At 42.7% G+C, this 144179-nt stretch overlaps 1 protein-coding gene and 3 long non-coding RNA genes across 5 annotated transcripts; 1 reads left to right on the forward strand and 3 right to left on the reverse strand.

Annotated features, from left to right (window-relative positions):
• The first annotated feature begins 5103 nt into the window (after positions 1–5103).
• On the forward strand, positions 5104–15158 carry LOC308190526. The gene is made up of 3 exons (XR_013947291.1): positions 5104–5462; positions 6988–7087; positions 9192–15158. It is a non-coding gene; the product is annotated as an uncharacterized lncRNA (long non-coding RNA).
• A 99-nt stretch (positions 15159–15257) lies between these two features.
• On the reverse strand, positions 15258–32279 carry LOC308190525. The gene is made up of 4 exons (XR_013947290.1): positions 31463–32279; positions 27120–28871; positions 23249–23456; positions 15258–20551 (listed from the first exon to the last, which is right to left on the reverse strand). It is a non-coding gene; the product is annotated as an uncharacterized lncRNA (long non-coding RNA).
• Positions 32280–54603: 22324 nt separating this feature from the next.
• LOC308190242 lies at positions 54604–78528 on the reverse strand. Its single transcript, XR_013947022.1, has 3 exons — positions 63680–78528; positions 62987–63056; positions 54604–62424 (listed from the first exon to the last, which is right to left on the reverse strand). It is a non-coding gene; the product is annotated as an uncharacterized lncRNA (long non-coding RNA).
• A 7591-nt stretch (positions 78529–86119) lies between these two features.
• On the reverse strand, positions 86120–119804 carry TMEM65 (transmembrane protein 65). 2 transcript variants are annotated; one of them, XM_080581296.1, is made up of 8 exons: positions 119157–119804; positions 116119–116358; positions 98129–98173; positions 95932–95999; positions 93682–93736; positions 92440–92482; positions 90938–91043; positions 86120–89016 (listed from the first exon to the last, which is right to left on the reverse strand). In XM_080581296.1, the coding sequence occupies exons 1-8, from the start codon at positions 119503–119505 to the stop codon at positions 88921–88923; spliced, it is 1002 nt and encodes a 333-aa protein (XP_080437422.1). In that variant the 5' UTR covers positions 119506–119804; the 3' UTR covers positions 86120–88920. The 2 variants fall into 2 exon arrangements, with proteins under 2 accessions (XP_080437422.1, XP_080437423.1); XM_080581297.1 differs by lacking the exon at positions 116119–116358 and having other exon boundaries at positions 119157–119761.
• Positions 119805–144179: the final 24375 nt, after the last annotated feature.

Consider the following 144179-nt stretch of genomic DNA (forward strand, 5'->3'; position numbering starts at 1 on the left):
TGGACACTTCTGAATGTGAACTTGAACCTCCAGAAGTAATAGCTCCCTTTATTCACATTCAGAGGTTGCAAGACCAGGCCTCACAAGCACAAAAAACACATCCTGTGTGTGTGCATTGGCTGTGCAGTTGAATCAGGGCTAAGCTGCACATATTTTGTGCATGCAGTGTTTATGAGTTTCTGAAAATAAAACTCATGTGCATTGTCTGGAAGAAGAATCCAGCTTAAAGAAAAGCTCATAAAGTCCTTGAGTAATTGAATTCTGTTTCAGAGCATGATTACTACTAAATGACTTTTATCCTCTGGGTACCTTTCAACCTAATAAAGAGTATAAAGAGTACTGCTGAAAATCAGCATGAACTTGTGTGCATAGTTTTATAGATTTTACCTCTAGCATTTTGGAGGGTGTGTGAGTTATGGTGTGTATCTGCACTCAGCTCTCCAGTCTGTGCACATGTCTTTGAAAATATCCATTTTTATGTTTGTTTGTTTGTTCTGTTTTGCAGATGAGCTGATCTGAAATGAAGCAGATACTCCAAAGCAACTGAGGATTCAGGTGTGTATGGAGTTAAGGAGCCTTAACAAGGTAGCATGGCCAGAATTCATCTGAGTAAATAGTGGCACCTGCACTACCCATGTCTTCACCTGAACTGCTCATCTACAGCACTGATCCATTGGAGTCAGCAGAGAGGACTGGGCAGATTTAATATGCCTGACTTCTGTGTCATATCATGACAAAATGAGAATTCATTTCCTGATGAGAATGTGCCTTCAGCCTGTTCCTTCACACTATAGATCAGCAGAAGGTGGTTAGGGAGAAATTTTGTGGCATTGGAAAATCATTTTACAATGGTGTTTAAAATAGGCAGGATAAATCACTCCCTACAAGCCCGTGTCTTCACTGACTACCAACAGAGATTGAGATGTGAGGATGCTTTGTGGGCACTCAAAGTTAAACGGTTTTAACAACCATTCATAACACTTGGCTATTAATTACTGACTACGGGCAAGCTGTTATCTCTTCTGTGTTGGAAGGTTATGTGACTTAACCTGTTATATCTCGTGATTAAAGTTGGTCTGTACAGCCTTTCACTGAATTTTGATCTACTACCACCTCTCTGGGGCATTGCCTCTTACTGTACTGACTCAGGCAGGTAGTGAACAGTGCTCAGCTGAACAGAGCTGCCTTGCTATGTCTCAGCTGTTTGGTTATTGTTTGAGCTGAAGGTGCTTCTGAAAAGTCCAGCCTTTTTCTGCAACAGCCATTTGATCATATGGTAAATTTTTTCAGTATCTATGGACAGAAATGATTTACTCCGCATTCAGAAAATGTGGCAGTCTGTAATGAAGATAGATTTCTAAACAGGCTTACTCTCATTTTTCCTTCCCCCCCCCCCCCAGCATTGCAAGCCTGTTATTAATTATGCAACTTTACATAAAAGACCCATTTAAAATTCTGCTTCTAGCATGGGTTTTGATTGATTGCACTGCTACGTGGAGCCCTAAGGGGTGGCTTGGCCAGAGACAAATATGCGTATTTAAAAAACCATGCCATTCCTGACCTTGCAAGATGTGGAAGACTGCTTGAAAATCTACTTGAATAACAAGAGAAGAATTTATTTCCCAATGAAAATATGCCTTCAGCCTGTTCCTCCACACTACAGATCAGCAGAAGGTGGTTAGGGAGAGAGTTTGTGGGGTTGGTAAACCAAAGATCAATCAGCAGCAGCAGCCATGTGGCATGCTGCACTTCGTAACCTGTGTGTGGTCCAAGCCAGACCACTAAATACCAAGGTAACAACTAAATGTGGTTTCAGTACTGGCTGAATTGAGTTCCTCACACGGACACGATTGCACTCTGCAACACTGACAGTATTTACAATGCACTAGTTGCACACTGCTATATTGTCAGTCTCTTTGCATGGGACCTGCCTGTCACACAGCATATCGGTCCGTGGCCAAGATTAGGCACTGCAGTCATGCCAGTCCAGAGGGAAAAGTGTGTAGGTACGTCTCATTCTCCACTCTCAAGTGCTGGGGGAGAGCCAACCATGCAATAATAGCTCAAGGTGTCCTGTTCACAAAGCCAAGTTCAGCCAGCTGGATTGACCAATGAAGTTGGGTAAGTCGAAAAATATACAGGTACGCTGACCTGTTAGTACAGGACACTAATTTCTGTCAGGATATAGCAGTAATTTTTGTTCCCAAGCCCTATTTTAATAACCTCTTCACAGAATCACAGAATCATCTAGGTTGGAAGAGACCTCCAAGATCACCCAGTCCAACCTCTGACCTAACGCTAACAAGTCCTCCACTAAACCATATCACTAAGCTCAACATCTAAACGTCTTTTAAAGACCTCCAGGGATGGTGACTCAACCACTTCCCCGGGCAGCCCATTCCAATGCCTAACAACCCTTTTGGTAAAGAAGTTCTTCCTAATATCCAACATAAACCTCTTTTATCCACACCCCACTTTTATCCACACCACACGTTGAGGATAGAAGTTTTTGCAGTGAAAGAGGGAAAAAATAAAAGCAACGTGCTTTTAAACAGGACTAGAGAGTGCTGAGGGTTGAGTTCGTGGTGTTGCTCCAAGCATGCTGTCTCGCAGGCCTGTCTCTGTGTTGAGCACTCCCAGTCAGTGAGAGCACGCATGTGAAAAGTAAGGAGCAAAACTGAAAAGCTTGAATAAAACTAGAGGCGCAAACATCTGCTTAACGAATCACAAGCAACCTAGACGTGACTAGCAGTCATTTAAAATTCATGTAGCCGCCAGCTCTCATGGCTTTATAATGTATTTTTGAAAGCCCCTAATGCTGAGGTAGGTCATATTTGGCAATGAAAGCATCTCAATTTTTTTCTCCAAAGCGTTTCCATTCTAACCCTTAGTGTGGAGCTGGGACTCTTCTGTCTCTCTTGAAATCTTAACAGAACCAGATGCACTTCTGGAAGCCTTGTTTTACTCAAACACATGCTGTTAGGCTTAGTCCAAGTACCCCAAGGTGAAAGTCTAAGCTTCCACCACTCGGAATGCCACAACAAATTATTTAACAGCCTTTAACCACCAGCTTTGCTGGCTTTAATATTCATGAATTTAAATTACAAAAAACAGATGGCAAATGAAAATAATTCCACTGGCTTTTGTTGGTTATTTTATAGTCTTGAGGGTTTTTATCCCTTCCCTGGTTATGGAATGCTTGGCAACATTAAGCTGCCTTCACTCCTCAACCTGAAATATTTTTTCATTTCTTTTATATCTAAACCCTAGAACTACTACAATGGAAAGAGATCAGATAAAGCGGTAAATGGAATAGATCCACTGATGAGGGTAAGAGTAGCATCCTCAAAGACCACAGCTCTAAGCCATATCTTTGCTGAGAGGCAAGCCTTAGAAATTCACTTATCCTCACATCATCTGTGGTTAGGTTCAGTGTTACTATTTCGGGTTTACAGATGAGGAAAAAAAAAAGATACTAACAGGTTACACATCATCACTACGGTCATTCTATCTTTTCTAGAGTTGGAATTTGACGTTGTTTTAAAAATAGAGGCCTTTGCAGTCATTTCAGCCCATGTTAGCAATGTCTGTGCTAGCAAGCAATTTGGTACATCACAGCATGTAGTGCCGAGGGCTTTTCCTCTGCACTGTCTGTGGCTGGCAGGGGGGCAAATTTATGAGTTTCCATCTGGTCCAAAGTCCCATTGGATGTGACTTTGAGTAACCTGATCTATCGGAAAGTCCCCTGCCCGTGGCAGGAGGGTTGGGACTAGATGATCTTTAGAGTTCCCATCCAACCCAAACCATTCCATGATTCTGTGGTCCCCTGGACCTCATGACTCCCTTGCCTGTGTTTCTCCAAGCTGCTGAAGGAGAGCTATCCTACAAACCTTTGCCCTCCCGTGAGCGTGTGTTGTGCTGATGTTGGGAGCAAGTCACTTCCTTGCTGCCTCCACCCGTGTAGGGCTTTGCATGTGGAAGCAAACTGTTATTGCTGGTGCTCCTGCCTTGCTTCATTAAGAAGCTACCCTTGACACAAAAATATCCCATACAGCCTTTGCACAAACAGCTTGTGTCTTTGCTTTGGAGGGGGTTCGGTTTCACTGTGGAAACAAGCCAGGCTGTAAACTGAGACAAAGCTCTTCCTTTGCCAGAAGTTGAGTTACAAAAGTAGCACAAGTGTCTTCCCAGGCCCTGATGCATCGCTGTCATCTCCCTGTTTATGTGTCCTCGTCCAGCAGGATGCAGCAGAACACAGGATCACGGACAGGACTGTGCAGTGCATCACAGCACCAATAACTCAGTCCTATCCTTGGGGCTGCCTGCAGGAGCACCCTGGAGCTGCCAGAAGACTGGAAATGAAAGCATGAAACCAATCCTGCACGGACAGGATCGGGCCTTACCATTAGAACTGTGCAGCTGTGCTCTGCAGTTCTGCGATTTTCTAGGCAGCGTGAGGAATTCTCCATGGAATGAAATTTTCTTGGAATTGATAAGTACAAGATATGCCAGCCTCTGGGCGAAGGGCTGCCAGCTGAACTGTTTCCATATTAACTCTTCCGAAGCATCTTTCTGAACTGCTAAACTTAGAAGTTCAAAAAACAAAAATCAGTGATTTTTCAATTTCTGTCTTTAAAGATACTAGATCGATCTATCTATCTATCTATCTATTTAAAAAAAAAAAACCTTTTAATTTGCTTTCTGTTTGTTTTTTGAGTTCATTTATTTTTCAATTTTTCTGCGAGGACTAGGAGATAGGAGCTCTGAGTGTGTCAAATAAGAGCATCCAAGTCAGATACTAGAAGTATGTGAAAATAGCCAGCAGAAGATGAGTTAGAAATAGTTTAATAGTTTTTCTTTTTTTTTTCTTTTTTTTTTTTTTTCAGACATCTTCCCAAATAAGAACGGAAACTAAACAGACTAACTTGCAATGCTGAAGATACAGTTATCCTTCAACTTCTTCTTCTGTCTTCAACCTCTTTGTTGGATGAGCTGAAGGAAAAAAACCCAACCCTTCCTGATGTTAAAGCACTGGAGTAGGTGCTCTGCTTACAGACTTTCTGGGTAGAGCTGGAGAGCCCTTTGGGGACAGATTCTGTGAGTTGCATGGCTTTAGATATTGCTGTTTTGCAGCTGTGGGCAGCCCAACGAGTGTCAGCTCTCAGCTGTGACTGTATCTGACCAGTACCTGACACTCTTCTCCTGGTGTTACCTTAAACCAGGTGGGATTAGTTAGACCTCATTGCAAGGAGGTTCTGGGTGATTACTGCTATGGTCTAAAGTGCCTGCTAACACAACCACTTGCAGTCATGTAAAGATAACTCCAATATCAACAATCTACTAGGATACAGTCATTGTGCATCTGTAAATGGGGAAACAATATTCCTTTTATCTGTTTTATTTGTTAGGTCTTAAGTTTCTGCAGAGATTTGCTACGTGTCTGTTCAGAACTCTGCACAACGGTGAGAACTTTCTTTTGGGCTACGAAAAAACATTAATTAGAGATAAAAATGACTGAAAACAGAAGGTAGATGAATTTAAATAAGTTAGTATTTGGTTCCCTTATTTCTGCATTTTAGCCATATTGCCTAAATCTTGTTGACAACCAATGGTAGACTGCCAGCAAATGAAAAGTTTAATAGCACACAACCTAAAAAGGGCAAGAATTTGAATTTTATCATCCTGGGAAGCGATGATTTGCATTTCCCAAGAAATGTGAAAGTCTAACAAGTCCTAAATTATCAGATCTGTAAACTTTAGCTCTATGTTTTATAACTGCTATGAAATAACATATGGAGTGGTGGTTTTAGTGATGTTATCACTTCATTCAAACACAATTTATTGGGTTCAGTTCAGGAGTAACTTATGAAAATTAGTGTCCTCTTGTAGGCATGCTGAGTTTCAAGCTGGCCTGTGCTAGCAAGAGTGAGAGACTTATAGGCATTAAGGTGTGCAGGAATCTTTGCTGAGAGAGACAAAACTGTCCCAGGAACCTGAAAGTCAGTCCCTGTAGTGTTTCTAGAAACTACATTTCAGAATCAGATACATAAAAAAGTTTATGAGAACTCAAAAATATGTCTGTGCTTCAGGTGAGAGGTGCAGGGTTGGGGAGGGAGGTTTTGTTGATCTCTGACACTTAGCAAGTTTTTATATTGCACTCAGTCCAGATTTGGAAGATTGGTGGTTTTTATAATTTTTGCTGTTTTTTACAGTCACTTTTTTGCATTAAAAATGTTAATTCCTCTTCATGTAATTTTACTATGGATCTTCAAAAACCTTTGCTTGAGCTACTCAGCTAATAAGTCTTCCTTTACAGTCTGCCTGGCAAGCTAAAACACTTTTTCAGTAACCATGGGAATGGATGCTAGATAACATTTCAGAATCCTTTGACCTTGGTAAAAATGATTTTCCTTGGCTCCTTCTTAGAAGCACTGAATATCCAGCAGAGGATGTATTTATGCAGACAATGAATTACAATAGCATGCCAATAGGCTGGAAAAGGGCCTTTTCTTTTACATGGAGTCAAAACGGTAGAAAGACAGGATCGTTCTGCATGCTTCCTCCTATATGGATGAGCTTTGTGTATTTGTAGGGCTTCACATACTCACAATTGAAAAAAGAGCAATATTGTCAAAGCCGGAGAGATTTCACTGATCTGACATGAAATCAAATGACTGAAATTTCTGTCTAGTGTTAATATAAAAGCCATTCACATCTTTCTTTCAAACACATGTGCCAGCTGAGGACATACTGCTCCTCTTACTATTTTCTTTTAGCTGTCTGTCTTGTAAAGGCTTCAGTTATCAAGTTGGTTGATTCTTTAGAAATTAATAGTTTGAAGTTCTTGATATATCTCAGCAGACATCGTGACTCAGAAAACAACCCACTTTGAATAGACTGTTGAGACAAAGCAGTTCCATCAAACATTCAATGAGCCTTTGAAATATTTCCTGCTTTTCGTAACCATTTTTCTCATTTGAACTTCAGGGCATGATTGCACGATGAGAAGGGGGGATGGATGAGCAGCTGAGGGGCAGAACATAGGCCAGAAGGGTCAGCTGAGATCCATCCATCCACTTCTTCAAAGGTGAAGTCACTCTGCTTGGCTTAGACAGAATACTCGGTATGACATGTCTCAGCCTCTGGATTTCCTTTCTGTCTCCTTTGAGTATAGAAGGAGCTATATGATTGCCTTAGAGAAGCAACTGAAGTTCTGGAGACTGAAGTTAGGTGAATCCCTCCCTTAACTTTTGAAAATAATGCATAAATAAACTTACAGAAAGCAGTGAAGGATTCTTTTATATTCAGTTTTGCCCTGTGCATCACATGAACTCTGGTTCACAACCCAACAAGGCATTACAATATGTGTAAGGCAAATGGGAGAAGAGACAGAGAAAGGGCAGGATTGAATTAGATGTACTTTTTTTATTTAACTCTCACTGCTGGAAAAAGTCAGGACCCACATTTTCCAGGATCTGAGGCATGTAACTCTCACTGACGGCTAAAAGGCCCCCAGGGCCAATTCAGTTTGCAGAGAAACTCTTGTAAGGCTGAGCTGTCACCCCTGGCCTTTCATACTGGGAGTGGTTCTCAGCCACCGGTAACTCTGTGCACTGGAAGTAATGTTTCCCTCTCCAGATACTGTCCAGTTGATTTGGCTAAGGCAATTCTGAATTTAATGGAAGAATTTTAGCTTTATTTCACTGCTGAACTATTTTGTCTTGGTTTCTTTATGTGTAATAATCTAACTTTGCAAGACACTTATTCCAGTGAAGCAGCTCAAATCAGGTTAGTATCTCAGTTAGGATCAAAGGAAAACAAACTGCATCATGTTTACCACAGGTGCCAGGTATAAAAAAGGAGCACGGTTCTGCTAAAACAGTAGTCACTTGTGTGGTTAAGTCCTTCATCTGCCTATGCCATAGATACCCCCTACAAAATGGCAATAATAATAGTTCTTTCCCTGGTAGGGGCTTGTAAAAACAAATTCATAAGAACCTCAAAGCGTACCTGATGCTTTGAAGGAGTTATTACAGAATTCAGTCAGGATGTGTGCTGAGCTTGGTATCAGTCTCTCTCTGGTAAAGAGCTGTAAAATGAATGGACGTTGCTGGCTTCTAGAGGTTGACATGAACTTGGAATGACCCGTGGATCTGAACATCTCTACCCCAGTGAAATTAATGCTGATGCTTTCCTTCCTTGCATACCACAATAAGATTCGTGGCTAGTTTTGACATAAGACTGAAATCTGTTTTTGGAACAGAGCTGTTTTTTTTTTTTTTTTCTGAATACTGCATCTCATAAACAATCTCACATTTTCTTTGTTGACTGTGTGGTGGTTTTACCCTGCTGGGTGGCTAAACTCCACCACAAGTGCTCTGTTACTCCCCCTCCTCAAAAGAAGAGGGGAAGAAGAAAGTATGCTGGAAAGGAAAAAAAATAGGCTCATGTGTTGAGATAAGGGCAGGGATATCACTCAACAATTATCATCATGGGCAAAACAGACTCATCATAGTGAGATTAATATAATTTATTGCCTATCACTAGTGGACTAGAACAGTGAGAAACTAAAAGCAAACTAAAAACACTCCGGCCAGCAGCGGGTCCCTTTTGGAGCAGCTGGAGCTGGCTCTGATCTGACATGGGGCAACTGCTGGGCTCTGCTCGAGCCACCCCTTGAGCTCCCTGCTACCAAACCCTTGCCACATAAACCCAATACAGACTGATTGCCTACTGAGAAGCAGCTAGGAGTCTAGGTCTGCCTTGTGGTCTGCTTCTCCTTTGCTATTCTTTACCTTTCTATTACCCCAAGGTAGCTTCTTAAATTATAATTCTGACTGCTTTGTTGTTGTTGCTTTTCAATATGTTGCTCATACATTGTACCTGTGTCCTAGTGTTTCTCTAGGAAAATCATCAACGTAACGCAAAATTATGTGTAGTACTCAACTGAATAATACTATCATGCTATTAGCATATGATTTCCATGTTAAGCGATCAGTTAATTAACAGCTAATTCAATAAGATGCCAGTGAGAATTCGTGTTTTGTAGAAATGCATGATGCCACAAAGCATTCCCAGGTGAGATGGAAATGAGCAACTGCAGTTAAAATCCTTGCTCATGCCAAAAAACTCAGTCACTGATGTAATCCTGTTAAGGCTTTAATAAATATTTTAACATATTTTTCTTTCAGCTTTCTGCTGCTTGAGCCTGTACAGCTTGTTCTGATGTGTTTCCAATTTGTCATGCAATAATGGAAGAGAGAGACTTTTACAAACAGAAAGGATGAAATTATTATAAATATTAAAGTGTCTGGAAATAAAATTTCCTAAATAACACCACCTGGGAACCAGGATGAACACCATGAGAACTGGCAAATTCTCTGCATCTTAAACCATGAGCTTTACTCTTTCCAGACCAGAGGCTGGTAGCTGAAGAGAAATAAATGTTCATCAGCTAGCACATCACTGCAACATGCAGCTGAAACGCCAAACTCACAAAGTATGAAAAACGTCTAGCTTTGGTCCTACACTGTCACTGTGGCATTTGGAGACAATTAGTGGAGGAAAGCACAATTTCCTATTTATATTCTGAATTTAAAAACTCAAAACATTTTTCATATTCTCCCAAGACATGAAGGGTAAGACAGTTGTGAAAACAGCAGTATACTTTTACATCGAAAAGGATCAAACCTCATAATTTCCACATTCCTCTGTTTTATTTCCCCTTTTTTTGTATATCAAAGCAAGGCAGGTTTTATGTGCTGCATTGCCTGAAAGCAAGGAAATGCAGACCTCGAGTCTAATCTTCAGTCAATGCGAACTGGTGAACACTCATATACGACCCTTAAGATTGCAGCTGTTGGATCAGGAGGCATATAATGTGAAAACAGGTCCCTGCAGCAGCAAAATTTCAAACCATTGTGTTAGCCATGAGAAGCAAACCCCTGAGAGCCAAACCTACTTTCCACCCAAAGCCCATTTCCCACGTGGTCACCTTTAGAGCACCTCTATGGATGCTTCATGATGTCACTGTATGTTTTGGCCATTTCCTATATTTAGATCACCAAACTGATTTCATGCCTCTACCCCATCTGCATAGTAATGAGAAGAGGATAATCTAGCTCCCACCTTCCCTCTCAAAAGAAAATTAATCCACTGAAGTCAAGGAACTCTTTTGTCCCTAACAGTGCAATAAGGAACCGTCACGTGCATTGCAGCTCAGATCAGGAGTGCACTTTACAAAAAAATCTCTCAACCCTCTCGGCGTACGGTGCTTCAGTCTGTGTCTCAGAGCATCGCTGGACAGGACCTGGGCTTCCTTCAGCTGAAACAAAATGAGGGTTGTTCTCCAGGAGCACCTCCTGGTGCTGACGGGTGTTCAGTCCTCAGAGCCAGACTGGCCAGTCCATAGTAACCCCCTGAAATAATTGTAATCTGTTTTAATTAGTGTTTTCATCATCTCTTTGACAAAAACTTCCTCCAGATAACTGTGATTAATAGTTACTGATAGCCCACTACTACCTGAATTTATCTGTTCCCTTTTGGAGCCTGTTTTTAACATTTGACCTCCCCTAAGAAGCCCAGCTGCGGAGTTGTACTTGCTGTTAACCAGTACATCCCTTCCTTTGTTTTAAACACATTTCTTAACAAATTATTTGGATTCTCCCTATGTGTAATGAAAAGTAATGAATTGCTTGTACTACGAAAAGTAATGAATACTCTTTCCTTTCCACCTTCTCCTGTATATTCATACTTTTATAGACCTCTGTCACGTCCCCTCTCTGTTGTTTTAATTCCAGACCAAGGTCCCTGTTACAGCCTATCCTCATACCAGAGCTGTGAAATCATGCTTGTGGCCTTCCTCAGTTCTGTTTCAAGTTTTACTGTATCCTTTTGGAGACTGGGTGACCTGACCTGCATACACTAACCCACATATTGATGTATTGCAGGTGAGTGTGATTAACCGGTCAGTCCTTTTGGAGAAAACCTTGCCCAGCGTTTATTTGCTGCACTGATAGCTCTGGCAGCACCTTGGCACTTTGAAATTGGATTTCAAGATAATTTTGGGGAAAAAGGACTCAAGATTTGAAGTGGGAAAGAGGTAGAGGCAGAAAAGGACTGTCTGTATCATCTGATGATAGATTAAATGAGTTAGGCTGAAAGCCACAAAAGGGTTGGAAGGCAAAGTGTTGAATTTGCAGTCTTTGAGAAATCATCCCAATTTGAGCGACAACTGAAGGCCAAAGTTGCAAGCGATCGACTTTGTTTATCTATTAGAAAAAAATGGGAGAACAAGCTTTCCATGTCACATAAAATAACGTGTAATTAGGGCAAGTCTCTCTTCCGAAATGTTCAATTCTCTGCTGGAGAAGGAAACAAGCAGTAAACCTGCCATTCAATGCTACTGACATGATTTACAGCAACATACTGCATCAGCAAGAATATCGTATTGGTGGCCAGACCAGAGAAATGGTCTTTTCCAAACTGGTGTATTTTCATAAAGTGCGCAATTCTACCCCTTAATAGGGAACTTTGTCATTGCATTCAAGAAAAAAAAGTAGTTTCCTGAGCATGCTTTCAAATCCCAGTTCCTTATGGAATAGCAGTTAATAATTCAGCCATAAAAATGGCCAAAATGGATTTCCGTGCTTTCTCCTGCTCTGTCCCAAGTAACTCACCCTTCTTGCTTTACAATGGAGAAAATTGTTTTCAAGCATTATCAAGAGCACCCTGAAGCTGCTTCAGAAGTTTCTACATGAGGCTGACTATAAAGAAAAGTCCATGTGCACCTTTTAATTAAGATTAAGATTAAAATTACAGCCATTGTAGTTCTAATACTGAAGTGCCATTTCACAGCTAAAAATAATTATCGTTCATCAAAACTTCCTGAGGGACTTTGTATCGCTTGCTGAACATTTCCCAGATTCTGCAGACTTTCCAAGCTCTTGCGAATTAATCTCTTTCTTTTCAAATTCTCACTTGCATTTGCAATTCTTGCCGCTGCTCCGTAGTCTGTGTATGAAGCAATGGGTATAGGCGATAAGGTCAGAGGGGGTAACAATAAAGGCAAAGACAAAAATTAAAGATGAACCTGGGTCTGGAGATCATCAGCCAGTGCATGCTCTGGAGAAAAGCTGGGATGTGGTATGTCCCCACCTAAGTTTAACTTGGTCATCGGATCACAGGAGAGCGCAGAGCTCCAAAATAGGGCCACTTGAGGCCATCCTCAGTAGTTACAAACGCCCACTGCTTTCACTATAGGCTCTGTGGGAGGAACGTAGGAGTAGACGGTAGCAGTATAAGTATGCTTTTTCTCTTTAAGGCTGGCTGCAATTTTTCTGTTAATTGTTTTTCCAAGTGGAGACTGAGTTTCTGAGACAACTCATTAAGCCTACTTTCCCCAGCTGTGTGCCAGGACACTGGCTCAGCACTCACTCAACATGGAAAGCATCTCTTCTTTTATTTCCATGCCGCAGCCCCACGAGAAGCCTGTTTCCTGTGCCACATCCAGCTGAGACTAACGTCAGGATGCTGTGCCTGTGCGTAAGTGACCGAAATCTGTCATGTCACAGCTCAGCCCCAAAAGCCCTTGGGCTTATCTCGCTTCTCCTGCCTCTTTCTTGTGTAAGTGGCTGGATAACCAAATACCAGCTGAAAATCAATGATTTTCACGATGCTTCAAACATTGAAATAATACAGCTGATGGAGGGGATCACAGGCTAGGAAGGGTCACAGCTGGAAGAAAGCCTACAGAGACACTGAAATCTTATCAACAACCTCAATAAGAGGCTCAGGGGTGACCTCATTTTAGCTTTTTAAAGGGGGCTTATAAAAAAGATGGAGAGTGACTTTTTGCTTGGACAATGACAGGGCAAAGGGGAATGGTTCTAAACTAAGAGGGGAGATTTAGATTAGAGGTTAGGAGGAAATTCTTCACTCAGAGGGTGGTGAGGCCCTGGCACAGGCTGCCCAGAGAAGCTGTGGATGCCCCATCCCTGGAGGTGTTCAAGGCCAGGCTGGATGGGGCTTTGGGCAGCCTGGTCTGGTGGGAGGTGTCACTGCCCATGGCAGGGGGGTTGGAGCCAGATCATCTTTAGGGTCCCTTCCAAGCCGAGCCATTCTGTGGTTCTATATATTGCCCTAATGCTGAAACATTAGATGATTTAAATGAGGGAAGTCAACCTCTTACAACTAATTAAGGCTTCAGACGGCAACTTCTGGCACTAGTTTAATACCTTTTGTTGGAAGAGAACGGAAAATAAGGAGCATTATCAGCGCATTTCCTTTTTTTCCCCTGCAGCACAGTCTCAGACCAGCAGCCCTCTCAGGAGGCTGCAAAAAATGAGGGAAAATGAGAGAATTTCTCTCAGCAAGAACAACCGTAACCACAGTGCAAAGGCAGCCTCGTCCCCAGCTGAGAAGCCCTGGGTTTGATGGTGGTGCTGATGCCTTGAGGGATCTCTCATTGTTTCACCTGTGCTTTGTTTCATCTTCCTCCATCCAAATGCAAGAGGTCAGAAGCTGTATGAATTTCACCTTTTTATTCTTAATCAAAGCAAGTCCAGACCAGATCCTACATGGCTACAGAGAACAACAAAAGAAAAGGGGGGCAGATTTATTTTAAAAGTAAACACCCTCCCCCACAATAATTCATTGATGGTGGTTTCCTACATAACATCGTGAGCATATTCATTTTTATAAAATCTGGGGCCTAGGGCATTGTGTGAAAAAATAATACTTTATTCTTTACGCCTTTTTATGCCTGCAATCCCAAGACACTCCCTTCCCTGCTAGCAGTGATATATTCCCGATACCCTCATTAGCATGCTCTGGGAGAAAGAAAGTAAAAAGCCTCGGGATTTACAAGGGGGAGAAGACAGGAGAGTGCAGAAGAGGCTCCAGTCAAGCAGCTAAGAATAGCAGCGGTGCAGCTCAGGCTAAAAATATCTCCGTTCCTGATGACGGAACCCAGACGCGGAATGAACTCCCGCTCATGCTGCCCAGCTCTGACCCAAGCACACGCAGCGAGAAAATAAGCAAAGAAATGACGATTAAACAGAGCTATAAAACAGTGAGTCATGGCATCAGAAAGCAGCAGCATTCCAGTTCCCACGATGAAGAAACCCAGCTCGCTGGGCTCACCCGCAAAATAACCAAACAACCCCGTGCTTTTTATATCCGACAGATTTAATAGCACTGGAACGTCAAGCACGCCTTTGCCAGGGATTAATCTCTGCTTTCCAAGCTCCTTTCAGCTCTGCATGTCGGCTGTGAGCTCCTGAACTCAGGGCAGGTTTCCTGCTATGCCTGGAGTGGGGAGCAAAGCTGCAGAGCTGACAGCGGTGCTGGCTGCCTGCCTGGGTGCCCTGCGGTCCCAACCGGGACCTGAGTCCGAGGGCAGAAAGGCAAGGGGAAATTTCTGTTCCCTGAAATATTTCTGCTGACTTCAGCTTTCCTGTGCTGGTGTTATTATTTCCAGCTCTGCTCTGTGCACGATGAATAGGGCCAGGAGCGATTGCGGTGGGTCCTAATTGCAGGGTGCACATCACGGTAGACAATGCTAGAAGAGGAGGGCAGGGAGTTAATTTAGCCTTGTTAATATCACCCTTGGAAAGTTGTATAAGTGAATCACAAATGCCTCAGCTGTGTAAGACACCTGAATCCACTCTAGGGGACCCCTTGCCTGGGCACGATGCCCTGGCAAGGAAAAACACCAGCACTGTAGCAGAGCATTGCTTTAGCAACTCTGCCAGGTGACACTGGGGCAGAAAATGTGGAGAGCAGCAGACTTGGACTACAGCAGAAGGGAGAGAGCCCAGTGGCACTGAAGAGCTCTGCTTGCTCCTGTTTCCCTCTTCTCATATGGAAAAAGGAGCAGCTCCCACTTCTGAGCTGTGGCTCTGAACCCGTAAGGTTGAGAATAAGCAGGGAGAAAAAGGCTGCCTAACCGATCCAGACCTGGGAAAGGAGACAGAACCTTCCTGTGACTCCCCTTCATCCTTGGAGAAAAACAAGTGATTCCTGGTACCCTCATCCAGGTTGCCCAAACTGGACTCAGTTGAATTACACGGTGACAGCTGTGGCCGTGGGACCCAAACTCCTTTGCACAGACATGTCCTGGAGACCTTGCAACCCTGCAGATAACTCAGCTTGAAAACATTATGGACTGAGAAATTTGCAAAAGAGCTACTCGGTACCTCTTGGTACCAGTTTGGAGATACTTAAGTACCACATCATGGTCTTTTTGGTGTGCTTTCTGTTAGCAAGCTCCTGGGGTTTACAGCACCCTGGGGCAAAGGGAGGCCCTTGTACTTCTTGAAGGAGGACCTGGGAAAGTGAGTAGGGAGCTGACGGAGTGCTCGGTGTAGTCCAGTGTCGCCCAGATGATGAACCCAAAGGAGGCAGCACTGCCGCAGATGTGGCCATGAGTCTGGCTCAGTTGTGTTGCTGTTTGAGTCATGTTAAATTGTCGGTCTGTGAGCAGAATGATGGCAATAAAAGCCTGGGAGCAGTCAGCGTTGCGGGTAACAACGAATTAACCTTATGCACCATTTCTCGCTTGTGGAACAAGAAGTCACCTCTCTGGGCGCAGTAAAAGCCTGAAATATCCTTCTTTTATGGTGTCTTGAATGCACAAGGAACTGCTCCTCAGAACTTGATGATTCCTTTCTAGAACACAAGACATAAATGTCATTTTTAGTTTCCTTGAGTCTTGAAGGAAACCAGGACTGTGAGAAGTGATGAAGCCCCAAGCAGTACACCCGTGCTGCCCACACCCGTGCTCTTGGTCAAACTGAACAGGAAACCAAGGAACTCGCACTGGCATCTCTATCGAGGTGGTGAGATGGACTGGCCTCCCTCTTCTTTGCTTGTCTGAAACTTACTGACACTTACTAGACTCCCCATCTTTGTCAAGACTCATCAAAAAGATGAATCTGAGAAGCACCAGGAGGAAATGACTGACAATGAGAGGAAATACAATCGCATAAGCTTTGTCTCTGGGGAAATAAAGGCTTAAAAATCCACTCTACTACTCTGTTATATCAAAGATCATTTCAAAGCAATCTAAAAATTAAAGATAAACCCAAAGTGGCTGCTGCTTCAAAGAAGTTGAAATGTGTGTTTACCCCTGTATTTCAAATAACCCAAAGTCTGCCCAGTTTGCATGAAAAATTATTTGTCAGGAGGTCTAGGCTCCACTCCCAAGAGCTGGCAGACTGCAACTCTGCCTGGTGCTAAACAGTGGGAGTGACATTCCAGGGTGCATCACTTCTCCTTCCAAAGTGTCAAAATTTAACTGCTGTAAGCTGTAACAGCCAGCCGTGGATTTTGATAATGGCAATGTATTCATAGAAGGCCTATCTCTAAGCTCTTATTTTAAACTTTTATTTTTGACCTCATGGTAAATCATCTTCATATTTACAAGCATTTGAGTGGTTACCTCTGGAGTTCATTGTGTGCCAGAGCAGGCCTGAACGATGTACTTCAACCTTTCCAACATATCTGAACAATGTCCCTGGTAATAGGAGTGGGAGTGCTGGAAAGCACCTCCTGCCTCATAAAACCTGATCATCCTGTGGGATCACATGGACTGTATTTAATTGTTCATTCCTTTACAGCACAAGAACAGGGAGTGTAAATCTCTTCCAAAGTGAGCAACCCAACAAAGAAACAAATTCTCCTCCTGCTAAAACCTCCAATATTTCCCAAATATCCCACTTCATCTTCTCCCCAACCACTACTGAAAACTTTATGTTCCCTGTAGGTTCTTCAGAAGGGAAAGAAAGGTCAGAGTCAAGGAGCCATGGAAATTTGTCCCATGCCTCCTTCCCCACTTTTTGAAGCTGCAGTGTGTGAAAAGGTGAATTATCACGAAGATCAGCACTGAGTAAGCTGGCTCCTCTCTTTTTCTGTTTCTAAATGGCACATGTACAGTTTGGCCCATTTTTTTTTCCTCCAGAGCATGGGGTGTTACATATGCTATGAAAGTGGAAGTTCACTAGTAGGTGTGCGGCTATTTTGCAGACCTGGTTGCATCTCAGGAAATCCTCTATTCCATCTCATTTCCCCTCTGGGAAGAAATCCATGTAGCTGTTTGAAACGCTGGTATGACATACGCCCACGTCCTGGACCGCTCTAACAACTGCTATGGTAAATAGCAGCGCCAACAGGCTTAGAACCATGCCAGTCCCTAGGAGTGCAAACCTATAGGTAGGGTTAAAGCTGCCATCCAGCTTTTCATGCCCTGATCACTCTGCCTGTCTCTTAAAAGCCTGCAATGGGTACAGGATGCTTTGGTGCCTGTTGGGCTAGAAAGGTTTAGAGGAAACAGGCAGTGATCTCTGTGTTGAGCCCAGGCACTTTCATTCTCTGTTTGAAGTGTGATGACTCAGTCTGTGATCCAGCTCTGCCTGAAAATGAAAGCATCTTTCATCGGGCTGAAAGTGAAGAAGATATAGTTTTACAGAATATACATAGACAGCTAAGCATGAATGTAGGCCAAGAGTACTAATAATTACTGACTAATGGTATTTGATACAGCATTGTTGGGGAAGAGGTCAAGACTCAGTGTAGTCCATTAATCCACCTTAGTAAAATACCCATGGCTGCAATGTTTAATTAACCTTTTCCTCACAGGGAAGACTTCAGGTCAGAACACCTGTCAGTTGGATTTTGCACTACCAGACCATTCAACAACTTCTTAATTTTCCTGTTAACAAAAAAAAAAAAAAAAGTGTGTTGCTCCCCATTCATCGCTTTTCACCCTTTTGCTTTCAAAGTATGTTGCAAACCTCAGCAACTGCTAGGCAAATTCTGGCTCAGGCAAGACTTCAGTCACCACTGAAATCAGGCAGCTTGTTATATAGAGATGTAAAAAACACAGGCAGCCAGAAAAGATGCTCTCCCTCTCTCTTCCTACCCAGAAGAGCAAAGGGGTGTTACACAGGTGGGATATAGCTGCTTGAGCTAGATGCCAACCACGATATATTCTCCTGATGAGCAGACCACAGTTTTTATTTTATTTTATTTTATTTTATTTTATTTTATTTTATTTTATTTTATTTTATTTTATTTTATTTTATTTTATTTTATTTTATTTTATTTTATTTTATTTTATTTTATTTTATTTCTCATTGGAGCCATTATTTATGCAGGTCATACAGGAATCAAGGGACTACCATGCCAGTTCCACCCCATACAGCCCTCACTGTCCAGTCCTCCATCTCTGAGAAAGGCTGTCTTTGGAGGAGACAGATAGTTGAAGAACTGTCCCCCAGGGTAGTCATGCAATGATTTGCCCAGAAAGAAGGCTTCCTTCCACCCCGTCGGCTATTAATTAGCTTGTGACCCAAAACTATAAGACTAGAAATCCCTTTATGTATGCACAAATGTTTTTATTCTGTCCATGCTGATTTCAGGTATTCCTGTTATCAAGGCAGGTGCCTAATCTTGTCCTAGCTTCACTAGGGAACAGGTAGAATTTGGATTTCTCTGTGGTCCCTCTACATATGCTGACAATATTTCTTTCTCACAAGGGAAACAAGAAGTTCAAGCTATAGAAATCTTGCTGAAGTATTTCTATTCATAGAAATAAGGATTTCAGTCTTCAGGCTGTATACTTTTATGTCTGTTCCTACGTGTTTAAGGGTCGCTTGAGTCTGGTTGCTTTGGCATCTGTAATGAATGTTGACTTAGGGCTTTGCAGAATGCACTGAATTTCCTACAGTTGTGCAATAATTTGCTGTTCATTTCATGTCAGCCATCTGCTCAGACCTTACTTTACTCCCATGTGCAGCCTGGTTGAAATGAGAATTGACAGAATCAATATCTGCTGGAGAAGCAGAAAAGTTAATAAAAGAGTTAAAAGCGCAGGGATTTTGAAGGCAGCACAGAGTTGCTCTGTTTTCCAGCCAGTTGCCTTAAGTTTCCACAGCATTTGAGTTACACTCTTCAGAAATATATCTGCAAAAACACCTAAGCACATTTTGTTCCTGATTATTTTTTTTTTTTTGTCTGTGCAAGGAAAAGTGACCAACTGGCTTTAAAATAATGGCTCTATATATCTCTTCTGAGGTGTGTGCCTAGCTTAAGCAGAGAGCAAACCTTCGAGTATTGACTGAAAGGTGATTAAACAGCATCAGCTCTGGAAATAATGCTAAAGCCACAGCTCAGACCACGGGGGTCTGCCTGGAGCCTCACTGCACTCAATCATGCTCAGGATGGATTCCTGCTCCTTCAGGCCAGGAGGTGAGCCCTAGGTAAAGAGTGGGCAGCTGCAAGTGGAGATAGAATAGAGGTAGAATAGAGGTAAATGTTTAATATCTTGGTGTCCTAACTGGGAGAAATCAGAGCGCTTATGTGTGAGAAAAAGAAAATAAACCTTTCATTTTAATATTTACTTAAATATTAAAATTAGTTTAAATAATGTATGTATATAAATGCTTTGCAAAAGTGTATCTGCAAATATGCACACGTGCACACATACATAGACATATATACACATAAATAGATGTGAATAATCTCATGATTGCTACATTGATGTTACGAATATGTTACTATGACTGATCAAAGAAAACTGATTGCAAAAACAGTTACAGTGGACTAACACTATCTTATTAGTAAGCAGCTGAGATTCAGGTTGCTGGCTCAGACTCATGCAGTCCAAAATATTTATTGTGTATGGAAGGAAAACCTTCCCAACTCTGCTTTATCTCCTAAGGCCACCATATTCTTGCAAACAGCAGGAGGCTCATTTTTCTTCCTAAGAAGTACATTTAAAGAAACACTGAGCCAAATGTACAGAGAAGAGCCTTTAGGAAGTTCCCTAGGTGTCCCAGTCTGTATTACCCCTGATACTCAGAGGGAGAGTCCTTACCTCTAAATAACTCTTGTCCTTTCTAGCCAAAAGCGGTAGAGCTCTACTACCAGCATGCTCACTGTCTGCATGTTTGCCAGCTCCTCATGCCTTCCATGGAAGGAAGGCACATGGAGGAAAATGCCTCTCCAAAGGTATCAGGAGAGGCAAATGCATCAAGATTTTACCCTACAGCTGTTGGATTCCTAAGCCAGCTGATAATGTGTGCTGTGAGGAGCATTTTAAGAAGTGAACACGACTTTTCTGTAATTATACAGTCAGAATCTGACCTGTAGGTCGGTGCACCAAGGCTGCTTCTTGTGTTGGTTTCTAATTGTGGTTCCTCTTCAGTTGTTCCCTGTATCAAAGGCTTTGTCTTTAATGGATTTGTCTTAAAGTGCCATGGGTTCAATCAGCCTTTACAAACAGGAATGCTGGGGTTGTTCTTATTGTTGTTTCTTTTGGTTTTGTTTTACCATATGAAATGCACAGAATTTAAGAGCTGAACCAAGAGGTTCTGCCCCCTCTTTATGGGGACGCTGTGTCTGTCCATACGTTTGTCACGCAGCGCCATGAACTTACGCCACAGGATCTGGAAGTGAAGAGGGAACTGTTGAATGGAGACCTCTTCTCATCAATGACACATATCTGGAGATGCAGAAAGCAGTGTCTTAGATGTCCATTGCCTGTCTCACCCTGCATAAACATAAAAAATTGTTAATAATATTGAATGTTTTACTGCAAGTTTAAACAATTCATTTCATCAGTCAGCCCCACAGTCAGTGCTGCTTGCCTGGCTGCCCTGGCATAAATGTGCTGTTTGCAATGATTTCATACACAAGGTTTGCCCCAGCAACGTTACAGAAGCAAGAGATGGGCTCAACATAAGCAAAATAGGCAGGAATGTCATCAAGTACAAAGGAAGCACAAATCATTTTTGTGAGTTTTCAGGATTTGCAAGGGCAAGTCAAAGCTTACCAAAAATGGACAATGAAGTGTTCACTCCAAGGGGAGTTGCCTACACACACATAAAACAGGCAAGTGCTGAGTACTGAGGGGAGCATATTTGTTTTGTCAAGTGACAAAAGAAGAGAAATGTTCCCAGCTGAACAGAAAGCAGAAAATAAAATAGCAGGCATCAGTCTCCAGGTTTCTTAAGCCGTCTACTTTTGCTGTTGAATCAGAAGACAGAAGGGATTTTTCATCATTTTGAAACTCATTGGTTAATCTATTTGCTTTGTAAAAGGGATGGCAAAAATGTCGTATGATTAGACCAAGCCAGAACGATATATCAAGCCTAGCTAAAGAAACACCCTTGACTAGCAAGAAACCTCTAGGGCTTTTATGGGTGGAAGGGCCATGGTTTGCATATAGGAAGTTCCAAATCAAAGTATAGACTTGCCTGAGCAGATGGGTAAAAAAACTATCAAGTATTTTGGGGACACTATCTAATAATTGTACAACAAGCTCATTAACAGAAATCATTAGTAGCTATTTGTAATTTAGACAGAAATTGCATGTTTGATGGGCTACGACTAGTTTAATTTGTGATGAATACAGCAAGTATTGAGCTATAGTTACTTGGATCTGAGTAAACTCCGAAAGGTTGCCAGCATGTGATTACTAAGGGCTTTTAAAATCTCTTTTCTGAAAGTTTCATGCTCCTTCCTAGTTTATGAGCAGATACTCACAGAAGCTTAAATCTGTGACCTTATCCGTGTTATCAGTTGTCGGTGCTGAAGTTTAATGCCACTGGGACAGGATACTTCCAGCAACCAGAAAAACTCCAAAACATCGCTCACAGTGAAAGTAGAAACACAAACTTTCTTTAAAGCATATCTATGGCACCTTTGCTCTTTATAGCACAGTTAATGTCTCACCCACCCAGAAACCAGCTCTTCTCTACAGGTTTCATTTGTCTCTATGTAAGGATTTAGTATCACCTTTATTACCCCTTCGCTCAAGTTGTTTTATAGCAACTCATGTCCCTAATGATCCATGAAGAAAATATTGAACAAGACCTGCTTTAGGGTTTAATAAATAATTTTCTCCTAATTTTTGCTAGCCTTCCTCATGTTATAATAAATAACTTAAATATTTCGTGTTTTACCTAAAACCCGAACTTCTGAAATCACTTGGTGGTGTAAACACATTTTAAAGAAAAGCTTCTCCCACATGATTGTAGAAGAGAACACTGTAAACGTTAATATGATGGGGTTTGGAAAATGAATTATATCCAAAATTTTAAGAGGGGATCCTTTTCCCCAGCTGGGTAAATAAATATTTGCATTAATAGAAATTGATCAAAAATCTTGTTTTCCTCAGAGGCATTTGAAAAGAAACTACTGCAATTGCCTTTGTAAACCACAGTTTTTGCCTTGACATTAATATTTGGCTGCGCATCCTGTTCATAACATTCCAGCCCCTGTTAATAGTGACCATAGGGAGATCCACAATAGAAACTTATTAGCATGCTCAAGACTATTTTCAGCTCAGCATGAAGTAGGATGTCTCAGTACTCATTACAGTAACACCCTGCTGGTTTTGTCTTAATTAGTAGTTGATAAAGCACTTTTAAATCTTGAGGTGAAAGATAGTATAGGCTTACTAAATATTACTACTGGTTTGCTTACTTTTCTATTACTGCATGAACATTTTTTATACCATCATTTTGTATTTAAAAAAGAAAAAGCATGAAAAGTATGCTTAATGAGCAAGCTGAGCTCACGTTACAGATACTGGGTTCACTCATAGAATTTTACGGTGACACCATAAAAGGGCTCTGTAAGACTGTAAGACCTACACTGAAATCCTGAGCATTCATCTACTGATTTGAAGAATCACTTCATAAAATTAACTGTAGAGGCAAAAAAAAAAAAAAAGTCAATAAATCAATAAGATGATTGCATAATTCTATAAGGTGATTGCATAATTTCAGCATCAAATGATCAATCAATGAGCCAAGGGAATCCAGCTACCAAGAAAATATTTGATGGGGTCAAAGTAGGAACTGTGGCTACAGCACTAAATAAAGTCAGCTTTGATTCACTTCCTCATACCCTAAATACACTCAGGTTGTAAATAGAATAAGGGAGGGAAGAAAGGTCTAAGGTACTTTCTGTATCTGTGAACTCATGCCCATACCCTGGCACAAACAAAAGGTCACATTACCAGATGTCCTTACATGTTGTGCTGCTGCTTGTGTCCTACCACTGCTAAGAGCCTGAATGCATGCTAATAATAACCACACAATCTAACCTTTCTTAGCAAGGCACGGAGTAAAACTGCTAAGTACAAGGCCCAGGACACTCAGAGAAAAAGTGGACCAAATTCAGGAGTCAGCACTCCATTTGATACCAGCAGCAGCAGGTACAATCAAACCAAAAAGCTCACCTAGAGTAAACTGGTGAAATACTCCCAATGTCATCCTTTTTTTTTCCTACGGAGAGCTTCACTTTTGGTTCCCTGTTGCATGGGCAGCCCATACTCCTGGGACGTGTCTGCAGTGGGAATGGCAGGGTGACGGGTCTCCTGGGATGCTGGAGAAAAGGGATGATACTGATGACGCTCCAGCAGTGTTCTCAGCTCATCCCACTAGATTCTAGGTAAAGAAAGAAACGATTGGTGTTTCTGATCCAGAAAATCTTGTGGAGTAAGCTGGGCATCTTCACAAAATCAGTTGTCCCATGTAAAATCCCAAGTAAAATTTTTCCCATGTAATCTTTCCCAACCTTTTCCCATAAAAATCTTAGTGTTCATAACACCCTGCGGCGAGTCCAAGCATTTAGCTGTAGGTTGCAGGAAGAAGTCTCTGTGGTGTTACATTTGAACCTGCTACATACCGCTTCTCATTTGTGCTGGGAAGAGGCAATCAACATCTGTCCCTATTTACTTTCTCTGTTCAACCCTTGATTTTACAAACTTCTGTTGGACAACGCTGCAGGCCTGCAGGTGTATCACTGACACCAGTGATGGCTATTCCCTAGTGACACAGGAAAATATAATATTTTCAAAGGCTTCAGGCAAGGACCTTTTCCTCCAAACCAACATACTCATACTGGCAGTGTTACTGTGCTGACTTTATTTCCTGAGCTCCTACCAGACTCTCATTTCCTTTGGAAATGAAGAAACATATCAGACATAACAACGTGTCCTACAGCAAGGAAAGCATACGCTATTAACGGAGCAGCTGCTGGATGATCGTGGTGTGTGCCTTTGGCAATTTCAATGACCAGTAGAAAGGTTGCAGGAACAGGCTGGTAGCTGCCCAGCAAATGGTTCTATTGATTATATTATTGCTGGAGACGGAGGGACAAGCCATCTGCTGACTTCCAGACACCAGCTGTGGAGCAGGCACAAGAACCAGCTGAGGCTCTGGGGAGGGGAACTGCATGGTCTGCCACAGCTGTTAATGGCAAATATCACTGCAGTACTTGGTGCCTGTAGAATCAGAAGCTTTAATTTCCTTTTTTTTTTTTTTTTTTTTCCCTTGAGGAGCCCTCCAGATGAGAAGGAAGGAGAGTTACACCGCGCACCTGCACCAGAAGAGAGGAGAACTTGCCTTTTTATGCAGCCAGGATTCACGCAATGACAATGCACAAACTCCTCGGAAAACCAAGAGCCTCATGGAGCCCTGTGAATGTGTGGATGCGATCTGTAGTCTTCCTATAAAAATGGTCTTCGCAAGAGCTTTGTGATGACTCGCATCAGGAAGGGAAGACGTATGGCACAGTTGTACCCAATGCAACACCTCCTGGCTCTTTAAAGGGCTCCAGTTTTCTGAGCAGGGATCTGGAGGACAATTTTGCTTATTTATTAGTGCTTTTCTCTCTCTTTCAATGTGCAGGTCTACTTTCAGACTCCAAAGTTTCATGGTTTTCTACAAATGTCTCCTGTTATATATTTTCTCTTACTTTGTTATGGAAAGTTTCAGCAAGCTTAGCAAGAACAGTTTCTCAAGATACTATGAGCTACCAGGTAAGGTACACAGCCTGTGTGTCTGCTAAATTCAAAGAGGTTAACATCAAAATGTGAATATCGTTCCCCAAAATGCTGACAAATTCATATGAGGATAAATATTACTGTACTCATGGCTGTTGAATAGCAACACAGCTCAGTGAGAACGTGGAAACACTTCTGGATCTCCTAATGGAGTGGTTGTGGGTGGGTTGGGTGACTTGAAGGAAAACACAACGCAAACTGTGAATTTCCTGATGTGCAATGGAGTTCATGTTAGAAATTTGCTTTGGGGACATAGAACAGAAAACAAACTCATCTCGGAAGTCTTGTGGCTGCTCACCACCACACGGTAATTACCGTCCCTCAACTACTCATCCTCTCCAAGACCTCTGGAGGTCTGCGTAGGACAGGTCCCTGCAGCAGTGAGAAGAACAAGGCAGCTCTGCCCATGACCATCCAGACTGTGAGCAAACACCAGCTGGGTGAAAAGTTCAGCAGAATGCTTTCAAAGGAGCTGAAAATTGTGCAAGCAGAGATAAACCTTAGTCTTTACAAATGACAAAAAGCTTTCACCTAAGCCCAGTTACTTCCCCCCAAGCAAATCAGGCATGTAATCTTTTGGGCTGCTTTCTGAACTTAACCACAACATACAAATAATGTTATTATAAAAACTTGTGTCCAGCAACTTTGCAACCCTTTCTTCTACAAACTCTTTTGGGTGCACATTCATTGGTTATTCACAAATATTTTTCTAATTCCAGTGTATTACTTTGGTAGCAGGAAGATACTGTCACCATAGCTACCCTGAATGCTTCAGCACCACTCTGCACATAGCTTAACATCAGGGAAAGCTGATTTATTCATTTGGAATGTGTTTTGTTGGATTACATTCCCACAAAAGCCTGAGGTTTTTATGCAACAGAGCTGATTGCAGAGTATTGACGTGGGAAGACATTTTGGCTGCTATCGTCTGTTTTTACTTTGTTGGTCCTGCCAGGCCATGCTCTTAAAATTAGTGAGTTATTTCACCAGCAGGCTTCCTTTTCTCCCTGCCAATGCGCAGTCATCTGCCATATGAGTAGAGAAAGAAGGTGACTTTTTGGAAGTGCTGAGAAACACATGAAAATTAATGGATTCAGTGAACCCTGACCCTGCCTCAGAAGGTAATTTGTCATTGTTTTCAGCTGAGTACCAGCGAGGTCTTGGCTCTCTGATGGTTTGTATCACCTCCTTCCAGCCATTTCTGCCTGGTCTTCCTGGAAAAGTGATAGTGCTGCGTCCTGCAGCTGTGGCCTTAGGCTCCACAGAAACGCTGAATTTGGGGCCAACACCTCCTTTCCATCTTTGTTTATGGAGCTTGACACTGTCCTCCCTCTGTGCCCAGCACTAGCCCAGTCACAAGCCGTTTTACACCTGAAAACTGAGCCCTAGAAGAGCTCTACTGCCATCCTCACAGGCTGGGCAAAGGAGTGAAGGTAAATTGGGGTTTTATCTGAAAAGCTGTTTTGTTCCTACGTGCGTGCAAATCTGAGCTGGCCACCACCTGCAAAGTGCAGGAGGCATAGCTCACCAGCAAACAGGTTTAGCATCCCTTGGCAGCAGTTCAGCATGCTGTTGGCACAACTCAGGCTGCGTCTGGCAGCCCACAAGGACGTCAGTGATGCTGGTGGGCTGAGTAGGACAGAGCAAACCTGGTAGGAGTGTTATCAGAGTCTTGCAAAGCCCATGCCAGCTGCTACATCTGCTCCATCAATATCAGTCTCTTGTAATATAGCACAGTAGATAACAGGCTTGATCCCACAACCCTTATGCACGAGAGTAAAGCAAACAGGAATAACCATCTGCATAAGTTATATTCGCAGATTTAAGCCTGGCAGATAGTCAATAAGATATGGAGCCAGCAGCACAGCTGGTGTGAGCCTATCTACATTAGCATCACTGAGGTCAGCGTTCTTGACCTATTGACAGTACTGATACCACTGCCAATATAATGGAAAGCCTAGAGGAGACAGAGTGGTGAAGAAAGACAAATATCTACCTAAAAGTCAGACTTCCAAGAAACCATGAAAATGAAGATGGGCAACATTTCACCCTGCAGTTTATGTTCCCAGTCTGCATATGGGACCCATTTCTCCTGAAAACATAGGTATCGGATAATTGCTGCTCTAAAAGCAATGCATATAGCAGATGGGATGATGGTCCCTCCAGATGTGCTTATCTGCCCCTCTTGGCTATCTCTAAAATTACAGAAGGTCAAAGGCAACTGAAATGATTCCTGTGCTATGAATGAATCTGTAGGCTGTACCTTAATGGAGTTAGGCAGAGGATGAGCATGGAGCTTGTCACTGGTTTACCAGCCTGGCATCTCAGAATGGCTAGCTGTTGGTCTCGGGTCAAGCGGGAACACCTTCAGTTCAGAGGTTTCCTTTTCACCAGCTGCTTTTCATGCAGAGGGTGGCTTTTGCTTACAAACAGGAAGAGAAGAAGTGAAGCAGTTTCAGCTACCATTTTTCATTTTCACAGAATCACAGAATCATTAGGGTTGGAAAAGACCTCCAAGATCATCTGGTCCAACCACCCCCCTACCACCAATGTCACCCACTGAACCATGTCCCTAAGCACCACGTCCAACCTTTCATTGAACACCCCCAGGGACGGTGACTCCACCACCTCCCTGGGCAACCCGTCCCAATGCCTGACTGCTCTTTCTGAGAAGAAATGTCTTCTCATTTAAAACCTGAACCTCCTCTGGCACAACTTGAGGCCATTCCCTCTTGTCCTAATTTGCAACCAGACCTGTAAATGCCAATGACATAAGAAACATTTCCCAAACCTTAATCCCAAGAAAGGGGGCCCTGATCCCAGAGATGTGCTGCAGGTTGCCTGGGGCACTTGGTGGACTGGGCCCTGCTCCACAGCCCTGTTTGCATGGCCTGTGGGGGACAACGGCTGACAGTAATTCCCACCACCGAGAGCACAGGGACCTTCCTGACACGTTGAGGAATACCCAGCACATGCTTTGAGAGGGAGATGTTGGCTCCATCAGGCTGCTGATATTCTTCTGGCCCTTTGCCTTGCAGGAAAAGGGGAAGAAAAAATCTTTGTAAAAGCAGACTGCCCTTCTAGACAGCAGGGAGAACATTCTGGCACACCACTAGCCTACGTACACACCTCCCAATGTAGAGACGTCATATGGGAGAATGACCTCAAGGCTGTGATCTGCCCGAGGCAGGAGCTCATTGCTGAACACGGAGCTTCAACAAACTGGGGCAGGGCTGGCTGTAGGCCTCTGCTCACGCTGACCTGCTGAGGGATTCAACGTGCAGAGGAATAACACTGAGTGCTCTCTGCATAGGACGTGAAGCTAGGCCAAGCGCAGCAAGTAACCACGAGAGATACTGAGTGCTTTCCTTCAGAGTCCCAGGCATCGATGAAGGATGTTTTGACCAGGGGAGTGTTTTGGAAGGGTGGAGGCCTGCTTAGGCACATCTACAGAGAATCACAGATCAATCTCTTTCTTCTGTGGAAGGACACCAGTAAATTAAAAGCAAGGAAAAGCAATAGCCAAATGTATCAGAAACTTATTAGTTATCAACCAGACAGTCCCATAATGCTATGGGACTCCCCCCACAGCCCTTCGGAGTGGAAAGCTTTCAGTTCATCCCCCACCAGCCTCATCAGCTCTCCGAGCCGCCCCAAGCCCCAGGTGCCCCCTCAATCCTATTGTAAGGAGAAGAGACCAGTTCGGGTCAGTGCAGGGTTTTTGTAGCTGAAGTTGGCTCCTCTGCTGTTGCTGTTGCCCTCAGGCACCCCAAAGCACCCCAAACCCAAGAACCAGGCACCACATTGAGCACAGGCAGGCACTGACCAGCAGTGCTGCCTCACTGGTGTGTGAGTCCAACAGCTTTCAGCTGCTTCAGTCACAGATGAGGCAGGGAGGCCGGGTTCCCATTCTCACAGCTCTTTTCAGAGGAAATTCATCTTTCCACACCCTCTGGACTAGACTGGCACCTGGAGGATCTGTCCGACTCATTTTCTCCTGGTCTGTGGGACAGATCTGTAAAAGCACAGAGGTTTGGTTGTCATAAAGGTTATGAAAATTTGTCAGCACCTCTTTGAAGTCAACCCCCGAAAAACTCTGGTTGCTGCAGTATCCTTTCATGAGTCTAATATAACCAAAGCCTGGGTATACATTGCTGTAACCACTGCTTCACCTAATGCTCCATCCAGCTCCTTTTATTGCAGAACTTAAAGCTCCTCGTAAGGGGGTGTCGAGAGGCAGGAGACCTTTTCTCCATTAACACCAGTGACAGGACCCGCGGGAACGGGGTTAAGCTGAGGCAGGGGAAATTTAGGCTCGACATCAGGAGGGGGTTCTTCACAGAGAGGGTGGTTGCACACTGGAACAGGCTCCCCAGGGAAGTGGTCACTGCACCGAGCCTGTCTGAATTTAAGAAGAGATTGGACTGTGCACTTAGTCACATGGTCTGAACTTTTGGGTAGACCTGTGCGGTATCAAGAGTTGGACTTGATGATCCTTAAGGGTCCCTTCCAACTCAGGATATTCTATGATTCTATGATTCTATGATTCTAATTATAATGGCTAAATCTGCATTTAGATATGGGCAGAAACAATCGTCAAATCAATCCTAATTGTGCTTATAGGATGGTATCATCTGGATGCTCCTGGCTGAGGCAATTAGCCTACGCAAGAATGTGAACAGCATTTGGGGGGGGGTCTCTCAACAACCCATGCGCTGAGTAGCCTGGCCAAAAAACAGTTCTTTGACACTCCTCTTGGATGCAATTACCTTCCGATGCCTATGAAGACAAAACCTGATGAGCGTATTTACCACCTCATTACACTGCTCTGTGTAATTCAGCTGCTTTGTTTTGCCCATTAAGCAATATCAGAAAACATCTACTTTGCAGTAATAGGCTGGCTAAACGATATCCACAGGATTTCAGTAACAGTGTGGAAGGATGATAAAATACTGAACAACCCCAGATCACGCACAATTATTAAGGTACAAACACCACAGCCACTGCTGGACAGCTGAGAGTATTTGTAACAGATCTAACTGCCCCCCAAAAGGTGTTAGTGTTGTAGGCTGTCAGGAAGATGAACCCCCCAAACCACTGCTTTTGTGATTAATGAAAATCTTATCCTATGTCTTTCCCGTCTTGGGGATAAAAAGTGATTTTTAAGGCTTTCCTAATTTCTAGATCAGGAAAAGAAGTCAAAATCTTGGAAGCTTGAAACTACGAGTCAAAAAGCTTGATGTCAGTGGAAGATACTTTGGCTTGACGTTATATTGTATTTGCCAAAAATATTAGCTTAAATAATTAAAAAAACACTTTGAACCATAAAAAAAGCCTTTTTTTGTTAAAATGTCACCAGGTCTTTTAAAATTGAAACACCTAACAAGGCCAATGTTCTCCTGGGAACAACTTCAGTTTTGACAGATCTGAATCTTTTAACTATTCATTTATTCAATAGGAATGAATTCTAAATGTGCATATTTTCTCTAAATCAATAACGACCTTCACTTAAGAATCACTCCTGTATCATTTATATGTAGCAACAGAACACCTACAGAACCTATTTAGGGGGCATTTCAGAATAAAATCTGTTTTCCCCTATTTACAATATGTGCTTAGAGATATTTAACATGCACAAACAGCACAGACATTTTTCTCTATAATGTAATTGAATGTTTTGATCGGTCACAGTTTGTTCAAAGCTTATCAAAAAATGAATTACATGCACCTCCTGAAAAACCCAGCAGCCACTACTCATATTCCTATCCAATGCATGTTCATGATACATTGACTAATTGATCTCTACTAAAGGATTTTGGGGAACTGAGCTGGTTAGTTTGCATGATGTATATACATTTATATGGACAGGTATATGCACCATCAGCAGCATGCTGATTCCTGGTTTGGTCAGGAGCTTTGAGCAAAACCATTGCCAATCTGATTTTTTAAATTATTATTTCTATTTTTATTTTTTTAAAGAATAAGACAACTGCTACTTGTGTAGTCAGGGGTGCTAAGCTTCATTCTGGCTCAGGAGGTATTCTGAAGGAATATATGTTTCTTTCCAGATCTTGGCTGACTTCTAAATATATTTCAGGAGTGCAAGGCAAGTACATAACACAGTAGATGATATATTGTTATTTCAGGGCTACAGCGGCAAAGTTGTTTGGCATCTTAAGTTGCATAATTGTATTAAGACAGAGCTTCATTTACATTTAAACCACTTTTTTATGCTTTGATTATTTATTGCAAACCTACGGTAACTGAAATATCAGCACTGTCGTGCTCCCGCTGAACTCTCTGCCAGACTCCTGCGGCCAGTTCTGGAAATGGAGTTCAGAGAGTTTGGCTCCGGGTGCCATGGAGTTTTACATTTCTTCCCGGAAAATGTTTCTGGCCAGATATTTGCCAAAAAAATAAGAAAATTGTACAGAAGGCCAGCAAAATGAATGTAGCTGAATAGTAACCTTTGTAATTGAATAGTGGTCTCAAGGGTAAGGCACGGGAAATTAAGGTTGTATTGGGCTCTGAAACATCTGTATGATATGAGGTAAATGAGCACAGCTCAGTTTTCCCCTTCTCTCAGACTGGCAAATAGTCTCTCACCTTTTCAGATGTGCTGTGAAGATCAATTACTCAAGATTTTATTTTTTTTTTTAGTCCTAAGAAGCCCTAAGTGGTGTTAATGCTTATTCCCACAGCACCATCAAGTCGCAACTCTCTTTTAAGTCTCTTCTCAGCCATGGTCCAACAACAGACCCAAGCTCAAGGCTGGATTCCAGGTGTTTCTGAATTCAGGAACTAGTCATCAGAGTGACTCCTCACACTTCCTTCACCAAATAATTTAGATTGAGATTGGAAGAGGTATTTAGGCTTTGCTGAAGCCAATATTGAAGACGGGAGCATGAAGTCACTCTGCACATTGCAAGCTTAAACATAGAGACATCAGGGCATCTCAATCTTCTACTTTGTCAAACAAGACAAATGTGATCTGTCCTCTGTGGGGAGAAAAAAAAAAAAAAGAGAGAATTCATGTAAAGTTTGCAAAGTTGCCTGAGAGTTTAAAGCTGATATAAAATATATCATACGTTATTGTTATCACAGTGTCAAGGTGCGTTAATTCATTTAGAAAGAATAAATTAATGTATTAAACAAATGGTGGGGGGATTTGCAGCATGGACTTACCTTTTGGTTCATGTAAAGCTACAGAAATGCTATGAAACACTTACCTAGCACTTCTCGGTCGTTTATGTTCAGATTTATATTTTGTATTTCAGGTTGTACAACAGTTTGTTTCATACGGGGAAATTGTAAACTACCCCCCTTCCTGTGGTACAGGGAAAAAGTAACATCTTCATGGCTGCCTTCTGATGGACTGCATTTGGGACCACCTTTTCTACAGAGCAGGCAATTCCTTGGCTATGGGCACTTCTCTGGGCTACCTGAGGCAATGCCTGAGAGAATTCAGACTGTAGACAGACAGACAGAAAAGCACAAAGGTTTCACATGAGCTTTTTCCATAGGTGACCTTATGGAAGATACTCCTTCTGCAATCTCTCATCTGATTATGGCAGATGAAAGCTTCCATAGAGGTCATAGGTCCACGCCTTGTGGCTTTTCATACTTTCATGTGCCAAATCTCAACAGTGAAGGTGAATCCTGTCTTTAAAACAACCTGAGGATTCCCAACCCCAAATGCAAAGACATCAGTGGATAGACCAGGACAGACTGGATCAGCATTCACAAGCCACCCTACATGAAAATGGTTTTACTTCTTTTTGAAAACTTCTACAGAGCACAGCAATTTCCCTAGTAAATACTTAAGTTATATGGCTTAATAAAGAAATCTTTCTATAGTCCAACAGTGACAAGAGTTAGAGACCACTTTTCATGTTCCTTGGCCCATGGAAATGCCATATGTATTACAAAATACATCCTGACTTGATTAAGGAGGAGATCATCAGTTAGTCTGCCTGCCTGGGGAAGGTTAGATTGTTCAAGGCGGTTAGAGATTATTTTCATGTTAGAGCCTCTGTGCTAAAGCTTGCACTATACATAAGGTATTTTACAGACTTCATGCAAAGGGATGGTAAGCATCATTCCAGATATTTAAGACGAGACAAATCAGTGGAAATGAGCAAACAAATTGCCTATATTGGTGTCAGTAAATTACTTGGTCTCCTTGGTGTTTTTATTTAAATGAGATTATCTAATAAACAACTTTTTTTTCTTCTTTAATTGCCTGCTAAGCAGTCAACAATTTTGAACTTTTTTTTTTTTTTTGTAACTTCAGCTGGTTGTTTCAAATGAAATGCTCCATTTCCTTGCTTTAAAAACATCGTGCCATTTTGCATTAGTTCTAGACCCATACAGGTAAGGGCTGTTGTTGAATACTTGGGATGGCAGGAGCCAAAGCAAAACACAAGTCTGGGATTTGGGGTTTTGTATGCAGTTTGGGGCTAGTCTATACCATGATTACAAGGAATCTGCACAGGCTAAATCCTGGAGCTGTTCTTACCCAAAGCACCACGGCTGCCTGCACTGATGACTGCACCATCACAGCATTGATGATGGGACCAGCTTTGGGCGATAGCAGCCCCTGATTACCAGCCAGCCCACTGTTTGAACCAGCCTCATAACAGTATGAAGCTCAATAGCAGTTGTTATAAAACCTCAATGTAATTTCAGGGAAAATGCTGCCCATGATTGCTCATGGCATCATTCTTTCTGGTTTAACTCAGCTCATTTCCCAGGTAAAACAAATAACCTCTATTATCTTCCCGCTGCCCTTTACGTCAGCTGTGCATAGGGCCACACTCTTACGGCCACATCTGTCAGTTATTTTCCCTCCTAAACAGCAAAAGCACAGCAGACAGCTCCCATTTTCCCTGCACATGGGATCGATCCTCGCTGCAGCAATGCTGCAGAAGTCTGTGAGCTCTGTGCACCCTCAGCTATAACACTCTGCATTATACCCCATGGGGTGCAGCACAAGTCCTTGAGCTTCTTGAAGACCTGCCACTTGGAAGCCTCCCAGCACAGAGCATGCAGGCGAGAAACTGGAGCACGCTGCACTCGCACAAGCTCCCCTTCTGCTAGCCAGCCCCTCCACCACCAGCAGATGATGGCATTTGTGTGGGGAGACCCAGCGGGGTGCTGGAGCCAGCCCCACCGGCTCTGTGGCAGTGCAGGTCCTTCTTCCCCTCCCAGCAAAGGGAGCTCCCTGGGACAAGTCCTGATGTTACTTTGCAACAGATCAAGAAATAGAAATAAAAATTTTAATATAGCCTATATTTAGTAAAACCTTTGGACTTCTGAAGCAACTGCAGATGCTCCATGAAAGACAGTGCTTGGTAGCTGTCACCATTTCTAATGGGAGCTCATGTCCTTTGGAGAACCAAGTTGATGACCGGAGATCTGTAATTGCTACTCTCTGAAGCTCCCATAGATAACCCTATGCATAAATCACCACAGCAATGCAAAGACCTGAAAAACACTGTTTTTTTCCCTGCCCTCTAACAGCTTTTCCAGCTTCTAAGCATGACATTCAGAAAGGAAGAAGAGGAAGGCCAGAGCAGGACAGCAAAAGGAGTATCTTTAGAGGGTTCTGGCCTCCCTCACTACTAAACCGTACAACACAAAGAGAGTTGCCATGGTTTACGATTCTTTAAAATTATGCATCCCTTCACAAAAAGCTAGCACGTTTATTTGACTGATGGAGGGAAGAGATTTCAGGTCTTCCCTCCTGTAAGACTGCAGGAGGAATCGCTCCAGGGCTGCAGTGGGGGTTGTGCCGTCCTGAGAGCAGCTGCAGACAAAGCAAGTAAAACAGTACTAACAGGTCTGGCTGATCACTGCACATGTATAAGTTTCTTATTCAGAAAACTCATCTTAGAAGCATCAGAAAGCCCTTTCTCCACATCCTCTTGGTGCTTTGTTGTTGCTCCAGCAACAGCATCTGTTAGCATCATGCTCTCTCTTACCCATTTCATTGAGCCCAAGGAGTTCAAATTCACATTGATTCACAGCTCCAAAATCCCTCCCATCAGGTTCATAAACGTAGGATGCTCTGAAGTTTCAATCTGCTGTGGATTATATTTGACTCAAGCTGCCACAGACTGATAAGGACCTCAACAGGTGAGCAAATGTTCATGCAGAACATGCAATTCTGTTTTAAGTTACCACTTCCAGAATAATTCTGTGGTTTCCGAGTGACCAATAACATTAGAGGATGCCAGTGTTTTAAAGGTTGTTTGAGACGAATTGCCAGTTTTGTATGTGTAAACTACCTGGATTAATTTTTAACCACATTCCTTCTATTTAGCTGGTTGCTAAATCACTTTTTACAAGTGTATTTCTTAAATAAGTGGTTAAATTAAGTGTTTCCAGCTGCTTTGATGAAGATGGGGGATAAAGGCAGAGGCAAAGCTGCCCTTTACCCATTGTTCACTTTTTTTTGGCCTTAATTCCTTCCTATGACACAGGAAGCGTATATTCACCCTAGTGATAAAGATAGTTTGCTTAGTGTCTCAGAATTCATGTGGTCCAAGTAATTTCTGATGTTAGCCCAAATTGATGCCTTCCGTGTAATTCAATGCGTGGAGAAAACTCAAGGAATGCAACCACGACAATAACAGGAACACAGACAACCTTTCCACATCAGGACATCACTTTCTGGGCTGCAAAGCAGTTTGTGCAGCCAAGACAAGTGTGAAGCAGGTCCCATATTGACAGACCAGCTGGCCAGCCCTGTCCTTGGAAAGCCACCCTGACTTCACTCCGGGAGCTTATTTCCTCTGCAGCCAGCCTGTGTGCCTCAGGTCTTTAAGCCAAACTAATTAATGCCCAACTGTAACAGGTCCCACTGCCTTCCTTGTGGGGTGACCTCCCTCAGGCAAACCAGGAAGGCAGTGAAGCCAGGCATGTAGCTCACTGGAGAAAAAGAAAGCCCTCGTTCCGTGCTCTTCCATGTTCCGGTACCGTTAATGTTGCTACAGTGCAGGGCTCTTTGGTTGCACTGTACTGGGCCTGGCTGGGACGTTAACTTTCCCTGCAGCAGCCCATACAGTGCTGTGCTCTGCACTTGTAGCTAGAACAGCAGTGCTATCACACCGGGGTTGTGTCTGCTGCTGGGCAGTGCCAGCACAGCATCAGGACTCTCTCTAACCCTCCTAGGGGGTGGGCAAAAAAGTGAGGAAGAAACATCACCAGGGCAGCTGACCTAAACCAACCAAAGGGATATTCCATACCATATGATGTCACACTCAGCAATAAAAGGTGGAGAAAGGAAGAAGAGGGGAGGGGCGGGCTCTCGTTGCGAAAACGTCTGTCCTCCTCCCGAACACCGGCTACGTGCGTTGAGGCCCTGCTTCAAGGACGTGGTCAAGCATCGCTCATTTGTGGGAAGTAGAGAGTAATTTCTTTCCTCTGCACTTCCACACAGCCTTTACTTGTTTTGTTTTGTTTCTTCCCTTTCCCCCTCCCTTTTCCCCTTTCCCTTATTTCCCTTTAGTTAAATTGTTTAATTAATAATAATCTTTCCTTAATAATTATTTTTTTCCCTTTAATTAAATTATCCTTATCTCAACCCGTGAGTTGTTCTTTCCTTTACTTCTTCCCCTCCTCTTCTAAGGAGGGGGAGTGAGAGAGCGGTTGTGGTGTTCAGCTGCTTAGCGCGGTAAAACCACCACATGCACACAGGCTGAAACTTGGGATACTTTGTTCAAATCCCTGCTCTTCCACAGACTTCTCACCTGATCCTTGACAAGTCCCTTTGAAGGATGTCTAGGTACCACAATTACGTTTATATGGATGACAGGGAAACATCAAAATAATTTGGGGCCATTACTGGGCTTCAATTCCAACTGTAGATACTAGTACACAACCTATCAGTTCAGAGTGTCCTTGGAAATGTGAGGGGCATGACAGAGACAACCGGTGACCTCTGGAGGTCCCTTCCCACCACCATTTTTTAGCCTATCACACTGTCAGCCGGTCAGTTCACTCCAAATTCAGACTCAAAAGGGAACTCACATTTCAGCAGCTTGCATGGTCATAAGAACCAAGATGTTCACAAGTCAGAAACAACTTGAGGACTTTCTCCCGTCTGATGCCTTCCCCCACACAGCTGCTTCTGTCTCACGCAGCTCGGAAAGATTTCTGGTGAGAGACATCCTTCTATTTCCTCAGGGAAAACTGGCAGTCTTTTAGTACAGACAGGGAAACAGCTCACCCCATCCTGCAGGGACACTACAACAGGCTACTGCCCAGAGCAGCCTCTCCCAGACAGTCCCCATCACCACCTTGCCCCAGCTTTGTCCAGACTGTCAATAAAGTTCTCAAACACCATCTGAAATGGAATGGTCGGGAGCAAGGAAGCCCTTCCCTAAGCATTGCAGGAATGCTGAGAAAACCAGCATAAGTCAGGCAAGTCAGCACCACCCTCCTCGTTCTGAAATATTCTTCCAGCATGGATGAAGAGACAGGTCATGTGCTACTTTCTCCTGAGAAGTGATGGTCTGAGAGAGAAGGGAGCTCTGCCCACCCTAACTTTCACTGCAACCTCTCATAAAGTGCAGAAGGCTGGGCTTTCCCCATCATCTGTCTCAGCTCTTGAGCCTGCCTGCTCTGACCTTCAGGAGCCAGCATGTACCACCAGACCCCACCGGCCTTTATCCATGAAGGCTCTTCAGCAGACTCTGTAAGGGATTTAAAAGAAAGAATTTGGTACATTCATTCTTTTGATTTGCATCAAGTTCTGTTTAGCTTCATACTTCATCAGAGCTTTTCTTTATACCTGCTGCCCCAGCGACCAAATCCCTTCTTATGTGTTATGCTCTTACAACTGCCCTCCTATTTTCATTCAAGCTGTTCTGTCACCTTTCACACTTAACCTCTTCACACACTTCCATCTCTTCACTTTAAAATAAATCCACCTTGATGATCAGCTCAGCTTCCCTCCCCTCTCAATTTCTAGTCTATTAGACGTCAACACTGAATGACCACCCTGAGAACAATTTATTTATTTATTTATTTATTTATTTATGGACACGGTGGCCTGTATCCCCACTGGAGTATGAGCAGCAATAAACGCACGAATGAAGTATATGCTCTAACTACAGATGTGCTGGCTGTCCATAACTGTCTTTCTAGTCAATGCAGATGTCTGTATTAGGGATCCTGTGTAGGAATCACTGTTTTTCTGAGTTGACTACAAGGGAAGGTAGCTGGCTCCTTGTTCCTATACTGGAGACGAATTCTGCTCAAGATGTCTGCAAGCACTCCCCAACTCTGTTGACACAACATCTATAGCCCACATCTTGCAGTCTGCTACCATAAGAAGTCACCTCTTTTTACCCCCTTGTTACAGCTCACTCATTTGCTCTATAGCTTCCAGACACATGTATTCATGGCCTGTGCTGTTTACATTTCCCTGTTCTAGTTAAAAAAAATAAAAGAGGCAGCCAGGATAATATTTCTCCCAGTCAAGTAAGGAAAACATTCTCTGCTGTCAGACAGTGTTTAACAATATGCACACACTCGAGTCTATGGCTATACTCTGGACGTCTGAATTTACTACAGTTCCTGGCTGTGCTCAGTGGGATTATAATTCAGACTACCAAAAGAGTAGATCGTATTTTTCGTCTTCCATCCGAGACTGATAGTCCAGACCTTACCTTTGCTCCATGCAGACTTCATCTTTATTCACTTTTATTGTGATTAGATATTTACTCTGCAGAAGAAGTAACAGGCCAGAAAATGCAGAGGCTGTTCTGAATCATGATGATATTGTTACCACTAACATTAACTTTGGTCACAGAAAACATGGTCTGCTGGGTACCAGACAGATATGAAATGAAAAAACAGGCCTGATGCCCAAGACCTATCCCAACAATTGTCACATGTAAACTATCACCCCCCACTAATTATCTTGTACCATGCTGCACATAAGAGCTAGGCAAACCACAGGGCAGGATTTGCCCTCCTGTTAAGTTATATCAGGTGGCGTTAATCAGGAAGCCCCAGTTCTGTTCTGCTCGTGCCACTAAATGACCAAGTCATCTGCAAGTTACCAGTGCTCATCCGCTATGGGTGAACTCTTTGCGATAGCAGCCTGAAAGCCATTATGAAATCAGGTATTATTAATTCAATGCAAGTCTCCAGAAAATCTGAAAAGAGCACTGTATTTGGGCAGAATCTGGTTCTGCTCATTGCTTTCTATCTTGCATTCCTTCTGACAATGCTCACTCAGATAAGACTGAATCCCTCCTAACAGAAAGCCATGCCATGGAGGGCTCAGAGTAATGAGACTGCTGCCAAAATGACAAGTAGGGGATGGAGTTTCAACCTCTGACAGCAGATGGGCTGACTGGCTTGGTGACTGAAGGTCTGGGGGGAAAGGGGGAAAATGAGTTTCAGCCTAAGGAGCTGTCTGGATGGCTTCCTCAGATCAATCAAAAGGCCCAAGTTTGCACACAGGCAGTTTTTATACACTTATGTGTACAAAAAAGTTTTCTAGCTTTCAGGAAAAGGGGCCTTAGAGACTTTTACAGAGGCAGAGGACATTTAGTGGATGTTTAGAAACAAGATTCTTGGCATATTCTGCTCACAGCACTTTGGAAATTGCCAAGAAGTGCATCCTGCACTGTGTGGCTGCTCTGCTGCCTCCTGTTCCTGGAAAACACGAGTGTGAAATGTGAAAATCTTTCTGGGAAAACAGAACAATAATCAGATTCTTCTCAAATTCATGTGAAAAAGACATCAAATTTGGGTCATTGAATCACTATTCATTGCAAATAGCTTTCCAATAACTCACTGTTTGGATGCTTCGGTTCCAGTGACTCAGTAGCTAAGCTTTGGTACACAGCTGAGCTGCTGCCATCAGCAGAAGGGAGGAGATACGTACAGGTCAGGGGATCTAGCATGACAGAGGATGTTTTTTTCCACTGCTGCCAATCTGGATGGCAGCGGTGACCTCACATCATCACCCTTAAAGAAGGCATACACATTGGAAGTACAAGTCCAGTATTATTACCGAGGTTTCAACTCTTGAAAATACTGCACAGCAAGGCCTGTGCTTTTACTGCAGCGGCAACACGTACATAAATATAACACACATTTTCCCTTGTTCCTTCCTGCCTGAGTGTACTTTGGCTCAGTGTACATCTGGCCCTACGTCAGACGGCGATTTATTGCCAGCAGTAAGTATAAGAAAAAGGCACAGAGGAGAAGTGCACGAGGTCAACCACTCATGGGTGCCCAGAGAAGCTAACCGAAACTTTCCAGTGGGAGCCATGGGTCTTGGTGTTGTCCCTGTCATGTCATCTTTGCTGCTTGGGGCTGCATACATTTGTCATATGTAGTTCTGTGTGGCAGTGCCCGCTGCCTTGTTCTGCAATGTGAGCCACACAGTTGCTGAAACAAATACAACATATGGCCCTGATTTTGTTTCCATGCCCTGCTCTATAAACAGAGAAAATGGTGAGAGGCACTTGGCTTTTTATGAAAACAGAAAGAAGCTGAAATATGTTGGATGTGAAATTTTGTTAGTTACCTGGCACTGATAGCCTCCCTGTACAGCAGGAGGAGATGAGGAGAGGTGTCCTTGATCTGCAGAGCAGGGACCTGACTCCAGCTGAGGGATATCTGCTAGATGTCCCCACAGAGAAGCTGCACAGTATGAGTTGCCCACACACCACCCTCAGCCCAGGCTTTGGCCACAGGACCAGCCTGGGCTGAGAGAAGGACACGGGAAAACAGGGCTAAGGAGACCCATCACTTGAGAGCCAGCTCCACACTGAACACTGGGACCTTTCAAAATAGTCCAGAGAAAGGTGTGCCCAGGTCTTCTTCTTCCCTAGCTCTGAGGTCCCTGGAACATCTCCTGAGGCTCTCAGGGATGGGAGGATGTGTGTATGTTGATGCCCTACAGGCGGTAGGCACTAACATCACGCTTGTATATCACTTTCCTAGTGTCATCATGTTAGGTCCCCTGTGGTCTGCCCACTTGACTCGTAGCAGGACAGAAGATACTCCCTGACTTCCTACCATGTAATGAGCAATAGCTCCTGCAGCCCTTGTGGTGGGGAGAACAAAGCCTCAGTAGTGCAGATGAGACTGAAACCTTTGCTAAGTGAGGGGGTAATTCTGTTTTGTCTGAGTTTGTAGGACTGGAAAAACCTCTCGACTCACCATTCCTTCTGCTTGGGAGATTTTCTGGGCAGCATCTTGTAAATGTTGCATTTCAGCACCAACAATTCATTTTTCTGGTTTCTGTTTGTTTGTTTTGTCTGTTTTGTTGTTGTTGTTATTTTAACTTCTGTTAAATCTTAGAACACTGAAGATGAATAAGCTGATTTGGGAACACTGATGATACACGGCTGTCCTGAGTCAAATGGAAAACAGTTGTGGTTTATGCCTCTTACTGAAATTTCCTGCCTGTTAACAGAGGCATCAAATGCATGACAAGTTTAAAATCATATAATTTGTGCCTTACAATAATAGGCTAGAACAAATATTTGATTTAAATCTGCTTTTGGCAGAATTATTTCTATTTACAACAAAAACAAGTCATGCACATTTATTATTCACAGCCTCTACCACCTTCACTCTGCTCTCCATCCCTCCCACATCTGAAAGTGATTTAAACTGCTATTGATTCTGATTAAGAAAAAGTTAATCCCTAGGAAATGTACTTTAAATGCAGCCCACCTGTCAGCTTTCACTGGGCACTCACATGTGCTTGTTTAGTAAAATCCCAGGAACAGACTGGATTCAAGGTTCATTTTTTCCCATTCCTATTTTGAGGACGACAGATGAGACAGAGCCAATTTACAAATGGAGCAACTTGGTTGTTGCTCTTTCATTTTGCGTTCAGTTGGTTCATCTATTTTTTATTTTTATTTTTATTTTTTAATCCTAAAAGCTTTCCAGTTAAATAAGTGAGATTTATCTAGGAACTATGGATGCCTGCAAAGCAGACATTTACCCCTATGCTAACCATTACCTCCTCTTTTCAGTGAGTGCAGAGCAATATGTTCTTTCAGGGTTCTGGTCACCTCACCATAATGCAAATGCCTAAAATGAGACAGATGAGCCCTGCAGGTTCCTATTTCTTCCTATAGCCTAGAGAGAGCCTTTATCAAAGATAATTAGATTCAAATGGGAGTTATAACAATATCTTCGCTCAATTTCAGCAGCCCAGATCCATTTTATAAACACACAGATATTTCTAATGTAGTCTAATATATATTTCTATATATAATAATATATATTGCATATATATATCTATATATAATAATATATAATGCATTTATTCATACTTAATTTTATAAGCAATCAGTAACACAGTTGTATTTGATTGTATTACTAATACAATCAGATACGATGCAATACATTTGGATTAACTACTTGAAAATCTTTCCTCCTGTCCTGCAGGAGGTTGGGGTGGACATTAACGATTCTTCCCAGCCTCAGAATCTCTTCAATGAGATTTTGCAGCTATCTCTTTGATGTAAGTATCATTGATTCATTTCACCATCCAAGAAAAACTCGGAGCTACCACTATTACCCTGGGCTGGATCAAATCAGCTCCTGTTGATATCAGCAAGGAGGAGAAGACTCCTGGTTCTGCTTGCAATGTATGCTCTGATGTCTTACCTATCTAGAAAATGTTTATTCCAATTTCAATTTGTAAATGAGTAATTTACAGTTCTACTTTGTATTTACTTTGTAATTAGCTTTGGAAAGCTAATTAATTTACCAGAGTTGAGTGGAAACTAACCTGACAGTCAGATCTGTTTTGCTGCACAGTTAACTTAATACACAAGTGTGAATTTGTTCCATTAATTGGTGTGCTGAGGAGCTCACCTGACATCCTGTTTGCAGAAAGGGATTTTCTTACGCAGACACACAGAAGAGCCATCTGTTCACCTCTGCATAGGACCTGAAAAGCTACTTGATAAACTGCATTAGATTATGGGTCTACTCAGCAAAGCTTTAACAAAACAAATACAACTGGTATTTTTATGCTAATAGAATGCAGTCCGAGATTATAATAGGATGCTGCTTAAAATGCTGAGGCTCTTTCAATGTTTGTGGTGCTTGTATATTCTTATCTGCTCCTGCCCCTTGCTGCAGATTTTTCTCATCTTTTCTTACAAGGATTTTGAGGCTTTTTATGCTCTCCCTGTTGCCACTAGGACTCACCAGCCCCTCAGCAGGGCCTTGGGTGCTTTTAGCTCTAAGGCTTTGTTCTGTGGAAGAGTTTTAAAAAGACCAGACACATCTGCTCATGAGTGAGAGCTGCAACCTCAATAAAGGCATGGGAAGGAACATCTGTGGTGGTTTTACCCTGCTGGGCAGCTGAACTCTACCACAACCACTCTCTCAGACCCCCTCCACATAGGAAAAGGGGAGAAAATACGATGGAAAGGGCTCAAGGGTTGAGATAAGGACAGGGAGATCACTCAACAATTGTTCAGTCGTGGACAAAACAGGTTCAGCACAGGGAGATTAATGTAATTTATTGTCTATCACTAGTGGACTAGAACAGTGAGAAACTAAAAGCGAACTAAAAACACCCTCCCCACATCCACTCTCTTCTATGTCATGGCCTGCTCCTGCGTGGGCTCCTCTCCACGGGCTGCAGCTCCGGCCCGGGGCCTGCTCCTGCGGGGGCTCTCCATGGGCCGCAGCCTCCTCCAGGCCACATCCACCTGCTCCACCGGGGGCTCCTCCACGGGCTGCAGCGTGGAGATCTGCTCCGTGTGGGACCCGTGGGCTGCAGGGGGACAGCCTGCTCCACCAGGGGCCTCTCCACAGGCCGCAGGGGAACTGCTGCTGCGTGCCTGGAGCACCTCCTGCCCTCCTGCTGCACTCACCTTGGGGGCTGCGGGGCTGCTTCGCTCACATTTCCTCACCCATCTCTCCCAGCTGCTGTTGTGCAGCAGGCTTTTCCCTTTCTTAAATCTGATCTCATAAAGGCACAATCAGCTCTGTTCACTTGCTTGGCTCTGACCAGCGGCAGGTCCCTTTTGGAGCTGGCTGGAGCTGGCTCTTTTCTAACATGGGGCAGCTGCTGGGCTCTTCTCACAGAGGCCACCCCTGCAGCCTCCCGCTACCAAACCCTTGCCATGTAAATCCAATACAACATCCCCTTTCCCATAGCATTTTGTTGAGGTACAATTAAACTCATCTAACATTCACCTAAACCGATTCAGCCCAAGCTCATGAAATTCCTCAGAAATAATCTGCTACTATGGAAGATCAACTTTAGCCTTTGCTGCTTAGTGTAGGAGCTTGGTTTAAATCTCAATTAATTGGATCACATGAAAGTCAAGCTCTAATCTGAGACCTGCTTAAGCCCCCTCCGTTTGCTGGTGAGCAATTCCAAAGGGACACTCATCACATTTTGAAGAGAGTAGCAAGACAAGTGAAGTAAGTTCCTATTTCTTGAGGCTATACTGAAGCCATGGAAAACTGGCTCAGAGGAGATGGCTAACTCTGAGATAGCTGGAGATGGATGGATGCACTCCCACCAACTAAATAATATGGGCAAATAGTACCTTGTAAGGATTTAGGAACAATTGTGCTCTCCTAGAAACAAGCATATGGTTGTCAAGAAGCTTTCTGGGTTTTCTAAGTAGGTTAGAGCTTAATCTAGGGAGAGACTGCCCACTTCTTTGATTTGGCGTGGGAAAGGAAGCCTTTCCCATGCCATCAGGAGAGGTGACAAGGTGAGCCTCAAGCGGAGGAAGCCATGCAGACTGCTAACTACTTGATTTAGGCATTGGAACTACTTCTCCCCACTGACACCGAAAAAAAAAAAAAAAAAGGGTCTTGCACCTCCAAATTGCTCTGTGTTGTCTTGAATTGTAGGTAAATACCTATATGAGGAGCACTGAATTGGGCCAGTTTCTCACAGAGACACAAAATAGCACCAATCTGACACAGTTTGACAGTGCACTGAGAAAGCTTTGGGATGGGAGTCTTTAGAAGGTGGGCTACTACTGGGACATGGGCTTGCCCATGCAGCTTTTATCCTCAAAATCCACATTACGGACTTTGCTACCTAAAACAGGTGAATGAGCCTGGAACATCAACGATGTTCAGTGTGGGCAAATCTGTGGTGTAAAATCCATCAGGATCTCTAAGCTAGACTGACCTGTGGGGAAGATGCTAGCACTGTTCGCAAGGCAAGAGCGAAGCACTGGAACATGGGGATGCTTTCATTTTCCAGCAGCGCTCTGGAAATAATGCCCTTCTGAGCTTGGAGTTATGTTTTGGAGCACAGTTATCTTACAAAATATGCCTGATTTATCTGCTGCAGATACTAAGGAGGTCAAACCAGCTACAGAGTAAGCTCATTTATATACATTTTATGGAGGATTTTTATTTTTATATGGCTTTTGACCTCAAAGCCTAATGGAAATGTCAGTCCACACACACAACTCACTGTAATTTTAGGTCCAGCAAATTCAGACAAGTCAGACATTTCCATATCAGCTACAAGACCTTTAGAAATACACACATACTAGCAGGTTCTCCAGCTCAGTGTATATTGAAAATAAGCAACGGACAGATTACTTGTCAGCAACATTGGAGAGACAATTTTACCAGCAATATTTTCCTTCTATTTGCCCACTGTGAGGGATGAAGGATGAGCGTGCAGACACATGGAGGAGGAGAAACCTGGGGAAGGGCATGAACTGAAGTCAGGATATGGAATTTTTCATCTTTGCTGTGTGAGCTCGGAGAAACCAGTTAGTCCCTGGAAGGAAATCAGATTCCACCAAGTAACGAAAGCCTCTGTCTTTCACCCACATGCTTTCACAGGCATTTAGCATTCCCCTGACACAGAGGGTGTTCTGCACCCTGTGAACTGACCTCATAGCATTCAACTGTTCTTCAGATGTAAAACTGACTCCATGCTGCGACATCCCTGCAGAGTAAGCAGAGCATTAAGAGCCAGACTGTATCCTGTATAGAAAACAAGTTTTCTGGGTTTCTATGCTACTTTTTAAAAGGATGCTGTGTATTGAGCAATGTCCTGAAGTCACAATTCCTTCTTACAGCTGCACTCTCCTGTCATCTACAAGCTGTCAGTGATCTGCCTGCTGCTCTCAGAGAAACGAGAGACCATGTGCCTGCAGCCACAGCAGTTCCCTGCAGCAAACTGGGTGGATAGCTTCAAGACAGCTGCACAATTAGCAGGCAGCTTACTACTGCCATACACACACACACACAAAAATAATCAGAGGCTGTTTAAGAGGAGACAATTGTCCTCCCAGGGCATCACTGCACCCGACAGACTGTAACTTTACCTTTAAATGAGGCAACAAAGCCCTAGAGATACACATTTCAGAGACGTAAACCATGTCAGACAACGTGAATTCCTAAAATATTTCAGCAGGTCCAAAAGACAGGGCAGGGCTCTAGCTCTGAATACTGTGCATGTTTTCCTGGCTACCTTACAGCTCGGGGAATTAAACAAGTGGGCAGCAATGTGGAGAATGAAAGGCTTCCAGCGCAACATGCTGGGAGCAGCGGCTCTCCCTGGGGATGCTGCACAAACCTTGTGCCACTGGTGGGGTTTGGTCCCCTTGCGATGGGGCTGATTGAAGATAAAAAGATAAACTGAAGACAAAAATGCTCTGGCAAAGTGGTTGCTGCGACTCACTGAATGGTAAAGCAGTGCAATTGAAAAGGAACGTAATCCTTGCTTGAGGTTTGTACTAGGATTTATGAACGATAATAAAAATGAGGCTTTACTCCAGAAGCATCAGACCCACCTCGATTTGTTAGAAACACAACAAAGGCTATGTCTCCTCCTCCTCACCCATTCTGGTTTATGACTTACCTTTCTCATATAATGGGGCTTTGTAAAGACTGACTGGCCCTGACTAAGGGACAGGGTGGCTGGATTAAGTGTCCCTCTGAAATCTTCATTGCAAACTGAATCCCTTCTTAGCAGGCTGAGAATATAAACAGATTCATTATGTTGTCTCCACCACAGGCAAATCATCCTTTTCAGAAAGAAAGGGGAAAAGTGCTGTCTGAAACATGAGCTGGTTCGAGATGGAAGACCACAGGGAGGTCTCCAGCCCAACCGTCTGCTCAGAGCAGGGCAGCACTTGGCTCGGAGCAGGTTGCTCAAGGCTTTGTCTGCTCATGAGGACAGACTGCACAACCTCTCACGGACACAGCCCGTCTGTGGCAGAAGACACGTTGTGACTGCTTTTCTGGCCTGAAACTGAGGGACCTCACTGAAGGTTGCCGCTGACGCGGTGCTGAGGTGTGACACCTGCCTTGTCGGAGGTAATGACTCCCGGTGGGCCTGGAAGCTCCTGGTCCTACAGGCAGGGACAACTGACTGCATGGATTGGTGTTGGGGAACAGCTGGTGAAGGTGACTCAGGAATGCTTGAAAACTGAGCTTGGAAAACGGCAAACTTCCCGCTGGGACATAAAAACAAGGGCATGATTTGCATGCACGTCAGGTGATTCTTCGACATGTGGTTGTGCTACTGGAAGGAACCAGGCTCCCTTTTCGGGTTACTTGAGCACCGAGAAGAGCAGTGGCATGGGAAATAATGCAGATACCTGCCTGGTAAAAATGACAAGCCATGACTGTCCTTAATTTGATAATTATGTGGAAGTCATAAACAGAGGCGGTATACATGCACTCATGGTCTTTTTGCCAAGCTGTGAGTGACGTGCTGGAGCGTTGCTTCGCAGAAGCTCTTTATATGCCATGTGGTCTCTGGGATTCCACCAGAGACACAGTGCTAACACTGCTGAAAATGTGTCCTGAGCAAGTCAGAATATCTTTTCTTCCGGATAAATAACCCATTGGATGATCTGAAGCTTACATCATCTCGCTCTTGCTCAATTACCTTTCCAATAATAGCACATTGTCCCCACGTACTACATCATCTGAGAAGCGATCTCTGCAGGCTCAGCTGCACGAGGACCAAGAGACCCAACTGACACAGCTGATGGCAGAGCCACAAGGCCAACATCTCCAGAAGATTATTGTCAGCAGAGAGCTGTTTCCATCCGATCTGAGAACCTTCCAGTAAATTGATAGTTGTTTATCCTATTTTAAGCTTCATTTAACAAGGAGCTGGTTTAATCAGTAGACTCCCCAAATAGATGTCTGTCTACGTGTTCATACCTCTTTCTATTTGTGTTGTGCACAGGGGTGCATATGCAGCAGACGTTTCCTGTACTTTTCAATACTCCTGCAACTGAAATTCTTGCCTTATATAATGCTTGCCTCATTTGTAGACGTCTGCTGAAATTTGTTAGGAACAGCAATTTATTTTTTTTTAATTTAACTAAGATAATAAGCCAGTTTATCACTTTTAAATTTAATAGATGTCAGGAAAATGATTACTTGGTCATTAATTTTTTTGTACAAGTAGATTTCATCTAAGGAGAAAAGCTGCAGTGGAAAAATCAGATTATGGCTTGAGAGAAAAAGTAAGTCATCTTTTTTATGTATCAGACTGTCCCGACCTCTAATTTTTCATCCCTTCCAGCCCATTAAAGGGCTATACTTTGACTACTTGATTCAAAACCTAACATGAACAGGGGCTCTGGTACAGAACAAGATCCAGATAAGGACAGGGTTAATAGTGTAGCTGTACCTGGGAACTCAGCTCACTTCTGCAAGGCACTGTTTTATTCCTTTTTCCCTTCAGTGTTAGAAACAACTTTGCTTTGCTTTTCAAAGCGACAGAGGAAGCTGTTTCTGAGTAGCCCTTCCTCCCTATTGAGAGTCTGTAAAAAAAATATACTTTGTGCAAGTCTGAGTCAGGACTGATGATTATTTCATTGTTCTCCCTTTCTCCCACTCCTGCTCAGCCTTTACACCTCTCTTCTTCCTTTGCCTGCCTTGTGTTTGTCTTCTCCTACTCTTTCTTCACCCAACTCCACCTCCCTCCCTCTTTGCTTTCTGGCAGACGTCTGCATTGCAGCCCCGTCTGGACCTTCAGCTGTCAAGACTTCCATTTTAACACTGTATTTTGTAATGAATGGAGATTTGCTCACGTAGTGCAATTGCCAATACGCTCTCACTGCTTTTCTGCCCTTTCTGCTCTTCCCCACCACCAGCCCCCTTACACGAGATGAGAGCTTCAATGGGATGGTTTCTCTGGGTCGCTGCCATCTACAGCAGGGATTAATGAGCTGATGGGCAACGTCCCAGTAATGAACTATGTGGAGTAACAAATGCCAATGGACCAGTCTCATGTGGCTTACCTCGATTCACAAGTCTTCTGGAAATAGTTATAAGACTTGTAAGAGCAGTGAACTAAGACGCACTCCCATAACTGTGCAGTCTCACCCATTTGTTATCCAGCCTCCCTGATTATGTCTTCTGATGTGAAGACAAAGCCCTGGCATGGAAATGGTGTTTTATGAAGCTGACCTAGTTACAAATCAGCAAGCTGGTAAAGCCTGCCACAAGGTTTAAAAAAAAAAATGAACTCAATGTGCAGATCCATCCAATCCCCAGCTTAAAATACCTCAAGAGATCACATTCAGATGGCAATTTAAATAAGATTTATGGCCTTCAGCTTTGTTCCTGGGGCACTGAGGTTTATGAAGGTTAGTTAGCATGCTCAAAATCACTTCAAAATTACTCTAAGTACCTCTGAGCTTCCTCTGCATGGTTAGGCATAAAAGTAGCACGGGGTGGGAAATGATTAGCAAACGGGAAATAGTTTATCAAGTGAAGATAATGCTGAGCAGGGGAAGGACCAAATGAAAACGTGTATCATCATTTATGTTGGTCCTTCATTCCTACTAGCAGAGAGGTATCTAGTGGGACCACAAACCCTCTGGGACAGGGACTGTGGCCTAGATCTACAAATACAAGAGATGGTGCCCAGGATCCTTGCTATGGGCTCTCCTTCCCATCACAGAGCCAGCTGCAGGGTGGCCCAGCACATCCAGTCCTCAGTTCACCTGGAGCTTTGGTGAGAGACTTTCAGTGTTTTATTTTCAAGGACAAACATCCCTTTTTCTTTCCCTCTATGGTAAAGCTTTGCTGCTGTTCCAAAATACATAAGCAGACCTAGTCAAGCATAAATGGAAAGACTGATAACCCTTCTTCTGTATTTATAACCTCTTCATTAGGAGGTGTCAAAATGTTTTGTAAAGGTACCCTGTCCCCTCCAGATGACACTCTCTGCACACTGAGCGGGGTGCAGCAATGTGTGGGGACTCCTCTGGATGCTGCAGAGGTTGTTGACCACACACTGCCTTGAAGAGGCGCCCCAGATATACAGGGTTTGTTGGCTTGTTTGATACCTCGTGAGCCACACCGGTGCCAGGGCCGCTGCCCTGGGACATGGCAGGGGCAGGGGGGTACTTTGCAAGCAGAGGTGAAGCACCCAGATCCTGACTGCAGATATGACGGTTGAACCACTACATAGTATTGTTCCTCATGGTTCACGAAGAGAAACCAGGCTGAGTTGCTCTGTACATGCACCTTGGATTCTGGATGTCTTTGGGCAGCTGCAGGACTGCTTGAATCCACTGGGCAGCTGAATTCCCTGCTGGAATCCGCTGTTCTAGCTCAATGGTATTAGCTTTCTCTTCACAGCCCTCTCCAGCCCCCACACAACTGACCTTTCTGAACTTTTCATCACTGCTTCTCTCAAACTTTCATGCTCTGTTTTAATAGTTGCCCTCGGTGAGGTCCCTTTCTCTCATTCCCCTGCTACCACATGCCGGCCTGGAAGAACAAGCCCTGAATTAACACAGAGGAGGTGAAGTAAGATCAAGCCACAGATATTTCCACAAGAATTGCTCTAGGCCAGAGTTCAGATTAAGTAGGCAAGTAGTTTTGAAATCTTCATCTGTTTCTTTTATGCCTTGTGTCACTCAGGACTCAATTGTGCTGAGCAAGCAGGCTAGCAATGCTGAAGCCGGGGAACGTCACCCTGTGCCCTGCTCCTGCCCGTCTTTTCCCCCTAACCTATTGCAGAGGTGACAGAAAATAAAGACCTCATCTAACACTGCACCCTGCTAAGCTGACATCCCCACTAAGCCAGGTATTTTGCAAATCCACTGAAGAGCTCCCCCGCTCCCAAAATCTCATCGAAATTAACTGGCTGCTCAGTATTTGTACATCCATGATCCTGTAGAAAATGGCAGAATTAGCAACAATTTGGGTCTCTTGACTTTCCTGTATCCTCAGGCCACTGAATGTCCTACCCACACTGGTGGGATTGTGTCTACAGCTCTTACCTAACACGCACCAGCAAGAGCTTCCTTGGGAAAGACATCTTCCTCCCTGCCGACAGACTGTCACTATATATAATTCTACCGTTATCTGTGAAGTCTAGGGGAGGCAGAGTGAAAATCAGTCAACAGCAACATCTTAACAGAATGCAAAAATGTTTCAAAAACATATTTCAAGGCTTTTGGGGAGAGTTGTTTGTTTATATATAACGATATTTTCAGATTAGTGGATAATTAATAACAAAGCTGACTACAAAAGAAATCATTTTGAAGATGGACCAGCTTTCAAGACTGATTAAAAAATCTGTTCAGGTTTCACCCTCAAGGAAATCGAAATATTTTACCAAAGGGAAAGCAGAGAAACCCAGCAAGGCTCAGTGTTCAGCTAAGAAATGAGGGAAACAAGGACAAGCAGAGAGGCACAAGTTGCTGCAGTCTTGGTCATGTTGCAAGTACCCACGGAGAGCAAGATCCTGGGGCACTGTCTTCACTGGCACCTCAGGAAAGAAGAACAAATGATGGAAATTTATGGATGCAGCTGCACTTACATCAATACCTCTGCTTGTAATAAATGTAGAAGACTTGCAAGGTGCTTTGCAAAATCTTCCCATAAATTCCACAGCACAGCACAACCCGACAAAAGGCTGCGGAGCAAGCTTTGCTGCAAAGCTCTGTGTATGGCTTTGAATCGGAGAGAAAAATTATTCATAGGGGGCAGATGTATGGTCTAGGGCTTTTCTTTAGCTGAACACTGGAAAAAAATAACTCCTTTGCAATAAACAACACCTGGTGCGGCAATGAAGCCCGCCTGATTTTCATTTATTGATAAAGCTCTGACCATTTTCTTTCCCTCCACTGCAAAGAACTTGCAGGATCTCTCTTCCTATGGCTAATTCTAATTCCCCAAGAACGTGACTGTCTTATAAAAAGTCAAATGGTGCTGAGAAATATGTGCATACAATTTGAAGAGTGTGTCAGATTAGGGGAAAAGTGCACTGCAGCTTTCTATCATTTGTCTGAGGTGACGGACGTTTACCCACCTTCCCACACCACTTTCCACATTTTATGGGCTGAGCACTTACAGCTCCCATCAAATTAGTGAGAGTTATCGGTGCCCTTCACAACTAAAATAAATCAGGTCATTAAAGAAAACTCATTCAATACAGGGACACTGTGGCAGCACAGGCCACCCATCAGCTCCACTTTCCTAGTAGCAAAAATGGGACCTTTTCCAGTAAAGTGGCCAAAGCACAGCAGGGAGGTGAGTGAGGCTCTGTGCTTGGGTAGGCAGCAGCTCCTGGTGCAGCTCAGACCACACAGAGAAGGTTTTTTTTGGATGAATCTCTTGCTCAAAAGGAAGTTTTCTGGGTGTAGTATCAAGAAAGCAAAGACTTGAAACCTTCTCTGACGTATTTCACTTAGTTTCTCTGAGTTGTGACTTTGTGCCTGAAGCTCCTCTCCTATATATAAAGCCAAGAAGGAGGTCTGCACTGAAGAGCTTGCTGTAATGCTAAGCAGACCCAAATCTGATCCACCACCTTCACTGCCTCTCTCGATTCCTGAGTTTTCTGAGATATCTCCCTGCTATAAGAGGATCCAAACAAAACCTTACTGCAATAACATTTTTGGAAGTGTATAAAAATCTTGACAAAAGATTTCTAAGGAGGCATCTTGCAAAATCCCTGCTTTTTTACTGCCTTTTCCCATGTCTTAAAGGCAAGAGACAGAATCATTAAAGGAAAATCTTGAAAGCCATCCTCTATCATCTTGTTGCCTTTGTTTTCTGAGCATAACAGAAGTCCGGTCCATAGCAGTCCAGCTGACTGACCACTTAAATGCCCAAGAGACCCCAAATCTTCCATCTTCTTCTACCCAGAATGGCTGAGGCTTGCAGGGCTCTCTGAGATCCATCTGGTCCCACCTTGCTCGAGCAGGGACACCCAGAGCAGGGTGCCCAGGACCACGTCCAACTACCCCTACCTGCTGTGAGCCACCCATGAGACAGATGCTCATAACCCAGGTTATTTCATTTGTCCATGAGCACCTAGCAGGCAGCAAGTCAATAATATAATAGTGAGACTGACTCATCTCAAAAGCCTGAAATTGTATTGTTGCAGAGCTGGATCACAGGAAACCAACACCTTTTGCCAGCCTGACCTAGAAGACTGATGTTTTCCTCTCCATGGAGGGAGGCAAATGCATGATAATCACTACGGATGAAGAGACCTGCAGGAGGAATACAGCAAGAAAGGCATAAGAACTTAGAGGCGAAGATGTTATTTATTAAGCCAAGATGAAACAATTTTTCCTCTAATTTGCTCATGGTTTCAGTGGTGCCATAAGCAGAGACTTAACCATACTTAGCAAATCAGTTCTGCAAGCAAGCCCACAATATGTGCATTTAATTTGATGGGCTGCTCAATGGTAATAAGGCACAAAGACTATTTAATACCTTTATTTGTTTAATGTTTCCTGGTTATTGAAACTCCCCCCGCCAGAGCAGTTTAGGAACCCTGAATAAAGCACCAAGGGCTGCATATGAATACTGCTGCCTGCCTGGAGCAGTATTCCAATGGTATTTTAGCATGGTGCATCTGTGGCTTGAATAGATCACTGCTTTTATTGGAGAAACGCTGAGCTGTTTCAATTACAGGTCTTTATGGAGCACACCCTTGGGGCTCACGGTGACTGTCTGGAAAATCAGTCATTTCATGGCTTCTTCATCTCACCGCAAACTGCTCCGGACTGTGCCCACCAGCAGAGTCCAACACTCCTCCAGAGACCAGTAGGCAGACAAAAAATCCTAGGTACAAGCACAACATTTCACAAGCTAACATGTTGGTTCTGATGGCATTCTGACATGAAAATCTTCAGATCAGCTCTCATCGGGTTTAGCTGTGTAGGTTTAGGCTGACGGTTGCCAGGGTTGTTGTATAACTTTAGTTTTCTCAGTTCCTGGATCACGGTGAAATATATAGCCCGTGCTCATCCAAAGTTACCCTGTGGAGGTAGGGACTGCAGGTTGTCCTGTTGGAAGCTGCACTCCTGGCAGTGTCAGGGCCTGAGAAAGTCCTCGTGTGCCCAAAGGAGTGCTGAGCACTCTTCGGGCTTCGACTGGCCCGTGCTGAATGGGGACTGAAGCAAGGGTATCCCCTTTTATTTTATTTAACCCGTACAATGTTGGAGAATGTGGTGTTCAACCCACAGGAGGAACAGAGGAGGAGGTGAGCACCATCTGCTGAAATCTGCAGCCAAGAGCCTTAGGCGGAGTAAGCAGAGATGTTTAAACAGCTCTGGGGAAACAACGGAAGTCACCACAGGCTGAAAGATTGCCAAAGCTCCCACAAGAAGAAGGTGGCTACCCTGGATCACTGAAATAACCATTTAATTTAGAGTGTCTGACAGCATATCCTAGGGGACCACACTGTAATGCCACATAGGTTTGTGAAAGGAAGGTTTTGATGTTTTCCCTGCATGATTACAGATTCTGGTAAGGTGATGTAATATATTCTGGACTTTGCTGAGACACGTGACTGTTACATGGTACGTTGATTAATCAGTATGAATGAGAGATGTAGGCACTAAAATAAGCATTAGATGGAGTGGAGGCTGGCTCACTGATGGGTCTCCAAGTGTGCCCAGGTGCAGACATAGCCAGAGGGTACCTGTTGGGTGCAGGCTCCTGCAGAGATAAGACTTTGACCCAGTACTAAGTAAATGCTTTGACTATGACACAGGACTTTTGATGATAAAATATGAAGAAAATAACAAGTTTGACAAAAAAGAAAATTAGCAGGAGAGCAGTTTACCTTTGCAAAGTCATCTGGATTACTTGGTAAAGTGGCCATGATACAAATGGACATGTTTGAATACAGGATATTATAATAAAGTAGGGCAGATGGATCACAGTGTAACAACTGCCCAAGCCTATGAAGGGAGCCAGAGCCATTGTCTCATGCGTAGCCCTCAGAAGACAGATGCACTTTGGGATTTTGGACAACACTTGTGCCATGCCACTCTGCCTACCTCATTATCTGCCGCACCTTCTTCCCATGTGCAATCAAATGAGGTTCAAGGTTGATTCCAGCTCCTTGAGCAGCAAGAAGCCATCGTCTTAAACACCCTGGTCTTGCAAACTCTGACGTACCTGCTGTTGCATGGTAACACACCACTATTCCGCAAACACCACAGTACATCGCACACCCGTAAGGCAACACAGAGCACTTGGCAGTTTTGGCTTTCACTCACACTCCCTAGTGGTCCCCAAGCTCATTTCCCCATATGTTACTGAGAAGAAAGGCAGTCTGATGCCCAAGTACGTCAGTTTGGGAGTCAGAAACCATTTATTTTGACAGATTTTTCTGTCATTCTGCAGAGGGGCATTGCTTTTTGCATGCCAGCCTCCTGGCTGCATCCACCGTGCGCCTGCGGCCCTGACCTGGTTGGGACACCAGGGCTCTGCAGGGCCATGTTGCCCACCAGGGGTGAGGTGAGGTAGGTGGGAATAGTGCAGGCTGAGCTGAGCCTGTCCTTTGGGGGGATTTTGTGGCTGTCCTCGTCTTCCCACTCTTCTCTACCAGGTAAAACAGTGGACAGCTAATGAATTTTGGTTTTGGCCTGACTCCAGCCCATGCTCAAAGAGCAGCAGATAACCACCTCCTACCCACATGACAACTATCACTTTTCTGACTGATCGCAGAGACAACAAACCGGTCACACCCTGGTGTCACAATTAGTTACAAATATTTATGTAACACGTGATATGAAACACAAAAAACACTGAGTGCCCTTTGCGCTGACTGAACAAATTAAGTGACCTCAGGCACTCCTCATACGTCTTGCCCTCTAGACCGTTCACTGTCTCCACAGACCCCCTTTGGACACTCCCTAACAGCTTTATGTCCTTCTCACATTGTGGCACCCCAACCTGCACACAGTGCTCAAGATGAGGCCGCACAGCGCGGAGCAGAGCAGGACAATCCCTCCCCTCACCCAGCTGGCAGTGCTGGGCCTGGGGCACCCAGGCCAGGGTTGGCCCTTGGGGCTGCCAGGGCACACTGCTGGCTCATCTTCAACTTGCCATGGACCAAAACCCCCAGATCCCTTCCTGTGGGGCTGCTCTCCAGCCCCTCGTCCCTCAGTCTGTATGTACAGCCAGGGCTGCCCCATCCCAGGTGCAGGATCTGGCACTTGCTCTTGTTAAACTTCATGAGGTCGGTGATTGCCCGGCTCTCCAATTTGTCACGATCTCTCTACAAGGCCTCTCTACCCTCAAAGGCATCAACTGCTCCACCCAGTTTAGTGTCATTGACAAACTTACTTAGTATACCTTCAAGTCCTGCATCCGAGTCATTTATGAAAATATTAAAGAGAAAATAAAAACCACAATCCATCTGACCTATTATTTTTTAACAAAGAACACAGGCTTTTGACCTTTACTGCTCATAATTTGAACCGAACACAAGCTGAACAAGAAAGTCAACCTCTGCTTACCAGAGATGTTCCCAACGCACAAAATTAAGTTCTCTCCATAAGAATGACTATCCTTTATTAATACTTTTCCATTAGCAAAATAATTTCTGCCAACATAATTAGTTTTACTCAGAATTTTCTATATAGTGCAAATAAATAGTGTACTAATTGCTTATTGCTTCCTTTAGCATTTAATTTCACGGACTAATCAGAATTATCTATATTCAAGAAGAAAGCTTGTTTATGTAACAATCAGTTTGCTGAAACAACGGTCTCCTGTTCTAAAAACATCTTCCTTATCTGTATTTTTCAAGCCAAACCCTTTTGCCTGCATGCCCATCCCATCTTGGTTACAAACTCACAGAAAGCTTGTGCTTCCAGCCTCTCCTTCTGCCCTGGAGGATTAAAAAAAAAATAGCTCAACTTTATGTCTTAGCTCAAGAAAATGAATCAAGTGGAAATGAATACAAATTTGGCTATTATGGTGAATTACTGAAAAACTGGAACTTGAAGTTGAAATTTAGGGTTTGTCCTCATTTAGCACAAGAAATACTTTCTGCTCAGAGTTTAGAATACATTTCTACAGATATTAATGCTTAACACAATCCCTTGAGGAAAGAATTTTTAAATCTGGTTTTACAATTGAATAAAAAGTATAGAGAGACAGAAAGAGGACTGCTGATTTGCTATAAATACTGGGCACATTTTTCCCCTCTCAGGAGAAGCAGTCAATGTGTATTTTTCCTATTCAAAAGACCCATGGCAGACCTGTTGCAAATTAGTATTTGTATGCAAGCGAGCAGCTGTCACCTTGCTTTAAGGAATTTGACTACTTCGCTGTTCGAAGACAAGAAGTAATATGTCAGATATGAAAGATCGCTCTTTCCTGAAGCTGTTTTGAAAACAGGCAGCTTCACTGCTGACTCAAAGCGAGTTACATACAACTGCATGGTAGCAAAGACCAGAAATCTTGTTTTTCCTAACAGGCTGGCTTTGTATCTTCCCTATTGCTCACTTAAAGCCCAAATAGAAACACACCGCTCTCAGTGAAAGTGTTTCTAGTGATGTGTTGAGCTTTGAAGCAAATATACAGGAAAAATTACACCTTTTGGAATCTTATGGAGCTGTTTTAAGCAGGAGAAAATAGAGGATGGAGCTATACATGTGAGTGAAGCGTAGGCAGCAAAACATGGAGAAAGTTTTTTTTATGAAAGTTTTTTTATTTATAGGACCACGGTGCAAACAAGATCTTTTAATTTAACTTGCAAGTGCTTTTTATGCCACACAGAGAGACTGAGCCTTGCAAAGCCAAATCAGCTTTGTCAGCAAGCACGTGAGCAACACGTGCATTTCTGCGGTGTTGTTTAATGGTTGGGTGAACGCTTGTAGGAGCTCCAAGAGCTCTCAGATGCTATTGTTTGCTTAATGCCTTCTGCTGAGGGCAACTCTTCTGTTACTACTCTGGCAGGTTATGGGCCAGCTATTCCCCACCCTGGTGACTCTGGTACAGCAGCTTGCAAAAAAATGGCACTGGGAACTCACTCTTCACCTCCCAGAGGCAAGGTGAGACACCCTGCCCTGATCCATGTGAGCGCATTGAGAAACATGAGTTCAGGCCAGAGGTGCCTGACTACAGCAACATTCTTTGGATACTTACACAAATAAAGTCGCTGAGACTTTCAAAAGCACCCAGAACTGGTTTGTGTAATCCTGCCCAGGAGTTTTCCTGCTGAGTTCAAACAAATCAGAGCTAGCTCAATCCCAAATATAGCCTGAAGTTCTCCTTCAGAGAGGTTCATTTCAACTCGATAAAATTGAATTACTTTTCTAACCTCTGCCAAGTTTCGTTCATCATCTTACAGATTGAGGAACTGATATTTGTGCAGCGTTCAGTAAATCAGAGCCCCAGAGTCGGGCAGGGAACATGCCACCACCATAAAATACAGCCATGAGGACGGGTAACCACTGTAGGACTTGAGACATAATCAGTGCAAATCAATAGAAATACCCAATCGTAAAATCACTGTCACCTCTGAGATTGTGATAAACAGCAGGCCTTTCAAAGTAGAACTGCGTCTATCTTTCTCACACTCAGACATTTGCTGCTTTTCAAACATTTAAGTTCATTTGTTGTCTAAATAGTGCATTCGATTCACTACTGGACATAGTGATTTTATAGAGAGCATTTCTTTTCTTTTTTTTTTTGCCCTTTCCTCACATGTACCAGCCCGTTACAGCAGAAGATAACACAGTATAATCATCTGTTATTTTCTGTTCAGTTTTTTTCATTGATAACTTGGCTGCTGCACAAACAAGAACCCCTTTTATTACTTCTAGGTGGGCTGATGAGAGAATTTTCCTGTCCCGCTGTGGGCTGCAAAGGCTTCACTTTTATTGGTGTTTCCAGTCGATCTTGGAACATCGTAACAGCTACCAAGGTGAGGATTTTTGGAGAGGAACCGAGCATTTAATTTGTGGAACTCGCTGTTTAGATCTAAACTCTTTGTGGTGCTCTTGCAGTACAAATGCATGTATAGGAACGGGAGTCAATATAGGAAGGCTGAAATCCCAATTTCTGTGGGGAAGGCAGACGGGGGTTTCATAGAGTCATAAAATAGCTTGGGTTGGAAGGGACCTCAAAGATGATCTGGTTCCAACCCCCTGCCATGGGCAGGGACACCTCCCACTAGATCAGGCTGCTCAGGGCCACATCCAACCTGGCCTTGAACACCTCCAGGGATGGGGCATCCACAGCTTCTCTGGGCAGCCTGTGCCAGGGCCTCACCACCCTCTGAATTAAGAATTTCCTCCTCACCTCTAATCTAAATCTCCCCTCTTTTAGTTTAAGTCTTTTGGGCAGCCTGTTCCTTGATGGCAGCACCCAGATGCCTGAGCTTGCGTCATCTCACATGAACCCAAAAGAGAAGTTGCATATTGTTCAAATGCTCCAAAACTGCAGGTTTTACTCCTAATGATGGGGTTTAGGTTTCCTAGCACCGCCTGTGTGTTGCACTGACCTCTCCAGCCCCCAGGACCCCACAGGATCAGGGCAGGACCCTCAGCCACCCACCCACACCTTGCAGGTAAGTGGGCCTTGATAACTTGACCACAGCAGTGTGACAAAAGCTAAGGAGTACCTTTTTAAATAAAAAGTTGACAAAGCAGAAATATATTGATTTGTTTAAAGAAATCATGGGTATCAGGTGCTACGCTCATAACTCACTGCTTTCAGCCTGCTACTCTAATCAAGGTTTGTAAATTGTAATTCAGTTTCTGCAGCTCCTTAATCATGAGCAACCACAAGGAAAAAAGAAAACAAAATACTTTTGGATGTGATAATGTGTATGCATGTGGATACAGGGAAGTGTACTCTTTAAAAAAGAATAAAAAAGGAATTCTGCTGCTGTTGGAGTGAGGCAGAGAGCAAGCCAAGGCAGGACCCAAGTGAGAGGCTGGCATGGGGTGCAGAGGGTTGGGAGCAGAGAGTTTTAGCAGCACGGCCTCCTTGCGTGACATTGGAAACCAGCGTTGTCCCTCCTTAGCTTTCATCTGTAGGGCAGTGACAGCAGCAGCTCCCTGACCCTTCCCCTTTTCCTAACCCCCTTATCTGAACGACGAGCTCTTTGGAAGCACACCTCTGGTTTGGTTTGTATTTACACAATGCCAAACCTGAACCTCCACTGTGCTTTTTATCTAGCACTGTCACTGATGCTGGCGAAGACGCCAGTGAAGGTGACAGAAGCTCACCTCCTCGGAGAGGCACTCACCCAGCGCGGGCCAAGTCAGCAAGCGCTGCTTCTGCCTGAAGCCAGCCTGCCAAAATTCATCAGTGGGCTCCTCCCATCACGGGAGGAAAGAAAAATTAGAGGCACAGCTGCGGGAGCTTTGCGGCATGCACACAGCTGCATTAGGACAAAATCCCTGATGCCAACACGGGAGGAGACGTCATCCCTCAGAGATGCCAATTCACCTTTCTGCCCTGTGACTGCATCGTCTCCCTCCCTGTGCAATGCAGGCAATGGGTGATAAAATGCTCTCAGCCTCAGGTAGACATCCCTTGGCATCTGTGAAGCTTCTCTGCTGAATCTCCACTGACCTCCTGCAAAGGCTCGACAGAGACTGGCGGTTTTCCCAGGCATTTAATTCACTGCAGATTTTAACTAAGCATCTCAAAATAATAGCAAGAAGGAAAAAAAAACACACTCATGTTATAATTAGATATGCCAGAAATAACCCCACCATTTTCCTGACACTGCTTACATTAGTATTCATTGGGCGTGAAATGCTGTGAATAAGCTAATGAAATGATTCATTTGTTCATTTGCCTATGCATGTTGATAGCTATATGCCAAGAACCCAATGATTTGTTAACAGCCTCATTTATTTTAAGGAAGCTGCTGCCATTCATAAAGCATTGGCCAGCTGCCGTGCATCCCTTCACCTTTCCCTCTCGACTTCATAAATCTCTGATTAACCTCTCAAGCACCTTAGGCATTTTGTGAGGAACTCAGCAGCATCTGTTTGCAAACCACCGCTGATCATCTGCTCACCTTGCAAAGGTTTCTTGTCCCCTGCCCCCTCCCAATGCCCACTCCACCCTGCTGATGCAGGTCATTACTTCCAGCCTCCATGGACATTTCTCACCAGTTTGGTGCTTTGCCATTGCTCTGTGGAGGAGGAGAGGAAGCCCTAGCTCTCCTCTTTGCCAACCAGCAAATATTAGTCACAAACCAGCTGATTTGCTTCTGCTCTCAGCGCGATTTTGAACAACCTGGCTGTTAAAAGGTGTCGTTACTCTCCATTACACACAAGGCGTATGGAAGAGCTGCCCCTCGGCTCCTGAATTTGGCAGGGAGGCCACCAGCAAGCAGTGACTGGCAGCCTTCTCGTCCCCAAGTGCTGTCACTACTCACCCAGCCTCTCTGGACATTTCAGACAAGGGAGTCGGTGCCCTGATCTCATTTTATGTGGGGGCACTTGAGGTATTGAGCTGAAATAACCTGCTCAAAGTCACACACAAAGCCTGGAGCAGATCAAGAAATGGAACGTGTGTCTTGCACGTCCTAGCTTGTGCTCCAGGTCAATATGGCAATATTATCTTGAATATTAATGAAGTACAAGATAGATAATGTGCTACTAAGAGGAGTTGAATGCATTACAAGGGCTGGAGAATATAGAGCAAGGGTATAAAGAAGCCATAACGGTGGGAAAGCATGAGACACTTGTAGGGTGCCACTCCAACAGCAGGTGATTTGGTTTAAATCCTATATCAGTGTTTTTTGGAAGGAAGATAATGCTGGGCATGGCTGTGCTCAGAAACTTCCCTCGGTCTGGATGACCTGAGGAAGTCACTCTATTCTTCGGGCCGCCAGAGTGAGCTCCGGGACTTCTCCTGGCCCTTTCCTTGCAGAACCTCGGTGCTGGAGGCAACCCATGCCTATAGTGGCTGCTGTGAGCCCTGGCGTGGGAGGGCTGAGCAATGAGAAGCAGCCTCTGCTGATGGGGCAGAGCCTTTCCTTTTGTTTTCCAGTTTCCTATCCGGATTGAAGTGACATGTTCAAGGACTCTGGTGCACTAAGTTGTACTGGAGTGGTGTGGTGATGACTCTGATCCGACTGGCTCACAAATAAAAGACTTTATGAATAGCACTGAGATGATCTTTACCCTGAACACCTCTGCTTCACGCTGTGCTATTCCCTTTGCGCGATGAATTACTAGGACATGTTTGGAACAAGAATCAACAACCTGCACGGTCCTTTAGTAGTTTGTATATCCAGAATATCCAAGGTTACTCACTCTTCCAACTCCTTCTTCTGCCTCCTCCCAGCTAACCAACGTATGAGTCTGCAGAGAATAAATATGTTTCTGATTTCATTAATTATGTGTTAAACTGGCATTGTGAGACAACTGCAGGAAAATTGAATTGTCTGGCCCTTGCTATGCAAAATTAAGGAAGCAGATAAGATTTTTGCCACTTGACCTTCTATCAAATAAAACTGATATTGCTCCTTCACAGAAGCAGTAGCACTGCATTTAGTCCTTGATTCGCTCATACTGCTCAAGTGAAGTTGCTCTGGCACATCCTGCCAAAGGCGACTTGAAGACTCCCTTGCTGGAGTCGTTCAGGAGCAAGTATGCCCTAAGAAAGCTCTGTGCCAACTGCAGAAAAGTGCTTTCAGCAATAATATGCAGGTGGATCTCAAGAATAAATTCAGAGCTCTTGCACACTCACACCCAGACATATATCACCTAAGGCTCTGAGTTGCTCCGTGACTCTTGTTCCTTGCCCCATCACAAACTGATTGCTGTATTCATTTTTTCCAGAGCCTTGTTCCTTCCTACTGACTTCCACCCCGATATGGTAGCATACTCTATAGGAATTTGGGTTGTTCCAAGAGGCTGATACCTGCTACTCCTGCTGCAAACGACTGGCTTCTCTCTCCTACTGCTCCTGCAGTAGTCTCCTCAAGGACCTGCTGTGAAAAATGAGGATGGGGAGGTTGAGTTGTTACCCATGTAATTCAAGTCAATAAAATATTTATACCAGCTACATAGCTGAAAGAGGAATCAAACTTTTGCAGTTTTCTAAAATTTAATAGAATTTAAATAATAACTGAATTCAGTTGAAGTGGTTATCAGTAAAATGTTTTTATATGGTGTTTCTAAATGAAATTTTGGTTTCACTTTGATAGTAGCTAGATTTGTCTACAGGTTGAACTCTGGCTGTTCCAAAAGCTGAGCAAAAACCCAGCATAGCCTGGGGTCCATCATTAGAAGAGGAAAACAGGCTCCTGAAAGCAGATGCTGCCCTTGCTATAGCAGGCACTCAAGTGGGTGCATTGGCTCACCCCTGCAGAGATCAACCTCCCTCCACTGAATACAGGGGGAAGCAGGGGACTGATGTGGCTAGACACCATGAATCTAATTTTACCCCTAATTAAAAAAAAAAAAAAAGACAAAAAGCAAGAGAAGAAAAAAAAAAACCACACCACCACCACATTTTTACTAACAACAAAATGAGCCTGGTAAACCTTAACAGAGCATCTTCCCTGAAAAAGCACAAAGCACTGATAAAAGGTGCATTGGCTCTGGCACTTACTGCTTTGTCTGCCTCTCTCTGCCCTGTAGCTTTCTGTTTGACAAATGTAGGAAGTCAGTGTGGTTTCCAGTGTAACATGATGGAAGCTGTAATTGAAAGGCGTCCACAGCTCATTAGAATGGTTTTTAAATTACAGGGAGCATTACTTTGCTGTCATTACTTCTGATTTAATGATGATTCATGCCCCAAAGAGATTCTGACTCTCTATGGTAAGCCTCAACCAACCCGATGACTTTTACTTAACAGTCTACAGCAAAAAAAAAAAAAAAAAAAAAGGCAAGTTTTAAGGAAATTGTTTATAACAAACGTAAAACAAGTACCAATAAATAAAAATTAGATTACCCACTAGAAGGATAATTCCTACAAGTAGAAGTTATGCAGACTGAACTACCAAAGGCTAAAACAACCCAAATTTGACCATCCAGGATGACTCTTTCTGTAAAAACCATCTACCATTCTCGTGGAGACAATAGCAAAGGCAACTCCTCATGACATTGTTATAGGGTCTGTTGAGAAGCTGTTAGTGGCAAAAGAAACCATTGCAGACAATAAAAGTCAATGCTGCAGTTTTTCACGAACACTAACTATGTCAAGAGTTTAATTCCCATAAGATGACATCAGAACCTACTGTGTTTCTACACTGATTTCCTACTTGAAAACCCTGGTGCAAAAGGCCAAGACAGCCAAGCTCTGAAAGAGCAGAAGAAAATAAAGTCCTCAAAGGATGCTAACCCCATAACTGCCTTTATACGACAAGGAACACTCTCACCATCATGGTGTCTCTCCCCTCAGCCCATGCCATTGATGAGAGCACAAAGAGGCTTCAGTAGAGCTGGTAAGGTTTGTGGAGGACAGCACTGGGAGGTGGGTTAGGATTAGCCCTTGTGCATTGTCCCATAAAAAGAAGAAAAATAAAAAAGGATGGGCATGGGCATTCGGGAGGATTCAGAACATGAAAACGAACTGCTTAAACAAGCATGTTGTGTTTAAACCATTTGTCCACCCAAAAAATATAGATTTAACCCTGACAAGTGAAATGCTGGAGATCCAGGCTCCAAAATACACATTCAAGCTGAAGCTGAGAACTTCAGGAGGTTTGTGGGTGTTTTTTTTTTTTTATCCCAAATCACTGCTTGCTGCTTAATAAAAATGTGTCACGACAATATGTTAAGATAGATTAAGAACTTAGTATTTTGAGAAGCTGTCCAGGGAATCTATCAATCATACTTTCCTTTGCAGCACTGAAACAATCAAATCTAATGTTTGCTCATTATTTTTAATGGCATGATAGTAGTAAGCTGTAATGGGCGAAAATAATTGATATTTAATCTGAATTAGGTTGGAAAGCAAGATAAGTCAGAGTATTTAATAAGAAGTCTTATCTGTATGGGTAGCCAAAGGAAATCCAGATCAGAAGGGATTAGCTATATCCATGTTTAACTTGAAAATGTAATTTGTGAGAGAGCTTCTGAGTTGAACCTAAGGGCATAAAAACATTTCTGTGCTTTACTATTTACTAGCCAGTTTAGGCCCACGTGACAAAGATAACCAGTCAAACTCAAAATGAAACACAGAAATGGATTTTGGCTTTTTGGAATGGTTTTCAGGTGCAAAGCATTTACTTAAAATCACAAATGAGGTTTTGAATCAATGCATTAAAGGGCATTTAGACTCACCTGCATTAGAAACAAAATAAAATAACTGCTTTTTTGAAAAAGTCTTCCTGAAATGGACGAGGTCCTGTGGGGCAAGAAGCTATTGAAAAGCTGAGCGATGAGATTTCCACTTCACGTGGACGTCTCAGAGCTGAGCAACATGCCAACAGGTCTGGAATGATGGACATTGGCAGAGACATTTGAAATCCATTTTAGAAGTATAGTACAGTATATAATATATGCTATATAACCACAGCACCTTCTCAGAGTGAGAAAGGCCGATTACCAGTGCTGGTCTCAGCTACACTGCATGCGCCACAGAAATCTCAGGGCTTCTGCAAGTGCAGGAGTTTTCCTGTGCAATGCTCCTTACCGACCAGGAACCTGACAGTGTAGGTCTGAAAAGGTCTCAAATGAAATCCCAAACCAACCAAAGATAATCAGAGTTTTGCTGCAGTGAGCCCTGGATGCAAACCATTAACTTCAGGGCAGGCTTCACCCTGGGATGGGCAACCTGTACATCTAGAGGGCCTTAGTGGATATCGCTGTATCACAAGGAGAAAAAGAATAAGCAACTATAGGGCATTTTTTTCCCCGTTCAAATGAATTATTAACGTGCAGTGTTTTACCTTGTTCTCACCCAGCAGTGGTTTGCCTTGAAGATAGCACTTATCTGTGACCACCTCACCTGCACCCTTCCCGCTAGCTCCACTCCTAAGATCAACCAACAGCTTGCACACGAACACCACTGAAGACTGGGGCATTTTTTAAATCATCCACCAGCTCAAAGAGCAACAAGCCGGGCCTGAAGTTGTGTATTTATGCAGTTGGAAAGCATGCCAAGACTTCTGAGAAAGCAGACAGACATTTTAACCTGTTTTCATGATTCATTTTGTCTTTCACTAAATGCCGTGTGCATAACGAGCCAATTATCTTCTCCCTTTATAAGAAAATCCTTACAACTACACAGGGAGAAACACAAAAACCCTGTTGAAATACATTTTAGGAAATTACCTATGAAGTTGGATGCTCTCCTGCCAGAAGCCACTATATGTTTTACGTTAATTGCTCAATATTTATGCCAAATGAAGATCACTCCTTAAGGCAAGCTTCAAAAATTCAGTAACCCTAAAAATAACACACAAAATCTCTCTTTTCCCCCAAGGCACCGAGTTTCTCTTTAAAATTCCACAAATCTCGATTGCAGGGTAAGTCATTTGCAGTCTTTATCAAGTATCAGATTTATAGTACAATCTCTAGAAAGAAGAGCTTCTTACTGCTGGAGAAATTCAACTTCCAGCCCAGCTCTCGCCACTGGCAGCAACTCCCAGTCTCCTGATGATGGGCAGCGAGCGATGCATGAACCACAGGCACCGACTCCTGCTCGCAGCCTGCCTGCACGCACACAGACCTGAACATCTTCCCTGCAAGCAGCCGCTGCTCTGCAAGTCCTCTGCTGCCAGCACCTCTCTGCAGGTCCTCTGCTGCCAGCACCGCTCCGCAGCAGCACCCACGTCGGCTCCATTCGCAGCACCCATCAGACCAAGACGTGCTCTTTGCCCAGGATGCCAAGAATGAGGAGGGAGCAGGGTTTCTGAGATGGTTTTGGTGTCTCAGCCTTCTCGGGAGGAGAGGACTGAGACTTTTTCCCCTCCACAAACGCACACTGCAGCCAGAGCTGGGTAGTCCTGCTGCCATCCGCTCCTGCCCCATGACAGCCAGGCACCCCCCCGAGCTGCTGGGAATGGGGAAACCAGCTGCAATACACATTCATGCAATCATTTATCAAGAAAAGCCACCGATGCCTCTTTATATACATATATTTATGAATTAAATATTGTTTTCCCCTAACAAACCTGTAGAGAAACAGTTGCAACAGCTCCTGGCTTAGGCGGCTGTGGTATAGGAAAAAATATAAATTTAAGTTAATGCGGCGACTTGGTGGAATTGGGTTTTCAACACTTGTTCAGCAAGCCCTGAATAATTCAGCATTATCTTTGCTTCCTGTGTATAATGTGCTCAGCCTTGAACTCGTGCCAGCAAAAAACTTACATCGCATCGTTGTGAATTTCCTGCCACACACAGCACTAGCAGTGATGCCCACAGACAGGAGTCTAATGGCTTGGGGGTATGAAATTGCTCCGTGGATGCTCCCATTTAGACATACCCTGCACGCTGTTGTTTAAAGACTCCCACGCATGACCCATTTGATTACAGTTTTCCAAACGCGGGGTTGGTTGTTAGCTTGATTGCCCAAAAGAGAAGAAAAACAAGATTCTCTCTGATCACCTTTTTTTTAATCAATCTCCCTAGAGACTTCTGAACCTACCAGCTACTATTAACCACATTTGAAATGGAGACTACTTGATACTGAGTGCGTGATGGCAGGGCACTGGAACTGGGTGATCTTTAAAGAACTGGGTGATCTTTAAAGGTCCCTTCCAACCGGAGCCATTCTGTGGTTCTGTGGTCAGGCAACTGCCATCCCTTTGGCTTCTGAATCACAAAATTTGCTGCTCCATTCCCTTCCTAATAATTCCTAGACATCCCAATTTGTTTTGTTTGTTCATTTGTTTTTAATCACTGTTGAGCAACTGAGCCAATGTCTTCATAACAGAAGCTATCACAGCCCAGACATGTTGCCGTTGAGTGGTAATGGTCAGCTCAGGACCATTATGAAATACGTGAATATATACGAAATTAGGATAGTTTTTCATGATGTATAGCCCTGTAAATTTATGCATATTGAATGTCATCTGTTTTTTTGGCCCTATAAGATCATTCTGGAATTTGGGCTGATTTTTTCTGCCCCAGAAGTTCAGTGCCATCACTCACTCCACTCCTCAGCTTGTTACGAACGGATCAAACAAAGCATTCGGCTGCCTCAGCCATGAGGGTGTCCACTCCCTCCACAAGTCAATCCTCCTTCCCCTTCATGCAGCTCAAAAGAACCGAATCTTGGAGAGGGATGGAAGAGAGAAATTGCAAAGTCAAGATGTATAAAAACGTAAGAGCAAAAAGGAGCTTACATGGAAATGCACACAGCTGGGAAAGGACCCAGCAGGGAATATGAAGATATTTCCTGCCCAGGACACAGACTGGGCCGGATTCCTCCCTTTCTGTGCTGTGGTGGGGCCACCTCTTTGTGACAGAGGTTCTCATGCAGTCACTGAAGGGAATGATAACACTTCAGTGCCTCCCAGGAAAGGGCCCAGTGAGCTCAGCTTCCTCAGCTTCCCGCTGAGCAGCAGCCCCACGGTCCATGCCGGGGCAATGCCCGGAAAGGGCATTACCTTGCCTGCCAGTAAATGATTTATTTTAATAAGTAAATCCACATCCCGAAACCATCCAGAGCCTGGCTTCTTTACAAAACAGCAGCATGTCTTCCCAGCTAATTGCTCGAGGCTGATCGCCGAGCATCGCCCCTTTGGCACATCAGCCCTTCCTGCGCACCAGAGACACACTGCAAGGTCCTGGCGAGCAGCTACGGCCAGAAGGCAACCACCAGCAACAGCACTTGTGCACCTGTGTGTTGTGAGAGGGAAAAGTGGAGGGATGTGCAGCTCCCTGGTGTGTCACATTCCTCCTCTGCGTGTTGGAAAAGCACCAGCCTTCAAAATGCATCACTGCCCTCAGCCTGGAGCCCCTCTCACCGTCACCCACCCAGGGCTCATCTCTCTTTACAGCCTGCCTCAACCAATTCGACCTCCAACGCCCAAGCAATGCGTCAACTGTCAGCTGAAGTGCCAGACTTAGAGGAAAATAATAGAATGAAATCCCAGGAGTCTGTGAGATCAGGCTCTATAATCTCACAGCTCCTCTGTACCCTTAATAATAAAGTTCCCAGATATGTCATATCTTAAGATCAAATATCATCACAGCCGAGGTACACTGTGTTTATAATAAATTATCCTAAAAACGTATTATTAATCAGCACAAACATTACTAGTGGTATACCTGACAAGAAACCTCAGCATTTTAACTTTTCTTCTAAATGTGCATTTCTTACAGATCAAGCATTGCTAGCACTTTGCCTTGTGCTCATACTTGGCACATTTCACGTGCATCTTTCCCATTCCAAGTTGGGATATTGCACTGAAAGGTATTACGCCGAAGGGATTACAATAATCTCTTTGCGGAGGTAAGTCTAAATGAAACATTTGGCACTTAAACGGAAGAAGAGAAGTTTTGCAGTTAGATAGCCATAAAAATCAGCAGGTATCAGGTAAACGTTTCCATTTTGATGAAACTGCACTCTTCACCGGGAAACTATTGCACCTGCAGATTGGGCTAATTCTGGTTAATAGTTACAGATACCTAGGAACTGCTGCAAAATACAAAGCCATAACCAGTGCCCACATGTAAGTGACGACTACCATTTGGTTCCAATGGTTCACGTGTGTCGGATGACTGTCTTGCAGGGCACAAGGCAGAAACACCTGGATCACACCAATGAAACCAGCCCATTGGTCTCAAAACCATGGAAGAGACTCCCCACAGTGTATTTTCAGGAGCACTGTGGTGTTTGTTGGGTCTGTCCCGAGGGCTCGGCTGCAAAGCAGCCCCGGGGCAGGCAGTGTTGTCTTCCAGAAGAACCTGCTAGTGGGACCCAGGAGACAGCTCTCCTCTCTTCTTGTGCAAAGATATAACTAAAGGTTTGTGTATTTTTATTTTGCCTTACTGTTTGCCATCGATTTATTCAGTTTTATACCAGAAGTGCCAAAGTGATACCCAAGATTTTACAGCAGCCCTTCCAGAGATTACAAAAATCATGAATAAAATTTTACAGCTCACCAGACCACAAATTCCTCACTCTGGCTCCAAATCAGATTTGTTCTCAAATCCAACTTGCCTAAAAGGCAACAAACAGCACGGGCATCTCTGCCAGGTTAAACTGAGCAACACATCTGCGTTCGGTCTTACATTGCACCAGAGACATTCTCTCTGCCAAAGGCCTCTAAAACAATCCCTGAAAGCCTCCCTTCACTTGGATCTTTCTCCTTCCCCCAGCTTTAAAGCCACTGACAGATGGGCACGCACCCCTGCCATGGCTGTGGGGTTGCTGGATGCCTGTTTTCATTCTCAAACAGGAATAAGTGTCACTGGTCTCAATTTTATCAGGCATCTAAATATTTTTTCTTTCTATCACTGTCCTTACTAGAACCAGAGGGTCTCAACATGTGGCTCCTGCTCCTGGTTTCGCTGTGCTGAATGTGAATGTTGCTGCTCTCACGAACTCTCACTTCTGGTGATGGGTTTGAGCACCCTAATCCTCTCCATGATGTTCCAGGGGGCTGATCCTCCTCTGTCGCACACTGACCTCTGCTCATCTCTGGTCCCTCTGTTTTCTCAGTCTGATCACTGCTGGGGACAAGTTCGATGACAATCCTAAAATCCCCTGTACAAAGACACAGCAGATGATTGCCCCAGCTGGGAAAACCCTTGTGAAACCGTAGTCACCAACAGCCTGAAGAACAGACCGCAATAAAATTTTAATTCTCTTTAAGACCAATATTTATATTTACTTTTGAAAATTCAGACACAGCCCTTACTCTGTAAGATCTCGTTTGTTTACAAATTGTCACAAACACTTGTCAGTAACAATTTCCCAGTGTTTAACAAGACCGGCCTCATTTCATACTGAATTTTAAGTATTCAGACTCCAAGGCATCCACAAACGCTCCTGGAAGGGGCTTTCTCCAGCAGTCCGGCTCCTGTAAGAGAGGTGTGACCCTGCACCCAGCAAACCTCAGCTCTTGCCATGGCTGCTGAAGGAGTCTCCTGTTGAAGCAGATGGCCCCAGGGAGCCTTTAAGGACACACACAAAAGCCTTTGTTAGAGATGAGGGAAGTCTCTGTCCCACTGAGACACTTTCTGTGTGAGTCCTTAACTTCCAGGGTCCGGGATGCTGCCAAGCCCTTGTAATGGTTTAGTGCAAGTTGGAACGTGAAGCACCCTTTCGCTGATAGGGTCAGACTGGCAAGCATCAGTGATCAGTTTTGCAAAACATTGAGCTGCAGCTCCTCTGAGTTTCAAAATGTTTGGAAATCTTCGGTTTTCGTTTGAATTTGGGTCATCCCAGATACCCAGAAGTACCCAGGTTCCTGAGGCAGCTAAGTGCCTCTGAGGATCCAAACCTGACCCAGGACAAGTGAGCCTCCCACACGAGAAAACTCTAATCCACAGGAATTGCTGGCTGTCTCGTCATCCTCCCTTTCTTCTCCCGTATTTTGGAGGCTGACTCTGCCCCTTTGCTCTCAGCAGTCCCAAAGAGCAGTGAAGGCCTCCCCCAGTGCCCAGCCCAAGGACAGCACTGACAGCTCTCGCTGGCTTTGCATCAGCCTGAACTTCCTCTGAGAGCCGAGACAATGCCACGGGGCTCAGCATCAGTCTGGTGAGAGGGGATGTGGGGAAATTAGCCCTTCCTCAACCATTTTCTGCCCCGTTGGGAGTGTCTCCTTGTCACCCATTCCTGGAGCTGCTGGGCAGGGAAATGCCTCTGCCATGAGCGCTGAGAAAATCAGCAAGGAAATCTTTTTTTTAAAACAAAACATAACAACAACTCCATCTCCTCCTCATCTGTGAAGAGGCAACAGGATTTCTTCCCTGATGGAGGAGTCCAACCCTACATTCCCATGTGCAAAGATCAGCTCACCTGGAAAACCCTACAGCAGAAGCATGATCTTTAATACTCCCAAGATTCAGGTTTACTGCAGCATCTCTGCTTGGACTCGGGCTCTGGTATGGAAAATTCAGGTTACTTCCAGAGAGGGCCCACATATCTTGACCGTGAAAGAAACCTGAGATCAGGAAGCCCAATGCAGACAGCTGAAATCAAGTGTTTGTATCACTCCTGCATCCCCCAAGGTCCCTCTATGGCTCTGGGTACCACAGTTTGTCTGATGGCCTCCCTCACATTACACGGACAGCCTAAAGCAGCAAAGGAATGAAAAACAGAATTACTCGGGGAAAATTAGGGTTGATTTGCAATTAAATAACAGCATTTATGTTTCCCAATAGTTTTACTCCAGCAGCTTTTAAATCTCCTTGTGCACAGGACATGTTTTTTTTTTTTATCTAGATTTGCATAAAGCTGATGATATGCAGCAGTTTTCATTAAAAAGTCTCCCCTCTGTTTTTTGATTTACGATGATAAATATATTTATAGAAGAAGATTCTCTTCTCCAGCTGCAGTCCCACAGCCCACTCACACATTAATTGCATCGGTGGAATGCCTGGGACTCAACATTACTATTTAGCAGATGGTATTTTATAAGCTCCCGTTGCTAACATCTTTTAAACCTACCTCACAATCAGTCCTTTTCCATATACTGCACATTAAATCTCCTCCCCAGTCACTCTTTAAACTGTAAATTAATACTGAAGATAGTTTAGAATAAAATCCTTCCGTCTTCTTCCCTCTCCCCTCCAGACAAGAAATGCCCACTCCCACTGCTGTCACCTCCAGACCAGACAGAACCCTCAACATCTGCCACGTTAATCTCTTCAAGTGATCAATTTTCTCCAGTGTTGATTAAAAAATGACTGCTTGCAGAAGGAGAGTGACCCAGAGGGCAGGAATAAGTGGCTTCGAGGAGACAGACTTGGCCCAGCGGAGAAGAGGAATTCCACGCCAAGCCCTGGGAGTTGCAGAAGGACCGGGCTGCGTTCCTCACGTGCACTCCCCGTGCCCGTTCCCCAGGGATCAGCTCGCTGGCAGGCAGACCCCGCAGCTGTCGCACCCACAGCCTGCCCAGAGCCAGCCGACCTGGGAACTTGGCTCCTTCGGGGACATACACGAGAACAGAAGAGAAACAGAAATAAGCAGTAAGTCAGAGATGCACCTAAAAGTAACGAAGATCCTGGTACTGTTTACTGCTGAGGCAGAGAAGCACACAGGCTCTCCTAGGAAACACCCCCGTTTGTGGCATGTCACGCACAGATAATTGCAGTGCACAGGGTATGCTATTTTCAGGAGCTTATTCCCAGTAGGAAATTCAAAGGCCCTTTTTCCAAACCAGGTTTCAACCACCAGAACTCTCCCAGTGTAATTCCCGCAGGGAGTTCACAAAAAAAATATATATCCTTTCTCTATTGAGAAGAACTGAGAATCCTGTGAGAGGATTTTCCTGTCACCGGGCACCGCTGAGGAGTCTGACTCTGCCTTATTTACTCCTTGAGCCTTCTCTTCTCCAGACTCTGAATAATCCGAGCTGTCTCAGCCTCTTCTCACATGACAGACACTCATAAGACAGACGTGGCCCCTTGCTGCATTCTCTCCGGTAGGTCCACGTCTCTCTTGTGCAAGGGAACGTGGCACCCACGTGCCTGTGTCCGCACCAGGACTAAGCAGAGGGGCAGCATCACCTCCCTAAACCTGCTGGCAACACTGCCTAGTGCAGCCCAGGAGGCTGTTGGCCACCTCGGCCACAAGGACACGTTGCTGGCTCCTGGTCAACCTGGTGCTCAGCAGGAGCCTCAGGGCCTTCTCTGAGGTTGGCTCCAGCTTGTTGTGGTGCCTGGGGCTATTTCTGCCCAGGGACAGCACTTGGCATTTCCCTCTCCTGAACTCCACCAGGTTCCTGTCAGCCCATTTCTCCGGCCTGTCCAGGGCCCTCCGGATGGCAGCACGGCCCTTTGGTGTATCGGCCACTCCTCCCACTTCTGCAAACTCGCAGACAGAGCACCCTGGTCATTAAGGAAGACGTTTAATAGTGCTGGACCCAGCCCTGAGCCCCAGCATCCACCAGAAGCGACTGGCCTCCAGCTGGACATCGTGCTGCTGATCACAACCCGCTGGGCCCGGCCCCTCAGACAGTTCTCAGCCCACCCCACTGGCCACTCGCTAAGGGCAGGACAAACATCCACTGCCCCCACTCGTCCCGTGAGCCCACAATCCCTCTGTGGGAAGCAACCCAAATTCAAACAAAGCTATTAAGAAATGGCACAAGTGTACCACAGGATAAGTTACGTTATTTTAAAGTTCAGTTAATGATCCTTGAATTGCGACCCAGTTTATATGCTCATCTAAAGCAATGCATATTCAACGCTTTGCTTAAAAAGAACTAATACAACACAAGAATGAGGTTTGTATTATGAAGTAGTTATTCTTCCCCATGCCTCCCCTGGAAAAGCACATTAGCTGGAGCTCCAACAGAGATGTCATCAAGATAAATGCGCTCTTCTGTGAAAGGAATATACCACAGCCATTCTTATTCTGACTTAAGCTTGTTACCTCTTGACTTATACCCATCATCTATGTTGATTAATGATGAAAATTAAAAGCATTCTGAAATACCCATCTTAATGAAAATGGCTCTGTTGGAAGCCAGGTGAAAAGGAAACTGGTTGACTTCTATCTGCTGTGGAGCTATAGCAGATTACAGTTTATTCAACTACAGTTTATTCAACTTCCATTTTGAAATGCAAACAAGTGCATCTATCTGCCAAGTTATACAACATTTGCAAAAGAAACCCAACAACCTGAGATCCTGAAGTCATAAGAAATACACACAGAATCCCAACTTCTCAAGTAAATCAGTCAAAGCAATGAAATACAGTCCCTCAAGCTCTTCAACTACAGCATCTCTGCTTTTCACAGCAACACCCACCATCAGAAGACAGAGTATTGGCAAGGTGCATCCCTGCACTGCTGCTGCCTGTCCAGAAAGGACCACACACCCCCACATTTTTTTAATACATCTGGTTCAGTTGATAAGATTTTGAAGCATCTTTTATTCATTATTTCTTTCTCTCCATTTCTTAGAAGTTAATTCTTAGTCTTTCTTCATTTCCCTGACCTCCATCCTGCTGATTTATCACCTTTTTTTTCCCCCATTGGCCCAGATTTGAACACCCAAACACTTATCTCCACACTTCCCTGTTTGACCCATCCAGACGCTTCACTGTAAGTGAAGCTCCACAGCAGCATGCATCTGGCACATACATACACCTTGGGTTCAAAAAAGTTCACATCCCATTTCAACCACCACACCTTTCAGTGCCTAATTCTCATCCTGCTTTCCCTTCTCCACTGGCTCTGTTACCCTTTCTATTTTTGCCAGATGTGAGCTTTGGAAAATTTGTAGTCCTCTCCTCCTTGGCACTGAGCGCTCAGTATGTGTAGCCGGCCTTAGCGCGTTGCTGTGATGGCAATTATTTTTATTTCCAGTGCCAAACTGATTTTTAAAAGCATCACAGCTCTCTGTTGCCAGTGTGAACCCAAACCTGTTCTAGTGCCAGCCTTGGCTGGTACCAGCCCTTTGCCATCAGTGCTGCCATCTGCCAACAGCTCCCAGACAGAGCGAGTTTCTCCAGCAGGCTTCTTCACCCATATCTATTGGGTGAGCCACCAGGTTAGCAACGGGGTCTGCAGCCATGAGAGGGTGAGTGAGGGAACTGGGTGGGCAGAGGACATGCTATAAGACAGCAGGGACGGAAACTTCTCATAATTTCAATATCATGCCAGAAATTGGCACGTTTCTGACAAATAAGCCAGCTTTTCCATGTCATAAGAAGGAGCCTTTATTATCATTTACTCCAAATGATCATGTGCCCACAATAAGGCCTCATCTGCTAGGTTAAAGGAACCTCATACCTTACTCTGTGTTGGTTCTGCTCCTCGCATAACGTGAGCCCTCCATCCAAAAAACTGCTGCAAGGAGACAGTGACCAGTAACTTCACACACCTCGGTGATCCTGGCCTCAACAGACCTTGGCACAGCAGCTGGACCAGACCCTTGGTACTTTACATACACACTTACCTGTTAAAATCCCAAGTGAATTGACAAATACTACGCCTTGTAGCATTGCGGAGGACAGAAATGCACCACCTCGCTGGTTAGGTGCTCTCTATCTCTGTACATCTGCATCCATCTGCCTAGAAGACCTGATACACCATTACCGTATTGGTTCTGGCCCGCTTTCCCAAGCTGTACAGGAAACTAGAGACTGTAAAAGCAGCTTTGCAAAGAGTCTGAGGTGCTTTTCCAAAAGTCACTTGATTTAAGACATCAAGGCAAATCTCCAGCAGGGATGACACACCGTATTTCTTTCAGGCAGAGAACACTGCAGCCTCCCTCTTCCTCCAGTGAAGGACAGCAGCTTTTCTGCTACCTGCCAACAGAAATGTGAGCCTGCCACTCTGCACCACAGCCAGAAATAATGCCTTTATTTTCAATTTATTAGCGTCTAGTCCTGAAGGTGAAAGACTTTATAAAAACTTTGTGTTTACTCCAAGTCTGGAGCAGAGTCGCGTTAAAACGAATTGTCCCATCCACCACTATTCTTCTTTTTACTGACTGCTGCAATCAGTGCCAGTGATCTCCCAGACCCTGCAAGCCATGCATCAAAATCACCACGTGGCCAAGAGTCAAAGGAGTCAGGGGGATGAAAGTGGGACAGCCCAAGGAGTCATTCAACAGATCTGCTAATTCCCATTTCACTGGGCTGGGTGACGGCAGTGACTCAGCTGTACAGTGGTCTTTGCTAGCTCATAATTTAGTTAGCCAGTTAAACTTCCTCTTTGGAAGCAGGGACAAGCATCCTCTGAAGCCTTCTCTCCCCCTGTGTGGCTCAGAGGTGTAACTTCCAGACAGCCACAGCTGAGTGAGACAGATCCTACCCTCCAAGCAGAATAACAAGCTGACATGCTGCTATAGGCTCCTGCAGCAACGTTAGTAAGTGGCAAAGCTGCCAGCTTCTAGAAACTGATTCACTGTTTCTTACGATCAGCAGAACCAGAATGTTTCCTCTCGTGGTTCGAACGTTCAAGAGTTTTTGAAAATGATGCAAATAATGCTGGAAGAGAGAGAGAAAAAAAAAGATTGTGGAGAAAACACTAAAAATATTGATGGTGTTCTTTACACGGGTGGTCGGTAATTCCTTCTTTCATGTGCCAAGAATAATGCCATTTTGACATAGCTGGCACTTTGAAGACAGAAAGCAAAATATTTGTGTTAAGAAATAAATCCTTTTCCCTCAACTGCTGCTAACACTTTGCTAGTAACAGGATACTGTAAGAAGGATTCAAAAAGGTTAGGAGGAAATGCACCCTTTTTTATACAAGCTGAAATCTAATTGCACATGTAGCCAAAATTGGAAACAACCGGTTAGTGTTCGAAGCCAGTAGGGTTGGAAACTCAGGGGTGAGAGAAAATGAACATTTCCTTTGTGCAATAAGGACGGCTGAGCAAGTTTCACTGCAGACGGCAATATCAGAAGAAAGGAAAAGTAAAAGCAGAAAAATTTCCTACTCATTACAGCTATCTTGTGGCAATCCTTGAAATACTCAACACTGGGGCTACAAGCACAGGTAAATGGAGCTTATTTACTTGCAGAGAGGACAGCATTGCCTGGGACTAGGGGACTGGTAGAACTGACAGAAGAGAGGTGTTTCAATAGCAACTAAGAGTGGGTAAAAGAAGGGATTTCTTTGTAATATATTTATATTTTTCACTACGCACATACCAAACATGGGAAGGAATTGTTTAGTATGACACAGCAGAGCATTAACTTTAAGCAGGGAACTGAAGAACAGTTAAAAATGAAGGTTAGGGGAAAAAAAAAAAAGCTATTGAAAGCAGTATATATAAAAGCTGAAGATTACCATTTGCAAAAAAACTACAAAAACACCTACAACATCCGGGACACCTGACTGCCAGAGGTAGTCAAAAGTCATCCACAGACAGAAGCACCAACAGCTAGGAGTTGCTGGGATTTTTTTTTCCTAACGTTTATACATCTCTACAGCATCCATGCAAATAGAGTAGCACGCTGAGAAAATACAGAAACTCTCCTGCACTTTAACCTAACCCCCTGTGCCACCACTGCTCGCTCTGCATTCTCTTAAAATCCGGAGCAATAAGAGCGATCACCTCGTTACCAAACGGAAGGTACCAGCAGTTTACCCAGAATGAGATTAGATGAGGATGTGAGATAAAATATGCAAAGCCCACAATGCGTACCGAGTCAGAGGTGGTGGCAGACAAAAACAGCGGGTACAAACCGTGGTATGTCAGCAGACAAGGGCCTGTCACTCGTCCTGTCCTTTCTTAAACGGGTGCTTCGTGGCAGCGCACGCACTAATTCAGTTTGCCCGCACCTTTTGGTGTGACAGTAGAAGTTATGCCCATTTTCTGGCAGGTACCACTCTTAGGAAACCGGTTTTAATTATTATTAAGTGCCTTTGCACTTGCCCTCTGGTCTACGCTTTCACAGGCGCAAAGCACGGGAGCTGCCCCACGAGGGACTCTGCTGGCCACAGGACTTCGCCGTCACCTTCACCTGAGCGCCTCAGAGCTGCTCAGGGCAGGCGACGGCAGCGGTGCATCCTCTGTGGGCACACACTGGTTTGTGGGCTGCACGTGGGCATCAGTCCCCAACTAGTGCCTGAAACAGCTGCTTCAGAGATGAGTTCCTAAATCCTTCTTTAAAAAAACAAACAAACAAACAAACAAACGAAAAAAACCACTACAGGAACTGAAACAAGGATTCACTACTCAACTAGACCAGATCACAAGCATGTGTGAGTCACAGAATGCATTGGAGATGTGTTTAAAGGGCTTTTGTCAAAACATTTTTAACCTGATTTGCATGAATTGGTGATGCAGTCCAGATTATTTTGGCAGTGTATTAGATGAAAAAGTTTCTCCCGCAACATTTGGGGCCGCATCACCAAGCCACACATAAAATGAGGGCCGTAACAGAAAGCTACAGAAGGCTGTGTGTTTAGTCCAGAGAGGAAGAAGCAAGCAAAACAACTATGAAGCCAGCATGGTACCTGCACAGCAAACAAGTAGCTACACCACTGCACCTTCCATCCTGACTGGAAAAGTCTTTTATGAAGAGAGCTAAACCATGAAGAAGGGTACTAATAACTGTCACCATCTAATCCAAGTGAAATGCAGACTACCATTAGGGCGGAGAAGACTGCATTTTGACAACATTTTAGATTCAGAGTGAGAAAGAAGGCTATTTGTTTATACAACACTGTTAACAGCATTTATCCAGGTAGGAACAATGTGATAGCAGTTTTAAAATATGCTGAATATTACCTGATCATCTAGAACAAAAAAAAAAAAATACACTATTATTTTCAGCACCCATTTACAATGACAAGCACAAAGCAGAAACACCAACTCTTGCTCAGACATCACATACGGGAAGCATCCTCATTTCCTAAACTGGAAAATAAAAGGATTAAGAAAAAAATACATGCAAAATTGATCATTTCTGTTTACTGCGACTCAGTTTAAATCAGAGTCATGTCAGCACAGGACCTACACCAAAGTGGTTTTCATCAGACGGGGCTCAGGAATCTTCTAGTTTTGTAATGATCAGTAGGACTGCCAGAATGGAAGATACTGGTTTAGAGGGAATTAGTGCTGCTGTCACATTTTTCAGCTATTTTAATGAAATTAATAAGTTGTATTTCTCTAAACTCTTGAAGGAAAAGTTCACTTCCTCTCTGATTTCACTTCCTTTCCAATTCTATTCTTCCATGGTTCACTAAACGTGGTGCCCCACACTGAACCCAGCACTGAGAGGGGGCAGCTTGCAGAATACTCACACAAATCGGCATTTTTCCAGAGGCCACGATTTTTAATGATTTTACCAGTAACTCTGTTTGCTACTTGCAAGCTCACACCGCTGGCCTTTCCTTGGCCTGCCTTATCCCAACTTCCAGCAGCATCAAGCTGCCAGCATTTAACATCTGAGTTACAAATATGCTCCTAAGACCCTTGTCAGCCACAGCTCACACAGACCAAGGAAATACTTCAACATGTTGCATTTTTCAGGCAAAGTCATCTGCAATGGAGAGCCCCGCTGTTGTGCGACACGTTGTGCTTGCGTCACCTGTCACGGCAGCTGAAATGAAAACAAAACCTCGTAATTTGCTGCCCGCGTAGAGTGTCACAGAACACAATCTGCCAGAACGGAGGAGCTCTTCCCTGCTGGAAAGTTTCAAAAGAAGTCATTCGTCTCCCTGTCATTCCCCTTGATACCGAGCCACTCCAATTGCAATTAAAGTTTTCATGCAGTGAGCTGGTTATTTCACTTTGAAACAAACCCAACTTCATGTACAATCTAACTCACAATTAACAACTTCAGTGATCAAAAGCAGTGCGTGCAGGCCAGGGAGATCAATCAACTTTTACAAACTTTGGGAAAAAGTTGATCCTGAAACTACACCACACTCCAAATAGTCACCATGGCTTAGAGAATACTGGAATATAGTAGGGATTAAAATGAGCATAGTATTTTTGGTCCAGAGGCTTCTCTTTTTAATACGTAAGGGGGCAATTGCCCTGCTCCTCTGCCTGCCAGTATAACAACCCTTGGCATAAACAAATGGGATCCAACAAAATAACTCCTTCCCCCAGAGATTTCCTATCCCACTTTCTGGCTGCCTTTACAAGGCAAATGGAGAGGACCACAAGTCAGGATTTAATTGCCTCTCGTTAACAGCATCACCACTTATTACATTAACCCCCAAGCAAGAGCTCCAGTCACAGCCTCTCCCAGTCCTGCAATACCTGAGACATTTTGGTGCTCTCATGCAGAAAAACGGGTGGAAGGAGAACAACACCCTGTGGTGCTGCTCCAAGAAGTGGGGCAGACAACTGCTCAGGGGAAACCAGGCAGGAGGCAGAGACGAAGGCACTTGCAGAGCTGCATCAAAGCCTATGCTGGAACTTCACAAAAATGTGCCGTTTTCCTTTCTGAGATCTAACCAGTTTTTGATGTGGCCTTTGATAACTAGGCAGCTGTGCTGCGAAGATAAACCACCTGTAATCATTCTCCTCTTCCTATGCAAGGCCTCCTGTGCCCAAAAGGGAGCATTTCATTTCATTTACTATCATTTCTCCTTTGAGTGTTACCTCTGTGCATGGATTAGTGGCAGCTCAATAGCTGAGACGTACAGAAAAGCCGCACTAGGGGAGGGAAGCTTCATCAGCTCTTTCTTCCATTCTCCCAGCAGGTTAAAAGCTCTCCGAGGCACAGGTAACAGCAGGGAAGTAGCACGCATGTAAACTGATGTTTTTCCTTTTTAATAGATCCTCTACATGATCCCACATAGGGAAAATGACCTGACAGAGTCCCATTCTCCTCCACTTGCCCTTCGTCCCTACGAGGATGTAGCAGATGAGCCATCGTCAGCGAAAAGAGGGGGTAGCACCACTGTGCAAACACATCACACTGCCAAACCCAAGCAGCAACGCTGTGAGGAGACAAGATCACACTCCACGTTACTGCACCACCGCTCTGCTCAGTGGCAGCGTCTTCCCACAGGGAGCAGCAGCTGTAGCTCTACTGCAGCAAATCTTACTCTTAGCATACACTGGGTGGTCCCATTCAACACGCTTCACAGCCCCCTGGAAAAGAATCTCTTTATCCCATTATTTTACAATAATGTTTTAGAAGGGCTTACATCCTCTAGGCAAAAACATAAGGCTGTTTTCATAATCAGAGATGTAAATGAGACACACCGATAAGCACAGCATCAAGAAAACAGAATGGAAAGAAGACGCATCAGGTTTAAAATCCCAAATAATTTCAAACAGGTATATTTCACAGTAACTTATGTCTCTGCACACACCCACAGTAATGATCCCAGCCTCTCCTGCAGCAGTAACTGTCTTTAGAGTCACAAAGTCCCAGGTAAAGGAGCCTGAAACAGGGAACTCTGAAATGCCTTCAACCCAACTGACAGTTATGGAAGATGCTCAGTCTATCTGCCTTTCTCCTCAAACATGAAACTATGTAGTGTTGTTCCTTTGCTTCCTGGGATGAAGAGAGATGAAGATGCCACACACACCTTCAGAGAAATTAGTAATAAATCTTTTATTTTAAAACCTCCCTTTGAACATGAACAGCTTTTTCACTTCTTAAGGACAGACATTCACCTAAGACTAACCAGCTTTAAATTCACTTTAAATTTAAAGTTAAATCTTCAGGTAGAGCCATTTCAGGGCTGGAACACGAGCAGATCTTGAGAACGTTCTTGAGACTGTAGGCAGTGCTGTTGACAAAAGGCAGACCAAGTTTCCAGATGAACAGTCTCCAGGTTTGCATCGAGGAATCCCATTCATTTTAAGCACCATTACCAACCACTCTAAGACACAAAACATCAAGAATTTGGGAGGGGGAAAATGCTGGAGATATGACTGTTGCAGCACAGCAAGAAGAGACACAACAGCAATTTCTGTTCTTCATGCATCTTTCAATAGTTGGCATTGGAAATAGGCTCTAGCTGGTTGATTTAGGTTTCACTTGTAGAAAATAATTATCAGGCAGCTCAAGATCTGTGCACTTGTCATTAAATTTCTTTCTGATAATATTTGCCTATTGATTCTCCTCATACGTACACTAACAACTAGAAGGTAAATACAACTTTCAGTTACAAAATTCCACTTGACTTCAAGGACAAGGTCAGAAAAGATATTCCTAATCTTTCAATGCAGCTACAGCTGCTGAATCATCTCGAGGACTTTAACTCCACAAGACTGGGAGAGCACAAGGAGAAGTCTATGTGTATCTAGCCATGAGCTCAGGGATGCTGAGCTGCGCCGACTGTAAGATGTTATTGCAGCCACACGTGCACAGGTTTCTCTTAATACACAGACATTCATTTTGGCCAGAAAGGGCAGACTTCTAAAACGTTACTGATAGAGATATCTTACCATATGAGAGAAAAGAGTTATGGAGAAAATGCCGTGCACTTAGTATCAAGGAAAGATGCCACCTAATAGCACGTGAACTTCTCTCTCAAAGTAGCTAAAAGCCTAATATTAATTAAAGCCCATAGTAGCTGAGCCATCACTGATACTTACATTTTTTTGGAAGCCCTTCTCCATTCCAGGAGCTCTGCCACAGTAAAAATTCAGAATCATCCCAGGCTAATAAATTATTGACAAATATGACAATTCAGAAACTTCTGCAAGCAAAAACTCCTGCTAGTATTAGAAACTCAGTAGTCTCATCCCCATCCATTCCTGAATGGGCAGAACATCACTGAAGACACATGCTGTAGTAGCGAAGAGTAGTTCGAATACAAATACGGACACGTCATTTTAGACCAAAGCAACACAAGACAATTTACATATTTTTTTTATTCTTGATGGAATCAGAGTCAGTGAGCAGTACCAGACTCCATCTGGAGAGGTCTACCACTACAGCCAGATTCATCCAGGGAAGACAGTCTACAAAAAGGAGTTATTGCTGAACAGACATTAAGAGTCCAACATGAGTTAAAAGCTGCCTCTATGTTTGGACAAGTTATCCACAGGACTACATTCTATGTGATACTTAGGAGAAAAATCAGGGTGAGGGTAGAAAAGGGGGACACTACATTTTCCAGATGCCAGAATTATTTCAGGATTTGCCCAGAACAGTCAAATAAGGAATGCTTTTATTCTTGTAACTTACAAAGGGGTAGACTATAATCTTGTTCTGCAACAACAGTAAAGGTCAGGACTTTCAACATGTTCATTCCGTACGAGAATACAAACACATTTATCATACTGAAACACTTATTTCATCTTCCAAATTCTTCATGATTATTGCAGGGAAAAGGCCAGATAGAAAGCAACCTCATTTTTTTTTTTTTCCTGTATCAGTACAGCTTTTTGATAATAGCAATAATATGGAAATACAATAGCATTTGTTACTCATCCCACCCCCAAATTTGCCACTGGAAGGTTTCAGGAAACCAAGATGACGTATTTAAAAAAAAAAAAAAAAAAGCTCTGTTCTGGCCATTTACTGAAGTTGACACCAAACAACTAGAACCTTTACATCAGTAATCATTAAGCAGTGTTACCAACTACCACGCTCAGTGACACAGAAATAAGCAGGGTATGGACAGCAATGTCATCATGAAGGTCCTTGGGACTCCCCTTGGGACTCATCTTCACACCACCTAGACAGCTCAGGAACAAAGGTTTACAAACTGCAGCTGGGCCAAACCTTTAGTCCACTGCACCTACTTCTTTTACTGTAAAGCATTTTACTGCATAAAGATACCCCAGACAGGGGAATCAGCTGGCAGTGTCGCACTTGTCAGCATCTTAGGCATTACCTACGCACGTACGACTTGGTACAAGTCACGTACACAGGAACATCACGTCACTGCAGGAGACTTTTATTGACCACTGCGTCCACAGACAGAAGGAGCAACTCATGAGACTGTGGAGCAGTATTCATAGTCGCAGCATTATTTAAGCCAGTTGCTTAGAAACCTAGTGACTATTAAGGTGAAGACTTAAGCCATAAATGTTCCCTGCCACTTCTCTTCATTGCAAGCAACCTACCTTGGCATCATCTACTCACGGGAGACACCCTACATCAGCACCCCACAATCCCTGCTTCTACCCCAGGTAAGTATTCCAAATTACACACCTTAGGTGCAATGCCAGCCCTGCTCAGATCCTTGTGACAGCACCCACTTGGGGGGAGGAAGTTGAGAAGGTGGGGTTTGTTTTAAACAGGGTCGGTTGTCTTCCAAAAGAAAACAAATCCTTCTGTTTTTATCTCTGCTTTTAAGTTTAAGCTTACCCTAAACCCTCCCCCCTCCCCACTCCCCCCAGTACTATTTTGAAGCAACACTTCAGATGACAAGGGTCCTGAACATGGAGACATGGGTTGAGAGCCTCGACAAGCATTAAAGACAGATTTTCGAACAGGAGTTTGAATTTGTGTTACGGGAGTATTAACTGCAACCTAGATTAGCTCTGGCTATTCTCTTAATATTTTAGGTTAAAATATTCCTGAGCCATGAGACTCTCAGAGCAGGATGATAATTCCTCAGTGCTTTGTAGTATCAGAAACAGCCTGCAGCTTAAAAACAGCCGTTGTCAGCTTATCACTAGACCATGAAAAAAAAACACATCAGAAGTATTTTGGCTAGACATGTGACAGACACTAAACAACCCTTATGAAGATTCTTACTGTACGATGCAATGAGAATAGGGTATAAAACAAGAGCCAACCCATACTAGTTGTCGAAATGCGCTGAACCCATCATTCCAACACCGACGTGTTTTTACTCACAGCACTTGTTCATGCGCAGACACCCACCAAAAGGACCGACCAAGCAGCGAAGAGTTCCAAAGTTCAGGAGAGTTCAAAGAGGCTTCGTTCGCATACAAAACCCAGTTATTACAGAAATTCACGTGCAAGTGGACTTTTGACTACTATTAACCACAAACACTGCTAGTTTGCCATGCAAACATTTTAATCGCTTAAATTCTTCTCTTCCGAACACGAAGAGACAGATTGAACTACTCCACGGTGGTCGTCCCCTCTGTAAGTGACAAAGCAACTCTCATTTGTAACTGAAATAATAAATTCCTGTTTTGTTAACCGAGACCAAATACCCACAGGATATTATTAACATTGCCCCTCCAGCAACTGGTCTAGTGAATAAGCAAACACAGAACAGCTTTGCTGTAGTACAAAACTTTACAGAAATTTTGACAATTTAAAGACAATACAAAATACGTTTTCTGAATTCAAATAATTTATGTAAAAGTACATGAATGAGAAAATATCAGCGAGTAGATTTGGGTAACCACATTACCAGATGCATGTTCTTTGTCCCTAGGGATAACATACAGTCAAAAATACATTTACGTTTTAAGCTACAGTAAAAAACAGCATTTTAAAATAAACACCATTTCAGGTCTACCAGCTCTTAAGAAAAATTCCTGTTAACATGGGACAAACTTGATGGAATAAAAAATGGAGTAATACTGAAGCCGCTCAATAAGCCTGGTAGCGTTGGTTTTTCCTTTTATTGAGGAGGGAGAAGACAACCACAGAAAACAAAGAGGACAATTTTAATAGTGCTCTGTCTTTTCAATTACATATTTTCAAGACTGTGATCAGAGCATCAGGGACCACTTTCAACCACATACACCAGAAAAAAAAAAACACACCCTTCTTGTCAAGGGACACTGTATGGATCAGGCACAAATCTTCCACTCCACATGAAGCAATCCACAAAAAAGCAGATCCCACAGGCAAAGCAAACTACCCTTACTGTATTCTGGGTGGCACCTTGGCCCCATCAAGCACTTTCTCCCAGCCTCCAGCAGAGCCACTGGTCTTCTCAAACGAAGAGTTATTTCTTCACATTTATCAAATACCCAAACCGTCACCTTCTTGATTAAAACATCAGATAACTGCCTGAAAAACCCAAGATTTCTTACCATGTGTCGCTTGCCCTCCACATTTTTGTGGTCAGCTAAAGAGATATTAAGAAGACATGATGAATTTCTCTGAAGATACCCTAGTTCATTAATTTTTGTTAAAAGCACTGGTTACAGTACAGTAGTTTGACATACAGCAACAAAATATAATCAATTTACATGCACAAGCTATTTAACAATAGTACATGGTCTTTCCTATTGTCATTACAAAAAGATTGCTATTACAACAGCTGACACAGCCTTCTGATTATTCCTATGAGTTCCAAAAAGTCATGAGAAAAGTGCTCCAGTTTGCATCATTGCAAAGAACAGAGGTTTGGCCACTGCTGAAAGATTCCAATGAATTATTGCAATGGGGAACAGTGCTGGAATTATTGAAAAAAATACAAAAAAACTATGCAAAATTGTTTTAATGTGTACTTCAATGAAAAAAGTAGGAAATACATAGTTTTGTCTAGAAACGTACCAGAAACAGAAGCGCAGAGGAAGAAAAGTCAGAGTTTAAGGCAAGACCAAAACAAAACAAAAACAAACCACCAACAAAAAACCCCACTGATTACTGACATACAGTAAACCAGCAACAATCTACTGGAGAAATGTATTATTTTTCTAGCAGGAGCTTTCTTGCCTTTTTTTAAGAAAAGCTTCCCACCTTGAAAATGGAAGCAAAACCATGTTCTGTTCATGCCTAGCTAAGATTTCTTTCAATTTTACAGTTCGGTTAGGATTCTCATGGTTTAATATATAAAGGACAGTATATGCTACTAGATCTACTCACTCCAAATTTTCAGTCTGCTTTTCACAAACGGATATAAAACACTGTCACTTTCATTAAAGGTTGGTATCAAAGTTTCAGTACTGCTGTTTAAGGGGCTTCTAAAAAAATGGAAACTGATTTACAGCCAAGAGGTAAGCAATGAGTTCCATAAAACATATGTATGTTACAGTAAGACTTTCCATAGCAAATAAAAATCATGGGATTTAATTTTTCTTTTAAACCATTTATTTCTAGGTTTCAGAAGTGCTAACAATTCCAGTGACAAAGCTTTCAAAGTACCCTGGCTGTGCTTCTTTTTAGTGTCTTTTCCAAATGGTATTCAAACAGATAAGAAAACCCCTCCTTTGCAATCAACAGTTATCAGTTTAGCATTCATTATGTTCCTGTCAAGTTGGATCCCGAAATATGAGTATTTGATAGTTGTAATCATAATTTATTTATTCATGACCATATAAAAAAGCACAGTTACATGTGACTGCACTGTCAGATCTATAATACACCAGATAAGACTGCAAAAATAAAAGGCAGAAAAGGAAGAAGGCCTCAAGTCTCTTTTTCTTTTTTAAAGAACTGTCTCACAGCAAAAAAAAAGCAAAGGTTTAATCTTAAATACAAAGTTATAATCTGCAAATCAGGTCCTCTAATCCAGACTAACAGTACATGTTATTATTATTATTGTTTCAGTTGAGCCACCCATCACAAACTTGCAGTGCCAGTACTCATTCATACCTTGAAGGGCTCCCCAGCCTCATCTACCCCATTAGCTATTCACACTTTATTTTAAACAGAATAAAAAAAAAGTTGTGGTTTTGAAATAGGAAGTGTGAATTCTTTAATACCACACTGAAAGCTCAGGAAGATAAGTTTAAGGAGATCTCAACTGAATTCTCAAAATATTGCTTACAAAGGAGAAAAAAAGACATGAATATGGAGGTACAGAAGGGTGTTAATCCACCTCTAAAATGCACTTGGTAAGGATACTATGTGAGAAACACTTACCTTGTCAAGGCATTAAAATGATCATCTCAGGAGACAATTCAGAGAAATGGAATTGTAAAGAAACGCAAACTGGACTGACATAGATCACTGAAATATCTCATCTAGAGGCAGTGCAAAACGATAGCTGGTGAGGGGGCAACCAATTGTCTTGCAAAGCGAGGGATTTCAAATCACTCATCACTGATCTTAATAATCTGCATTGAAGGACCTGATGAACAGCAATGAAATTTTTGTCATGCAATTACAACTGTTAAGCAACCAGTATGCAACTCAAGAGTGATAATGTCATCCATGGTGGATTATTAGAGTAATAATCCATTCAAGAGTAAGGTCAAAAAGGGGAAGTGGTAAACACCATTTGCTGTAAGTGAAAACACTTCAAAAATTTACATTAAATAAAAAGCTAAATGGTATCTTATAAAAAGAAGTACTGAACACGACAAAGCCACAATAAATTAGTGTTTCCATAAAATGACATGCTGAAGGTTTTGTTCCCAAGTCTATACATTTTTACTGTCTGTTAATTCCTAAATATTGACAGCATAATTGAATAATTGAGGTACATTAGTTTACATTTGTATATGTCTTGTAAAAAGGTTAATTTTTTTCTTCCAGTTTTTCTTCCTCATCGCCAAAGAACAACAAAGGAAACATTCCTAAAATGCAGCCAATGGTCACTCCAATAGCTTTACCCTAGAGAAAGGGGGAAAAAAATTAAGTTTCTCACTGATCAGTTGTTACTTGTGTGTAGCACCAACACAACCAGGAAAACAGACAATTTGTTCCAGCTTTTGGTTGGGAGCCATATTTTCCTTAGCATGCAGACTAGAAACAGTCTATGAGAGAGACAGGTATGTGTAAGCAACAAGGTTAGAAATCCTGTGCTGTGATGAGACAATTCTGAATAAAAGAGAGGAATGACTCATGAAGAGATGCACACATGGTAAACAAGGAAGGAGACCAAGATTCAGAGGACTAGTATGATGGCCAGGAAGACAGGGAAGGACAAACAGTTAAGGTGTAACTGTAAAAAAGCATCTGCTTGAATCTGGTAATATGAATTATCACTAAGGTCAGGAGTGAGGAATTCCCTGCTAACATTAACAGTTTGCAAAGGCACGAGGTGAAGACAAAAAATAAACAGATTTGAAAAGATTTCCCAAATTGACCTAGATGTAAAAGTCAACAGGAAAGGAAAGAAATAAGACAGGCAACATCCAAAGGCGTATCACCAGCAGTAAATGAATAGCATCGAGAAACCTCTCACAGCAGGTAAATAATCAAAAGAAAGGAAAAAATGCTACCATATAGAATAAGACACTCAGAAGTCTTTTCACAGAAAAGTGCTGTGAATTAACTGCCATGGCATGACAGACTTGTCCCACAGACTCATCAGCTTCCCCTGAGAAACCTCGTACATTGGACAGACTAGAGGGCAGCCCACTGACAATGTTTCATTTCTTCCCTTGCTTGATGCTTTGATCTATCACTGCTAAAAGCAGATTTTTTCCCTAACTTTTGAGAAAGTGTTATTTCTCATCCCTTCAATCTGCCAAGATGAAAGAATTATCTGTTTCTTCACTCAGTTTCTTACAATCCATTTCTTCAATCAAAATGAACTAATGCTGTCATCACTGAGGTGGGACTACTTCAAATGTTTGGATGTTCATGAAGTAAACACCCTGAAAATGCACCTGAAAAGTGAGTGTCCCGTAACTGTAGAAGCAGTGTAAGCCCAGGCAGTGAATAGTATTCAAAAGCTAAGGTTTACTCTGATAAAAGTTAATTTCATAACTAAATTAATTACGGACTACTAGAAACTAATACATACAGTAGAGGTACACAACTAAAAAGTGATTGACAAGGAATGTATAAGGAGTAAAACTAAGGGTAATGTTATGGGCCATAACTTTCAAATAAACTATCTTAGCACAGTAGCCAGAGTCCAAACAAGGTATCTGCACAGCATACATGAAGTCACTGCAGAGATTATCCATGCTACCAGTTACTCCTGGCTTGTCGCATACAAAAGAACACCCAAAGCTGAAACAATCCAGTCTCCTGATGCTCCCTGACAAGGGCTTAGAACCAAACTTTCTAGGAAGTGTTCGGAACATTGGTGGTTATTAAATATTTAAAAGAAAGTGGCAAAATGCCTATGAGGAGCGGCTGAGGGAACTGTGGGTGTTCAGTCTGGAGAAGAAGAGGCTCGGGGAGACCTCATTGCTCTCTGCAACTGCCTGAAAGGAAGCTGTGGGGAGCTGGGGGTCGGCCTCTTCTCACAGGTAACCAGTGATAGGACCAGAGGGAATGGCCTCAAGTTGTGCCAGGGGAGGTTCAGGTTGGAAATGAGGAGACATTTCTTCTCAGAAAGAGCAGTCAGGCATTGGGACGGGTTGCCCAGGGAGGTGGTGGAGTCACCGTCCCTGGGGGTGTTCAAGGAAAGGCTGGACGTGGTGCTTAGGGACATGGGTTAGTGGGTGACGTTGGTGGTAGGGAGATGGTTGGACCAGATGATCTTGGAGGGCTCTTCCAACTTTAATGATTCTGTGATCTATCACCTATTAGTCCAAATAGAAAGGCTCCCCCCAAACACTGCCTGCAGGATACTTACCAAGTGTGCACTAAGACGCGTTTGCCACATATCGGCTTGTTTTGGTGTCAGATCAGGGATTGACAGACCCAGTCGTGATGCTAAAGCTTCTACATAACCTGCAAGACTGAAAGAAAACAAAAACAAATTGTCTTGGATCTGAAAGGTGTCTTCTAGTGAGGATTTTGAACTATTTCAAGCACTGAACTTGCAAGGAATAGCTTTTCCTTCAGCATACTGATAAAGCCATCGAAAGGTAAACATGGAAAAGCATTCAGAATTCTAACAGTCATAGAAGTCACTTTTGCAATGTAAATCAACTAATTTTCTCTGATTTAACATGCAATCCTTCCAGAAGAACTTTGTGGCAAGACATGACTGACCTTAATGTTACTGTATTTTACAACAGCTTATAAGTAAAATTTATCAGAGAAAGCGTTTCACAATATTCAGTAATCAGCTTTCTTATTTGCAGGGGAAAAAAAAGGAATAATAGAGGAAAAAGACAATGGACAGGTTTTATTTTTAGAAACTACTCAGAAATTGCCTTTAAAAAGAAGTCAGATTTATCTGTCTATATCTGAAATAATAGCTCAAACATCAATACTGACTTAATTGCAAGAGATAGGTACACCTAGATGTGTAGCTATTTCCTTCTTTCCACAGATATAACTTTACATCTGAGAAGGAAATGTGTTCAGATCTAGGCATACCAGTACCTGATGAGGCATAGTCTATAACACAACAACATACAATTTCCCCCCCAAAAAACATTTTTCCAAATTGCTCGCAGCAGTAGCCATAGAGGGTCAGAGGGAAGGCCCCATAGTTCATCACTTGATCTGACAATGACTGAGACAAAGTGCTTACAGGAACTGCAGAAGCACCCAGGACTGCACGATACAAGAATAAGATGAACCCTCCTGCAATATGCCTTCCAAGCTTCCAGAGCCTGGGGAAAGCTGTATTCACCGTTACGTGCTTTTCTTGAAAAGGTGTTGGAATAGAAATAGCTAAATTGAGTTTCTTTTATGTGAATGTTCTCACTTTTGTTCAAAGACATTTAACATATCTTGAGCTTCAGCTCAGTGACTTTAGAGCCAAGCCTTCAGGTTATGTTCTACGCAGTGTCTCATTAATGTACATGGCTCACATAATTTCAATACACTCATTTTGTGACAAAAAATTCGAATACTTCCTTATAAGCAAGCAGTACCTACAAAACACATTGAATCTTGTTAAATACCAATTCCAATTTTACCGCTTAAATATGTAATATTTTAAACAGCAAAATAGTTATTCTCTGTTTCAAAACTATGGCGCTGCAGTTTTAAGCTCAACAATAACAACCAATTATCTCCACTTCTCCTCAAGGACAGAATACACTACTAGTCATACGGTTTACTGAAGGATAATTCAAGAGCTGAGAAAAAATAAGTTGAGCATTTGTGTTTTAGTTCACTAGCACCAACAGTGGTTTCAAAGGAGCAAAAAATAAATTCTTAAAACAAATTTGGACATACCCCAGTCCAGCTAAATCTGAAACAAGGTTTCCCAGAGCAGCAGCTGGAAATGGAAACAGGGAAGAGAAGGGGAAAGTGTTATTTTAATAACACATACAAAAAAGCACCTCCACCACCCCCTGCTGTGGACCCCGCCCTTATCAGTATATGTCACATAGAAGACTAGAATCATTGTTTTTTTATTTAGAGCTCATCTTCTGGCCTTATTACAACTTCGAATAACAGCAGCTGGACAGACAATAGCAGGAATTACAACATGTTTTCTCCATGTGTATGAGGACAGCTTCACAAATGCAAGATGACGACCTGGAAATCGGTGTAACAACTTTTCAGATCAGAGTAAACAATGACCACGCACAGCTGAGTTTCATCCAGCTAACACTGGACGCCAAAAAGGCCTTGCAGTGCCCAAAGAGGCACAGAAGCACTGGAAATAGGAGATGCTACTTGTATATGCAGCTTTGTTAAACATTTCAAAAGCAGGCATGCTTTCTACACACTTGTGTCAGTTTAGGAATAAATACTACATGGGATTTAATATGTATTACTTAAAAGTTACAGGCTTAAAATACATGATTTCACTGCAGGTCTTACTGACATTAACTTGCTTGTGCCTGTCTTGCATTGCAACGGAGGGCTGCAAGTTTCCAAAAGATTCACTTGTTCTGCTCTACAAATTTTCCTCTACAAGCAAAGCTACACCTGCAGTTGGTGTGCTCGTGAGCAGTTTTTTTCTCTCACATTGCAGAGGCACTGAGGCAGTCAAGCAGAGATTACGAGTGCTGGCTCAGTGCTGGAACAGGGCTCTTTATGCGCCTTTGCACGGCGTCGCATGGAGGCAGGGAAACCACCAAGAACACCGGACAACACCGTAAAGGAAAATCAAACACCGATCTGCACATAGAGCTGCAAGCAAACAGCAGCTTTTAAATACATATATAAATATCAGGTCCTGGGGAATTAAAAGCATTTTCATTACAGAAATGCAAATACCCGTTTTTAAGTTACCCAGGATTTGAACTTTTAGATTAAAACAAAACAAACAAAAAACACAGAAGCATTTCAAAACTTATTTGAACTGAAATCCCATTTCTGCAAATGGAACACATCCTTGCTTACTTATTATGAAAGGCTGCCGCAAGACCGAAGGAGAGCCATTTCAAGCTCCGTGGCCTATTTTCAGCCTAAAATACAGGAATGTGTCACATGAGTCTATGCATACTACATTTCCTTATTACTTGCCTGCCATGGTTGAAATTCCTAGGATAACTCCAATTGACAATTCTATTTGGGTTCCCTGAAAAATAAGAGTTTCCTCATTATTTGCTGGCTATGGATTTAAAACAGATGATACTAATTCAGCTGGCAAGGTATTGTTCACTACTTGTTTATGTTAAAACTCAAAGGATAAACTGACATTACTTCTATTAGATCTGCACAGCGCTTACATTCCCAGCATATGCATCTCCTCCTAGGACAAGGATCTACTTCAGATATTACTTTAATATTTTATATTATCTCATAATGGCCACCTAATGGACAGAACAGTAATCCCTCTGCATACCATTTTCCCAAGCATAATTCTTAATGTAATACACAGCTCTGAAAGCAAACTTCCAGAAACAGTGAGCAAACAGATAAAATGTAGTATCATAGCTCCTTATATCTTCACTTGAAGAAACACAAAATCACACTGAATTGCAGATGGAACAGCAATGCATGAAGGGAAGATGAGAGAAAAGCAGCATAAATCAGAACAAGAGATCATCCAGTTGGATACAGAATCACAGAACTTTTTGAGTTGGAAGACACCTTAAGCATCATTTAATTCCAACCTCCTGCCATGGGCAGGGACAGACCAGGCTGCCCAAAGCCCCATGCAGCCTTGAACACCTCCAGGGATGGGGCATCCGCAGCTTCTCTGGGCAACCTGTTCCAGTGCCTCACCACCCTCATGGTCAAGAATTTCTCCCCAATAGCTAACCTAAACCTACCCTCTTTAAGTTGAAAACCATTTCCCCTTCTCCTATTCCTATGCTCCCTGACAGAGTCCCTCCCCAGCTTTCCTGTAGGCCCCCTTTAGGTACTGGAAGGCCGCTGTGAGGTCTCCCTGGAACCTTCTCTTCTCCAGGCTGAAGAACTCCAACTCTCCCAGTCTGTCTTTGTAGGAGAGGTGCTCCAGTCCTTTGATCATTCTTGTAGCCTCCTCTGGACTCACTCCAACAGGTCCTTCTTGTGCTGGGGGACCCAGTGCTGCAGGTGGGGTCTCAATTGTATAAAGTAGAGCTGATGAATCCACCTTCCTTGACCTGCTGATCACACTTCTTTTGATGCAGCCTGGATACAGTTGGCTTTCTGGGTTGCCATCTTACGTTCAGTTTTTCACCCATCAACACCACCAAGTCCTTCTCCACACGGCTACTCTCTTGTCATCTGCATTTGTGCTTGGGATTGCCCCAGCCCAGATGCAGGACTTTGCACTTGGCCTCAATGAGCTTCACAAGGTTCGTACAGATCTACCTCTTGAGCCCATCCATGTCTCTGGATGGCATCCCTTCCCTCCAACATGTCGATCATACCACTCAGCTTGGTGTCGTCGGCAAACTTGCTGAGGGTGCCCTTGATCCCACTGTCCATGTCACTGACAAAGATGTTAAATAGCGCTGGTCCCACTACCAACCCCTGAGGAACACCACTCATCAGCAGTCTCCAGCTGGGCATCAAGCCGTTGACCGCAACTGAGTGTGACCACCCAGCCAACTCCTTATCCACCAAGTGGTCCATTTGGTCTCTCCAATTTAGAGACAGAATGATGCGCAGGACAGGAAAACGTTTCTCCCTACAAGGACAGTCAGGCATTGGAAAAGGCTGCCCAGAGAGGTTGTGCAGTCTCTGCCATTGGAGGTCTTCAAGATGCCACCAGATACAACCATGAACTGGTCTGACCTTTCAGCTGACCCTGCTTTGAGCAGGATGTTTGACTAAAAACCTTGAGAAAGTCCCCAACAGGAGCAAGACTATTGACCTAGTGGCTCCTGAGGTCCCCTCCCACCTGAATTATCCCATGATTAAGACTACATTGTCAACGACAATACTACCCAAGAAACAGTATCTTTGGTCTCGATTCATCTTCCTGTTCCACCAGCCCATTTCATCTTCCAAATGAACAGGAAAATATTTAAAGGTTGTTACTGAGCAATGCCATGCCACATGAGTACAAAGCAGCATCAGCACTAACAGCGCTTGCATCGCTGAGAATAAAGGGACACATTAGTAAAGAATTCTCAAGACCTATTCAGTGTTGCATTATAATTAGTTAATACAGAACTGCATCAACTGCTCATAACATGGAAACTAATGAAAATGTTACCAGAGAAATTAGTGAGTTGATACAGAGGGAGAGGAGTCTTCCTGAAGCTCTCATTTAGTCATTTAGTACATAAATAATATGAATTGTATCAGCTTGATCAAGGAATCAAATAATGAACTTACCGCAGCAATCATAATTGCGTTATCCAAAAATCCAAACCCTACAAAAGGCAATGCATTGTGGAAGAACACTAAAAGAAATAAGTAACAAAAAGATAATATTTATAAGAGTTTACTAGTTCACTCAAACAACCGAAATGTGAATTTACTTCTACCTTTAAGAGAAGCAAAGTTAACATACAGAAAACCCCCTTCCTATTACTACTTTTAGTGCCCTGTTTTTAGTTCCGGCAGGTTTGCTAAGCCCTTTGCTACGTAAGTCTTATTAATGGCTTGTGAAGAACCAGGTGAACGGGCTTACTCTTTTCAAATACTTGTACACATTTGGATGAAAGCCACGTACATCTACTAGTGCATAAGAGAAATATTTAACACTGCACAAACTTTGATATTATTTACAATTCTTCCAGTTGATATTGCAGTATCGCTGAAGGCTGCCAAACTGTCTCACTTGCATTATTGCAAACTCTCCTTGCATTATTCTCTCACTTGAATTAAAGCCCTCACTTTCTCTACAATTCCCTCTCTATCCCAGTGCAAGAGGTCCATCTTCTTCAATCATTCCTAAAAAATCCTATTTTAGGAGTATTGCCTAGCGCTAGCCAATTCTAATCAAAACTCCTTCAGCCAAGTTTATAATGGTAGCTTTCACTAGTGTGTCGTGCAGTGCTCATTATCTCACTATTCAGCCCAAACTTCTGTATCAGCATTTTGTTTGGGCACCATGCTGAAGACAAGTTTGGCTTGAAGCTGCTCCTCAAAATTTTAAGAAATCAGGTTCCATCTTTTGTTTGATGCATTTTTTTCTTCTTCCTTCCCGAAACTCCAAGTAAATCGTACTTTAAACTATTTGCTACTGCAGGATCTTGGAACACCCTGGTCTAAATAATTTTTAACAAGCACAGTGCTACTGCTCCTTTTTGTCCCATTCCATTTTCTCTCTCAGGTCTTATTTTATAAGCTTCCTGTGGAGTTGGGATTGAATTTGCACAGCGTGGCCTCCAGCTGAGTCTCAAGGTGCTAGCATCCTAAAACTAAATACAGCACCAAGGACTGACTACTAAACTAAAAATACAGCTTAGAAAATAAGTTCTTTTCACTTTTATTTTTTTGCTAACATTGAAAATGCTAATTATTTTTCCCCCATTTCAGATAGGATCAATAATCACATTTTACGAACTTTCAGAGGTGCAAACATACGAACAGAGAAGCAAGAAGAGTGCATGAACTTCACAGTCAGGTGAAAAGAAACCAGCAGAACTCTTTTTTGGGTTTACCTCTAAAAACACCATGAATCCATTATCACAAAAAACAAATGTGACAAGGTGTTTCATGCTTAGGTATTATAACAAGTTTGGACTTATGTACTGACTTTAAGAACATACATACCTTCTTAAATGAAGAGATGAAAGACTAAAAGCACACAATGTGTGAACTTGTGATTCTGTGATTTTTTTTTTTTTTTTTAAATAGCAGGACAAAAACCCCAAAAAGCTAAATAGAAAAAAAAAAGGCAAAAAGGTACGCATATTTTGAAAGTTTTTGGTACCTAAACTGTAGAGCTACATATGGGACTCTTATTCTTACTGACATTGATAGAATTTTAGAAGCCATGTATTAAACAGAAGTCCAGTGATCAATGGAAAAAAAATAATATGAGTATAAATACCTAGAGTAGGAGAATACTCTAATAAATGCACTTGCTCACTGACAGAGCTTGAAACCATAAAAATGCCCTGCCTTGTAAGATAAGGTGGAATGTGAAAAATCATGGTTCTATAAAGACCACCAAATCTATTTCCAATTTCTTTACAATTTTACCCCACTTTAGAGTCTATTTAAAATACATGTGACTTGAAGAAAATCATTAGTTTTGAGCTAAAAGAGGAAAAAAAAATCTGCAAAGTACTACGTCATCAATGCAGCTTGGCTGAGATGAACAATGCTTGCTGCTGGCTTTGAACAGTGCACCCTTGTTTGGGCTTTCTGTCCTACTTTCACTAAATGGCACACATTCTCTCACCAGCTGAGGTGTTACGAAATAAAGAAGGCACGGTGACTTTAGGTGCTTGCTTTGGTTTTCCACTACTCCACAGTACAGGGATGAGGACAGGCCAATGCTTGTAGGAGAAAGATGAAGCAACTCGAACACAAAGACTTCACAGTACCGAACTACATTCAGCAAACGTTCTTATTTTACCATGTTTCAGTTGTCCTGGAGATGGCGGCGCAACCTCCAACTTCTCTAGAGAAGTCAAAATGAAATGAGAAAGTTAGCTAGTTCATCACAAATTCAGTTTATTACATTAAAAAGCATTTACCAAGTTACTAGCAGGCAAAAAGTAGGTATTTAATAGATTTAAAATTTGAAGTAAAAACGCTTCACATATCTGTATTTTTCTTTTTAAAAAGATCCTATGATATTAAAAGCCACAAAATCTCTCCAATTGATTTTACTAGATTAAGCTAGTATTTATAACTGATAATGCAAACCAACAGCACACATTAGAACAGCCCAATAGCCATCTTTATTAACACGATTAAACAAGAAAATTAGAAAAAACACCCTAAAATTAGAAAAAAACAGGACATCTAAGAGAACTGTATTTTAGTATTTGTTTTTAGGGGTACTCTAAGCATGCAGCAGACAAGCTTCTTTCTTCCAGCCTGCAAAAAAACACTACCACTTCTGTTCCCACAGCAGGCATATTTTAACATCTGGTATGAGAATAAAAGAAAAAATACTATGACATTAGAGACCGGTAAAATGGTGAAATACAAGAGGAGCCTACATCATTACCCCAAGCATACTTGGGGCAGCCACAGTAGCTAGCATTGCAAACCCAGGCTGTAAAGCATTTGGGCATCATCTTCACCATGCCTGAGCTGTGCAGGTTGCAGCATGTATCCCTGCATCCAAGGGAGCTGCTATACTCAAAGCTACTGTCGAGGAAAAGCTAATATATTCACTTAAATTAACCTCAAAAATATAAATAAAATGGTAACGCCAAAACACCAATAGCCAACCAAAAGAATTCAAATCATTTGAAGTCTTAAGACTACAAAGACTTTTGAAGTCTGCTGAAGAGCTGTTTCCTCCCCCTGCCCAACAAACTATCCAAGCTCCACAGACATGGCCACTTGTACTCTCCAGGCAAGTAAAAGAAGCACAGCCTGGGTGCTAAAGAAATACATAATGTTTTTTTTCTCCCTCTCCCCCTAGAAAACACAATGGGATTCACAGCCTAGAACCTCAGGGTGAAGCAGAGCCAAGGAACAGCCTGTGGGCCCCAGAGGCGAGCCCTGCAAGAACGAGATTTACACAGCTGCAGGCATCTCAGGTGCCCCCCAGCCACAAGAAGCCACGCTAAAATTTTCAGCTTGTGTTCAGGAAGGATGGGCTGGGGCTTGGAACCATTTTCCCAGCACAAGCACCTGTACCTGCCTGCATATGGTCTCCCTCCATCCTCACAGGGTAAGAGAAGCATTTACAAGAATGCAGAAAGAGCGAGCTGTCTGCACACACCACTACTGTCATTCCAGCAGCTTTTCTCCAAGACCAGAGAAAAGCAATTCTTACAACTTCTGGGAACATCAGAGCCACCCTGAACCAAAGAGATTTACCAAGGTCACTGCTCCCCAGAGCTCCAGACTCCCTTATTAGTGGGCTGGCAACCGAAATTAAGACCATCGCATCTGTGATGCAGCTTTCCTAACCTCCTCTTCTTCCATCCTGCTGGATGCCACGAGACAACAAAATCCCCAAATCCTGAATCCAACCACAGGAGGTTGGAGTGCTGCCCTCCACAGCTTCCTGCTCTCATGGGAAGCCATTACATGAAAACCACCCCCACTGAAGTGCTGCGTACACTAAGGCTAGTCATAGGATGTAACAATAAAGATCCGTAACAGCATACAAACTCCCAGAAAGCACTCCTTTTAGCTCTGAGGAAAACATGACACCTCTTCATAGTCTGCCCTGATTTTAAAACGTGGTTATGATAAGCCAGTTAGTTTAGATAATGCCCAAGTGAAATGTCTGAGGTACCGATACAGAAGACTATTTGGTTTGTCAAACAAAACTACATTTCAGAGCATTAGTCTTGTGGATTTAACTAGAACTGATCGACAGCACACAACAGTCTACATAATTACACTAATTAGTGTATTAAGAAAGCTATTAAAAAGCTAGAACACTGAGCATAATTGATTTTAGAAACGTTACCAAAAGAAGGAATTGAGGACAAGTGTTTGGCAGGAGAAAAAAAAAAGTCAAAAAAACAATCTTTAAATCCATAAATACTGGGAATTTCAACACACATTAACTAGAAGTGACATAACTCTCCTCCTTCGGAACATAAATCAAGGAGGGCCTTGGGATGCTTTTAATAGGAGGGAGGCTGGGGGACACTGCTTTGGGGGAAGAGGAGAGATGAGCCAGCACAAGTTAGGGGGAGTCGGCAAGGGATTGAATATAAGTGGAAATCACTACTTCATTGACAGAACCTGTTTGGGTAGTGTAGGTTTCCTGCTAAATACCCCTTTCAGGAAGCAGGGCACATAAGGGGACCAGCTCCTTTAACAGCACCACTGCAGTCAAGTGTTAAAAGAGAGGGCGCTAAGGACAGCATGGTGGCACCACCTCAGAGGCTGGCCACAGGGAGCTCCTGTGTAGCAGACTGTCTTCTTGCCATCACCCTAAGAGCTTTCTTCTAGTTTAAAAAAGTATTAAAACTCATCTGGAAGCGTGCCTGAAGTGTAGCTCCCTTTATTTATGTTGAAATAAAAACAGGAGCCAGGACACAGATGTCTCAGATATCTTCAACCTGAAGAGAGCATCCAGCCCCAGCCGTGCCCACCACAGGGCCAAATCAGACCAGGTTGCTCAGGACCAGGCTCAAGGAAAAAAGTTTTCCCCATGGAGCACCAAACCCAGCCATGGCGCGTGAAGAAGAGTTCACTGATGGCTTCAGTGAATGCCGCCAGCGCAGCAGGCCGGAGCGGCCCGATTCCTCACAGCCCTAGGCCTGAGGCCTAGTTTAAAGCTAGCAGATTAGAGGGAGGAAAGAAAAAAGAAAGAAATTTAATGCCAAAAGAATTAATAACCACTGTGCATGAAAGCACAAATCAAGTTTTTGTTTCGATTTTTTTTTTAAACACAAAATCACTTCCAATACCACCACATCAACATGCTTTGAAACTCTGCAAGACATGAAGGCACCAGGTGAACACATCTCACAAAAAAAAAACAATTAACTGCCTTAAAACAATTAAAAACCCTTTAGGTACCCTACTCCAAAATCCATTTCACAATTTATCCGTCAGAAGTTGTTTTCAAGGCTCAGCAAAAAAAGGAAAAAAGTCTTCAGAGAGCACAGCAAAGGAACATGCCCTTCACTTGTTTTACCAGAGGGGGAAAAAAGGAATCATAACTGCAAAACCCGCTTCCAAGAACTGAATTCAGTAAGAATTCAACAGTTCAGAATATACATGACTGAAAAGGGGGAAAAAAAAAAAAGTATTCCAGTATTGCATTTCAGGACAGCCATTCACCTATGGCCACCATGCTCATCCTATAGCACCATGCTAAGTAAGATGCCAGTATTCATCTTATCACAGAAGGAATAAAATGAAATGGCAGAATAAGGAATACTACTGTTTCCAAACTGACATTCATTACCCTAAATTAAGTTATAAACCAATGTTCAAGTGCAATACAGGTCACTAGCCCTGAATTATGGAGCCTGGTGAACAGAAAAAAAAAGCTGCCTCTTAAATCTGTTCTTAATCCTTTTTGAATTCACAAGTATCACTTTTTGCTAAAAACTTTTTATTTTTAAACAGAATCAAAAATAGGAATACAAAACTGGCGACATAAATAACACCATTATCCACAACGTGGCCCAAATCCAATGGGCTAAATCAACTCTGCCAACTGTAGTCAATTTAAACCAAGACAGTACTTGCAATTTAGTCATAAGATTATTATTCTTTGCTGACAAAAAACCCAACCTGCTTAAGGGGGGGGTGTATTTTTCAGATGGTTACTAAAAACAGTTATCACCAGTTTTTGAATGATCAATTCAAGAACTAGAATACAAGGGGACTAGCAAGCCTAAAGGCACGTATTATTACCTTTTCTTCAAATTGCAGCTAACACTGCTATAAAGTTTTACAGCTAAACCTGTTACTGTCACCCAAGAGCAGGAAACAAGTGACAGTGGTAACAGGCACGGTAGCTAGGGCCACTCTATGAAGGAAGCTATGTGCTACAGCTGAGCTTCGTTAAATCTAAAGACAAATATGAGAAGTGATTTATAGCTTAAATAGTGACCAAGTTTCTAAGATTAATAATTTAACAATGAATATCAAGGTGGCATGAGGAAAGAACATGAAAGATATTAATCATCTAGCTCCATAATGACCTCACCGTAGAGGATGGTTAGTGTCTCATCTGCAAATTAGGGAGGGTTTTGCCTCAAATTCAACCTGGAACATCAGTTTCCTCCAAACTGCCTGTCTAGGTCATTTCAGCACATCATGCAAATATGCATCATGAGGACAGCAAGGGCTCACTTCCACAGAACCAAAAATCACTGTAGTTTTTGTGCCTCTTAAAGAGAAATACTCCTTTGTAGGTGACATTCGTAAGAGAATCAAGACAAAAATTCTGGACTGGAGCATGAAAATGAGATGTGCATTACTGACTGCTTTGTTCAGCATCCAGAGAGGTGGATCCTTAAAAGTAAATTCTGACCAATGTATGAAGTAAGTCCATGAATGAACTCTTAAGCCACATGCCCATCCCCCTCTATTCCTTCTCAGCTTTTCCTCAAGGTTTATGAAAGCTGCAAAAAAAACAAAAAACACCTCAGTACTTAAGTCAGAACAAAATTGAAAAACCATTTTCACTGATTTTCAACTGGGTTCCCATAACATTCCAGATGGGAAAAGAACAATCCAAAAGTTGGCAGTAAAGAAAAATATCTCCATCATTTGTTATAACTCACAAATGATTTCCTGTTACTTCACCAGTCAAGACAAGAAAGGATGCTGACTCGTACAGTGCTAAATATATGCTCCACTGTTAGCCAGTTCAGTCACATGCACACGAGAAGAGAAAGCTTAGCAAAGCATGAATAAGAGATGAATAGACAGAGGACAAGATAGAATATTTTTTCTCTATTACCTGCAAAAAGATAACCATGTCCAAAACGTTCTGCCTAAATACAAATACGGCAGGCACTATGGGCGTTGGAGACTGATTTACACCCTAATGCTGCAGAGTTACACCGAGATCACCGTCCGTTTTCCTCCCTGAAAAACCTCGAAGCAGAAGAAGGAACTCATCTTTATTTGAAACCACCGCTCTATCTAGTGGACCATGTGTTCAGCAAACCTTGCAGACGTGCTGTGGTCAGTAGTTACTCCTTAGAACAGACATATTTAGCAACGGAAACAGACATGATTTCTCATCAGATACAGGATAGTATTGGTTAAGTATCACACAACTTCATTTCCGTTTTTATCTTCAGTGCTTACTGTATGTTCACAGGCAAATATGGGGAGTATACAACACACTCATCCAATTAGCTCTCCCAGAAGTGTAATACACCACATCACTTTAAAGATGCTAAACAAAACACAGACCTAAGGTGGAAACCCTGACAACCCTAAGACAAAGCATAAAATGGCAAGGGGTAATTTTCCTCCTAGCTGCCTGTCTAGGTCCAGAAATCCAAATCATTGCCTTCCTCGTCATGACAATTATCCCTGATCTAATCCAAGCCTCTATCAGTGCCTTGTCAACTCAAAGTTCAGCCTTTCATTTCCACTCAAAACATAAATTGCCAAAACAATTTGCAATGCTTCACAATGTCTCAAACTGCAATTGCAAAACGTGAAATAAGACGCTTTCCTCAAGATTCAAGGGGGCTAATCAACTAAAATATGACAAGCCAGGAAGGACTTGCAGTTTGTAATAGAGATGCAGGGTAAATATAGAAATACAGGGTTTGAGCTGTCACCTTCACAGAGAAATGGAAAAATGGTAAGAAAAACAGCTGAAATGTTTATACAGAAATGTCAGAAACATTAGAGATACTATCTGAGAGTAAATACGAACAACAACATGGTATTCTGATCTGTGCACCGCAGAAGTACATGTGAAATATTATTTAACAAAGATTTTAAAAAAGAGAAGATACCAGAGCGCTGCCAGGAAATACATTCTTGTAGCAATCCCTGACTGAAGTGAGCCATCCACAAAATCACAATTCCCTGCCATGAAAAAAAGCAAACAAATTTGTAGAACCATAATGCCCATCATCCCAGATGGAGGTTGTTTTTTCTCTCTTCATCCTGTTTCAAAGCTCAGGGAGTGAAATGAGTTCCCAGAGGCTTATGGAGGGACATTGCTCAATGGTACAGCAAATTCGTCTACCTTTGGATGAACAAATCCTCCCCTGGGATTATTAACACCTTTCCCAGTAGCTGCGGAAAAAGACCAGGTAAATACTTTAGGCTAACATTATAGTGGAATTAATCTAATCCAAATATTTCCTTCTAGCTGCTTTTCAGTAAGGTGAGGTGTTGGCTTCTCCGCCAGCTCCGTCTTTTCCTGTGCCTCCCTGGTTTGAGGTTATGCATCTATCCATCGCTTCAGCGGTTCTCAGCTGAGCAGAGCAGCAGCTCCACAACAGCACTGAACTGGAAATCAGATCGCAGGATCTATGTATTATCGTGGTGTGAGAATCGCTTCTAGGATGGCCTCTGTAGCACTTTCATTTAAGAGGATAAGCAAAACAGTTCTGTGGGACACCACAAAAGATTTGTTAACAGGACTTATCAGAGCTCTACGCGCAACCAAAGAGATCTGATCTAGTACAGGCTTTCATCACTTTGTAATAGAGAAGTGCTGGCATCACTGATGTGACGCATGCGAGCGCTCAGGAAATATCTAAGGAGGTATACGCACAGTCACGAGATCCTTTATTTAATGATGTTCCCCCCAGGTCCTGTTCTTTAAACGAAATCTGAACTGAGAGATGAGTTTAAAGAGATGAGCTGATTTCTTCCCACCCCTCTTTTTCCTTATGCCCTTCCCCCAGCTGCTCAAAGCCACACTTCTTTTCCCAGGAAAGGAAGAAAAAAGGTAGTTTATGAAGAGCAGAGAGCATCGCTGGCTCTCAAACAAAGGCAGGCCATCGAACGCTGGCAGCAGCCCATGCAGCACTGGGGTGATGTGGTTGTGCTGGGGGAGAGCGGCCCCAACAGCCTGTAACAGGGGCTCCAGGTCCGTGCTACGCTCGCTCACTTTTTCTAAGGCCCCTGCTGTTGTTACTCTCATTCCCAGGCAGGGAGTGCAGGCTTCCGCCTTCTGCAGCAGCCAGGGGTCTTGAAATGAGAAAAAGCTCCTTGGTTAATATCGAGAGAGAGGCACAGCGATGCCCACTGGTAGGGCAAGTTCAAGGCCGGCAAGATCAGCGCTTCCCATGACGCCTGCAGCACCAGCACCTGTACTCAGTCAGGCAGCACCACCCCAGCCAACACCACGCACAGGCAGTGCGGTACCACAAGGAGGAGAGACTAAGTCTGACAGGGTGAGTGGGATTATTTTTTCCTCCTTTAAGAGAATTGTACCAGGAACGTTACAGAAAACTCAAGACAAACCAGTGGTAAATCATGTACCGCTGGGTATCAGCCTGCTCTGAAATGGGAAGTCTCACCCCCTGCCTGAGGATGACCTTGGATTCAAGGAAGACTGCAGAAATAAGATTTTCCCTGAAATAATTTTAAATGCGCAGAGTTTAATGCTTTTCATCTGTCTCAGAAGGATGGCAGCTACACAGAATGAGCGCAGTCGAGCAGACAGATAAACTGAGCGGTGTTCTGTTAGTTCCAGGCTCACAGCAAGCATCATTTTGCTGCTGATAGTTTCTCACTGCACTGTGGCAATAAAAACAAAAGTATAAGCTCCCTAGAAGTACTTAAGAAACCATTGATACCTATCAACAATAAAGAACACTGTAAGAAGCTGTTGCTAATTTAAGTTCCAGCTGTAAATGACCCTCAGGTAACTTCTTCCACTCTGTATTAAATGCCCAAGGAGCAGAGAACACAGTAGCAATTAAGCTGTTCTTAACTCTTTACTTAATGCTAAAGGTACCAGGACAAACCTTACTTTCAGCACTTGGGTGCTTTTCTTCTTCCCTTCCCCAAGTAATTTAGCAAAGCCTTCTTGCTGCATTTGTGAAACCGGTCAGACTAACACCTGACTCCTTCCATAGTTAAAACCAAGCCGCAATACCAGCTGTCTCTGACAAACTGCTGGAGAAGCGAATGCTATACGATATAGTGTGAAAACTAAATCTATTTTACATGGAACTTCACCTCAAAGCGTTTTCTTTTGGCTTTTATGTATAAGAGTACAGAGTATCTGCTGGGTTGTTACGCAGCTCCATTATTCAGTAATTTCTCCTGCATGCGAATGTTAAGTCCTACTAAAAAAAAAACATTTTACTCTGTTCATGAAAGTGACCTGACATTGTTAAGATTGCTGATTTTATAAATAAAGTCATATAAATAAGGAGGGAGAACAACAAAGGAAGAGTAAAGCCAGTAGTCTCTAAGCAGACAGTGCTGAGTTAATTGTTTCAAGCAATTGACTTTATTCTGGAGGAGGAAAAAGGAAAAAAAAGAAGAAAAAAGGATATTTTTTTCTCCTGCCCAGTGTTTCTGCAGGCTTTGGCAGGCATGAGCCTTCCTTCCAGAGGATTATCTGGCACAGTTTCAGTGCACCTATGCAGCTTTCAACTGCAGAGCTAACTCAAGCCTCAGCCCAAGTGAAAGCACAGCTGTGCACACACTCCCTCTGAAGCTGCTCTGGGAGTTCTGCCTTACAAAGAACTACCCGTCTGAGCCATTTATTTAATCCCAATGCCATTTAATCTTCCCTTGGATCTAACTGATGACAATTTATAAAAGAGTGGGTTCTGCCATTTAACATATTTCAGCTTTGCCCATTTTCCCTTTTTCACTGTTAGTTTTTTTTTTTGACCTTTCCTTTACAACAATTTCAACTGTGAGAAAGCAGCAAACTCCTGTAAGCAATGAAGTTGCATCCTCCAGCCACAACAATCAGCTGGAGAACTAGTGAATTCTAAATGCAAAACCACAGCTGAATCCTCGAGGCTTCCTGCACGCAGAACAAGCTTGGTTTGTTTTCTAACAAAAGGTAAGAAGGAAATACAGAACCTGATCTATTTAACATTTTTCCCCTTGGCAGTAGAAAGTAGCCTCTGCTACAGCGATAGGGAATTGCCTGCACTGGTGACACACCAGTAATGCCAATACTTACTGGAGACTTGGATTAAACTGGTGCTCCTACTACTTGTTTTGTGCCATATGATGGGGCCTGACCTCAGTGTGCCTCTGGCATCCTTCCCTCCTCTCATTCTCACCAGCTGTTCCAAAATTCACAGACCTTGCACAGCCTCCGCTCCAGCAGGGAGGAAGGGGACGGATTTAGGCTGAGGATGCCTTTGGCAGCACTGAAGCTAAGCGATGCGCTACATGCAGGCAGCCGGAGATCCCAGGAGGAATAATCCTGAAGAGACAGCCAGAGGAAGGCGAAAAACAGCGCCCTACCTATTCACAAGGGGTCAGAGAAATGTTGAGGTCAACAAAGCTCCCAAATATAATTGCAAATATTTGGTAAAACCAAGAAAGAAACCTGGAAGACTGCTCACTAGAGCAAGTCACCATACATGCTGTTAGCAACACGGGGCTCCCACGGGGACAGGAGAGAAGAAACTCCAGCCTGAGGCAGAAAGTCCTTATGGCGCTTCCCAGGAGAAAAGATTAATGCTGAGGTCAAATGCAGAATCGTACCTTGAAGGGATCTAAATTCACACTGCTGCTGTAGAAGGCAACTGGATATTTTTCCTCCTGCTCCTAAATTCCCTCTTGGGACTGCACACCCAGAGGCTGTGGGGTCGGTGGGGGGGACTGGGGCACTCCCTTTGCAACAACCTGGATTAGGTTGACAGTAGATCTATTATCTACATATAATATAGATACATATATTTAGTATATAGTATAGTAGATCTATAGATCTATATAATTCATATATATTTGCTTGTGGGTGGTTTTTTTTGTTAGTTTGTTTTTTAACTGAGCTTCTACAAAAGATCAGAAGTCACAAAAAACTCAGCTGTATTTGTCTCCAGCTGCAAAGATTGTAACAAGCAGCACCTGGAGGTAAGACCAACGTGATCCGTTCCTACCATCCAATCCATGCAAGTACATTAACAAGCCAAAGACTTTTGCTTTCCAATAAATCAGATCTAATAAACTGCGCTGTAACATCCGCTTCCCACCTGAACCAGCCGCTGTTGACACTGCCGTTTATGCTGCACCAGGACCACAAACACATCTTTGTTCTGCTCATCCCGTTTAGGGAGAGGTCAGAGAATCACAAGAAGCCTGTGACATTTTCAAGAAGAAAAGGTGGACCAGACTGAGTACTTGTAACACTGCTGGCACTTTTGCAGCTACCTATTCCCTTTGCTTTGTTTCCTTTACTCCATAAAATACTCTAATAATAGGAAAATTGGGGGGTTGGGAGAAAATGTCACTGGCAAAAATCTTTACTAGGCAAGTTGGCTGGCAAAAATCTTTACTTGGCTAGTAATTCTTACTTCCCTTGATCCTGAACAAAACAGTTTGTTTCACATCTGTGACACCATATCTTTACTTGTGCTTTATAAAAAAAACAACCCATTGCCAGGACTTAATGAAATAAAAACATTGCCATCTGAAAATAGAAGCTAACTGTATTTACAAGAGCAGCTGGCTAAAGGAATCAATTTGTTCCATACACCTTTCTCTAGAGTCTTCCATGAAACCCAATAAAGCCAGCAAAACCCAATTTCTCCCCATTCAGATTGCCGTGAAGGATGGGACCATATATTAAGGGAGACTGATGGCTTACACTCTGAATGCGACACGACTGTCGCTTAACAGTACAGTTACACCAAACTGGCCAGCACTAAGGAAGGGATGGATCAGCCAAAAGCTGCAAAGGACCAGAAGTTATTTTCCCAGTACAAGTAATCAGAAACTGATGATATTTACAGGTAAAACTGCAGCAGGCTGAAATGCAACAGTTATCTGTCGGCTCACACAAAGCACCTGGATGTGAAGAAACTGGCAGAGCTCTGCAGCAACACAAATCTACACACAGGACGGCAGCAAGAAAGAGACAGACCTCTCTGTCCGTGGCATGGATGAGAACCACTCAGCATTTCCTGCGCCTTCTCCCAGCCTTGCCTCGAGGTTTCTGAAAGCCTTGCTGGTGTCCAGCTGACAGGTCCCAGGCCACCTCCCAAAAGCGAGCTTTGGGACCAAAATCTGGGCCACCGCTGACACCCATGGCTCCGGCTCCTCTCAATTCAAGCTGGCCTCGCTGTAGAAGCCTTTCAGATTTCTTACATTTTTGAAACAAAAAAGATTTTTCAAGACCATGTCCTTCCCCCAGGTCAAGCAGGAGCCTTCAGCTGTGCTTGCTGCCACATGGTATGGCAGGATTTAAGTCTGGAAATGCCTCCTCTCCTACCTGGCACGTACGCAGGAAAGCCTTCCTTCCCAAAGCAAAACACAGCAGCTGCTCAGCAGCAGATTACAGCACGTGCACCAAGACCCAAAAAGCTACCAAGTATTCAGTAAGCGGGTTGAGGAAAGTTTTTCTCCATGGGTACGGGCAGTAGCAGAGAAGAAAACAGGCCCCCTGCTCCTTACAACTGCTTTAAGGCGACGAGAGAGTTGCCACAGGGTATGCCCCATCACCAAACACAGAACACTGTAGTCCTCCAGTGCTCCTATTTGCTCTTTTTACAAGTCAGAGAGAAATGAGTAGGCTGAGAAAGTGACAAGATGGAATTTGCCAAGAGCTAAAGCACGGTCGTTTTTCAGGATTAAATACAAAAATGCAAAGAGTACCCAAAAAGGAATGAACACGAGAGCCCATCACATATAAACGGGAGCTGGCAAATGATCCAGCAAACAAGGTTTTTGAGGTCAACAGTGTTAAGTGCAATAATGACTAAATATCACATATATATATATATATATATATATATATTTCTGTGTGTGTGCAATTAAGACTATCAGGGTCTGCTATGGCTGCAAGGGAAGATATATTAGCAACTAACATACAATCCCCTGGTAACTGGACACTCCAGAAAAACACTGATTTCATATCCCATAGTTTTGAATGAAATCTGCACTCTACAGGGTTAAAAAATGCATTCTGTCAGCTTTGCCTTAACCAACTCACCGTGTTTCAGAGGAAGCAAGAGTTTGTTTCAGGCACGGGTTAGTCACATCCCAAAAATTCCAAAAGGCAGGCTAGATGTTAGAGGAAGTTCTCATACACAGCAATAACATGGCAACAAGAACATCTGCTTTCTGGTTTCTGAAATAACACTGTGCCAATTCAAGGGGAAAGAAAGAAAATGAATGAGGGGTAACACAAGACAACTCACATGTCTACCTTTCCTCAATCTGAACCATTTCTTTACCAGCAAAAAAAAAAAAACAACGAAACTGCAGAGAGATCCAAGGCAGCTTCCTTAATTACCGTTTGCATGATATACTTAGCTCATTTTTTCCATTTGCTTTGCCTTTTTATAAGAAAGAGCTTTCAGTCACATGGGTAAGCTTTAAATAATTCAAGAAACTTTTAAATTCTTCCTGTAAGAAACTGATGTCATTCTTTAATACCAATTATACACTAAATCAGTGCCCCTGTGTTCGCAGAACACACACGATCCAGTTCATTCATGCCTGTTACATGGAGATCAAAGTGCATCTCATCTACTGCTCTGAAGGGTACGAGCTGCACCGTAAGTAAAAGTTGCATTTTAAGTGATCTCTCCTAAATCAAAAGCACCCCTCACAGCAGGAAAGATAACTAGAAGGAAAACCTGTCTCCCGATAACTACAAAATGTATTATTTTGAGCCACAGCAATGGCTCAGAGCCTGACTTCTGTTTGTTTTTAATTGACCACCTTAAAAAAATGCCTGTGCATGATAGTTATTCTGCTGTATTACATGCCTAAACACATGCAAATATTGGAAAACAAGTTTTAATTAGGGCAATCTTTTACTTTACCTTTCCTAAAGCATTAATTACAGGGAAGGGTAAAGGCAGTTACTCTGAATAATTACGTTTTTAACGGTAATACTATTTCCGCATTATGTTTGGACCACAGAATTTAATGCGTGGCACTTTGCCAGGGAAAGGCATAAGGTGCATAACATCGAGTTCCTCCAACTGAATGAAGTTGTTTCAGCCTCAAATTTCCACTCCATTATGATCTAGAAATTATGGAGACTTGTCTAGATTACCTAGAAATTATGGTGCTCAGAAGACTTTCCACAAGACCAGGACTTGAAACATTTCTTCGTTCACATTAAGACCAAGTCCCTAAAGTCCCCATGGGGACCGCGTCATTCCGAGACTGAAGTCATGATATCAATTTATATTATAAAGCCTGAAGTCACAAGTTTATAGTAACGTAAATAAACCCAAAACCGAGCACTTTGATTTCTTGCAGTAACACATGCCAACTGCATCACAACAAGCACGCAGAACGTCTGTCAAACAAGCAGCTCGCTGGCCTTATGCAATGCCACGTCTCAGCAACACACTTTTAGGTTTGGTTTTTTACTGTACCAAGAGTACTGGTCGTCTCTGGCGATACTACCTCCTTCGCGGGCTTCTCAAGTGGTACCAGTGGTTTAGGGTATCTGGATGCTAAAAGTTTGCAAAAGCAAGAGGGTGGTAAGTCATTACTGAAAGCGTTCCAACCGACACTGGAGCACCTGCCAGCAAGGAGAGAACCTACACGCGCAGTAAGGAGACCGGGTTTCTCTAGGCCTTACACTCGTTCCACTTCATCTTGAATGCTTGCTGACTTTCCTCTGCAAAAACATATGGCTAAATTTCTGCATTTAAGCACAGAACCCAGAGTGGGTTCTAGGGTCACTACAATTTCAGAATAGGAAAGCAAACCAAATCACAAGGGCAAAACCAGCACGAATTTCAGCAAGCAATACCTTGCTGAACATGGCTTAGAGGCAGACAGTTACAGTGACGAATGACAGTTTGAGAGAGCAACTTTAGGATAGTTTTACCATGGGTGACCAAGTACCAGCTTCCTTTTTTATGGCATTAAACCTCAGTCCCTTCAATACTTAAGTAATATATGTACAGCCCAGTCCCAAGGTATTACCTATGTCAGCGTGAGTAGAATAACCCTCACAAACAGAGTTTAAAATAGAAAAAGAGAATCACTAAACTTTTTCTAAGTTAAAATGTTGTGAAAAAAAAATCTATATAGTAGGCAATTTCCATAAGATACTATTTGGTTACTGAGATGACAGCATGATGAAAAGTCTGACTCTCCTGAGCTACTTACGTTTACAGCTTTACCGTTACTTGAGGGAAAAAAAAATCCAAACAAATCATAAGCACTCAATTGTAATAATGCTTAAGGAAACGTTAGATTGACAAATACAACACAGCAGTGCTAAAATGAACAATGGAAATAGATTTTCTACCACCCACGAGTATATTTTGGAGATGAGATTTTGTTCATGCATTTTTTACTTCGGAGTTTTGGCATTCAGTTGTGTGGTTTGGTTGTTTTTGTTTGTTTTTATAACTATACTTTCATTCTTGAAAGGTTTCTTGCTGAATACATCTCGATTAGATTTCAAAAGCATGAAATCCCTTATTTAAGGTAATCAAGCAGCGCACACATCTTCCCAAGCACTTTGCTTTTTCTGATAATGGGCATCCACATTCTTGGAGACAGGTCTGTGAGTGAAAGAAATCTAAAGAAAAAAATAACATTTCATAATAAATGAGAATCCAATCTGGAGACAAAAAGGGGCTGGAACTCCCATCTTTGTTAGCTGACAGAGCAGCTGGAGGGTTCACTTCACCAATGACACCTACCCCAGCTGTGACAACAAGGGGAGCGCCTGGTGAACCCCAGCAACCCAAGCAGAGCAGCAGGCAGCGCTCTGTCCTTCAGCAGCAAGGCCTGGAAAAGCCACGGTGGATTTCTGCATTGAATATTCTATATGTGGAAGTCCACAGCACCTACAGGACAAAATATAGCTTCCAATTTCTCCCTCTCCTCACTAAATCTCAAGGAAACTAGCATCACAGCAACTACAGAAAAGGTTCAACTCAGAACTGCCTCACTGTTCTCTTTTTGCTGGCAAAATGGCATCAATTTCAAGCCAACGGATTCAGTATTAGCATTACCTAACATCTGGGGTGAGTGGCCTTTTCTAATAGTTATCATCACAGGTGACAAAATACTTTGTATTGCATAGATGACCACTGTATGGAAATACAGCACACAGATGTTAAAGAACACGATGAGCAGCCTCTTCAGCACTCCTCCTGCACTCTGCGTTCATGAAAAGGCTTGATGGATTAGGGAAAAAAAAGCATTTGGGAAGCAAAAAGAGAAGTGGTGTATGTTTCCATCTGAACCACATCATTCACCACTGAGTATTTTTGACTCGGCACGGAGATTAGCAGTAGCCTCTGTGTACGCACACAAGCAAGCCAGTAAGAGTTTCTCGTTTTATCAGCCTGCTAGAGCACTTCAGCTTGCAAATTGCATGCTTACCAGCAGTCTGCCAGGAGACCTCTTCCTAGAATAGCAATCAAACAGCAAAGTTAAGAAACGATTGAGCGACCTAGGTCACAGCAAGACAGAGGTGGATGACCCATCTCCACATGCAGCTCAGGGCGTACCCGCACACATCTGGCCTGTTGTGGACAGAGAACTGTCCCCATAGGGTGCCAAAGCACACTAGCAAGACTGTTCCCTCTTTCCCCCCACTCAAACTGGTGAGTTCTCTTAACTTTTCATTGGAAAAAATCACTTTTTAGACAAGACAAGCAAAGCCAGAAGGATCAAATCGTGCTTTGTTAACACAGCTTACACTGTACCGAAAAGAGGTACTAAGATCTGGGTGGTTTCTAAACCATCAGGCAGATGCCTTTATATTAGCACAAAGCATCTGACTCATACAATAAAAGGAATTGTTTTTCACACTAGGTCACGTTTGAAGTGACCAAGAACTTCAGTGAAATCCATTTGTCCCTGATGGCATTTGCAGCCTTCCAAATTAACTTTTCCCCCTGAACTGTGGAAGCAGTGGCATCGAGGCTCTAATATTCCCTGTGCTACTCCAGGGAACCAGGGAGTTCATAGATTTCACACCAGATCACAAAACAGAGATGCTTCTTGTGACACCGAAGTAAGATTTCACACAACACTGGCTAAAAGTTGGCAGTCACCTCTAGCAGCTCTTGCTCCAGCTGCCAGGCCGACTGAACACAGCGGTGGCACCCTTCACCCGCAGTGCTAACTTCTTCACACACAACACAGAAACTTGGAATTATGAACATTTTTCTACCAGAATACACTGGTTTGGACAGATTATTTATTAAGTCACATAGGGCATCGCATACTGGTGCCTGCAGAGAGAATCTAGCTAGAGACTGCATTCTGCAGACCTGACATTAAACCAACAAAAACAGCTGTCAAGAATACACTGGCACTAAGTTTTTTCACGTGTTCCAGTTCATACACAGCCTCAGCAACCAGAAATCCTCCAAGTTCCTACATTTCAGAAGGCCTTTTATTTTGTAATCACATCACAAAACCCTAATATTTAAAAAATAAAATGCAACTTGGTGTTTTCAAGGAATTGTGATCCATGTGCATGCATAATTCTAACAGGAACTGTTTTCCCATCTCTGCAACAAAGGTGAAAAAAATAACCGAACTCCTCACTTCCACGACCTGAGAGGCACTAGAGAGCGGTTGTGTTAGTATTATTAGTAGAAAAGTGTTACGTTTTGGCTCAAGAATATTTTAAACCAGCACAGCTCTAAGAACAGCAGTACCCTTAGCATGTCTGCTGCGTAGTTATTTCTTACCTACGCAAGTCAAACCCTTCGGTCATTTTCCTCCCGCTTACTGGGCTTGCTGCACTGCTTCTAAGTGCTTCCAGGAATCATTTTCGAATATACACTGGAAACTAAACGCAGAAAACCTGAACGTAAGCCCCTCTCCTTCCTTCTAAAATCCCTCACTTTTGGTACAACAGGTTAGAAGCGTGAAGTCACCCTCCACATTGCCAGTACGATTTTTATACTTCCATCTCTCTATGTAAGAAAGGAGCAAAGGGAAGGAGGGCTCGCTCTGTTGCCAAGAAAACGAAGCCTTGATCACGGAGCACCACTTCCACAAACAGGAGAGTGGCACTACTGCAGTTTAAAGGAACCGGCTAATTTGCTACTTCTGTGTTTCTGTAACTATGAAAAAGAAGAACACAAAATATTTGTATTCAAGTCCACATCCATCATCTCCATCTGCTGCGGCCGACGTGCTTACAAGAAACACAAGCTGAAATTTAAAAAAAAAAAAAAAAAACACTGTTCTGAAACTCTTCTTGGGAAAATGCAAGAGCCTATTCACCTTTCCAAGAAAAAAAGGAAGGGAAGAAAAAAAAAGACTTTAATGAAAACAGAAAACTAAATCCAGGTGGGAAGGTCTTGTAGCAGTCCTCAGGAAGAGCAATTTAGTGATGTTTTGACTAAGACAGTTAACAAAATATAGATTATAGTCTAAATCAGGACGCTTCTCAGAATATCTTTTTAAAAACAGTTCCATCAAGATTCAGTTTCATATTCTCCCGCCCCGGTTCTCCTATGCAAAAGCTTCCTAGTATTTGAAGTCAGGCTGCCGGGTAAGCCCAGCTTCGATAGCCATCCTTTAACGTGAGCTCACAGATCAGCGAGCAACGCAGCCTTCTGACCGAAGACAAACATTAAACAAACAGAATCATTTCGGTGTTTGTTAATACAGCAAGTTTTCAGCTGCTTTCTGGAGGCTGAACCGTTTAAACCCACTGCTAGCGCTCAGCACCTGGAAGCAGAAGACACGCGTGGCGGCAGGAACCGTTCCAAGCCCCCGTCTCAGACCTCTCCCACCTACAGGCTACGCGACTACAGGGCAAACCGAGGCGTTAAAGCATCGAAACACTCGAGACTCACCTAACTCAAAGGTGGATGGCTACGGCTCACCTACCTGAGGACCGTTCTTCGGCGGAGCAGCCACGGCAGCGGCTGGGTTTCCCTCTAGCCTCTGCCATTAGGGGAGGCCACAGATAGTGTGTCCTGTCATATTTCGCGCTAGGGCAATTAGTTGATGGGACTGCATCCTCCCGGTGGTAGGCCTGCGAATGGACTGAGGAACAGGCCCCATTTGGTTCTTGGTGTGCCCAGGTCTCCCCATATTGCTGACAGCTTCCCCGAGCTGTTATGGGGTCTGTTAGGGCACAGAAGAGGCAGTGAAGGAAGAAGGTCAAAACTTAGCCCAGGAAGGACCACGTTAAGAAGGGTATGGACTAAGACCTCCCTTTCCATATAGAAGTATGAAAAGATCACAGGCACAAAACAAACTTAAGTGCACGGAGTGACAAAACTGCATATGCATTTCACGACTGAGGAAGGACTGATTTTCCAGACTGAAATAGGACAGAGGAACTTGCTTAGCAGGCAGGCAAGCAAATTTGAAGGCTGCATTCGGATCACACCTCATTGGAAATCAAACTAGCAATCCGATCTAAAGCATCGACTACCTGGAGCTACAGCATGCTGCCACAGGATGAAAAGATAAGAGCAGAAACACAACATTCCCCAAATCATTTTAGCTACACTGAACTGATCAATTTTAAAAAACAGAAGTGAAATTAGTAGATTGGAGAAAGCACTAGGAAAGTGGGGCACAAATCCCTCCCCTTTGCTACTCACAATCACAGCCCGTGCACCTCGTTAAATCATTCCTGCACAGTCACCAATTTAACAGCAGGCAAGGGCAAACATACAAAGCATTATCTAATCATAATAAAGCATACGAAGCACAGAGTATCATCATCTAGCCCAGAAATCGTGTCATTTTCTTTCCAGTGCAGCCCTTCTACTCACTTCGTGTACTTCTGTCACTGCCTGGTGTTGTGAGCAATGATGCACACCTGACGATCCTGAAGTGCCTGGCTCTACATTTGCTTCCCTTCATCCCATAAAATCTGAATTCTGTCAATATCGACCCTGCCCTCCCCTCCTTCCCTAGCCCATGACAGCTCAAACATCTGCACACCGAAAAAGAATCCAGTGCTTTGGTGGCACCTCTAAAAAAAGCACAGCACCTGCATCTGCACTGAATGATTTCTGTGCCACATTACCTCTCCCATTCATGTGATTTTAGTTCTCTATCATGGAACACACAAGAGGTACACACTATAGGTTTAAGGTATTTTTTTGGCTAATTTTTATTCAAAAGACTTTCTAGAAGCTCTTCTTGGTTATGTTTTTTTTGTCAACAACGTGTAGAAAGATCACTTCTTAGGGAGAAAAGCTGACAGCTCATATGCTGTAGTCAGGTAAAAAAATCTGAATGAAGCTGGCTAAAGGAAGAAGTTAGTTTCCTAAAAATCAAGTTACCACCAGCTACTGGGCAGATCAAAAATCTGACTCCCCGGACTGAGGTCTGATGGCATCACTGCACTTTGGCAACCTTCACCTGTGGGGCTACAAAGCCCAGACCTGAGGTTTTGCTGAAACTCTCCTCCCAGTGAGATGAACGGTTACAATTTCTGGCACAAGTGAACGACAATTTCCACTACCAACATATATCCGCAGTTTACTTATAAGTCACATGCAGTTATGTCTCTAAACGTAATGTTTTTGTTACTCAGTCTTTCAGATCCTAAATTATCAGATAGTCACAGTAGTTTATAGAAAAGGACTCTCATACTATAGCTAACAGCAGCTGAGCAACCAGATATTAAATAGGACCATCTGTTGAATTATCTCCGTACAAACCTTGAGACATACTGAAATACATTTTAAAGGTTTTGATATCCCCAACACGATCCTCTGGTGATACAGCAGCTCTGTGAGCAACCTACTTTCACCTGAGCAGTAACTGTCGGGATAGAAACTTGTGCAAAAACCTATAGCAACAACCTTTCAGATGCTGACAAGGATCCTTAGGAAGAGTGTTAGTTGTTAGTACTCAAAAGTTAGGGTCAATTGACAGCTTAAAGCATGCTTTCTGACTGGGAAACAAATATAACCAATTTGTGCTCTGCAAAATAGTAGCACTGCTCCTAAAACAAGCTATTTACATTAACTGCTCTTGCTCTGTTTGCGTGCAGGTGTACTACAGACAGCACTGAAGAGGTACCTGAAAAGGTTCTGCTTCTTCGTGAAAGTAGCACTCCTTCGGCTGCCCCTTGGAACTGTTTTCTGCCCACTCTAAGATTTCCTCAAGACATGTACAGAGCAGCTACGAGCCACAGAAATGCCCTTTCCAAGGGCACGCTACTATCAAAGTCACAGAGGCCTAGATCAAATGCACGCTGAGCTCTGAAGTGCCTGCTGTCATCTCAGCCGCAATAGGTACCATAAAATTACCGCTGAGCATCAGAAGCACCGAGGCTGCAATCAACGGGATTTGATTTTGTCACGTTTTTGATTTGTGTATGGGGAAGTGCCAAGTTGGAAAGAGCAGTCGGATCACGGAAAAATCAGTGCGGATTATTTTAGCTGGCGTTGCACTCAAAGACACACCTATAAACCTTCCCAGCACACGTATACCTGCCCGTGGAAGGGTGGATTACTGCCAAGCAATCCTTGGCAGGCATCCTCCCACTGGCAGCCCTCTGTGCAGGGCAGCACAACTCCTGAACGAGCTCCCGGAGCAGCAGCAGCAGCAGCCCAGGATCTCTTTGGAGATCTGAAACCCGTTTACCGCTGTACCAGCGTCGGGGGGATTTTGTACGTGACACACTTTCCTACTCCCGTCCCGAAACCCGGCCGCCCACACCCTTTCGGAAACTCCTCACGGGACGGCCAGCACACGGCGAACCCCACGGGGCAGAAGTTGTGAAGGCAAAGGCGGGGCGGATGGTTCTGGAAACTAAACTCGCGTGGGGCGGCCATGTGGAGCTGCGGGTCACGCTCGCAGCTTTCTCGACGCCTCGCCCCCCGGTTTCCTCCTCGCCACCCCCACGGAGCCACCAGCACCCCGCGGGGGGACACGCCGGGACCGGCACCGCTCACCTTGGGCGATGGCGATGGACTCGAAGCGGTGCAGCTCCCGCAGCAGGCAGCTCCGCTCGGTGGAGTGCAGGCTGTAGATGAAGTCGCGGGCTCCCTGCGCCGTGTTCAACGCCTCCATCGGCTCCTTCTTGGGGTGGGTGCCCAGAGCCCGGCCGGGCGGCGGCGGCGGAGCCCCCCCGGGCAGGAGCAGCCCCTCGGTGCCGCCGCTCAGGCTGCCCAGGCGGCGGCAGCAGCAACGCGGCGGGGCCCGCAGCGAGCCCAGGCAGGACGGCGAGGAGGGCACGGAGGCAGCGGGGCCCCCCGGCCGCCCCAGCAGCAGCAGCGCCGCCCGGCCGAGCCGCGCCGACATGGGGCAGGGGAAGAAGGCGCCCGAGACGCCCGGGCGGTGCCGCTGCTCCGCTCCGCCTCAGCCGCCCATGGCCCCATGGAGGGAGGGAAGGGAGGGAGGGAAGGGAGGGAAGGAGGCAGCGCCACGCAGGCGCAGGGCGGCGCCGGGCGGCAGCGCGGCCTCGGTCGCCCCCTCAGGGCGGGCACGGCTCCGTCCTGAGGGGAGCCGCGGCGAAGGGCGGCGGCCGCGGGGCGAGGCGGCTGTGAGGGGGAGATTAGCCCCAAGGCGGCTGGCCGGGAGGGGTTGCCTCAGAGGAGGCTGCGCTGCGGGAAGAAACTCGGTTATAACGTGAAACAACGTGAAAGAGTCCCCTCACAAACCTCCCTCCCCGCCCCAAGTCTTAATACTGTACACCGCCCCCCACACACACACCCCAATCTTAATACTGTACCTGTTACTAAGGTACCACTTCACCACTGGGATTTACTTGCAGCAACAACACGTTTTCCCTGCCCACACGCTGGCCTCCAGCCTCATGCCAAGCCGGTGAGAATAGCAGCAGGGTTTGCTTTGCCGGTCTCCAGGCCCTTGCCCTAAAGTATTGTGGCGTTGCGACATCGGCTTCTGCTTCAGCGCACTTGAGTAGTTGAGTATAGTATTTGCAGTTGAAGCAGGCAGGATGATTTTTTAATTTTTTAATTTTTATTTTTAGATACACATTTAGGACAAACACAGTTTACAACTGAGGAACTGCACCCTCAGGAACTGAGGGTTTTTTAAAACTGGGTTGTGAGTGCTCAGTGCGTACCCCATGCTAGGGGTTAATTCAGGTGCTGTTTGTTCAAAGCACTGTGTTTCAGGTATTAGATTTGATAATTAGACTGCAAAGAACCTAAATAACCACAGCCACAAGGGGCTCGCTTATTGCTCGTCATATGCCTAGCTGATTTAATACCAAGGTAAGTGACATCTGAAGGCACCCACTTGAAGCTTATGGCCGTGTCTAGTTCTTTTAATACTGAGCTAACACGCTTCTGGAGGCAGGTAGCAGTCCAGGTGGTTTTTTTGGCCATCTGGGGGCTGCCACTCCACATGGAGAAGTTAAAACTCTTAACAAAAGTGAAGTTTTCCCTCCTATTCCACCACTGCAAAGCTAACGTGTGGTACAAAGGCAAAGATCTCATAATAAACAGAGGCATTTAATGTATGGTGTGTTCAATATTATGGACATTGACATAAAGTATGTGTCCTGTAGAGAAGGAGAAGAAAGTGAGAGCAGAAATACAGACAACAGGTCATAAAGGCCTGTTATATGATGCTATAATTTTCATCCCATTAGATAAACATTGGAGATAGGTGGATGTTGGCTACTGTTTCCAGCTGAATGCATTTTTGCCATAGAGCTAACAGGTCCTGTCTCTAACACAATTTTTTTCCAGTTCTGTAACTCATTTTTCTGTAACTCTTCCAATGCTTGCTCCTCACCCAGAGCCACTAAGCCCCTGATAATCCTTAGAACTCTATTTGACTTCCCAGAGGTTTTGTTGAAAAAATTATATCTTCTAATTTTCAGAGGCAATTTGGTAACATTTTTGAGTTCTAGAGAACTATAGCAACAGAGTTCATAGAAGTGTTCAGAGATGCTGGTAAAAAGGTCCTTAATCAAACAGCTTTTTCAATAAAAAAGGATGCTTTCATGCAAAAATGCAGGACACGAAATGGGATTGTCAAAAATCTGAAAAATTGTCATCCGAAAAATAAGGAAAAAAATCCAACTTCCCAGATGCCAAACCTATACTTCAATTTGACATATTTCTGTTTATGATGTATTTTTTATATCTGATATTATGTTCACACAGCTTGATGCATCATACTACAGAGAGCAAAGAAGGAAGACGGAATTGTGTGCTAGTGTAGAGCTCTGAATGAAATGAATCTGAAACCAGTGACAACAAATTGCAGTTTTACAACACAGCCTTTAGGAATTTGCAGTGGAGTAAGACCGACCGTACAGGGAGGTGGCAAGGACATTGTTTAAGTGGACATATTACAGTACTATTATGAAAAATAAAATCATTATTCATATGCGAAGATAGGGATCAGGGTTTAGCAGACTGTAAATTCTTATGAAGGCAGGAGCTGTGGCTTATGCCTCTCCAAGCCTTTAAAGCTGCATCGAACAAACTGGAATAAAAATACCATCAGAGGAACTGTTCTGCAATGGCATGGAATGAACTAGATAACCTAATAGTTTTTTTCTCTATTTCTTTGTTGGAACCTTTCATTTTGTGAAAAAGTGAAATTGAAGCCATTGGTTAGACTGACACTTTAATTAATCAGACAGTCTATTTAACTTGATTCAGCAGGTGGTGTAGAGTAACTTTCATTAGTTCCAGACGCTCCAGCAGAGCTTTTGAACCTGCTAGAGTGCCTGTTTCTCACAGTGATCTGAAAATGTAGAAGTTTCACTTTATTGTTTTCTTGCTGGTAGGTTAATTTCTCCTAACGTGACTTATCATATGAATGACCAAACTAATAAAGGTGGTTTACACACCAAATGAGAGAAGTAGGAGGAAATAGTTTACAATACGACATGAAAAACATTGCAATGTTTAATCCTAAAAGCCAGAAAAGTGCTGCTGCAGAAATGAGCAGAAAAGTGCTAGCCATGTTTAAACACAGCTGAGGATCGTGGCAGACAGTCACTGAATATAAGTTCCATACGTAACACTATACCTGAAATGGATAGTATGTTTTCTTGGATATATAAACATGAGGTTATCAAATGCAAGATGAGAAGTAACACTTCTGTCTTTTGGGGTAAATGCTTGCAGAATACTGTATTCAGCTACAGTGTCCTCAGTCCAAGATAAATTGAACATAGCTCAAAAAAACATTGTGAGAATCATCAAAGGTTTGGAAAAATGCAGAGATGCCAAGGATCAATTTACTCAGTTTATCAGCTGGAAGTTTGGGGGTTAACATAAACATAGTCTTTAAGTAACTCCAAAAAATAAAATTTTCAACACGATACAATTATATATCAGCTGGAAGTTTGGGGGTTAACATAAACATAGTCTTTAAGTAACTCCAAAAAATAAAATTTTCAACACGATACAATTATATATCAATTGATGTTTATCAATATTGATGTATAACATGTCTTGAAGCTGAGATTAGGCAGAATCAGACTGCTTACAAAATGTTAGCTTTATATAATAATTGAGCGGTCAGCTTACATGAGCTTTTAGCACTTCTTTTAACTTAGAATTGCTGACAGTAGTTATTTACTGTAATCCCTCTGAGATTTATAATATATGGATGCACAGCACTTATTAAAATGAATCCTGGAGTTTTTCACACTAAACACTTTGGAAAACTTTGCCCTATTCCTCCAATATTTGTGTTCCACTTGAAAAAGAGAAAAGATCTGTGAACCTTTGAGCTCCCCTCATAACAAGGATTTTGTTAACATACTGGGTAAGGTGACAGTGCTGAATTGTTTCAGTTAGTGAACTGCATTAAAATGTATCGGGAGAACTATGAAAGAAGAGGAATACACCAAGAGAGAGTAGGGGGTGTTAAAGAAAAGTAGTATATAGAGCTCACATTTGGACCCACTTAGCTGTTTTTTAATATTTATTTTTCAGAAAAAGGATTAGATAGTCTCAAAAGATCTTTGGGAATGACCACTGTACAGGGGGTCTCCTGCGTCATTGTAAAACTGAGACTATCATCAGGAGGCACTTGAACATGATTTTAGGTTTATGGCATTCTTTTGGGGGTATATAAAAAAATGTAGTGTGAACTACAGTGACTCTGAGGCTTTTTCCTGACATGTTGTGAGGACCGAGCCGTTCCTGCACAGCTCTGAAGTCAGCTGAACAAACAGATGCTGTAAACCACCTTTGCCCAGCACCTTCATCCTGCTCCTAAGCACTGAGGTAGTGTATCATGCAAGGGATATCACACCATTATATTTCCTCTGAAGCGTGGAGAAAAGATAAAGCTCTCAAAGCGCTACTAAGCAGCTGGATTAGGACCTTGGAGACATTCACTGCTTTATAGGGGAAAATGGATGAGGAGATCTATCACCACCCTGTCATGATAATTTTTTGCTGTGACTGAAGCAGCCATACCCATATGCTATAGGAAACATTTCCGTCAGCATTAACCATGTTGCACCTTGATCCCATTTACCTCTATTGAACCAAGCTAATTAATGATAGAAGATAAGAGTTAAATACTACTAGAAGGGCAGTCCAAGCTGTTGTTCAGCCCATTTACACATTCAGTGAAAGGAGTGATGAACAACAGCTTTGTTACCACTCTCCAGAGGTTTTCAGGCAATTTTATATCACATATTTCTCTGTCTTCCTTGGCTTTCCTCATTCTTCATCAGTTGCTTTTTCTCTCTTACTTGCTCACTTTCTACTCTATGAGTTCTTCCCTCAAATTATCCCAATAAAACATACTCAACCTGACTTTTCCTAGTATTTTACTTTAAATGGTCCTATGGCTACTCTTTGGAGGCTTTCACCTATCCACTGCTGCTCCTTGCTGGTCCCCTCTTTTTCCAGTTGAAGCCGTTCTTGCCAGCCCTGCTGAAGTCCTTCCGCTCTTACATTTGACCCTTTCTTCTCTCTCCAAGAACTGAAGCTTATCCCTTAGCAACTTTTTTCCGCTCTAACATGCAAATTGTGTGCTCAGCCCTTCCTTCTCTTCAACATGTGTTTTGTTTAGCTTTGGGCCTCTGGAGAGTATATATGTAGTTCGGAAGTGCCTACTTTATATACAAGTCCACATCCAAATGCCTTCTCCAAGATTTCAGCAGCAGTCCGTCCCTCGTCAGATACCACTTCACTTCAGGCTAACAGTGCTAACTCTTGCATGCCATGAACTCCCATGTCATGGTGTGTTTTCCTTTGAGGAACTGAGCTGACTTTTCCTTGCTTCACTACATGAAATTGATAGTTGAGTGTCATGGCAGCAATTGCAGAGAATGCCGAGCAAAAGAAAGACTAAAAATATATAATGCCCAGGTCTAAAATTAAAAAAAAAAAAAGTCTGCTCAATGCCTATCACAGCTATATTCCTGTAGAAACTGGTGCCCTTCCTTAGGTCCTTTAAGAAGTTGAACAGTATAATCCCCACCTTTCTCTCCAGTAAACCTTCAGAAAAAGATTCCATTCCTTATTTCTTTCTCCCTTCCTTTAATTCCTTTCCTTTCCTCTAACTCCTCTTTCCTGTATTTCACCACTGGAATCATAGTGGAGATGATAGAGAAATAATTTTCTTCTCATAGGGATGGGTATGTATTTGAAATTCCTTCCCCCATTTCTTGTTGTTTGTCAGGAAAGCATCTTGTGACTTCATCATCCCATGATGTCCCTCAGTGACACTGGCAGGTGAAATCCCTTATATTGAGGTTCTCAATACGAGGTTTTCAATCTCCATTTACTCACGTTAGCAGTTTGAAGCTGCCTCATTATAAAAAAACAAATCATAGAATCGCACAATATCTCCAGTTGGAAGGGACCCACATGGATCATGGAGTCCAAACCCTGCCTCCACATGGGACCACCCAAAAAAACAGACTGTTGCTGAGTGTTGTCCAAATGCTTCTTGAATTGGGGCAGGCTGCGTGCCTGACCACCCTCTGGGTGCAGAACCTTTCCCTAACCCCCAGCCTGACCCTCCCCTGTCCCAGCTCCATGCCGTTCCCTCGGGTCCTGTCGCTGTCCCCAGAGAGCAGAGCTCAGCGCCTGCCCCTCCGCTCCCTGTGAGGGAGCTGCAGGCCGCCATGAGGCCTCCCCTCAGCCTGCCCTGCTCTGGGCTGAGCAAACCAAGGGACCTCAGCTGCGCCTCATATATCTTGCCCTCTAGACCCTTCACGGTCTTTGATGCCCTCCTTTGGACACTCTCTAACAGCTTTATGTCCTTCTTATATTGTGGCATCCAAAACTCAACACAGTACTTGAAGTGAGGCTGCACCAGCATGGAGCAGAGCAGCTGGCAGTGCTGTTCCTGATGCACCCAGGGCAGGGTTGGCCCTTGGGGCTGTCAGGGCACGCTGCTGGCTCATCTTCAACTTGCCATCAATCAAAAGCCCCCAGATCCCTTTCTGAGGGAAATATTATTATATACCACAGTAGCATGACTCTCTATAACTGTAAAATTTCATAGCCTCAACTCATTTTAAAAGTTCTATTTTTAAAGTCACGATATTTTAAGTTCTGTGAATACAGACTACGATGACAACCAAATAACTTATTCTATCACGTGCGTAGTTTTCAAAAAGGAAGTAAGCAGGTGTGAGCCACCAGGAAAAAAAAAAAAATTACTGTAAAGTAATTTGTATCCTCATAGTCTGGCAGTGTCAGAGCCCTCTTAATCAGTGAATATGAACTCGTTTCTCAGCAGGATCACATGCATATGTCCCTTCAAATAAAAATTAAAAAAAAAAAAAAATCAAGAACCAGGCTAGATTAGAATCCACATTTAGAACTTCCCTGATGAATAGCTGCTGTGCAGATTTAAATGCTGGATTAATTCATTAGAGAGTGGCAATGTATTTTTAATTACTATCGATTTAAAATTCAGAATACTTGCACTGTTCCAGGGAGATCTTCAAAAGTTGTACTGCGTACAAAATGCTCCGGTTATTTCACTGAAATTTTTATAGAGGCTGTACAAATCTATTTAAAATAAAGAGACGTACAATAACAGAAAGGTAGAAAGGGAGGAAGAACAGAAACAGATGGTTTGTAAGATCCTGGTGATGCTTTATGCTAATATTTCATTCATCGAGAAAAAGAAAAGGCTACAGACAGTTGATAATAGCTACAGAGACTCAGTCATATAGTTATCTCCCAAGTGTGCACGTGCCTGTCAAATGCTGAATCCCCTGTCACACCAAATGGTGTTCTTAACATGATTTTAAGCTATGGTGGGTTTGTTTTTAATTAACTACTGAATTTCCATACAGGTGAATGGAGTTAGAAAATAAATGAAAGTCTTAAGACTTATTTCCCTTAACAGTAAGAAAAGCAAATTAACTTCCCAAGTATATGAGTTAGAAGGTAGAGAGCACTTTATTTTTAAGCTGGCCACTCATGGAAAAGAATTTGAATATGTTTGTTCTGCATGCAAGTCTGACTTCTGTGCAGATGAAATAATGAATAACTTCAGCAGGCTGTTTATAATATTGTATTCACCCTACCATCAAATTGGACTATGAAAGGGTGCATCCAGAGATTGTTTTTAAAGAGAAACTCCTTCACCTCCAGAAAACAAATGCAGATGCAGTCAGAATCCATAGAGAGCAAAAGTCACTGCTCTGCAATGGCTGGACCACTATCACAGCCTGAGCTCATTCCTGGACAACTGCATTTTGTATCTAAATAATATCAGTCTTACTGGTCAGAAGTAGCTGTATGGATGCACTATTTCACTGTTACTTAGGGCTCATTGTTAGCAATCCTTGAGATTACTCTTGCTGTACCTGTTGTGTAAGCAAACCAGGAGCCAGATGTGAAGTCTTGCCTTGGCACTAAATCCAAAATAATCCAATGAAGCTAATATCCAGCTTTCACAAGAAAGGTAAGGCTATTGCACTCATTTTGTAATACTAGAATGTATTCTGTGAAAGTTAGTATTCACTATGTTGTCATATTTTACATGATAATGTACTTTCTAAATAAGCAGAAAAAAGAGCCTGGTTTCATTCCCAAAATTCAGATACAGCAGCCTTGTACAGGAGACCTGGACAAGCAGCTGGCAGATGGAATTCTCCTCCTAAACTCTTCAACAGAGGCAGAAAACTGGCAATATTCCTTGTCACCACGTATGAGATTTTGGGCAGAAAATCTTGGCCCCATTCCCTGTGTTCTCTCCAGGTTCACCCTCACCCTTTATTTGTTCTCTGCACTGTTGTTGAGAGTGTTGCCGTAAAACAATATGCAGGGTGTGAAATCTGTCCTCTGCAAGCTCTTCAAGGAAAGGCACTGAACTAAAGAGTAAGTCAAAGCAATGTATGAAACTTAGCAGAATGGTTATCAAAATTAAACGGGGAAAAATTTGGAAAAGAGAATTACCACTGTGCGTCAAGATTGAAGCCAAGCTTTAGTCACAAGCCAAATTTATATGGACAGCAGGTTACTCTATACCTGCCTGTTGTGGAATTTCTTAAATTCATGCAAAGGTTAAATACTGGTCTCTGTCAAAGAATTGATGTTTGTGGACTAGAGGGACAATAGGCTGCATGAACAATGTCAAATCCAGTGCTTTCTGGTCTCTGGCATCCTACGCTATTTCTTCAGAAGTACTTAGTGTGGACACACATGCAAATAATCCCCTTTAATAAGAGAGAAAGCTTGCTGCCACTCATCCATTTGTCAGTGTTGAAATCCAAGGATTTCAATGTGTTTTTAAACTGCTTATATGCTTATAACTCTTGAATTTTTCAGCACCTTGATAACTTGTGGAAGAATAGCACTGAATAAAAGTAATCCGTGTTCTCTCAGACAGAGAGTGCCACTGTTCAGGGTAGCTAAATATTGGCAGGTCAGCCTTGAGTCTATTTATTTCTAATGCTCTAGGCCACTATTTGTATTCTTGTTTTTCTTTTTGCTCTCAGTCTACAGCAGAGACTCTGTGAATTAATTTCTTTTCAGACATGGATTGAATAGATCTACAGAATGCGCATGCAGACAAAGCATGCGTTATCCTGACGGTGCTACATCATCTGAAAACATGTTTGTTGATTTATTGACCTGCTGTGCAAGAATTCTTTTCAAGAAGATTTTTCTGTTAAAAGAAGAAATAGATGGGGGGAGGGAGGGGAATAAATTGCCTTTATGAGGATTTATGAGTTACGTAGATGTTTGTATCTGATAAACAAACAGAGGATTTGAGCCAAACATTTAGGTGCCTGAAGGTAAGTAGGTTCAGTGGAGCTATGATGCATTTATCACACAACGTAGTGCTCTGTGACCTTTCAGTTTATAGTATTGCCTAAACTGGAAAATGAACTGGTAGTTCATTTTTTTTCTTTTTTTTTTTTCCTTTTTTTTTTTCTTTTTTGTGGTAGTGTTTTTTTGTTTGGTTGTTTGGTTGTTTTTCTTTTTAGTCCACTTTCTTCTTATATGCTTAAACACTTAGAAGAGATAAATATCTTATGTAAAAAAAAAAAAATAAAAAAATAAAAGTCCCAAGTCCTCAACATTTAAAACTGCTCGCCCATAGCAAGAACGGATGGAATCTGTCCTACCTGATTTCTTTACAACTGTCTTTTCCAAGAAGCTATTGATTTTGCTTTATTACTGTGTTTCAGCACTGCCCAGATCTCAATGCTCTCTTTCAGTGCCGAGCATGCCAGGTCATCTCTTTCTTGCATTTCAGCTTTCTGCTGCCTCTTGGAAGTTCACGTGAAACACGCGTTAACTGGATCAGCAACATCAGCGTTTACAGTTCTGACTCCATGCTACCCTTGCGGATTTTCTGTCAGCAACGTTAGGCAGGCTGGGCTGCAGCTCTCTTTCTGTGTTTTACTGTCTATAAAGGGCAGGATTTGTTTGCCTAAACTTCAGATTTGCATGGACTATAAAGAGAGAACGGTTTAGATATTGAACTTTTTAGGTATCTGCAATGGCATCTACAGTGTAGGTATCTGGGATCCTAACGTAGGCATCAAGGGATGCAGACGACTGGAGGGCAATTCCCCTGGCTTACCTTAGAAGCCTGATGATGTGCTTAACCACCCTCTAACCATGGCTGGTCATCAGCGCTGACTGTAAAGGGACCTGTGGGTGACTAACTCTGACTTAGATGCTTAACTTCCAGATGCGTAAGCTTTAGCAGATGAGGCTTAGTCAAAAACACCTTTAAAACACCGATCCGCTAGCTTTTCCTCAGAATCTACTTTACTTTTATTTACTCTGCTTTTTCTACTGCAGTTCCTGGATAGGATTTTAAACCTGGTCAGCAGCGTGCTTCCTCTCCAGCAGGAAATAAACATGCAGGACAGCAGGACACAGGCTCAGCACGTGGGATTTCAGCTGCTCTAGTGATTTTTGCAGAATGAGGGATGCTACATCCTGTGCCAGGCATGCAGCAGAAGATAAAACCCACAATCCAGGCTAACTTTATCAATATTTATCCTGTTCTTTTACACTCTTCGCTTCTAAATTAATACAGAATGGAAACTTGTTTTGACAGTTCAAGTTGTTATCTGAAGAATACCTGATTTTTCAAAACTAAATATTTTGGTCAGAAAAAAAAAAAAAAAGTTGATAGGCCTTTGTGTGTGGATTGTAACTGAGAGAGATAAAACCACTTTCTTTGGAGTTGCTAATTATAACCATAGGAGCTATTTGTTGATACAAAGCATCGTTCTTTTCTGTTTAATTTCTACTAAGAAATATTATTTTTAAGTGGCTTACAAAATTGTTCCTATAGCACGTCTGAAAGTACTTTTTGCTTGACAAAAATGGGTGATAATGCAGACGTGATGCTCAGGACGTAAGGCAAATGTTCACCTGTAGACTTATAAGGGATATGGTATTCTCCAAAGAACCAGCTTCCAAACTGGAAATTGCAATGCCAGTAGCAAGTGGAATCGTGAGCAGTTTTGCTCTTGATATTGCTATAAGCAAAACAGTTATGATTAGTAACATAGCAGTGGTAATATCAGTCATCACAACACAATTTTTCCAGATTTCTGCCTCTTCCATATGCAAGCTAGTTTTATGACTGTATAAATAGAAAGAACAAACTCTTCAATATGTATGAGAAAAACCCACAAGTGTATTCACTCGTGTTCATTGCTTATATCACCTCTTTATTTTTGCAGTTCTATAAACTTACCATTCTCCCTTAAAAAAGAAAGAAAGAAACGAAAACAAATGAACAAACAAACAAAAGAAACAGCCTCCACAAGCACAGATATCAATGAACTTGATAGCTGATACTTCGTTGTTTAACATGTGGCATATATGCCATAAAACCAGGATTTAAATTCAGTAGTGTACATCAGACCCCACAAAATGTATGTGAAGAGTTTCGTAACTGGAGAATCTTGGACTCCAGACATGAAATTGCCTTTGGTTTTCCACAGTAGAGGAAATTGTTGCTTCCATGACTGGGTAATTTCATTACCAAAAGTATGTCTAGCCAAAGAGATCTATATACACAGACAAAGGACATTGGGGATAAAATACGAGACAAGCAGTTCATTAACACCTGTATAAACTGGGAATAGCTTCAGAGAATTAGCACTGGGGCTTGTAACGTACATTCTATTAATATTTTTAAGGCTTTTATTATAATCGTGGTAACTAAAAACTTATATAGAAAGACAAAAAAAAGACCATCGTGTAAACTTCTGACTTCAGATCTCAAAAATCCCACTGTACTGTATCACTGTATCATGAGAATTGTATTAAAACTATTAGTGTTTGCACAAATTGGATTTTTACTATATATTAGTAGGAAGACCTTGAAACTGTTTGCGCACAGCTTTCGGGTTTGCTTAGTGTTACAATCCTCATCAGCTTCAAATGATATTAGGGGGAACCTCTGCACACCCCAAGATCAGATGGCAACTGAGATACCAAAAAGCTAGGGCTTTATGTACTCTAATCTGAAGGTCTAAGGCAGAGTAACCTGGTAGTACTTGTGATGATTGTGACTTTACAACGGTGTTTGTAAATATTATTTATAATCACATGCATAAATTTGTGTTCCTAGAAGTGGTTTAACCAAACTTTGACAAATTTCCAAGCTATCTAGCTAAACTTTCCATCTCAGTGGTTTTCAGAGTACATTTGATCTTAAATACAGTTTTAAGACTTAATTACTGAGATAAACTTAGTACCACACATATTGTGATAAGTGGCAAAATCAAGATCAAAGGGTTATTTTTTAATTATGATAAGGCCCTCTTAAGCCACCCTGAAAATATAAAATATCTATAAAATGTACAGAAATGGAATCTGCACCCTTTAAAAGCTCTATTACTCTGCTATTGTGCAATAAAAGCATCTTACTGTACAAGGAAATGTAAGATCTAAGAATGTAATTGAGAAAAAATCAAATCTTCATGAGCTTTTAAGAGAACTCTATGTAACACCATCAGGCAGGATCATCTAGAAATTTGCACATTCCCATATAAAATACAAAATTATGTATAAAATATGCTACAGAACTCGTTTTGGTTTCTACTTGCGTATGCACTTCACCTCTGGGCATGTTCTCTCTTGTTTTGGCAGATCTGGCTGAAACTTCCCGTTTTCCTTAACCATTCCCAGCAAATCATCAGAAAGGAATTTCTCAAAAGCAGATTTAACATCTAAAGACAAATTACACCTTGTGTAGGATTCCTTTAGAATCATAAAACGAGTGAAAAAACTTGGCTCAGTATGTAGAAAGATATTCTATAAGGACCCAATTACACATAAAGTATAGAATTGATACCAGATAAGCAAAATTTTGTGTGTAGGAGTATGGGAGAATATACGTACTCATGAGGATGTAATACATAATCATCTGTAGGAATTAAATTACAGGCACTATTTTTTTATTTGTCTTAATGGTTCAAAATAGCTGCAGAATTATGATTGCTATTGCTGCTGTGAATTTGGTGAGGGAATAAGGCCCTGACTCAGCGAGCTGTGTGCCAGAGAAGCCTGGCTTTGACTGTCCCATGGACAACCCTGATATGGAAGCCATATGAAATGTTGGTGATAAGAATATGTAGCGACCAAAGATTCCCAAGTGAATTTTCCCCTTGCTCTTCTGATAATATTTATTATGTATATTATGTATATTACTATATACACTGTATACTTCAAAGCTGTAGATAAACATCAGAGAACCAATAATTAAGGTAGGGAGGTCCTTCCACTTTATTTGGCCCTTTCAGAAGCCAAGCCCCACAGCTGTGGATTTGCACCATGATTAATATTAGGCTTACCTTGTGGTGTGATCTGAAGGGCACGCACACTCCCCAGACGTGGGTCTACCGGGCAGAGGGACAGCCCTGCCAAGGGGATGCCAAGTCTCATGTCCCATTCCGTGCCTGAGCATATGGGGTCAGAAGAAATGTTAGACACACCTGACTTGGAAAAACTACCGAAACGGCCAGGTTTGAAAATATTTCAGCTAGTCCTGCTTTTAAAGCCATTGAAGTGTCCCTGTACATCATGTTCCAAGCAGCCCAAATTGGCTTTAAAGCCTTCTAAAAATGGATTTAAATAAAAAATCTAAAAAAAGTCCTAGCCGCTTAGAGCTTTGCCTACACAATAGCTCCAACCAAGCGTAAAATTGAGAAAACGTCTCCCTAGTAAGTACTAAGCTTTTACAAACTGTTGGTAGCAATTACATCTGCCCCAAAATCTCAGCTTTGCCACAGCGTATACTGAGTCCACTAGAGGCCACCACCTCTCTGTAGTATAGTAACAAATAGAAGTGATAAGAACAAACATACTGTATCATGATTCGGGTAGATTTTAAGGTATTCCCATTCATTTAAGCACTCATGAAACCCTTTATCAATATAAAATATTTATGTTAATACCAAATATTGTTGCACTACACACATCTCCTTTTATCCATTTGTACATCTACCAATTAAAATACTTCCTAAAAAAATGATTAATCAGCATAAAGTCTTCTCTACCATCCTTAGAGTGGGCAGAATTTGTTCCAGCCATGCGGAATTTCTCTGTGCATGCCAGACATGGTCTCGTTAGCCATATGAAATCTACCTCTCTGCTGAAATACTCCCTCTCAGCAGGTTACACAGAATCCTGTAGCAAATTTAGATCTAAAGCCCATCTCCAGGCAGCAATCCAGCTATACCCTGTGCGGATTTCTTCCAAACTGTGGCAAGGTTAAAGCACAGCTCCTTCCTGAGGCGATTAAGGGGAGCTGTCACACCCGGAGCCTAGCTAGAGAAAAACAGGAGAGCTCTGGGAGAAAGGGTGACGTTAATCATTTCATTCATTTTCAGGATTGTTACGGTTTGCTTTGTGGAATGCACAAAATCAATCCCTTATGAACACGGGGCAGATACAGGCAAAGGAGGAGCAGCTTCTCTAAGTGCTCTTGAATACAGGAAAGTCACAATGGTAAAAGCCGCCAGCAATCTCCAAAGAAAGTAATTTACAGACAACACAAATAAATGGGTACAGCATGCCATACAGTAATATTCACAGACCTTTTCCTGGCAGAAAATTTGGAAATTAATTTCTTCTTTTCTCCATTTACTTTAAAAATCTCTCCCTTATCTTCATTTGTTGTGCCTATGATAAAAAATAGGGAGACTCTGAAGAGAAAGAACATAAGCTCTTAACTCTTAATGGAGATTTTCCACTGGGTTATATTTGTGTAGTCCTGTGATGGTGATTTGTTGACCACAAAGCTCTGAAGATCATTTCCTCCACATATTGGAGAAATCTATATTATTTTACAGGGAGCAACTGCTTCTGCACACTGGTATTGGCATTTCACTACAGCTAAAGGAATCACGAGCTCAGATACAATGAAATGTCTGTAGAATTCAATTTCCAAACTGACCAGTCTCTGTGGTCTTCTTTAATTGTATATTAAAGCTACATCTGACCACCAAAACTTCTAGGTCTTCATGCAATCATTTGAATTAGCAAACTTGAAAGTTTGCATTACTTCATAAACTTGCAAAAATAAGTCATTTAAATACAAAATCAATTACATTAATTTAAAAACTCATTTCTAGATCCCAAGAGAACTATCATACCAAGTTAGGCTATAGCAGCTAGGTTCTTCATTATCTAGTCCAGTGTCTGATTGTCAACAATGAGGAAGAAACCACACAGCAACACAAAAAGGATAAATGTCTTCTTTACTGTGCATTATTAATAGTTTCCTTACGTCCTGAAACATAAAGGTTCGTATCCATTTTCCACATTCATATCCTTGTCCACATAAATATTTAGCTCTTTTCAGCTGAGCTCTTCCATTCAGTGTCTTCAGCTCTTTCATTCATACTATAATATAATATGATATGATATGGTATGATATAATTAATATAATATGATATAATTAATATATTTCCTGCTATTCACTTTTCTTTTATCTTATTCCAATTTCATCTGTTCCTGCTACATTACTTTATAAAGGAGTGTGTGTAAATGATACAGAAACTCTTTTTTTGAAAACTCTGAAGCCCATGAACAAAGTCAATTTTCTCTCCTTGATGTGCAGTAAGATTCTGTCACTGTCTGGCTTTGTGCAACTTCATAGGGACAGCACAATAGTGATTGAACTCAGCTTCTTTCTTCACATACCTGTCCTTTCTCTTCTTTCGTCTGTGACTAATGGTGTCACCCTTCTTCCTACCACCCACATTTTCTAAACTGGGTGGCATTTGCTTTTTCCTTTTTTTTGGAGCACTTTGTTTTCACAATCATCTTCATTAAAATCATATTTATTATTCTTAGCTTCACAGCCCTGCGGGATGCCCATTAGCTTTCTGTTTCCTTGCTTCCTACCTACACTATCCCAATTCTTTTGTTTCTTTTCCTTCACACAATTCAGATCTCGTTATGGAATCTTAAAGAAGGAGCTCCACCAGCACAGCATGGCCTTCCTCTGATGACCCACTCCGCTCAGACTTCAGGCCTGCAGTATCAAGAGAAACAGCTGGAGTTAGAAATGCATTTTGACTTGCATGCATGGTCAGCCAGACGCATGTGCAGGCCATACAAATTGATGTTTTATGTGGCTAGAAATATTTTAGGAACAGTAAATCACCCTTGAATTATTTTGATGTTGTGCTTGACATTCCGTGTTATTTTTGCTAGTTCTGGAGGAGTGAAGATGGTGAGGGGGAGTGAAACCTACTGTCAGTATTTTTCCTGTGAAGGTTCATGGCATCTTTACCATTAACTGTCTTCAAACGCTCTGAATTTTGAGATAATTGTTTTATTGTGCACCGTATGCTGAAAGGAATAGTATACCTTTACGTAGATTTGATCAGTTATTGTGAAACTCAGAAGCTTGTTGTTGGACCATGTGATGGATGCAAACCTGCTGTTCTCTAAATTTCCTTGTCCTGGAATCTATTCGAATGTTGGACTGACACTGCCTTTTTTTTTTTTTTCCTGGACTATTACCAGAATCAGAAATACTTCATTAAAATCCAGTTGTTCAGTTTGGTTTTTGATGTTACAGAAAGATTCATTAGCACCTCAACAAAATTCAAACCCTAAAGAAGAATTTTGGTTATATGTCAAAATGAGACTGCTACATTTTATCTTAGTTCCACCATGTTTTTAGGACATGCTTGTGGGGAAAAAAAAAAAAAACAAAAAGCAGTTTTCTCAGCCTTTGCTGTGGATATTCAGTTTTACAGATTCTAAATTGGTGGGATGTGGTTCTGGTTGTTTTCTGACAGAAATATCACCCGCTAGGTTAGTTCACCCCAACTCTCTTCTATTCCCTGTCATGGAGTTCCACTGTCGAAGTCAGTAACACAGCGTTAGCAACTCAAATGGTCTAAAAGCAATCTGAAATTGTGGGATTTTATACTAACTCATTCCCTCTACTTGAAGTGTTTTTCTACTTATTTCTGGAAAAGCAACATAGGAACTTAAACATGTTACATTACAGATGACGATGCCTGTGGTTAGGTGAAGCTGCCACACAATACTCTGAAATACTGTTATCCATAGTGAGATAAAGGCAGATAAGTTATGTTGGAGAAAGACCAACCTGCTCCATTCACTCATCTCAGGGGGCTGACGCTGTTGCTTACAACCGTTTCTGCTCGGTTCCTAGGTGGGCAGTGGAGAACCAGGAGCGGGAGGATTGTAGCCTGACGCCTTTCAGGCCCCAGTCCAAGAATTCAGGCGCTGAGAGAAAAAAGAGGCTGGGGAGGACTAAAGTGACGCAGAAACTTCTGTGAGGTGACCGACGAGGACAGGTCACTTCAGGAGCACTCTGACAGACCAGACGCAGCCAATGACACATCCCTCAGACGTTTTGTGTCCCCAGCCAGCAAAGCCCGAGCCGCTGCCGAGCACGGTGCCTATGCCATGCAGCCATTACCAGCTGGCGACATCAATTGGCAGCCTCCAAGCCCAGCCCCTTGGGAGCCACTGCACTTGTTCCTCTGCCTTTGTTTTATTTTAACAGCAAGTAAAGCTTCAGTAAGAGTCTGGCTTTCTCATATGCCAATAACCCGTCGCCATGTTTGCAACACCTGGATTAACGACGACACTGGGTGAGAGGCCTTACTCAGCGCTGCGTGCAGCCGTAACGCGGGCCTGGAGAAGGGGAGGAGGACTCCGAAGGCTCACGTCCATCAAGCGGTATGGAAAACACGTCCCACCAGGAGGTATCAAAGCTGCAGCTGCAACCCTCTCATCCTGGGCCAGGAGAGCCACCTTGCCAAGAAACATATGCCAGCTTGGAACTGGCTCCACCAGGCAAAACGAGTGCTAGGAATGGAAAGAGGCTTCAGCACAAAATCCTGCCCCAGTGAATGCACTTGCAAAATTCTCGTTCCTTCAAGAGATCAAGATTTTATACTTTGCACTCAGCTATGGGAATGTGTCTTCTTAAAGTGATGAGGAGAGACCCACAAATCACTTACAATAGACCACAATGCGATAAATGAGTCCTAAAAAGCTGCTGGTTCCCACCTCTTATTAAAACTGCTTGCGTAAGCTCATCTTCCTGTTTCACATAAGAAAATATTAAAGAGGATGGTAAAAAAATAAAAATAAAAATAAAAATAAAAATAAAAATAAAAATAAAAATAAAAATAAAAATAAAAATAAAAATAAAAATAAAAATAAAAATAAAAATAAAAATAAAAATAAAAATAAAAATAAAAATAAAAATAAAAATAAAAATAAAAATAAAAATAAAAATAAAAATAAATAAAAGCTAATAGCTAAGGAAAGAGTTTTTCCTTCTCTTCCTGCTTACAGTTCAGCTTATTTTATTACCTTATTTATCATCTCTAATGATGTCTAAGCACGCATGGAAGCAGGGGACATTTAGGAAACAGCAAATTGGTCCTTGCTTCAACCAATTCTCTGTGTATATGGCAGCAGAGGTGATAATGTGTCCCAGAACAGGAGCTTAATGGACTTATCTGCTGGAATATTACTTTTCAGGGAGAGGAAAGTGAGAACAAGAGGTTTCATATTGCTAATTGCTTAAATAATGTGAAAACTAGATGGGTTTGAAAACAGCCTGAATAAGAAATTGTGGAGAGGCAATGCAAGCAAATGACTCAATTTCCTTCTCCAACATATTAGTGAAAAGCTGCCAGGTATTTGGTGCTAGAAAGTAATGGTTAGTGTATTAAAGTTTGTAGTAATGGTTGGTAAGAGGCAAAAACAACTCCGTGTTACACAACATTTACTGTTGTCTTCTGAATTCTTCCATGCAGATGGAAATGTTTGGCTGAAAAGAGAACAAATTCACATTTATCATGGCAGATCCTTACCATATAAAGCAGATGTCTTCCTGGGAAATGAAGGGTGAAATGTCTCTCCGCATAAATCACTGGGAGTTTTTCTTTCAACTTCAACAAAGCAATCCAACGATATTAAGAGATGAAGAAAATTAGCATAATCAGCTCATGCTGGTTAATCCCCCAAGTCCAACCCAGGAACATTCTCTGTATGTTATTGGTTAACACTTTTATCCAGGCCAGGTTTATATGACCTGCAATTTCCCTGTTCCACTGACTGTTGTAGCTGTCAGATAGCTCACAATGTGCATCTTGGATTTTACAGAAAGATGCGCTAGGTGCAATATATATTTTAAATGTGTAATTATATTAAGTATAACGGAGAAAGAAGAGGACAGTGCAATATGGCAGCTGTGAAAGAAAATGCTTTCAAATCTTTTATTTCACAAAGATACGATACACATATATTTTTGATTCCTTCCTTTAAAAAAAGCTGCTGAGAGTTGATAGTGACTGGAATGATGACCAGGATGGATATCAGTGACGGATGGCAGACAGAAGAGCACAACAGGAGAAGGAGGGCTTGTAGCCGGGGATTAACCAGAAACCTAAGGAAGCTCTTGAAAGATAAAACGTCTCCGTCAGCACAAGCACTGAAGGCTCAGAACTACCACAGGTAAGAAAATCAGCTTCTCTTAACCAACTATTTGTGTCTTACTTAGGAAAGTGATGCTGGGTACCTGTCACCATCATGTTTAAGCCCATGTAGTCAGATACAAAAACTCCTCTTGGACGTCTCTTCAAATACAAGAGCTGCAAATCCCAACCAGCAGTTCAGTCAATGGCTAAACTTCCACTGAGTGAGGTGGACTCACCCACAAGTAGCTCCCATCTGAAATGAGCTGAACGCTCATTGCTATAGACCTTGTAGTGTGTTTTACAGTGTCACTAAAACAGGATTTTGACTCAAATGACTGCTATTAATGAAATGCTCGCTGCTACAGCAGAAGAAAGCAAGTTAAATGACAGTTGTACTTATAATTTTCTCTTGAGAGCTGAAGGAAAACACTTAGAAAAGATTTAGACAGTTCTGCTTGATTTTGTGTCATTAAGCAGAAATAATGTAAAGACTATAAAAACCTTCTCCATTTGTCATGGAGTCAGCTAGTTTAAATCAGTTTCTTTAATTCCACTGGACTCAATGATACGATCAGCTGATAATCTGGCCATACGGTCAAAAGTAATTCCATTAAAAAAAATAATAAAAATCTAGATGTTATTCTAATATACAAAATCTGAAAGAGGAAGAAGTGAAAACTGAGCATATTATATCAGTTGCTGAAACAAAAGTCTTGACAGAAGTGGAATATTCATTAAATTTTGCAACATAACTTGGAAGGAACACAAATAAGTGGTTTTAAACATCTCTAACAACACAGAGCAAGCACAAAATAATCTACCAACAGTATAGGTGGTCCCAGTATAACAGACTTTGGGCAATGGCTACAATTATTTTGTACTTTCTAGAGATCAATTTGATTTTTGCAGTATGCAGAGTTCACATAGACATTCCTATCAATCATTTTTCTGTGGGCCATCTGTAATCCTTACAGATGTTAGCTTCTAACACAAGAAGAAAAACATTCCAAGCACGACAGTTGCTATTTTTAAACAGGCTTCTGGGGAAAAAAAAAATCAAACAAAGAGCTACAAAATCTGCATCAAAGAGAATAATGAAGAGATGGGCCACTCCATCCCTGATAGGCAGACACATAACTGTAAGGTTGAATGTGTCCAGGCTCTTCCCATGGCTTTCGTCCTCTCCTCCCACAATCACCGACAACACGCACGTGTAAGAGTATGAGCCAGTCAGTCCATAAAGCACTATTTTTTCTTGTGAAGAGCTGAACCAAAAGGGATTACTTTCTTTTTTTTTTTTAATTTTCTTTTTTGTTGTTGTTGTTAAAAAGTCCTGTTCTGACTCCAAAAAAATATTGCTTTGGGCTATTTTTTGTGGAAATGCTTTAGCTTTTAATGATGATGGAGATTATTACTATTTTTTTTTAATAAATAAACTCCATAAAATCCTATTTTACTATTTTATGTTTTCAGCTCACATCTTACACGTGTTGCCAGGAACGAATAAAGATAATGGAAAATTTATTGAAGCTGTTAGCACCTACAGTAACAATCTTTGTCATATGTGTAAGCTTCTGAGATATAGATGACGAAAAAGCAGTGTAACCAGGGCTCGACGCATGAGCCCATCCTCTTCCTCAGCAGTTTCACCAGCAGCACAGATGTCAGTCAGTTCAAACTGATCAGGAAACTGCACTCGGATGACCTAATCCAAATCCTGCTAAAGCCAGTGCAAGCACTGCACATCATCCCCTATCCGGAAAGATTTCAGGGATGGCTGACTGCAGAGAGCATGGCTCACTCAGCAGCATCACTGACCCTGGCCGGAGCACCTAGGAGCAGCAGGAGGGGGCATTCAGGAGCCAGAATTGCTCCTGGAATTGTCCGCTGCAATTTTGAAAAGGCTTCACAGAGCACTCAGCAGCAGGGAGCGAGTCTTGTTTAATCAGACTCTGGCTAGGGAGCAAGAGTTTGGCTCAAAAAGGAGAAAGAGGCATATTTTTTCACTGACAGTGCAAATAAAGATCCTTTTATAAGAATTGTCATGTCAGACAAATATGTTTCTGTAGCTGATATCTGCAGACTCTTTGTATCTGGGGAAAACTGATGCAGAATAATCTGAAGCTGCAATTCCAGGAACATTTCTTCAAAAGCAGTATTGGCATTCGGTTTGTGTGGAAATGCTGAGCTAGACTGAGGAACTGTCCAGCTTGGAAAAGGGAAAATTTTTCTCCTTCCAGAATTTTTTCCAGCAGGATCCCTTTTCCATTCGGTTCACCATGAAACAATGCTGTGTAGTTTAACATAATACATTGTAGCAGCACAATACAAATGCTAGAAGCACTCACATCATTTTCTGCACAGATGTTATGAATGTTCAGTCAATACACTGATGCAAATTAATAAAATAAGAGCGCATAGTAATTTTGATTCAATTCATCACCATCTGCTAGTATCAGTAATATCAATATGCTAAGTTATTTGAAATTAATACCCACCATACTCTTGCTATTCCAAGGTTAAAAAAAAAAAAAAAAAAAAAAAGCATCAAGAGCATCCCTTTTAGCTATTTCTCCACCCTGCTGTTATAAAAACCATCAACGGCAGAATTTCCACAGCTCACTGGAAAATTCCTCTTGGTGCTGAGCTGCCTTTGTTGCTTGAAACCTTTCTGTAACACCTAATTGAATAATACTTTATTGTGTGTTATGTCATCTTCCTTCTGTCCTACCCTCAAAGGTAATGCAGAAAATGTGAACGCCAATGGACTTTAACCCCCCACTCCAATAAAAAAAAAAAAATCAGCTGGTATGGATACCTTTTGGTTTTAAGGTTACAATGCTTTCAACTAAAAGACATGCATCATCTCTGTAACATGAAGTACTGCAAATGAGGGGGTTATGCTTTGTTTCCTCAGCCTCATGTATAATAAATACCATACTTTGCAGGTAAATTCGAAACTGCATTTTCAAACAAGCAGAAGAAATCTATCATTTCTGTATCATTTCTGCATATATTTCCAAGTACTGAAAAATCTAAAGCTTCTGTTTCATTCCTTCCTCATGACAATCGTAGATGCTTGCAATATGCATGTGGAGATCAGGTCAATAAAAGTCTGACTAGTAATGAAAACGCATGGAGAAAACCCTTTCACCTCTTTGCGGCACATTCTGTTTTGTTTGTAACGCTCCTTTTTCCCCAAAATTTTTTCCTGCTCTTTCTCTCCACTGTAAGCAAAGTGACTGAATGGGCTGGAGGTTTTGGGCAGGATCAGTGCTTCAGCCCAACCCTAGCAATGACAGAAGACTTTCTACAAGGGGTCAGTTCGCTGCCTGGTCTGTACGTGAACGCAGCCCCTGGGTGATTGGGTCCGGTGATTCCAGTTCAAGTGTTAGCAATACGTAAATAGCACACTGCTGTGCCAGCGCATACAGGCATACAGCCACTACTGGCGCTTAGCGTGTGAAGGTCATACCCAAAATGTAGTTTGAGGCGCACAATACCACCACCACCACCACCCGCACCCCTAAAAACAAAAAAAAAAATCGGCAAGGGGAAATATTTTGAGCCTTTGAATCTCTTGTTGAAAATTCACATCCACAATCCACAATTAACCAAATTCTTAATTTAAGACTCTCAGATTCCTCACTAGTAGCAACTTCTCACATTGCTGCACCAGTATTATTGGTACCACCTCCATTTGCACAGAAAGTTCCTTCTATCCTGGTGAGCAATGACCTGGCTTCAGTTATACACACTTTTACGACATTTCAGCTTGATTACAGCAATATAACATGTCTGGCCCTAAAACCTTTGACAAATGTCTGTGTAATATTACCACGTCTTCAGATCCTGTCCTTTGCTCCCTATGCTCGTTTCCATTACAAAACTAAATTACCTTTAAGACCTCTGTCCTTTCCTTTAGGGGAACCAGTGACCTGTGGCCAGGATATCTGAAAGATCAGTTAAAGCCTATGAATGAAAATCACTGCCAACAGTTCAGTTCTCTGGTGAAGTGGAGTATCTCAAATTACAGTAAAGCTCCTTTGCCTAGAAAGTTACACTTCTTGCAGTCCTGGAACTGAACCGTGAAATAATCTCTCGTTAGTGAAGAGATGTTATGAGCATCGTGGCATTTTGCTCTAAGCACTACGTGTATTTCTTTGACTTTGTTTTCTCTACGAACACAGGGTATTTCCACACTGGGGAATGCCAGATGGGTGAATAGCTAGGGGCTTTGCAAAAACTGAACATTTCACCCCTACTGGGAAGCATGTATTTTGCTTTCCTAAATTTGCCATTCTAGCCAACTCAAAGGTAGGCTGATGAAGAGATTTATCCAGTTGCCACCAGCTAGAATGACAGGCAGAATTATTCCACTTCTAAGGAAATAAAAGGACTGTTTGCAGTTCTAGAAAGGATTCAGAAATTGCCACTCTTTGGTAGCTGAGAGGGGAAAGAGTCAAACTGTGAAGTAGTATCTAAACTCATTGCATGCTTGTCCCTGCATCTACACAGGCTGAAGTTACAAAGGAAGGAAATAGTAACAGAGCAAAGGAAAAAAGAAAAATAATGACAGATTATAATCCAGTATAATTTCATAAGGCAAGAAAAGACATCTGCTAGTTTGTGAGAGTGTACGCTGGGTCAGAAAGCACAGGATTGGGAGATGTTTGGTAATATTTGTAACCTAACTGTGTGGGATTCTTCCATATTTTTTCAGAAATTGTCTGGCTATTACAGAGCCAGACAACAACTGTGGGGCAGCACATGTGCAAAACTGGCACCGTGCTGGGAGCACGTCCCACACAGGCGATGCAATCGGGGTCAGAGGGGCTTGCCTTCCCCTGCATGTATGCAGCTGTAAATTATTACAAATCCTGATATCCTTTGTTATCTTACAGTTTAACCCTTACATGGATAATTAAATTAATGTTAACGTTTCAAGTCTTGCCCGTGAGTTATTTGATCACCTGCCTGTCTGGCACTCTTTCGTTCCTCCCACAAAACACGCCTGCCATCTTCTGGCCAAGCCACCACGAGTCTAGGGGCTGGAAACGCACTTTGAGGTGTTTGTACTGGACGGGCTTTTCCATCTAAAGCAATCAACCAAGTGAGCAGGTCGAAATTAAATTTTGCTCCGAGATGTGACGTTTCCCTATCTATCACAGCGTGATTTAGCTTTCAAGCTGTGCAAAAGCTCTCTCGGCTCAAAAGGATTTGCACGACCTTTTGCTTTTATACCTGCAAATATCCCGAGGGTTTCGTCTATTCCAAATCTAAAGGAGACATTCAGCTGAAACGGTCATTATTAAGCTGTCTTTACATTTAAATAGCAAGTTTCAGTGAATGTTATAGGAAACCAATATTGGAATGATGGCTTTCACGAACGTTTATTAAGCACAAAAGTTGCAGTGGAACGTGGGGCTAAGCAGAGCTCGTGTGGTATCAGATTCCAATGCAAATATTTGACGTGGCTCTAATCAAAGCCAATGCTAGAGTTTGATATAGCCTGACAAAGCTTCAAGAAATTTGCTAACTAGGAGTAAAACCTTGTTTAGAAGTCAAGCGTTAAGTTCAGAAAACACTT

Source organism: Anser brachyrhynchus (assembly GCF_964034855.1).
Source record: "Anser brachyrhynchus genome assembly, chromosome: 2".
In the NCBI taxonomy this organism is placed as follows: Eukaryota; Metazoa; Chordata; class Aves; order Anseriformes; family Anatidae; genus Anser; species Anser brachyrhynchus.

Excerpts from the sequence above, each read along its gene's own strand:
- TMEM65 (XM_080581296.1), bottom strand. The coding sequence starts at position 119,505 with ATGTCGGCGCGGCTCGGCCGGGCGGCGCTGCTGCTGCTGGGGCGGCCG. Across the intron at positions 98,174-116,118 it reads CGCCGAAGAACGGTCCTCAG|AGAAGTTGGAGGTTGCGCCG; the intron begins GTAGGTGAGCCG and ends TGACTTCTCTAG. Across the intron at positions 91,044-92,439 it reads TCAGATTTAGCTGGACTGGG|TCTTGCAGGTTATGTAGAAG; the intron begins GTATGTCCAAAT and ends GTTTTCTTTCAG.